The sequence below is a fragment of the Siphateles boraxobius genome, unplaced genomic scaffold (assembly GCF_051911475.1).
Source record: "Siphateles boraxobius isolate OS27281-9 unplaced genomic scaffold, OSU_SipBor_1 65, whole genome shotgun sequence".
Taxonomy (NCBI): domain Eukaryota; kingdom Metazoa; phylum Chordata; class Actinopteri; order Cypriniformes; family Leuciscidae; genus Siphateles; species Siphateles boraxobius.
In genome coordinates, this window is record NW_027509192.1 from 20,494,284 (window position 1) to 20,638,462 (window position 144,179).

Below are 144,179 nucleotides of genomic sequence, written 5' to 3' on the forward strand. Positions count from 1 at the left end.
CAGTCGGCGGCTTTCCAGTGCGTCAGGGCTTTTATACAGCCGTGGTTCGCTCTGATTAAAAGGTGGCCCGAACGCCACGCGTGAGTAGGGACGCGGCTCTTGAGCCAGCGTTGGAGAGGGCGCATATGCAACAATCCTATCTGGAGTACGGCCGATGCTGAGGCCATGAGACCGAGCATCCTCTGAAACCGCTTGACGGGGGCGAGCGCGCCCGCCCTGAATGATGTTGCAAGGCGCCGGATGGTGAGCGCGCGCTCTGATGAGAGACGCGCTGTCATTTGCATCGAGTCTAGAACTATTCCCAGGAAAGAAATCCTCTGGCTGGGAGATAGTATGCTTTTTGCAAAATTGATTCTTAGACCCAGGCATTCTAAATGGCTGATAATCCAAGATCTGTGTGTTATTAACTGACTCTCTGATTGTGCTAGAATCAGCCAATCGTCGAGATAATTCAGTATTCGCACTCCCCTTCGCCTTAGGGGGGCATCCATACATTTCGTGAATGTACGGGGAGCCAGGGACAGGCCGAACGGAAGTACTGTGTACTGGTACGACTGTCCCTCGAAAGCGAATCTCAGAAACGGCCTGTGATGAGGCGCTATTGGAATGTGAAAGTAAGCATCTTTCAGATCCACTGAGAGAAACCAATCTCCTGGGCGTACTTGCGCGAGGATATGCTTGGTTGTTAACATTCTGAACGAGCGAATCATTAGTGCTTTGTTCAGGTGTCTGAGATCTAGGATATGGCGGAGACCGCCATCCTTTTTCGGGACGAGAAAATAGCGGCTGTAAAAACCTGCCTCGCTCAGAGAGGGGGGAACAGTTTCCACAGCGCCCTTTTCTATTAGTTTGCGCACCTCGGTGCGTAGAACATGTGAGCACTCTTTTCTCACTTTCGTCTCGACCACAGTCGTAAAACGTGGTGGTCTGCGAGCGAACTGGAGCGAGTATCCGTGCTTTACTATATTCAATACCCATTTCGGCATATCTGGAATATTTTCCCATGCCGCTGCGTGTACAGATATGGGCTGAATACAGGCTAGGGGCGGGCCGCTGTGACGCAGGGACCCGGCCAGCGAATCGCCTGAGCTCATAGCTCTCAGAGGCGCGGGCGCGCGCTGAGCAGCTGAGTGAATGGGCGCGTGTGTCATTACAGCAGCGCGCGCTGTGTCTGTAAAACTCGCAGCCTGGGCTGGGGTTGTGTTTGACACTGTAAGGACAGTGTTTATAAGTGGGGGTGCATAAACAGTGGTAGGCACACGCGTCACTTTTATAATGTTTCCCGCTTTTACTGGGGATGAATTTATAACTGTGTGAACAGTGCTTGTGTGTAGTGGTGCGTACATGACCGTAGGCACGTGATCTACATTCATGGGGTGCGCAGCTTGAGCTGGGAATGAATTTGGCACTGTTTTGACAGTATCTGGGAATGCACACTTTGTGGACATGTGAACCCTTAGTGACACAGGCAGAAAAAGACTCTTTTTGTGTTTTCTGTGCGTCGCCGTAAAAACGGCGTTTGTTTGCAGGTGAGCGAGCTCTGTGACTGGCCCATTGACTGCTGTATGAACATATCCAGCCGCCTGTAAGGGGACTGGGTAATGCTTGAGCTTTTGCAGAGAGAGTGGTCCGGCTTTTGCGAGACACGCACTCTCTCTTTTTATTCTTGTGGCTAGGACGGCTTTCGAGGCTCGGGGTTCAGCACAATCTTGGGCCGAGGACCCCGTCGCTCAGAAGGCGGCTTGCGGTTGTGAGAGCGCGAGCGGCGTCGAGCGTCAGCCTGAGGCGCGGGCTGAGAGGCGGTGGGGGCTGTTCTAGCCCGCTGCGGCTGCGGCGGCCTCTGTCTGCTCTGCGATGAGCTGGAGCGCTTGGGCAGGAAATGCCGCATAGCTTGTGAAGCATTCTGGGCCTCAGTGAAGCGTTCGGCGAAACCTTTAACCGCCGGTCCAAACAGCCCGCTGGTGGAGATAGGCGCGTCGAGAAATGGCGCCTTATCCGCGTCCTTCATCTCAGTCAGAGTCAACCACAGATGGCGCTCGAGAACAGTCAAATTAGCCATGGCACGGCCGATAGACTGGGCGGTGGCCTTCGTGGCTCGCAGGGCTATGTCAGTCGCGCTGCGTAGGTCCTTAAAGGCTTCGGGTTCGGGGCCAGACTCGTCCATAGAGCGGAGAAGCTTGGCTTGGAACACTTGAAGTACCGCCATAGAGTGAAGCGCTGATGCAGCTTGGCCGGCGGCGGCGTAGGCGCGACCGGCGAGAGCTGAAGTAGTGCGGCAGGGCTTCGAGGGGTGGGAAGCTTTGGCTTTCCATCCGGTGGTGGAGGGCGGGCAGAGATGATTGGCCACGGCCTCCTCGAGGGGCGGGGTAGCTCGCGCTAGCTAGCGTCGACGGGGCGGGGTCGAGAGTGGAGCCCGGCCAGTCGTCCGATGCAGCGTCGATTGACAAGCTGTCATCCATTCCCCCGTCGTCCTCGGACGCGCCGAAAGTCACAAGGCCCACCGCTCTGCTAGAGGGGTGTGGGTCCGGCTGGGTGAACTGAACCGGCGGTGGGGAAGGCAAGAGCGGCGGTGAAGCACGCGGAGACTGGCTCGGCGTGACGTCACTGAGCTCAGGTTCAGGAAGCCTCTGTGAGCGGCGCTTTTTCTTAGTGCGCGGCTCGAACAGAGGGATGGCGGCGATGGGCTCGCTCACGGCGAAAGCGGCGAGGCGAGCCCGCAGTGCGGAGAGACCCAGGTCGTCACATTCGGGGCATCCGCCCTTGGTCAAAGCAGCTTCTGCGTGGTCCCGGCCCAGGCAGCGAGCGCAGATGATATGACGATCCCCGTCCGGGAGAAGGTCTCTGCACGACGCGCAGGAAGGCATTTGAAACAACGCCTTGGAAAATTTGCTCTTTTACAAGTGTCGCAGAGCGAACAGATGTAAATACTTGCGTGAGCAGTACGCCGGATGGCTCAGTAGGATCGCGTTAGAAGGCGGCTGAAGGTGCCGACGTCCTCGTAGCAAATCCCGCTGGTATGCTTTTCGACGGCGAAGCTTCAATAATCCGGAGGATCCAGCGAAGAAGGTGTTCGCTGAAGGAGATTAAATCTAAAGAACTCTCATGACGGGGCGCCCAATATATAGCTCTTGGCCACGCCCATCTTGGCGGGCTCTGACGCGCGCGGGCGCGAAGCGCGCTCATTGGTCGCGCATTCAGAGTCGCCCCGTCATTGGTTCGAGCAAGTTGCCGCAGCACAGCCAATGACCGAGCTGCCTTCGTTCATTGCTGTCAGCTGTGCAGCTGCAATGCGTTTTACATAAAGACTTCAATATTCTCGAGAAAAGGAGTTTTCCCATAGCGTAAGCTACTTACGCAATAGGAGAGACCTCTCGAAAGGGAACCACTGACATGTTGTCTGATCGGACTAGAACATGGTGGTCCTGTATGAGAGGGAGGAAGCGCTTCAGTGCGTTCTCGATCGCTATCATTTCCAGACAGTCTATGTGAAGGAGCTTTTCCTGGTCTGACCACAGGCCAAAGACCGGTCTGCCCTCGAAGAGCGCACCCCAACCTGAGTTGGACGCATCTGTCGAGATGACCTTTCGTTACGAAACCGCTCCCATCATCACACCCTGCTGATACCAGTCTGCTGTTAACCAGGGCTGCAGAGCCGTAATTCAGGTCTGAGTCACTCTGATTCGTTTGCAGCCGGCAGCCCAAGCTCGGCGAGACACACGAGCATTGAGCCAGCATTGGAGCGGGCGCATGCGCAGTAAGCCCAGCTGAAGCACTGCTGCAGCTGAAGCCATACAGCCCAGCATCCTCTGGAATGTCTTCAGAGGGATGAAGGCCCTTCTGGAAAGTCGCGGCTATGTGTCGAACACGGCGCGCGCACTGTGTCGATAAACGAGCCGTCATGGCCACAGAGTCCAGTTCTATTCCTAGAAAGGAAATTGACTGACTGGGCAGTAATGAGCTCTTGGTCCAGTTGACCGCGAGTCGCGAGACCCAAGCTTTCCATATGACTGAGGAGCACAGTTCTGTGAGATAGTAGTTCTGTCTCTGACTGTGCCAAAATCAGCCAGTCGTCCAGATAGTTCATAATTCGCAAACCCTGATTTCTCAAGGGGGCGAGAGCCGCGTCCATGCACTTCGTAAATGTACGGGGTGCCAGGGACAGGCCGAACGGCAGGACGGTATATTGATAAACCTGACCGTCGAAGGCGTATCTCAAGAATGGCCTGTGACGGGGTATTATCTGAATCTGGAAATAGGCATCTTTCAGATCAAGAGAAATAAACCAGTCCCTCGGGCGAACGTGTGCGAGGATTTTCCTGGTTGTGAGCATTTTGAACGGTCTTTTCATAAGAATCTTGTTCAACCGTCTCAGATCTAAGATGGGTCTGAGGGCTCCGTCCTTCTTGGGTACGACAAAATAATGGCTGTAGAAGGCTGACTCGCTCAGAGAAGGCGGTAACAATTCTATGGCCCCTTTGCACAGCAGCTTTGCTATTTCTGCGCGGAGTAGATGTGCTACTTCTGCATTCACAGTTGTCACGGTCCGCGCTTGAAAGCGTGGAGGACGGCGAGTGAACTGTAGCGAATAGCCGTGTCTTATTGTGATCAGCACCCATTCTGAACCCCCTGGAATGGCTTCCCATGCGTCTATACATGTAGTTAGGGGGCGAATGGTCTCCTGGTTGCAATGCGGGGTCGAGAAACTGAGCCGGAGGTGTGGGCGCGGCCCGCGCGCGCCCTCGGTGCTTGCAAGCGGCAGCTCGCTGACAGCCATGACAGGCTGATACATAAGAGGCGTCCCGATTGCCGTGAATGGGGAGCGCCGTTTTATCACTTCGTGTTGTGCAAGCGGAGCCTTGGGCAAAGTGTATGTTAGTAAGTGTCAGCGCTTTTGTGCGGGCACGAGACTTACACATAAATTTGACGTCCCGATCGCTTTGGATGGGGAGCGTTTTATGATCACCCTGCGTTTTGTGACAACGCTTAGATGCACGGTCGGTGCTCGGGGAGAGGCATGTGTTAGTAAACGTGAGCGCTTGCCAGCGGGCACGTGACTTACATTCATAACCTGACTGAACACACTTCTTACATTCAACACTCGAGCAGCTTTTGCCTGCTTTATGAGAGTGGGCTCTGTGAATGACACGGGAAGTGTGTGCTTGTGTCTAGGGGTGAACACTGGAATGTGGGCACTTTCTCTACACTTAAAACACAATCGGCGTGAGCCGGATAACCAGAAATTATACTCTTTATTAGATTTCTCTGGGTCGCCGTGAAAACGGTGTTTGTGTGCAGGCGAGAGGGTTTTTCTACTGGCTTGTTGTCTGCTAAATGAACCACTGCAGTAGCCTTTTTGAAGGTGACTGACAGAGAGAAAAGCTTTGATGGCGGTTCGGCCGCAGCGGGACTCGGCCGTCTTTTCCTTCCTGCTGACGCTAGGAAGGCTTCGCGTGCGAGGGCTTCAGCGCAATCTTATGCCAAGGCCCTCTACAAAAAAAAATTTAGGCCTATGGAAACGGCTCAAGGGCACTTTTTTTGCGATACACCAAAACATATGCGACAAATCGCTTTCGGCATTCGTGACGTCATCACGCACACAATCTTATCGGTAAAAGGCCAATTGAATGGAAACAGTCTGGAGACGGAAAATTTCGTAATGTTTTTTTTTGCATATTCACTTTGTCGATAACATAACAGCGCAAAAAGTGGATTGACACGAGGCAATTGATTAAAATTAAGATACAATTAATAAAAAACGAAATTCACTTTAAAGAAAGGCTTTGTGCTTTCTGTTTGAGGTCTCTTTGAAAGTTTTAAAGAAAGTCGCTTTCAGAACGGTCATGTCCGTAACAGAGAACTGTCACGTCCGTAACATTGTTTTTTTCCTCATAAATGCGAACACGAAAAATTAAATAAAAATAATATTTTATGTTCTATGGAGGCTGACCATTCTTCATCGGGTTAGTGTTAGGCTACTTTTGTTTTGCGCAGTATAATTCATAGAATTACAAAAAAATATTTTGCCACCTAAAAGTTAAAGATTTTTTGTGTCATGTCTCATGTGTATTTCTCTCATATTAAATATAAAACACATGTGTAGACTGATATTTTTCTAATGTCTGGACTCCTTTATTAAGGGAGTATGGCTATATAAACAGACGTTTCAGTATTAAATGCATTTTCTGAGAATTTATATTTCAAGTTTTGACTGCAAATGTCACGTCCACGTCCAGTGTCAACACAACTTCCTCCCAAAACGCCTTATTGTGTGGTCTCTCCCAGACCCTTGGGCTTTGTTGCATTTAAAAGGTAGTTACTTCGAGCCCTATCAGATGAGCAACTGCTTAATTCTGCCATCGTCTTCTGATATTTCGGACACTTGCAATTTTTTGTGAAATTGAAATGACAGTAAGCTGGCAAATTTCAATTAACTGCCTGAATACTCTCTCCATTTTTTTGTTTGTTTTTGTTTTGTTTGTTTGGTGTTGGGGGTGCTGACTGGAACCTCAAAAGGTAGAATTTGCGATAAAAAAATGTAGGCTTATGGAAACGGCTCAAGGGCACTTTTTTTGCGATACACCAAAACATTTGCGACAAATCGCTTTCGGCATTCGTGACGTCATCACGCACACAATCTTATCGGTAAAAGGCCAATTGAATGGAAACAGTCTGGAGACGGAAAATTTCGTAATGTTTTTTTTTTGCATATTCACTTTGTCGATAACATAACAGCGCAAAAAGTGGATGGAAACGAGGCTACTGAGGCATTTTTTCGCTCCTCATGCTAATTTTCAAAGGATTCGAGAATCTGCTGATTGCCTGTTTCATAGGCCAAACCGATAAACTCGTATTTCATTGGACAACTCAAAGAATCACGAGAGGAACAAACGCCAATCACGAGCGGTTAAATGATAGCCCCTCCTGCCGCCAAATGTTTGAGTGACACCCAACAGGACACGGTTTCCTTTGTTGATTTCGCGCTATTTATTTTCATTTTAATAGAATTTTGAACAAAAAACAAATATTATGCATGATCGTGTTATCTGAAAACTCATTTATGAACGCAAGTAATAATAGTAATAATAGCAACGATAAGATCCCTTTAAAAATAGCTTTTTTTTTTTTTAAATACCAGAGTATCTCAAAGCCCCTTTACATTTCACTTTTTCTTGTTTCTGTAAATCACTTTAAATTCCAATTGGTGGTGAATCTGGAAAGCTAACAGAACTCATTTTAATGCAATTCATCGTCGTCAAAATACTCTCAAAACTTTACTTGCCATACTTGTTCCATTCTCCCGTGATATTTTCGGAATTGTATTGTTAATTTTTTAATGACAGCATGAATAATTAACATCAAGGTGTCAAGACTCTTTAAGCGACAGTGTGTGGCTCTTAAAAGAGCCGTTGGGTTTGATTAGTTATTATGATTTCAGTGGTTTATCCCCCGAAGCCATACAGGGTGCGTCCCTGTCTCTTCAGCGCGTACACAACATCCATGGCGGTGACGGTCTTTCTCTTGGCGTGCTCGGTGTAGGTGACGGCATCGCGGATTACGTTCTCCAGAAACACCTTCAACACTCCGCGGGTCTCTTCGTAGATCAAACCGGAAATGCGCTTGACGCCGCCGCGGCGAGCCAGACGACGAATGGCGGGTTTTGTGATTCCCTGGATGTTATCGCGTAAAACTTTACGGTGACGCTTAGCGCCCCCTTTCCCGAGTCCTTTACCGCCTTTGCCTCTTCCAGACATATTTACAAGCAGCAATCAAATGATGACAACAAATGTTCTATCCATTGTTGCAAGGATGCATTTTATATTTACTTACAGGACCTGATAGAAACCAACCTAGCGTCACAAGGCGCAAAACGCCCCTCCCCTCAATATCGTTCCAGCACAAAACAATGTGATTTAACCCAAACCATAATCTTGTTTTAAGTGACTGTTGGGAATGTAACTATACAAAACTAACAAGTTTTTGATGGTTTATTAATGAGGAGGCAAGAGAAATAATTAAAGATGTTAATATTGCCACTTGTGTGGGTCTCCCAGCAATTCCTCCTTGTTTTTTTTCCAATATCCAGTTACACAAAGACAAACATAATGAGGAGAATATTCTGGATAGAGTAAAGGTAGAAGTTTACATAGATCATACATATTATAGTGCCATCCAGATATATACTGATGGCTCAAAAGATCCAGATTCTGGTATAACATCTGCAGCAGTATTCATAGCGCAATTTAAAGTTAACATTTTGAAAAGAACTTCAGATCACATCTCAGTATTTACATCTGAATTAATAGCAATTATATTAGCATTACAGTGGGTCGAAGAAGTTCAGCCAATCAGATCAGTTATATGCACTGACTCTTTATCTGCAATTGAAAGTCTAGCAAGTGGTACTTCTATAGCTAGACAGGACTTCATTTTTGAAATATTACAAAGTCTTTTTAGAATCAGACAATTGAGAATCATTATTCATTTTCTTTGGATACCAGCTCATATGGGGTGGCAGGAAATGAAGAGGTGGATAGTTAAGCCAAACAGGCCATACCATTTCAAGAAGTTGATATTAAAATTGGATTGAGTAAGACTGAGAAAAAAAGTATAATAGCAAAGGAAATTAGGAAGAAATGGCAGATGAAGTGGGATAGTGGAAATATGGGTCGACATTTATACAAAATTCAAGAAACAGTTGGTTTAGAAAGAAGACATTTTGGAAATTGTAAGGATGTTATAATTTGAAGAATCCGCATTGGCCATTGTCTACTAAATCAAAGTATGGTCAGGATTGGGAAACACCAGACTGGGTATTGTGACAAATGTAGTACCGAAAATATGGAAACAGTAGAACATGTATTATTAAAATGTAAGGCTTATGCATGAGAAAGATTTAAATTATTTCAAGCATTAAGAAAAATGGAAATGGAAGTTTTTTTTTTTAATCCAAGCATTATTAGGTAATGGCCCAAAGCAATTTAAAATATATGTATTTAATAGAAGTATATAGAAGTATTTAATTTTTTAAAAGACACTCATTTAAGTAACAGGATTTAGGTCAGTACTACCATAACATTATCCACACTCCAATCCAGTAGGTGGCGGGAATGCACCATTAAAGTTTGGTTTGCCAACCGCCATTAAACTTGAAAGAAGAAGAAGAAGAAGAAGAACAAACCATAATCTCCTGTCCGACTTCTTTCATGTTTTATAAGATTTATTTAATTTGATGAAGAGGATGTTATAATAACATCATACAGAAGATACTGAAAAATAAAGAAATGCGCTAGTCTAGAAGGACAGTATAGTACTTTTTTATTAGACATTACGGACATATTTGCAGAATATTAATGATTTCTGGCCTCAGTGGTTTATACTGTAGGTCTAGCTTTAGCTGAACTTGCACCTGTATAAGAGTAATTGTATAACAGTTATTTGGCATTCAACTTGCGACAAAAGTTTCAAAACAGACCATGTCACTATTAAGGAGTAAATTAGCTGGAAGAAAAGAGTTGGAAAAAACAACCACTGTAGTTTTGTTTGAAGATGAAAAGAAGCTTTACCTGTAAATATGAAGATACATTTCTAGCTCCGTTGAAACTATCCACAACATCATTCAACATCGTCAATCAATTGCGCATGATAGTTGTTAATTTCAATACGTTTTTTTTTTATAATTTGCCCTAAAGGTTGTGTAGTTCGCACCCAATACAACTGATATCACAGCATTGAAGTAAAAAAATAAATATATATATACACACAAACATTGAAATATATAACCACTTTTATTACATACAAATAATTCATATTTCCTTGTGTTTAAGTAACTTATAATTAGGGTTAGGATTATATTTAATAGTATGGTAATTGATGGTTTTGAGAACAGTGACACAAAGTGTTACTGTAACGCATGAACGCAATTTTCTACTCATGTCGTGAAACTGGAAATTATCTCGTTCAGTGCAGTTTTGGTGGCTCTTAAAAGAGCCGTTGTGTGTTGACGCAGACGCGGGTTTAAGCGCGCTCTCCGCGGATGCGGCGGGCCAGCTGAATATCTTTGGGCATGATGGTGACCCTCTTGGCGTGGATGGCGCACAGATTGGTGTCCTCGAACAAACCGACCAAATAAGCCTCGCTGGACTCCTGTAGGGCCATGACAGCGGAGCTCTGGAAGCGCAGGTCCGTCTTGAAGTCCTGAGCGATTTCTCTCACCAGCCGCTGGAAGGGCAGTTTGCGGATCAGCAGCTCGGTGGACTTCTGATAGCGGCGGATCTCCCGCAGAGCCACGGTCCCGGGCCGGTACCGGTGAGGCTTCTTGACGCCGCCGGTGGCCGGGGCGCTCTTACGGGCGGCTTTAGTAGCGAGCTGCTTTCTCGGAGCTTTACCACCGGTGGATTTACGAGCGGTTTGTTTGGTTCTTGCCATTGCTGCGGGATTCTTTTCTCTGTTCTGCTTGTGCTGGAAATGCTGCTGTATGTTATCCACCCGCTTTTAAACCATTATACCGCCACTAGGTCATAATGTCGCGAGGATGCAGACCTTGTGATTGGCTAATACGTGACGGCTGCGCATGAGTACCAGCCAATGACTGCGCGTTTCCTCTTTTTCAAACAAGTGGGAGGTTTCCCGCTCGAGCTGCTTTGTTCTGTTGAATACTTTATGAAACACTGTATATGACACCTCCCTGGTCTTTATGCTCACAATGTTGTATTTATTTGTTCTGAAATACCCGTATTAATCCCCAGTGGTTGTGCAGATCTCGGATTAGAATAAAATCACATTACAGTTTGTATAAAAGCACTGGTTTTCATACGTCCCGTAAAATAGGGGATCATTCCCTAGACCAGCCCTACTACTAAAGGGCAAAATACCCAGAGGTAACTGATCAATTTCTGTTACCATGAAGCCGAGAAGTATATTGCTTTTTACTTTGGATAATTTATTAAAATATTCAAAACATTATCAGAGCTTGGTAGACCAACTATATTTTAATATTAAGGAATATGGGTTGAGTGACAAACACACATTAGGACAGGGGTGTCAAATTCAAACTCAATAAAGGCCACGCTGAGGGTTGTGAATAAAATCAGGGCCCAGATATGTATTTAGAGGATTTTTCATTTATAATTAGGGGATCATCATGTGCTTATAAATAACACGCACACCTACGACTGTACCATTACTTGGAGACATCATGTATTTTACTGGTTTCATGGGAAATTCCATCAACCAAACGCCTTTCTGGTTTATTTTTAAAATATCAAAAAGAAAAAACACTCTCTATCAGATCAAATGGGTGGCTCTTAAAAGAGCCTTTTGGTCAAAATAAAACAATCTTGGGTCCTTTTATTTAGATTTCGAGGGTTTCTCGGTCTTCTTGGGCAGCAGTACGGCCTGGATGTTGGGCAGCACGCCGCCCTGAGCGATGGTCACTCGGCCCAAAAGTTTGTTGAGCTCCTCGTCGTTGCGCACCGCCAGCTGCAGGTGACGGGGGATGATGCGGGTTTTCTTGTTGTCCCGAGCGGCGTTTCCAGCCAGCTCCAGGATCTCAGCGGTCAGATACTCGAGCACAGCCGCAAGATAAACAGGAGCTCCGGCACCGACGCGCTCGCCGTAGTTTCCTTTGCGAAGAAGCCTGTGGACACGGCCGACGGGGAACTGAAGTCCTGCCCTGGAGGAGCGAGTCTTAGCCTTCGCTCTGGCTTTACCACCGGTTTTACCTCTTCCACTCATTTTCTTTTTCCTTTTAAATAACTAACAAAAAACTTCACAATTAAAAGAAAGTAACAGAATGAACTCTGTGCATCTCCACATACTGGGTTTAAAGGAGAGTGCCAGTCGCCGATTGGTTCAGAGTCCGTACAGATTTAAACCAATCACTGAACTTCTCTCCCCCTTCTAGCGGAAATTATTGTGCACTGTTTGCACAAGTATTTGTGAGTGTGATTAATAAGAAGACATAAGAGATGAAACCATTCAAATGTTTGTTATATAACATTTAAAATAAGTACAAAAATAGATATTGTAGGCTGTTCCTACCAAAAGTGCTGCATCTTAAACACAGTATATTCTGTGCATATTATCACTGTCCATGTTGTTAGATGTGGGTTGTTTGTATTGTATTATCACAATTCCACAGCATAGTGTGTCTGTGCCGTGTTGTACAACATGCCATTTCTGATCACTGTCTGAACCCCTTTGTTTTTTTGGACATTTACAAAACATCTTATATATAAATAATGGTTTACTTAAGATTTTTTTTTTAACTGGGTGTTTTGAATTGTTTTAGTAGAATGAATGATTCGAAGAGGTTAGAAGCCACATCTTTTATCTGCTTTCGAAATTAACACCAGTAATATAAACGAGTTTTGCTCTTATTCAGAGTAAGTGGGTGGCTCTTAAAAGAGCCGTTGAGTAACAAACAGTGAACTTTACTTCTTTTTGGGCGCTGCCTTTTTAGGCTTGGTGGCTTTGGGTTTTGCGACCTTAGGTTTAGCAGTCTTCGCCTTTTTAGGACTCTTGGCTGCTTTCTTAGCGGCTGCTGGCTTCTTTGCCTTCTTGGGGCTCTTCGTCGCCTTCTTAGCGGCTGTGGCGGCGGGTTTCTTGGCCTTCTTTGGCGATTTCTTAGCGGCGGGTTTCTTGGGCGATTTCTTGGGGGCGGGCTTCTTTGCCGCAGTGCTTTTGGGCTTCTTGGCAGCAGCGGGTTTCTTGACCACGGGCTTCTTCGCTTTACTAGCCGCGTTCTTCTTGGTCTCGGCTTTCTGCTTGTTAAGCTTGAATGAGCCCGAGGCGCCGGTTCCTTTGACCTGCACCAGGGCGCCTTTGGTCACCAGGCTCTTGATGGCGATCTTGACGCGGGAGTTATTCTTCTCCACGTCGTAGCCGGCAGCAGCGAGCGCTTTCTTCAGCGCGGCGAGAGACACGCCGCTCCTCTCCTTTGACGCGGACACAGCTTTGACGATGAGCTCGCTGACGCCTGGACCTGCCTTCTTGGCTTTCACAGCGGACTTCTTCTTGGGCGCTTTGGCCGGGCCGGCAGCAGCGGGGGCGGGTGCGATTTCTGCCATTTCTCTCTGATCAGATCTGCAGTCTTTCAAACGCTGTCCCTGATTTCAGCAATGAATGGCGCTCGCACGGCGCTGCGCTCTTAAATAGCACATGCGAACCTTATAGACTCAACCTGCCCGGTCGGCGTCTGTGCGCGTCCACGAACCCCTCACGAGTGTGTTTTCTTCTCTTACATCTGAGGCAAAATTGGAACGGTAAAATAGTTTAGCGCAGTCAAAACAAAGTAAACACCAAGCAGAGGTTCTGAGCTTTCATTGGAGACTAATATACGCTAAAAGGGAATGTTTACTTTGCCTCCATCAGATCAAATCCAAGGCGAGCATCAGCCACGGGGGAAACCCGCTTGTAAATTTGATGAATAGTTTAAGTGGAAAAGTTGATAAAAGCCTCAAAGCGTCTTCTGTATGTTCAGCAAACAGTCTGAAGAGACTTTAATGAAATCAGCATCAGTGAGGGGCGTCAGGAGGTTTTCGTACAGATGTGGTTTTGGGCAGCTTGAAGCACACGATCATCCGGAGACATCTCTCTGTGACTCTCATGTCTGCCCAGATGATCTGTCGATATAATAATGATAACATAACACAATAATAAATGTATACGCCTGATCACACAAGTATTAATGTTTTAACTTGTTAAACAGGTTTCCATACGCTGCCCAGATAGCAGACCAACATTGAATCTACATTGAATCAATGTTAATGCATTAACCAAAAGATCATTGAATCAATGTTGAAATTTAACATTGATTTTTCATCAGGTTTGCACCCTGAAATAATGTTATTTCGACGATGAAAAATCAATCAATATGGTCATAAAATCAATATTATTTCAACCATAATTAAATCAGTTATTTAACATTGAATCAACATAGAAACAATATAAAATCAATCTTGCTTTATGTACAGCGAGATGCTAGTTTATTAGGCTTGTACTATGCTTGAATTTTTAAATGACTCCTTTCAGACAGAGACCATTAAATATGTTTTTTAATCAAAATGTCATTACATCCTTCAGTTTACAAGCAAATGTATTAATTTATGGCCCCACAACGGAACAGGAAATATCACATTCAGAAAAAAACAAGGCATTTTGTGACAAAGACAAAAACAGCGAAGTAGCCTACTAGGCCTACGGTAAGAGATAATGAAACATTAATCTGATAAATAGTTCAAGTTCAATTTTATTTATGTATTACAACCGACCAAATTGCTTTACAGAAGAACATTAAAAGATATAGCATGCATTAAAAAATAAAACAAGATATAACATGCATTATAAAAATGCTATTTATAGTTAGCCAATATTGGAATACAAAAATGATATTTGCCGTCGTCTCCCATTCGCGTGATGAGCTCCCGCTTCTTTGCGCCTTTTTTGACTCAGGCAAATTCTACGTTCACCCTAGAATGAAAATTAACAATTTACCCACTGTTGGTTTTAACCGCGATGACGTTTGGTAAAAGACAAATTGAAATTCAATATATTATTAGGGAAAATCATGGCCGTTGGTTTGTGCACGGCGCGCGTTCATGTGACTAATACATTTAAAATCGCAGTTTATACCGACTCAGGAAAAGCAAACAAGTTGTAAAAAATATAGATAAATAAAAATGAGAAATGAAATTGAGATTGAGATTTAAGATTAACTTACCTCAAAAAAACACTCTGTCGTTGCCCGAATGCTTTGTCTGTCTGTCTGTTTCGCGCTTGATATGCCGCGCTTTCTGATTGGCTGTTGGCAACCAATGTTAGGATTGTCTAGGCAACCAGTGGAGAAATTTAAGCTGACCAAAAATCAACATTGATTCAACGTTTGTCTTTTCAACACTGAAAAACATTGAATTATCAACATTGATTCAATGTTTGTCTTTTCAACACTGAAAAACATTGAATTATCAATATTGATTCAATATTATTTTAACATTGAATTTTCAACATTGTTCCAATATTATTTTAGCATTGATTTTTCAACATTGATCCAATATTATTTAGCACTGAATTTTCAACCTCAACCAAAATGATGATTCTGGTGGAATTTCAACATTTAATCAATGTCACCTTGCTATCTGGGTGATGTAGGCCTACATATCACGTAAATAAAATGTACTCATCACGTGTTTCCCCTTATTCGTCATTCATATCTCAGTTTTCGCATGCGAATGAGGATTGTGTAAAAGCTCATATGAACGACTTGTTCATTTACAGCAAGTCAAAGCTAATTGCTTAAAAACAACTTCTTTTTCTCAATTATTTCCCTCCTTGTTATATAGCTTGTACTTTTCTGGACATTGTTTGAAACTTTGCAGTGGTGCTACTTGCTAGCATTTCTTATGTCATTGCCTCAGATTGTATTCCTCGTTTGTGCCTCCTCGTGTCTTTGGATAAAAGTGTCTGCTAAATTAATAAATGTTAATATTAAAGCACATGTCACACATTGTAATTTTTGTTATATTTTGATTTAACCACTATTAGATGCTATTTCGTATTATTCACACTATATGTTTGATTTGCACAGATGTTGGGGTTTTGGTCAGACTAAGCTCTAACCCTTAACAAACATACCCGGGGCCGTATTCACAAAGAATTTTAAGGCTAAAAGTAGCTCCTAACTGGCGAATTTAGTAGCAACTCCTAAAAATAATGGGCGTGTCACTCCTAACTTTAGGACTCCTCATTTTTTTCACTAAGAGTAATTCACGAAGCATTTTAGCCCTAAAAGTAGCACCTAAGTCTGGGACAGCTTAAAAGAAGTCGAGAGGACTCCTAACTCACTAAGACCTATTCACAAAGGATTGTAGCGCATCCCACCGCCTCTCGCAGTCGTCCGGGGTCTGCGACACAAGCGGGAATGCTGCATTGATCTGCAAACAAATCTTCTCCTATGTCTCACGCTTAGTTTTACTTGAATCCCAGTGTCGAATTTCCATTTTATTTTTATTTTTTTATTTTTTCAGCACCAACTGGGCCAGCAGCAGTAACTGATCCTGCGTCCAGTTGGGCTTTCTTTTTCGTTTTGGCGAGTTCATAATCCACCGTCATTCAACTATTACATTACTTCAATAGGAGCAACATTTACTTGCTTTAAGTGGTCTATTTAGGCTATGGAAGCTTGTTTCCGCCACAGAATGAAAAATAAAAAAGCTAATTGCGACTTTTTATCTCACAACTGCGACTTTATTTCTCACAATTCTGACTTAGTATCTCGCAATTGTGAGATAAAAAGTCGCAATTATTTTAATTTATTTTTATTCAGTGGCGGAAACAAGCTTCTATATTAATAGGATGTCAATTAACCAAGCAAGTGTTAATGCAAGAGTCGTTTTTCATTATTAGGAAAGTGGCGGTTTCATTAGGGTATTAGGCTACCTTAATTTAATTTAATTTAATTCACCACTTTTCTCTCTCTTTCTGCCTTTTTAGAATTACACTTCACTGGGGCCTGCACAAACATGTCATTATATATGCATTTCGATGACATTACTATTATTATTTTGTGTAGGACACAGACATATTTAGATGTCGTAATTCCATGATTTGTTGTGTCTGTGTTATGTTCCGCATGATGGCCCTGTCATCTAACAACCAATCACCGTGATCATTGCGAGGAAGCTCGTGCATGAGAATTGATGTAATCCATAGCAACGAAGACTCACTCTTAGTTTAGGAGTTGTCATTTTTCCTTACTAAGAGTAGGTCTGAAAGGCGTTGTGAATAACTTTTAAGAGAAAACTCCTAGCTAAAATATTTTAATGGTATTTAGGAGTACTCCTAGTGGTAAAATAAAATTCTTTGTGAATACGGACCCTGATCATCATCCCAATGCGTCATATACGACGCTTTTGCCAAAGAGTACATATCACGCACATGGCACCCTTTAGCGTAAATATAACACGCACAGAGTATGGGTAGGTTTAGGTCTGGGGTAGGGTCAGGGTTAGACCACTAGGAGGCGCCTTCTGCCCCATATATATCTGCGTCTCATATTTACGCTAAAGGGTGCCATGTGCGTAGGATATGTACGCTTTGGCAAAAGCATCATATATGACGCATTGGGATGAGGACGGGCTGGAATTACACAGGTGTTAAACGTGGATTGGTGGGACATTTTGTTGCCCTTTGGCCATCATAAAATGTTGAAAATCAAACTCAGTTTTTTAAAGGTTAAAATTTAAACTCGTTTTTAAAAACTTGCGTAGTCATGATTGAGGGATCTAAAATAAGTTTCAAATACTCATGATTCAAATTCATGGGCAATGTCCCTTTAAAAGCAAATCAGTAAAAACAATTGTCTGAAAATGAAAAATATTGTGTATGAATTCCTACCTACTTTCTCACAACCGCATCATTTAACATTTTTTTGTTTTCAGATATTTTTTGTTTACTTTTTAAGTACTGCATTATTGATACTCCAGTAAATTTTCATTTAATTATTAGTATGTTTTTTGCTGAGTTTATGAATTTATTGAAAACAAGGTGGACAAAATAATAACAGGGTGGACAAGTAAAGAATGGATGGATGGTTGATTTCTCTCACATTCAACCACATTATTACTTTAGTTTGAACTGGATTTAGATGCTGGGCAACAATATGTAAAACATTGCCAAATAACTTTAAATACACTACTTTAATCAACTTTAATCATGATGTACTTTCCCATCACCATGTACACTCTCAGTGTCCACTCTGGTGTAACATGGACACTGACAGGGTTTACATTCTGACTTAAAATCAGCCACTGCACCGTGTCTGAGCAAAATGAAGGGTTTCACATTATAGCAGTTAGCTCTAAAAATATTTAGTTCACATTTTTTCTTCAGGTTTTACCTAATCTTGGTCTCTCAACTAGTTTCAAATCATGTCTGTCCATTATTCATTTGTTTTTAGAAAAGTCAGTGTTTCGGTTCATTATCATGATATTGTAAAAGCTTACTTTAGTAGGCTGATAAGAAGACAGACAGAGTACCATCATCCCTCCACTCAAGTAGTCTCTCTCACTTACACACAAATAATCTTTTCAACAGCATCACAAGACTGTAACTTGGACAGAATGTAATATTAAATTCATTACAATAACATTTGACCATTCACCTTTGTTATACAGACTTTCTCTTGAATCTACAAAAGCTGTCTTCATCTTTAGCCACCACCATGTCTTGCTTATTATCCTATGCCATGTCTAACTGCAGGAGTTAAACCTATGATTGAGACATATTAGTTCAATATCAACACTTCTATAGAATTTTTTTGCCCATAAGGCACTAACATGTTGTTCCTTATACAAATTAAGAAGTTGTGTTACTGTCTCCACAACAAATATTGACAATCACTTGGTCTCACCTGGCTTTTGAAAGCCCATTCCCATTAGCTCTTTATCTATTATCTCCTTTTCTTCAGGGTGTTGTCCCCTGACATAGTTGCAAGTTGTGGACACTTGTCACAATGAAAAACAAGCCACCCAATGAAGGCCATTTCTGGTGAGTTTTATGGGGGAACATTTCTGGGTCAGACTGCTGTAACTTCTCAAAGCTCATCCCCCCATTCATGATGCTCCTGACCTCACAGTCATCCGCTCCACTCTCATATACCCAGCTCACATAAAACACCTCCTTTCAGGGATGCACAGTGGCGGCGGTAACCCCCTGCCTTAGGTTGCCCTCTGTTTGGCCAAAGACCCGTCGTTCAGAAATCACCTAGTGCACACTGATAACCGCTCTTTCCCATTACAGAATCTTGACAGTTTTCTTCAGCAGAATCAGATTTTTTCTCGAGCTTATGGAAGGCACACTGAAGAGTCACCAGAGCAATTGGGGTTGCACTGTTAAAACAGGGAATAACAGCAGTATTTAATCACTAAAATCCATTAATACATCTTAAAACAGCAACTGCTGAGATTATACTCATGGTATACATAACATGGTTTTATAACATAACACTGATATAACATGGACACTAACAGGGTTTGCATTCTGACTTAAAATCAGCCACTGCACGTGTACCTGAGCAAAATTAAGCTATAGAAGGTTTATCTTATAAAGAATTACATGTTTTTTTTTTGTTGTTGTTGTAATTTGAAAACTATAATATATTTAAAACTATACTGTAATTTTTCTATTTCCTTTTTATTTTTCCCTTAACAGGGTGGATGTAGGTTGACCACATAACATTTGAAAGATAAAATTGCTAAAAAATACACAAATAAATTAATAGAGGATCTTACTCACTTTCCCAAGTTGTTTTACCTCCAAAGAAGTGATGACAACTTTGTGATATGATATAATTTAATTTTTCCAACTTTCATTTAAAGAGAAAGTCAAAAATAACAGGGTGGAGAATAAATTGACGGACAAGCTAAAAATCTTGTTATAATTGCCAAAATAAATTTAATAATTGAAAAGAATATACACATTACAGAGAATCTTTACTGTGATATCCTACCAAACAATGTAAAAAACAAAAACAAAACATATAGTAGTCAGTCAGGCACCTGTATAGCACTTTTAACAATAATAGTGATAATAGGAAATTAAAGTAACATAGATTGTTTTGGCTTTACAGCAGCTCTAGAATAAAGTTATTGTCTAGCTAAAGTTAGTTTTGATTGATTCACTTCCGTCACAACAATCATTATTAACTTAAGGGCCGCTTACACGACACCGTTCTAACGGAAAACCTTTAATGCGATCCGGCCGCTCATTTGCTCAAAACAGTGCCTGGTTTGAAAACCATGAAACAGGTTCCAAGGAACAAGCCTTTGAAAAATTTATAATACTGAATTTTGTATCGCTTCCGCATAGCCACATGAACCAGAATTATCCCGACAACGTTTTATCTGAGCTAAAGGGAAGGGAAGGAGGCCTTCACAGTGGAGAGACTAGTTGAAACTTAGGACTGCGATGTCGTCGTGTCCAGGCGTAGGTCCTTCATCAGAACCAGATACGGCCTGGATCTGGCGGACTGCGATAAACCTCAGGATAAACAGAGAGACTAATATTAGCGTAGACGCCATCCTTCTTATGATGTAACACGTACATCAGGATTTATGGGAAGTGTTCCCGGTTCCGGCTGACCGAATCTATGCAGCCTAACATTGAATTATAGAAGTCTATAATGTGTTATGCCAGGTCAAAGAGATGTGTAGGAAGAGTGTTCCAAAGTTTTGGTGCTAAATAGGAAAAGGATCAACAATATTTTGAAATTCATACGATGTTCAATAGGGAGCCAATGCAGTGTTGACAGAACCGGGCTAATAATGTCATACTTCCTGTTACTTCTGGTAAGACTTCTGGTAAGAACTCTAGCTGCTGCGTTTTGGACCAGCTATAGTTTGTTTATTAAGCGTGCAGGGCAACCACCCAGTAGAGCATTACAATAATCTAGCCTTGATGTCATGAACGCATTAACTAACTGTTCCGCATTTGTCATTGAGAGCATATGACGTAATTTAGATATATTTTTAAGATGGAAAAATGCTGTTTTACAGATACTTGACACGTAACTTTTAAACGTTGCCTAAGTGTTGTATTTATCGTTAAATTAGGATACACAGGCCTACAGGAAAAATGCTGATATAGTTCAAAATGCTGTAAAATGTCTCAAATAATTGTTTTAATAAACTTCAATATGATTAGAATTCAAATGGTGTCATTTATGACTAAGACAGGTTTAAAATTGATATTGATCAGCATTTTAAGGCAGTAAGATCATGATCTTTACTGGGGACACAAAATAAACCGAATCCCAGAAATGACCCTGGTACTAAAGAGTCTGAAGGACACTGGAGATGAAGAGCTGATAATAACTGTACAATCTTGTTAAAGCATTTTGAATTCAAACATTAAAACACAATTATTATTATTTTTAGTTAGTTTACCACTTATTACTAAAAGTTCTTTCTTGGATTTGAGAACATTATGTTTTTTTCTGACCCAGGAAAATATTTTTCTTACTTTTGCTCATGTGAAAAGAAATGGGGCTCTCATGACACAGTAATTATATGAAACATAATTTTCCTCATGTTTCACTATATTACAACCCTTTCTCACTCCCAAGGCGTCAAAAACTGAAGATTAAGACGCATAAGGCAAATGAGCCTTTGGAGTGGTGCAGGTAGACATCACTTTGAAGGCCAAAAGGCGGAAGCGAGTTGTATTTTAGCACTTCGCAACCCAGGCTCATTGGAAATACGTTACTCTGCCTAGATTTTTGCAAAACCTGAAATACGTACCTCCAGGTACGTTTCCCTGCACTTTTCGGGTGAAATGTCCACTAGAGGCGCTAAGTGCTATCATTTTTTCTCCGTTCAAGATGCGTGTTTATTAAAGGTTATAAAAGCGACAATATCAGTAAATTATGTTCAGACTTGTCAGTATACACTCATTTTAATATCAATTAGGTATTTTTCCCACGCTTTTGATGTGCCAAGGATGCGTGACTGAGGATTGACGTCCGATGAGCATACTTCTGGATCGCTCTTCTCCGAGGTAACTTGTTTACCAAAAGATTATGGTATTGCCTCATAAACGGAACAATGAATTATAAAAAATGCATTTGTATGATTTAGTTTTCTGTATTTTATTGAAATTAAACGGCAGGGAATCGCGAGAAAATGACCGTGTTGATTACGTACCAAACTGCACAAAAGTTGGCACTATGCTTGAACGGCGACCATTTATTAATTTGTATAGCTATGTGTCTCAGGTGTCTCACTACCGAGTATGAGTTAACTGTAAGCAGAATAGGCCTATATAATAGGATATCGATAACATAACCCAGATAGCAAACAGTCATTGAAACTATGTTAAATCAACATTCCGTTGTCAACATTAAGTCATTGAATCAACATCGAACTCTGATGTTGATTCTACATCATTTTGCACCCTGTTTTAATATTGAAACAACATTGAAATCCTGTCCATAGATCAACGGAATTTCAATGGTATTTCAATTATCAGGAATATTGAAACAATGTTGAAATTTCAACTGAACTAAGGATCAACGTGATTTCAATGGAATTTCAATCGTTTTTAAATGTTAATTTTAAATGTAATGCCATAAATTAAATAGCCTGCTTTATCTACAGCCAGGATGTTAAAAAATAATGGAACATTTGAAATCTTGTATAAAACACTGAACACACCACACAAACAAATTCATTTTTATTAGCCTTTTTATTTAATTAATTGTAGGCAACTCTTTACACTTTACACTTCAATGTCCTCTGACGCCTGAATATTTTGTCGTCCAGTCCCTCCTGCCCGGTCTGGCACATGTGAATTGGGTGATGGCGGCTGTCCCCGTCTGCTGAGTAAGAGCACCTAAAACAGAAAATAAAATCACAATGCAAAAAATTAGCATTTAAGTTAAACAGGAGATTATATTTATTTGTATTGGTAGCCTACATTCGTGCCGCGAGATTAAGTATGTAACGTGGGGATAAGCCCTCCCAAGTCCCCCCTTGACGCCAGGCCTGGTTGTCAGGCGCTATAACAGTGCGCGAAAAATCGTGAAATCGGATAAGCACTAGTACATTCATATTTTGGATTTGTATTACGACGAGATGGTCTAATCGGCATTCCCAGTTACAACTCGAGACAGTTCTGCATTGAATAAAGTAAAGTAAGTCATGTCTTCTGTGTAATTCTGGCCCGCCGTGGTCACTTCTGTGGGTAGCGCTAGGTGGAGCACTGCTAGCGTTGGTTCCGCCGGTGTTTTCCAGCGGTCAGAAGAAATATATAGCGGTGCTGTGTTAATAGATTTCACGACACAAGCAATGGGTAGGCTACAGACATGTATTTTGAGCTAAATATCACAAAAATAGACTGGACTCGGAGGTTTTGCTAACTTTATAACCTAGAAGAGAACTACAAAGTAGGCCTAGGCTACTTTTGGCAGATTTTGACACAGTGGTAAAACAAAAATCTATTTCCTGCAGCACTGCGTCGGTTACACTAACCATCATGTTAACGATCAGCCTAACAGTATTTGATTTGGTACAATTCATTCATATCAAACATTAAGCAAGCTTACCTTTAGGCTTGTGCCAAGGGTCCAGAAATGAGCTGTGTCCAGTGCAGTACGTTGGTATGACACCCGTTGATCTCCCGGTCAACCAAAAATCTATTGATTTTCAATCATATTTCCCGGTCAACTATATATCGATGCATTTTCAATCATATTTCCCGGTCAACTATATGTCGATGACTTTTCAACAACAGCGTCATTTCCCGGTCAACTATAAATCAATGACTTTTCAACACATTCAGCCATTGCCCGGTAAACCAAATATCAATGCTTAATCAATCATAAAGATAACTATAGATCAATGTTGTTCCAATATCGTTGGCATCAACATTAATCACATCAGGTTTTCATCGACAGGGTAATGGTGATTCAACATTAATTTTGCATTGAAATTTCAATATCAACCATAATGATGATTCAGATGGAAAAACAATGTTTATTCAATGTTGGCTTGTTGTCTGGGAAAGAATTAGTTTTGCCAGAACGTTACGACTTTACGTTTCAGTCAGGTGATTGTTATGTACTCAGTGAAATGTGCAGGAAGTTTATTAGTGGGCAGTGGACACCCAACTTCATTTAACCCTGGTAACGTTACATAAAATATTAACCCCATAATCTCAGTTGATCTGTTCATTTTGTTTTCTGTTAGCTTGCTTCTCGAAAATGGGAGATTTTGAATGTATACAAATAGAGGCGAACTGCTCAAATGTAATTTATCTCTACAGCATAACCTTATATTTATATATATTATTTTGTTATAGATCAGTAAATGTAAGCAAATGTAACATTTATATGGACTATTCACGGACTTAAAGGCAGGGTAGGTAGAAATCCCCAAAAATACTTTTTTTCCAAATTTGTTTAAACTGTCTTTATATATCAATGCATAATTAAAATGTAAGTACTCTGGAAAAGAAATTATAAAAATCGAGTGTCTGTAGTCCTCTCAGGACTGTAATAAACACAGCTCATTATTCCATTCGGGACGAAAGCAAGGATTGGCTGGGGCGACTGTCACTCTCCCTCGCTACCATGGATACCACTTCTCTGCTGATACAGGAGCAGCCCAAATGCGCGCACCCGTTTGAAGATGCACGGAAGCTAGTAATAACAACTAGAATGTACATTTCCAGAAGAAAATGTGAAGTGGTGCTTGCAGTGGCAAAACTCGGCACTCGGTTGCTAGGGTGTTGTGGGTGGTTGCTCGGGCGTTGCTAGGGTGTTATGGGTGGTTGCTAGGTGGTTGCTAGGGTGTTCTTGGTGGTTGCTAGGCGGTTGCTAGGGTATTCTGGGTGGTTAGGGCATTACTAGGTGGTTGCTTGGGTGTTCTGGGTGGTTGCTATGGTGTTGCTAGGCAGTTGCTTGGGTATTCAGGGTGGTTGCTATGGTGTTGCTAGGCGGTTGCTAGGGTGATGCTAGGTGGTTGCTAGGGTGTTCTTGGTGGTTGCTAGGCGGTTGCTAGGGTATTCTGGGTGGTTGTTAGGGCGTTGCTGGGGGTTTATTGGTGGTTGCTATGGTGTTGCTAGGGTATTCTGAGTGGTTGCTAAGGTATTCTGGGTGGTTGCTAGGGTGTTGCTAGGGTGTTATGGGTGGTTGCTATGGTGTTGCTAGGCGGTTGCTAGGGTGTTCTGGTTGGTTGTTAGGCGGTTGCTAGGGTATTCAGGGTGGTTGCTATGGTGTTGCTATGCGGTTGCTAGGGTATTTTGGGTGGTTGCTAAGGTGTTTTGGGTGGTTGCTAGGGTGTTCTGGGGGGTTGCTAGGGTGTTCTGGTTGGTTGCTAGGGTGTTGCTAGGCGGTTGCTAGGGTGTTCTGGGTGGTTGCTAGGGTGTTGCTAGGCGGTTGCTAGGGTGTTCTGGGTGGTTGCTATGGTGTTGCTATGTGGTTGCTAGGGTATTCTGGGTGGTTGCTAAGGTGTTTTGGGTGGTTGCTAGGCGGTTGCTAGGGTGTTCTGGGTGGTTGCTAGGGTGTTGCTAGGTGGTTGCTAGGGTGTTCTGAGTGGTTGCTAGGGTGTTGCTAGGTGGTTGCTAGGGTATTCTGGGTGGTTGCTAGGTGGTTGCTAGGGTGTTCTGGGTGGTTGCTAGGGTGTTGCTAGGCGGTTGCTAGGGTATTCTGGGTGGTTACTATGGTGTTGCTAGGCGGTTGCTAGGGTGTTTTGGGTGGTTGCTAGGGTGTTTTAGGTGGTTGCTATGGTATTCTGGATGGTTGCTATGGTGTTACTAGGTGGTTGGTAGTGTTCACATTTGGTTACTATAGAGTTTTTATAATGTTAATGGCATGATTTAGCACTTAGCTAATCAATATTAGCATGTAGCTATTCACAGCTAGCATGTTTAGCATGTTGAAAGTCCTGTGTGCTAGCATGAGTCAAAAGACCCAAACCCCATCTCTATACGATGTTCTGATGCAGAGATGTAGGTCTTGCAAAATGGTTGCTAGGGTACTCTGTTTGGTTGCTAGGGAGTGGCTTGGCAGCTGCCAATGATGAAACTCCAAAGGCTGCTTGTCAGTATGAATTATATAAACCAACCCCCATCTCTGTACGATGTTCTGATATAGAGATGTAGGTCTTGCAAAATGGTTGCTAGAGTACTCTGTTTGGTTGCTAGGGAGTGGCTTGGCAGCTGCCAATGATGAAACTCCAAAGGCTGCTTGTCAGTATGAATGATATAAACCAACTCCCATGCCTCTGTGACATTCAGAATGGACGATATTCCTCTTTGGATTTTGCTTGCTAAGGTGCTCGACAATGGTTGCTAGGGCGTGGCTAGGAAGTGTTGAGGTGATTCATGATTGGCTGTTTGCTGCCCCGAGTCAAACGAGACCACCCTCATGTTTCTATGACAATTCAGTCCAGAGATATCCCTTCGATCTCTTTCAATGGAAGTCTATGGGAGTTGTTGCTAAGGTGCTCTAAATGGTTGCTAGGGCGTGGCTTGATAGCTTCACAATGATCCTGAGAGACTGATTGGTTGTCTGAGTAAAATGAGCCCGCCCCTTTGTCTCTACGACACTGTGATCCAGAGTTATGTTCAATATAAAAGTGGTTTCTATGGTGTAGGAAGGCCCATTTCATGGGCCGTCCTACACCATAGTAAGTCAATGGGGAAACTTTGGGCAGCTCCTGCCCCCCAGGGGTGCAACTTTTACCCCATTGTGTGGTATGTTCTTACAGAGCCTGTCAGCCTCTTCAAATGTGGTAAATTACACGTTTCTGCGACATCCTCGTTCCGAGCTACGACTCGTCAAAGTTTGACGCAATGTTAAGTCTATGGGATTTTTCGGCCGGTTTTTCGCCCCTGGGGCAAACATCGTACCCCCGATCGCTTATAAAAGTCATAGCACACCATTCCCGAACAGGCCGCACGTTTTGACACCTCATTCATGGGTCTGTGACAAAAACTGAGGGAGGAGTAGCGCGTCAAAAAGTGGCCAGAAGAATAAGAAGAATAAGAAGAATAAGAACTAGAACGTACATTTCCAGAAGAAAATGTAAAGTGGTGCTTGCAGTGGCAAAACTCGCCACTCGGTTGCTAGGGTGTGGTACATTATTGCATACGAGCCAACAACCATGTCTGTACGATATTGTGGAGCTGAGATATGGCTTATTCATGTGTTTGTATGGTTACTAAGGTACTCTATATGGTTGCTATGGTCTGCTTATACAGTTTATGAGATGATATTTAAAGACTAGTTGACAGTCTGAGTCAAAAAAAGCCAAACTCCATGTTTCTACTATTTTCTGGAGCTGAAATATGGCTTGTAAATGTTGTTTTATGGTTGCTAGGGTGCCCCAAGTGGTTGCTAGGGCACGGCTATGAAGTTATTATGTCACTACTTATTGGCCTCTTGATATGCCGACTCAAAAGAGCCCAATCCCAAGTCTCTATGACCTCCTGGTCAAAAGATATGATCTCACAAATTTTGTGCCAATGTTAAGTCCATGGGACTTTTTTCGGCCGATTTAACGCCCGCCGGATGATCATCGTACACCCGATCGCTTAGAAAAGACATAGCACACCTCTCCTCAATGAACCGGTCGATTTGACACCTCATTCATGGGTTTACGACAAAAGCTGCGGGAGGAGTAGCGTGCCAAAGTTTTGTCTAGGTGAATAGTAATCACAATACTAGAATGTACATTTCCAGAAGAAAATGTGAAGTGGTGCTTGCAGTGGCAAAACTCGCCACTCGGTTGCTAGGGTGTGGTACATGATTGCATACTAGGCAACAAACATGTCTGTACTATGTTCTGGTGCTGAGATATGGCTTATTCATGTTGTTCAGGTGGTTGCTAGGGCATTGCTAAGGTGTTCTGAGTGGTTGCTAGGGTGTTTTGGGTGGTTGCTAGGGTATTCTGGGTGGTTGCTAGGGTGTTCTGGTTGGTTGCTAGGGTATTTTGGGTGGTTGCTAGGGCATTGCTAGGGTGTTCTGGGTGGTTGCTAGGTGGTTGCTAGGGTGTTCTGGGTGGTTGCTATGGTGTTGCTAGGCGGTTGCTAGGGTATTCTGGGTGGTTGCTAGGGCGTTGCTAGGCTATTCTGGGTGGTTGCTAGGGCGTTGCTAGGCGGTTGCTAGGGTGTTCTGGGTGGTTGCCTGGGTGTTGCTAGGCGGTTGCTAGGGTATTCTGGATGGTTGCCAGGGTGTTGCTAGGCGGTTGCTAGGGTGTTTTGGGTGGTTGCTAGGGTGTTGCTAGGTGGTTGCTAGGGTGTTCTGAGTGGTTGCTAGGGTGTTGCTAGGCGATTGCTAGGGTATCCTGGGTGGTTGCTAGGCGGTTGCTAGGGTGTTCTGGGTGGTTGCTAGGGCGTTGCTAGGCAGTTGCTAGGGTGTTCTGGGTGGTTGCTAGGGTGTTGCTAGGGTAATTTGGGTGGTTGCTATGGTGTTACTAGGTGGTTGGTAGTTGTCAAAGATGGTTACTGTTGAGTTTGTAGCATTTTATTGGCATGATTTAGCACTTAGCTAATCAATATTAGCATGTAGCTATTCACTGCTAGCATGTTTAGCATGTAGCAAGTCCTGTTTTCTAGCATGAATAAAAAGAGCCAACCCCCATCTCTATACGATGTTTTGATGCAGAGATATAGGTCTTGCAAAACGGTTGCTAGGGTACTATGTTTGGTTGCTAGGGAGTGGCTTGGCAGCTGCCAATCATGAAGCTCCAAAGTCAATGTGAATGTATAAACCAACCCCCATCTCTATACGATGTTTTGATGCAGAGATATAGGTCTTGCAAAATGGTTGCTAGGGTACTCTGTTTGGTTGCTAGGGAGTGGCTTGGCAGCTGCCAATCATGAAACTCCAAAGGCTGCTTGTCAGTATGAATGATATAAACCAACTCCCATGCCTCTGTGACATTCAGAATGGAAGATATCCCTCTTTGGATTTTGGTTGCTAAGGTGCTCGACAATGGTTGCTAGGGCGTGGCTAGGAAGTGTTGAGGTGATTCATGATTGGCTGTTTGCTGCCCCGAGTCAAACGAGACCACCCTCATGTTTCTATGACAATTCAGTCCAGAGATATCCCTTCGATCTCTTTCAATGGAAGTCTATGGGAGTTGTTGCTAAGGTGCTCTAAATGGTTGCTAGGGCGTGGCTTGATAGCTTCACAATGATCCTGAGAGACTGATTGGTTGTCTGAGTAAAATGAGCCCGCCCCTTTGTCTCTACGACACTGTGATCCAGAGTTATGTTCAATATAAAAGCGGTTTCTATGGTGTAGGACGGCCCATTTCATGGGCCGTCCTACACCATAGTAAGTCAATGGGGAAACTTTGGGCAGCTCCTGCCCCCCAGGGGTGCAACTTTTACCCCATTGTGTGGTATGTTCTTACAGAGTCTGTCAGCCTCTTCAAATGTGGTAAATTACACGTTTCTGCGACATCCTCGTTCCGAGCTACGACTCGTCAAAGTTTGACGCAATGTTAAGTCTATGGGATTTTTCGGCCGGTTTTTCGCCCCTGGGGCGAACATCGTACCCCCGATCCCTTATAAAAGTCATAGCACACTGTGGCGAACAGGACGGCCGAGGGACGTGAGAGAACGGCGCGAGGCCGGTGGTGCGATTGATAATGAGCAACACCTGTGAGCACACCGGTCTCGCATCTCTCACGGAGGAGCGGAAGCATCAAGGAGGAGCGACGACGTTGATGATCGAGAGAGGAACAGGCCTGTGTTTTAGTTGTGTTTTTGTTTTATTTTAGCCAGCAGTCGTCCGCGAGGGGCTGCTGGCGGTATTTTAGTTTGTTTATTTTATTTTAAATAAAGTATATATTGATTGTTCGCCGGTTCCCGCCTCCTTCTTCCCTGAACATTGCTACACACACCATTCCCGAACAGGCCGCACGTTTTGACGCCTCATTCGTGGGTCTGTGACAAAAACTGCGGGAGGAGTAGCGCGTCAAAAAGTGGCCAGAAGAATAAGAATAAGAAGAATAAGAATAATAAGTATGTGAGATAACAATAGTGTTGCTTTGCCATAGGCAAGCACCACTAATAAGAATAATAAGTATGCACAATAAAACTAGTGTTGCTTTGCCATAGGCAAGCACCACTAATAAGTATGCACAATAACACTAGTGTTGCTTTGCCATAGGCAAGCACCACTAATAATAAGTATGCACAATAACACTAGTGTTGCTTTGCCATAGGCAAGCACCACTAATTATGGCAGAGAAAGAACAGTCAAAATTCTCAGTACCTGCATATAGAGGCAGCGAAGTCAAACAAGTTTAAAAAAAGGAAGACAGTATTTGAAAAGGCTATGAACAAAAAGTCTTTGGTTAAATCAAGAAATCATACGAGAGTCAATATCGGCGTTGCTTTCCAGCGGTGGCAACAACTGAGGGATCTCAAGGGGCTGAAAAGTGACTCCATGATGGCTTTATTTCTGCTGGACAGGTAATCTTGCTGTTTTCATTTTGATGGCATTTATTTTTTCATGAAGCATGTGACACTAGCACACGTAGCTACCTAATATAGCTACCTAACGTTACGTAGCATAACTAACGTTACACTGGCTTAGCTATGACAGTGTAACGACTGTTATAACGTTACTGTTAGTGAGCCAGGGCTGAGACGATAAATAAGCAATAGGCCTATCTGCAGTTGAAAGCTGTTTTGTTTAATTTCGCCAAATCTAACTTTAGGTTAAAAAGTTTAGGGGATCTATTTTTACTTAGCTTTACCCTCTGCCTAAACTTTGTTCCTATGTTCACCGTGAACTCTACCTGCTCCGTTTTTTCACGTTTGGTTTGTTGTTATATGCTCTACATATGTTTACCTATGTCTTTATGTTGTATCTGTATGTGTTATACAATATATGTTGTGTTGTGTGTGTGTGTTATATTATCTTGTGTCTGCAATGCAGTTGTGAGAAGGTGTTTGAGTGTATCTTACTCAGTTTATCTGTAAACAATACATTAAAAAAATGTGGTGATTTAACTGTTATGTAGGGGTGGGAGATATTGACAAACATGAATATCTCAATATTTTGTTTCAATATCTCGATATCGATATTCAGACGATATTTTTGCAATCCTTCAAAGAAATGTGTGCAAACTGGCAAAGAAGGTCCAGTTGGTCTTTTGACTTGCTGCATTTGACCTATTATTGTATAGAATTACTAGTACATAAAGATATGAGACATTATTGATTTAAAGACTCCTAAACTTTTTTAAATAATAAAATATTATTCAATAGTCATTTATTATTCAAAGTCTTTATTGTTCTTTTATATTTTATTAGGGGTGTAACGGTTCACAAAATTCACGGTTTGTTTTGATACGATACAGTGGTGTCACGGTTCGGTACGCTTTCGATACAGCAAAAATAAAGAAATGCCATAGAAATTTCCTATGTATTAATAGAAAATTTATTTTGAAATAATTGTGAGTTTTCCTACATCTTGAAACTTTTAGTTTTATAAATGGGGGTAATCTTTGAAGGATGAACAAATAATGTTTTGGTCATCACATTTAAAATAAAATTTAAATAACATATAACATTTGAGTTTTGAAGTGCTGGAAAAAGATGTCTGACGTACTTGAAAGCATTTTAATATTTCTGCCAAACTTCCATGGTTACAAGTTAGTGTTACTACATTAAATCCATGGTGAATGATCTGTGGACTTAATACCTATAACTAGTTCATTCATGGAACAATGTTTCTCCTGGTTTCCACATCAGCGCTGTTTGATCAGATAATAATGGAGAAATTGTAATGCTTCTCACTAGATCTCGTAGCGATGTTATTACTTAAGTGGCGAATTCAAATGCTTTGTTTAGTGGATCTCTTATGTAGTAACGGTGTTGCTTCAAGATCGGATCGCGCTGCACTGATATTTGTCCGAAATGATAAATGGTCCGTAAAGCACAAAATAATGAGTTTCGTTCCGCTTTCATTACATTTGCCAGTTGATGTTGCGCAACATTTTGGTGTTCGCTCCAGCGCGGATTTTGGTCGGCAGGAAAAATGGTCCAACCACCGGAATGGTTCGGTTTGTAATGCGTACGGAACCGATCTCTTGGGAAAATGTATTCCATCTTTTGGACTCATACAACGCAATTTTCTAATGATGCAATCACGAAGCTCGCCACTCGAGGACGCCACAGACATAGAAGAAAAACTTTTTAACTTAAGATCATTTTTCCACAAACAACGCATATTGCCTTCTCTTTAGGATTTTGTATTGTTGCTTCAACCTAAACGTCATAACACACAGGTAAGAACTTCGTAGTTGTATATTGCAAATTAGTAACTTTAGCAGCTTACTCTCGTGCAATTGAGGAACGATCGTGATTTTGTACAAAAAATAAAATACAGTCAAACAAACCCCTACAGTATTAAACTCGCTACATATAATTGTTTAGAAGGTTGTGTGCGTTATTTGTTTTCTCTTTAACTTCCTTCAGCTCTTTTCATGTTTGGAGGGTCGGATTGTACAAATTATGAAATATTCGATATCCCAATTTTGCATTTCGTCCAGACAACAATTTGGATATTATCGTCTAAACGATATATCGCCCACCTCTACTGTTATGGTGATTTGCTTGTTTTTATAGTTATGAGAAAGACATATCAATGTCCACGCCATCAAAAAGTGGATTTACAAGGCCACCACCCCCTGTTTCCACTATTGTCGCGGAGTCTCTTTCTGACAGGTGAGACTTTAATGTTGTGTCGTTCAGTGAATGAGTGACAGTTTGTACAACAATAAAGTTAGTTATTTTATTACTTGTGATTCTGACAGAGTTTACAGAGCAAACAGGTCTGTGGATGATGCAATCAACATGGGACTGCATTATATCCTGCAACATCTCGACAGACCAGGGACTTATGCAAGGATCCTCTTTGTGGACTTCAGTTCGGCCTTCAATACCATCAGGCCTGATCTTCTCACATCCAAACTGACCCAGCTCTCCATACCATCCTCGATCTGTCAGTGGATCTCCAGCTTCCTGACGGACCGGCAGCACCGAGTGAGACTGGGGAAACACACATCCAGGACTCTGACCACCAGCACTGGCGCCCCCCAAGGGTGCGTTCTCTCCCCACTGCTCTTCTCCCTGTACACTAATGAACGCACTTCTAAAGACCCCTCTGTCAAGCTCCTGAAATTTGCCGACGACACCACTGTCATCGGTCTCATCCGGAACGGTGACGAGTCTGCTTACAGACTGGAGGTTGAACAGCTGGCTGTCTGGTGCAGTTATAACAACCTTGAGCTAAACACGCTCAAAACAGTGGAGATGATCGTGGACTTCAGGATGAACAGCCCAGCACTCCCCCCACTCACCATCATGAACAGCACTGTGGAAGCAGTGGAGTCATTCAGGTTCCTGGGCACTACCATCTCTCAGGACCTGAAGTGGGACAATCACATTGACTCCATTGTGAAAAAAGCCGAGCAGAGACTGTACTTCCTTCGCCAGCTGAGGAAGTTCAACTTGCCACAGGAGCTGCTGATTCTGTTCTATTCAGATTCTGATTCTGATTCTGACATGATGCCACTACATGCACTGCGCTCCTCTCTGCTCGGCGCTGGTAAACGTGTCCGACTCTTCCAGCTGAGCGAACAGCCGGGATCGCGCGTACATGTGTTTTGGGGGCGTGGCTTTGGAAGGAGCCGAGAAGGGAGGGGGTGGGAGTTAATGGAATAATGAGCTTTTTATTGCAGTCCTGAGAGGACTACAGACACTCGATTTTTATAATTTCTTTTCCAGAGTACTTACATTGTAATTATGCATTGATATATAAAGACAGTTTAAACAAATTTGGATAAAAGTATTTTTGGGGATTTCTACCTACCCTGCCTTTAATGAGTAGGATACGATCAGCATTGTAAATCCTGCAAAGTTTTTTTTTATTATTTAATTTTTTAATGTACATTTATAACACTATAGTTTGTATTATATTAGCTTTGCATCAAATTACACACAAAATAAACTGGTAAATGCTGTGAGGATGTTTCTTAAAAAAAGCGGCTGTGTGAGTGACAGTAAACATGCATCCTTCTGACTGCCTTTATTCATCTCTTTCTATTTTTTTCCTCTTTTTGAAAGTTGCGAAAACATTATCGTATATTTTTTCTTTAGATATTTGAGCAAATGTGAAGACAACAAATATATTTAATGCACTGCTATAAAACTATGACGACTTCTGCTTCAGAGAAACCCGGGCCCTGCAAACATTCTGTAATAATGGCCACCAATGGTTTGTCTGATCCAACTGCAGAAGACATGGAAAAGGAATTAGAACTTGACATCGATGAAACAATATCTGATTTGCAAGAGTTGCAGGAAGTAAGTTGTCTTTTAATCTGTTTAAGGATAATGATACTGTTCGTTTTGTAGCATTTTATTCTGATAACTTAATAGTTCTTATCATTAGGAGGAGACTGCTCTTAAATCACGACATAAAGGGAAAAAGAAAGACGTTCCAAGGATCAGATGGAAAAAAACAGACAAAATAGGTATTTTGGTATATTCAAAAAGAGAAGCCAAATAAGGAAAAAGAGGTAAGTGATAACATAATGTTTATTTTCTCTTAATTTTCCTGTTTTCAAAAATCTTATAGAGGCTTATAACTTTTACACTGGTGTACAGGTAAATACAGAGCTTCAGTGGTCCATGCATTAACAAGCAACCAAACTTTGATTGATCCTGGTAAGCCAATTGTGTCCATTTAGTAGAGTTTAAAAAAGAACTGTTCAAATATACAAGAATGGTTTTACTGACAAATTTTTGTAATTAATTCTATGAATGAGGATTCTTCAGATATAGGCATCAATGCTATAGGTAAGGTGGTGGGGGTGGTGATGGCGCAGTGGATAAGACGCATGCCTTTGGTGTGAGAGACCCGGGTTCGAATACACCAATGTGTCCCTGAGCAAGACACTTAACCCCTAGTTGCTCCAGAGGTGTGCGACCTCTGAAATATATAGCAATTGTAAGTCACTTTGGATAAAAGCATCAGCTAAATGAATAAATGTAAATGGTAAGTTACAAAAGTATTCATCTACCACTGCCAGAAGCACTACAGAAAAATCCCCTTATAATTAAAAAACATGGACCCTGAATTGTCAGGAGACTTAATCACCACGTGCTTCCCATCTATGGTTCCAAGGCAGTTGGGGAAAGACCACCGCTGGTAGAACCCCTTTGCTATGCAGATCCAATCCTCCGTGGTGGGCACTGGCATGTACTCCTCCACCATGGAGTCCCAAATGGCCCTGCAGACCTGGGGGACAATGATGGCCACAGTGCTCACTCCCATGTGATAGCTAGCGGCAATAGTGCGATTGGAATCCCCGGTGGAAAAGGACCGCAGGCAAATAGCCAGACGCTCTGCAGGACTTATTGCACTGCGGTAATTGGTGCTAGTCATCATAATGAGCGGCCCCACCTTTGACAGCACGCTATCAAACTGCTCCGTGTCTAGCCTGAAGTTCCGCTGGAACCTCTCATCATCGAGCGCAGCTGCTGCACTAGCCGGTGATACTCTCCGAATTGATAACGGTCCTGGAGGGTGTCATGAACCCAAAATCTCTGAGTCCGACGTCTTCTCTGCAAATACAGTAAAGCAGCACCAAACACAACAACTTTGTGATTTTCCATAATGATCCAGTGATACACATTTGAGAATGAGCGCAACTTTTATTTGAAATATTTACGAACGCTCGTTTTAAGCGGGAATGCAATTCATTTGCTCACGGTGACAACGATTTGACCAATTGCACTAATGCAAATAATAGGCTAATGCAAATAATAATAATAATAATAATAGCTAATTATTATTTTTTTCCCAACCAAATGTGACCAAAACGGTGTAGGGTCTGGACCAATCAGACACACACTAATTATTCATATTCACTATATTTAATGAATATAAAGGTCTATGAAACTCTCCCCCAAAACTAACCTCACAAATGAAGTTACTTTGTCAGCCGGGTGTCCGGTTACAGAACACTTTAAGACTGATAACAGACTTTACGACCTCAAAGGAATGTGGCCACATGCGCCACATGCTTAAGAGAGAGAGACCATCTTTAATTAAATAAACTTTGCGGTGTTACTCTGATCTATGAAGGAACATGCCTCACAGAAACTGTGATGATTTACTGTCTCGTGTACTATTAGGTATAACAACATGGTATGTTTGATTGGGGTGTATGTGGTTGAACAACCACCCAACGGTCAATATAACCTCACCTGTATCATGCTTCCTACCAAATTAATCCTCATTTAATGACACACACTTTGATGTACATCACCTTCTCTTAGAATGCAATGTGAATTTGTTATGTCTATTTGAGCTTGAATGAACAGTCTAAGCATGCTGGGGACAAAGACCATAAATCAACTAAGAGCCGCTTCCCCTCTCGGACATGTCACCTTACTCATAGGTCCATTCAAACTAGGGCTGCACGATATTGGGAAAAAATTACATTGCGATATTTTATTTTTCTGCGATATATATTGCGATATGAAAACAATTTCACCCAATGACTTAAATAGCTTTCTTTGGAAAGAATGAATCATCTGAATGACTGGGGTGATTTTGTAAAGGAGTAAATCTGCATAGATTCTATTAACTAATGTAGTTAACTAGAGTTTAATAAATGGAACCTTATTGTAAAGTGTTTCAGATTTGTTATATCTCGTGAGTTCAGTGTTGGACAGATAAGTTGTTTTAACCATTCATTAAAGTGAATCGGTTCAAATGAATCATTAGTTCGCGAATTGGAGGTGTCATTAACGGACCACGGCACACGTTGTGTGATTATCCCGGCAGTTAGGACATCGCACAAGATTGGTCTCAACACAGAAAACATTTCATCACTGGATAGATTTTTTTTGTTTTGTTTATTGAAAGTGTGGTTTATCTGAATGTGTGGAACGCTTTTCAGAGAATATTTTTTTTAGCACAATTCACAACCAGCGGTAGTTCAGGAAAAAAATATATCCGAATGCTTCACCTGAAACTTCGGTCTTCCGACCTTTTACCATTGTGTATTCTCAAAGATATTCAGTCAACTCAATTCATTAATATGCGCGAGGGAGGGTGAGAGAGCAAGACAGTTTGAAAACGGTGAGAGTGCGCGCGCGACCGGGGCTCTCTCTCTCTGCTCGTTCTCTCAGTTTTGCGCAGCAGTCAGTCATCTATCACTCACCGGTCAAATAAGGCTTTGGCGGGACAAAAATACGCTTTGGCGGTCGCCAAAAATTGTTCAATGGAGGAAGGGCATTCTGACTTTATTTTGAATTCTCGTGTTCGTTCAAGCTCAGAAATAAGAGAAAGACCACTGATCTGCCCGGCTCACAGAAAACAACGCGCAAGTTCCAGTCTTCTTACGCTTGATGTTTAAACTGACAGGACTTAAAAACACATGCAAATGATAAACTTTCACTATATGATGGTTAAACTTTGCAATTAATCCGGAGCTGCTGGCCCGTACAGATCATGAATCACGGATCAACTACTGTACGACTTAGGCCTACATCGCAACTTCCTGCGATGTGACTATCGTGGATGCGCACATCGCGATATCGATGCTAAAACGACACATCGTGCAGCCCTAATTCAAACCTTAGGGGTTGGTTCTTTCTCAGGGTATATCAGAGGCAGGCAACAGTGACCGCCCTCTCTTAGTTCTTTCATCCAGCCGCAACACTGTTCTGGGGATACTGGGGAAACCCCTCCCCCTCCACGGGGGCCCAAGGGCCCAGCAGGCCTCGATTCCAACCAGAGGTGGGCTCAGGCAGGAGAGAGAAGACTCTCTCACAAAGAACCAAGGACAATCTCAGGAGTTTTGGAACAAAGACTCCAACCAACAATGACTCCAATCACCCATCCTTTTGACTTCCTCACTTCTCCTGGGTGCTCGGCGTGGCCTCAACAGAGTCCCAGGCCTTGACCAAACCAATCATGCGTTCCTGGAGAAAGAGAACGCTCAACCAGCTTCCACTTGACGCTGCCGGAACCATCAACGACTTCAATTTTCAACAACTTCAAGAATTGTTCCCATTACAAATGCAAGTATTCAATTCAATGAAATGTGAAAATGAAATTCTGATGGTTCTCCTCATAGACCCTCTTCCGGTTTCCAATTTCATCCTATCACTAACCTATTTATGTATTCATGTGTGTATGTTGTTTAGTTTATTTATATTCATATAAATATCTATATTTAGTTAATAAAACTTGTACATAATATGTATTTGGTTCTGTTTTGTTTGCAATACAAGTCACTTTACGATCACGGTTTTTGCTACTGGCTCAAAGTGCTGTACAGGCGAAGAAATAATTATTCTTCTGTGGCCATGGAAGATACCCTTTTCTTAGAATAAATTAATAATCAAAATAGTTCTTTGGACGAACTGATTAATTGATTGTAATATTAATTCAGCCAAATCAAGTTAATCCAATTAACTGACCCAAATATTTATAATTAATAATAAAAGGATATTATTGATTATTAATGTTTCCAAAAAGCTGAGTTCCTTACAACGGTTATAAAAATGCTGTCATTATAAAAGGTTTCTTCAATGTATTGCTTGTTTTTCTGTTTATTACATTTCATGTTGTGACACTTCTCTTCTCCCTGCTACGTAAGAGCGTCCAAAGCGTCAACGAGCTTCCCCGTGCTTTTTGACAAGCGTCCTTGACAGAGCGGCCAGAGCCTCTTTGACGCTCAAGTCGGCGGCGGTGTGAACGTACAGTAGCCTAACTAATGATCTTTGTGACGGAAGTGAATCAATCAAAACTAACTTCAGCTAGACAATAACTGTATTTTAGAGCTGCTGTAAAGCCAAAAACAATCTCTGTTACTTTAATTTCCTATTATCACTGTAAAGCTGCTTTTAAACACTCCATATTTTTAAATGCGCTATATAAATAAAGGTGTCTGACTGACTATGTGATTTATTCCAATTTTTTTTTTACATTGTTTGGTAGGTATCACAGTAAAGATGATCTGTAATGTATATATTCTTTTCAATTATTAAATTTATTTTAGCAATTATAATCAAGATTTTTAGATTGTCCGTCAATTTATTCTCCACCCTGTTATTTTTTACTTTCTCTTTAAATGAAAGTTGGAAAAATTAAATGACATCATATCATAAAGTTGTCATCACTTCTTTGGAGGGAAAACAACTTGGGAAAGTGAGTGAGTTCCTCTTTTATTTATTTGTGTATTTTTTAGCAATTTTATCTTTCAAATGTTATGTGATCAACCTTAGTACATCCACCCTGTTAAGGGGAAAATGAATAAAGTAAATAGAAAAAAACATATAGTTTTAAAATTAAATAAAAAAAACATGCAATTCTTTATAAGATTAACCTTCTATAGCTTAATTTTGCTCAGACATGGTGCAGTGGCTGATTTTAAGTCAGAATGTAAACCCTGTTAGTATCCATGTTATATCAGTGTTATGTTATAAAACGTACTCGGTTACTAGCGTAACCTCGGTTCTCCTTAGAGAGGGAACGAGTACTGCGTAATATCTTACGCTATGGGGAAAACCTCTTTTCCACGAGATATTGAAGCCAAAAATTATCCTTAATTTTGAATCAATGTAAAACGCGTTGCGACGGCTCGCGTGCCTGTTGGCTGACCTGTGGCAACAGTAGCAGCCTATCGAGAGAGGCCCTGCGTGACGTGATACCCAATGGGGGCGCTTCGCGCCCATTACGTCACGTCCCGCTAGAATAGGCGTGGCCTTGGCCTATAAATACGGCTCGACAGGCTGATACAAACTGGTTTTCATCGCTGAAGCGAACCAGCGCTGTTGTATGCACGGCAAGATACGCAGTACTCGTTCCCTCTCTAGAGAGAACCGAGGTTACGCTAGTAACCGAGTACATTCTCTTACGAGAGTATCTCTCGTACTGCGTAATATCTTACGCTATGGGGAACACAATGCAACACGACGTGCGTACTGGGATCCGACACCAAAGTCCCAAGGGCAGTAGCCCGGGGCCCATATAGTGCATAATCCCCGTAGACTCACAGAGAGTCGGAGAAGAGAGGCTGCAAGCATAATTCCCCATGAAATAGCATCCAGAGGAGCTAGTTATGTTAACAGTGTTTCACGCAGACAGGGTGAACGTGTTCAGCCTGAACTGGGAATGAGTATGGGTTATTCAACATCCATGGAGCTGTTCTATCGATCAGTGAGCGATGCACAAGCAAAAACTCAGCATTCTGCGCCGGCGCAGCGGGGCAGATAGTACTGAATTCTAGACCGACAGCAGCTTGGCCTGTAAGGCGGGAACCTCTAGGTTATAAAACCTTATCAATGTAGCCCAGCCTGCCGCCATACAGATATCTTGCAAGGAAATCCCGCTAGACCACGCCCACAATGAGGCCACGCCTCTCGTGGAGTGCGCTCTGACACCCAAAGGACACTGCAGGCCCTTACAAGTGTAAGCCAGCGCTATGGCATCGAGAATCCATCTGGATAGGCTCTGTTTTGATGCGGCCAGTCTCTTGGAGCGTCCGCCGAACAAAACGAAGAGCTGCTCGGTCTGTCTGAAGACAGAAGAGCAGGATACATAGGCTCTCAGTGCCCTGACAGGGCAAAGGAGACTCGCATCCTCCTCCTCATCAGCACAGGGAAATAACAAATGAATTTGAATCATAAGTATTTGAAACTTCTTTTACATCCCTCAATCATGACTACACATTTTTTTTAAAACGAGTTTAAATTTTAACCTTTAAAAACTGAGTTTAATTTTCAACTTTTTATGATGGCCAATGGGCAACGAGGAATGACCCACCAATCCCAGTTTAACACCTGTGTAATTCTGAACACCTTTGATATCTTGATCTGGTTTGTTTGTTAAGGGTTAGAGCTTATGCTCTGACCAAAACCCCAACATCTGTGCAAATCAAACATACAAGAGTAGGGGCTTAACCCCGGCATCCTGGCCAAATTTGCCCTTTGGCCTCTGTCCATCATGGCCTCCTAATCATCCCCATATACTGATTGGCTTCATCACTGTTTCCTCTCCACCAGTAAGTTGGTGTGTGGTGGGCGTTCTCGCGCAATATGGCTGCCGTCGCATCATCCAGGTGGATGCTGCACATTGGTGGTGGTTGAGGAGATTCCCCCTTCCATGTTATCTGTATGAAATGTGCATTTCTCTCTGGCGCATTTGTAGGCCTAGCACTACAAAGTTTCAAAAAATGTCCAGAAAAGTACAAGCTATATATCAAGGAGGGAAATAATTGAGAAAAATCAGTTGTTTTTAAGCCATTAGCTATGACTTGCTGTAGCTAAATGAACAAGTCGTTCATGAGCTTCTATACAAATACAATCCTCATTCGCATGCGAAAACTGAGATATGTTATGAATGACGAATAAGGGGACACACATGTGATTATTTACTTTAGTTACGTGATATGTAGGCCTGCATCAGCTTATTTAAACGTGTTTAACAAGTTAAAACATTAACACTTGTGTGATCAGGCATATGTATTTATTATTGTGATTGATGTTATCATTATTATATCGACAGATCATCTGGCCAGACATGAGAGTCACAGAGACTCGTGTGCTTCAAGCTGCCCAAAACAACATCTGTACGAAAGCCTCCTGACGCCTCTCACTGATGCTGATTTCATTAAAGTCTCTTCAGACTGTTTGCTGAACATACAGAAGACGCGTTCAGGCTTTTATCAACTTTTCCAATTAAACAATTCATCAAATTTACACACGGGTTTCCCCCGTGGCAGATGCTCGCCTTGGATTTGATCTGATGGAGGCAAAAGAAACATTCCCTCTTTGCGTATATTAGTCTCCAATGAAAGCTCAGAACCTCTGCTTGGTGTTTACTTTGTTTTGACTGCGCTAAACTATTTTACCGTTCCAGTTTTGCCTCAGATGTAAGAGAAGAAAACACACTCGTGAGGGGTTCGTGGACGCGCACAGACGCCGACCGGGCAGGTTGAGTCTATACGGTTCTCATGTGCTATTTAAGAGCGCAGCGCCGTGCGAGTGCCATTCATTGCTAAAAACTAGTGACAGCGTTTGAAATACTGCAGATCTGATCAGAGAGAAATGGCAGAAATCGCACCCGCCCCCGCTGCTGCCGGCCCGGTCAAAGCGCCCAAGAAGAAGTCCGCTGTGAAAGCCAAGAAAGCTGGTCCAGGCGTCGGCGAGCTCATCGTCAAAGCTGTGTCCGCGTCAAAGGACAGGAGCGGCGTGTCTCTCGCCGCGCTGAAGAAAGCTCTCGCTGCTGCCGGCTACGACGTGGAGAAGAACAACTCCCGCGTCAAGATCGCCATCAAGAGCCTGGTGACCAAAGGCGCCCTGGTGCAGGTCAAAGGGACTGGCGCATCGGGCTCATTCAAACTCAACAAGCAGCAAGCCGAGACCAAGAAGAAAGTGGCTACTAAAGCGAAGAAGCCCGCGGTCAACAAACCCGCTGCTGCCAAGAAGCCCAAGAGCGGTGCGGCAAAAAAACCCGCCGCCAAGAAATCGCCCAAGAAACCCGCCGCCAAGAAATCGCCAAAGAAGGCCAAGAAACCCGCCGCCTCAGCCGCTAAGAAGGCTACGAAGAGCCCCAAGAAGGCAAAGAAGCCAGCAGCCGCTAAGAAAGCAGCCAAGAGTCCTAAAAAGGCTAAGACTGCTAAACCTAAGGTCGCAAAACCCAAAGCCACCAAGCCTAAAAAGGCAGCGCCCAAAAAGAAGTAAAGTTCACTGTTTGTTACTCAACGGCTCTTTTAAGAGCCACCCACTTACTCTGAATAAGAGCAAAACTCGTTTTTATTACTGATGTTAATTTCGAAAGCAGATAAAAGATATGTGACTTCTAACCTCTTCGAATCATACATTCTACTATAACAATTCAAAACACCCAGTAAAATAAAAAAAATCTTAAGTAAACCATTATTTATATATAAGATGTTTTGTAAATGTCCAAAAAAAACAAAGGGGTTCAGACAGTGATCAGAAATGGCATGTTGTACAACACGGCACAGACATAATATACACACACTATGCTGTGGAATTGTGATAATACAATACAAACAACCCCACATCTAACAACATGGACAGTGATAATATGCACAGAATATACTGTGTGTGTGTGAGGTGCAGCGCTTTTGGTAGGAACAGCCTACAATATCCATTTTTGTACTTATTTTAAATGCTTTATAACAAACATTCCAATGGTTTAATCTCTTATGTCTTCTTATTAGTCACACTCACACATTCTTGTGCAAACAGTGCACAATAATTTCCGCTAGAAGGGGGAGAGAAGTTCAGTGATTGGTTTAAATCTGTACAGACTCTGAACCAATTGGCGACTGTCACTCTCGTTTAAAGCCAGTATGTGGAAACGCCTGTATTACATTTTATTACTTCTTTTCGACGGTGAAGTTTGTTGTAGCTGATTTAGAAAAAAATAAAAAATGAGTGGAAGAGGCAAAACTGGTGGTAAAGCCAGAGCGAAGGCTAAGACTCGCTCCTCCAGGGCAGGACTTCAGTTCCCCGTCGGCCGTGTTCACAGGCTTCTTCGCAAAGGAAACTACGGCGAGCGCGTCGGTGCCGGAGCTCCTGTTTATCTTGCGGCTGTGCTCGAGTATCTGACCGCTGAGATCCTGGAGCTGGCTGGAAACGCCGCTCGGGACAACAAGAAGACCCGCATCATCCCCCGTCACCTGCAGCTGGCGGTGCGCAACGACGAGGAGCTCAACAAACTTTTGGGCCGAGTGACCATCGCTCAGGGCGGCGTTCTGCCCAACATCCAGGCCGTACTGCTGCCCAAGAAGACCGAGAAACCCTCGAAATCTAAATAAAAGGAACCAAGATTGTTTTATTTTGACCAAAAGGCTCTTTTAAGAGCCACCCATTTGATCCGATAGAGAGTGTTTTTTCTTTGTTAATATTTAAAATCTCCATAAGCACATGATGATCCCCTAAAGTTTGTTTATCACCCAACCCATCTCCCTCAATATTAAAATATAGTTAGTCTACCAAGCTCTGGATAACTTAATAAAATGTTCAATACATTATCAAAGTAAAAGCAATATACTTCTCGGCTTCATGATAACAGAAATTGATCAGTTACCTCTGGGTCTTTTGCCCTTTTGTAGCAGGGCTGGTCTACGGCATGATCCCCTATTTTACAGGACGGACGAAAACCCTATTGTCTCTCTGCAGTGCTTTTACAAACTCTAACCTGATTTTATTCTAATCCGAGATCTGCACAACCACTGGGAATTAAGGCGAGTATTTCAAAACAAATACAACATTATGACTATAAAGACCAGGGAGGTGTCATATATAATGTTTCATAAAGTATTCAACAGAACAAAGCAGCTCGAGCGGGAAACCTCCCACTTGTTTGAAAAAGAGGAACGCGCAGTCATTGGCTGGTACTCATGCGCAGCCGTCACGTATTAGCCAATCACAAGGTCTGCATCCTCGCGACACTATGACCTAGTGGCGGTATAATGGTTTAAAAGCGGGTGGATAACATACAGCAGCATTTCCAGCACAAGCAGAACAGAGAAAATAATCCCGCAGCAATGGCAAGAACCAAACAAACCGCTCGTAAATCCACCGGTGGTAAAGCCCCGAGAAAGCAGCTCGCTACTAAAGCCGCCCGTAAGAGCGCCCCGGCCACCGGCGGCGTCAAGAAGCCTCACCGCTACCGGCCCGGGACCGTGGCTCTGCGGGAGATCCGCCGCTATCAGAAGTCCACCGAGCTGCTGATCCGCAAACTGCCCTTCCAGCGGCTGGTGAGAGAAATCGCTCAGGACTTCAAGACGGACCTGCGCTTCCAGAGCTCCGCTGTCATGGCCCTGCAGGAGTCCAGCGAGGCTTATTTGGTCGGTCTGTTCGAGGACACCAATTTGTGCGCTATCCACGCCAAAAGGGTCACCATCATGCCCAAAGATATTCAGCTGGCCCGTCGCATCCGCGGAGAGCGCGCTTAAACCCGCATCTGCGTCAACACACAACGGCTCTTTTAAGAGCCACCAAAACTGCACTGAACGAGACTATTTCTGGTTTAACTCAAGAGTAGAAAGTTGCGTTAATGCATTACACTCTCTGGGTCACCGTTCTTTAAATCATCAGTTACCATACTATAATAATAAAATATAATACTAACCTTAATTTAAATTAAACTTACGCAAATATGAATTATTTGTATGTAATACGAATGGTTATGAATTTAAATGTTTGTATAGATATATCTTTTTTATTTGAATGCTGTGATAGTTGTATTGGGTGCGAATTACACAATGGCAAATTATATATAAAAAAGACTACTATTGAAATTAACAAAATTACATGCGCAATTGATTGACATGTAAACTGCGGACTCAGATTCCAATGTTGTCGTGGAGAGTTTCAACTGAGCTAGAAGCGTATCTTCATATTTACAGGTAAAGCTTCTTTTCATCTTCAAAAAGTCTTCCCAAACAAGATATTTTATTAAAATATTTATCGGGAAATGAACAAAGGAAACCGTGTCCTGTTGGGTGTCTCTCAAACATTTGGCGGTAGGAGGGGCTATCATTTAACCGCTCGTGATTGGCACATGTTCCTCTCTTGATTCTTTGAGTTGTCCAATGAAATACGAGTTTATGGGTTCGGCCTATGAAAACAGGCAATCAGCAGATTCTCGAATCTCTTTGAAAATTAGCATAAGGAGCGAATAAATGCCTCTGTGTCACACTGGCTCTTACATTGTTTCGTTAGATTTATGATCACGCATCGTAATGCCTGAACCAGCAAAGTCCGCGCCCAAAAAGGGGTCTAAGAAGGCCGTCACCAAGACCGCCAGTAAGGGAGGAAAGAAGCGCAGAAAGTCCAGGAAGGAGAGCTACGCCATTTATGTCTACAAAGTGCTGAAGCAGGTTCATCCTGACACCGGTATCTCCTCCAAGGCGATGGGCATCATGAACTCCTTCGTCAACGACATCTTCGAGCGCATCGCCGGTGAGTCGTCTCGCCTCGCGCACTACAACAAGCGCTCCACCATCACTTCTAGAGAGATCCAGACCGCCGTGCGTCTGCTGCTGCCCGGAGAGCTGGCCAAACACGCCGTGTCCGAGGGCACAAAGGCCGTCACCAAATACACCAGCTCCAAGTAAACCGGCATCTAAAGATTTCAGCTACCACAAAGGCTCTTTTAAGAGCCACCCACTCGATTCATAGAAAGAGCTCCTGTTTGATGCTGTTTAAATTATGAAAAGCTGCATATGATGTTAAATCTCCACTTCCTCTCAGATGCGTGAATATATTTTATATAGCGCTTTTCGTGGTTTCAAAAACGTAGAGGTGATTAGTACCTACTATCTCACTCCGTCACCCCCTACTCCCTTCACTCACCTGAATAACACTTGGAGCCACAGTCATTGACATTGAGTCTCTTTTAAAGTGGTCATATAATGCCATTTTTATACAAGTTTATATGATTCTTTAGGGTCTAATTGAAAAGTTTGTAATATACATTAATTTAATTAATTCTCATTAGTATTGTAGGAAAACTCATTTTACCTGGTCAAAAACAGCTCTAGTTTTCAGCACGCCATTTAAATGCATGTGTCTTTAAATGATAATGAGCTTTACTCACCCCGCCCTTCTGTTCTGTGGGGCGTTTTGACAACACACGTGGAGTGTTGCCTTGACAATAGTTGAGGGTTTATTTTGGAGAAAAATGGCAGGGGGAGTTTCTGAGGACACATCTGTGCAACCGTAATTTGAACAAGAGTCGGACCCGGAACAAAATGACGGCCCCCAAGGAAGTTCGACAAGTAAGGCTCGAACAGGACGTTTCTGAATGGTTGGTTAACGTAATGTCACTTTGATCTATCTTTGTATGTACTGGCAGGGTAGAGTAGTGTTAGTTAGTTGACAGATTGATGTTACAGCTAATGGTCATGAAATACATTTTTTCGGCAAATGTAGGCTTGTCAGTGATGTGTAACGTTATCTATGCAGTGTTAGGTACAACTGTCAGGGCTGAAGCACTGACACGAGGTCACGGCAGGAATGTTTCTAGCAGTAGTTAAAGGACACCTAGGAATTTGTTGTAATGTATGTTTATGTCCAGTGTAGTATGACAATATTTTATGTTTTAAGAAAACATTCAAGTACATCTATAGTGTTGTAACTAGATTGATATTCTTGTTCCACGTGTCTTTGTGGATTTTGTGGGCAAAAGTCTTCAGAGGCTGAGAATATGCTGCAGGTAGATAACACAGATACAGTACTTTTCCTAAATTGTATTGCTATTATGCAATCATCTTGTAAAAATCTCAGGGCAGTTACCAAATTCATAATTTGTAGGTTTTAAGAAGATTACAGCAGCAATGTACAGCTCCTCAATGTGTGGTTGATCATCCAGGCCTGAACCTGTTTGTTTAAATCTTTTATCGCTTCAGAATGCATTAAACATCTACCGAGCAGACTAAGGGGCCTTTAGGTTTAGGGGGAATGGAAGGGTAAGTTGTGTTTTGATTCATTTCAGTCATAATTTTCTATCATAACATAAGCGACTGCAGTGCAAAGCATAAAGTTCACTATGGGTAACTGATCAACTGTAGGGCAATTTTTAATAACCATATAACATACCATTCAGCATGAAATACCAAATAATGAAGACACAAAACTGTTTGTACTAACATTTATTGACAGAAATACTGTTTTACTGAATTCCACAGAGGTATGTAATAAGTTGTTAACAACAAAAAAAATGCAGTAACAGCAAAAATAATTGTCAAAAAACAAACAGCAATAAATAAAGGAAATTGTGGCATTATATAACATTATTTTTCACAGCAATTTTTTTTAAATTTTCTCAGCTGCTACAGGTTTTTGGCATACAGAGGTTTTGTCAGCTGGTGTTGGGGCATTCTGGGCTGGAGGATGAGGGTTGTGCTGCCCTCCTGCGTGGTGTTCCCTAATGCTCATGGACAATATGTAGGGTTCAGACCTGCCCTTGATTAAACCTAGACACGTAGCTGTCTATCACTTCATGTTTGTCTGGTTTGTCAAACTGGGACGTGAGATCCTCAGGTATGGAGATCTTCAGGATATCATCCATATAAGGGGTTGGGTCCACAACAATGTTCTCAAAGATAAGTTCCAACAGGTTGTCCACTTACTCTGTACAAGTATAAAGAATTTTTTTTTTAATTTATTTTCATTTTACTCTGAATTAGTTGCTCACTTAGTGTTGTGGCTACATGGATTTGTGTATACAATTGTCTATAAGGTGTCTTGTTTAAAAAAAATAAAAGAAAAATTGTACAAAATTTACCTTCAGCTTCTGATATTATGTCTGTACATACAACGACTATTTTGCATTTAAATAAAAGTTGTTACACTTACGGAATGTTGGTTCTACTTTCACTGGCTTTGCAGAGCATTGTCCTTTCTTGTATAAATAAGTGATCAGATAACATTTTATTCTGGTGTAATATTGAAAAACATCAATTAGAGTATTTATAGTTTTGAATCATATGCATTTGCAGGATGTAAACAGTATTTTGCAGGTAATGTGTTACCATTCATCTTCATGCAGTTATAACTGTTTTTTTTTTTTTACATTACTTCTTAATCAGTAACAGACACCCTTAGAAACCATCTACAAAAGTAAGCTTAGTGTAGTGTTACCACGTAAACTTTAACACCTGCGAACACAGTTTTTAATAACAAAATAACCATAACGCGTTGTTCATTATAAACGTGGGATTATGAATTATATTGAGAACGTCGTACATAGTAAACATGACGTAATGTACCCTGAGTGTAAACATTAGCCGCATTCATCGTGAAGCGTGCAAGCGATTTGCAAAGATTAATATAAAGGTTAATACAACTTTACACTCACTTCTTCTGTAGTTGCAGCAGGAACACGAATAGTTGGTAGCGATTTTATTTTTTCAGGAGCAGCTTCTTAGCAAAACCAGCTTTATACTGATAGTGGGGAATATTCCCTTCGAAAACAAAATTCAGCCACTGTGTCTTCAGCGGTTCAGGTTTAGGAACATCAAAATGACTGCTGTGTTCGTTAATACACCCAAGAACAGAACACCACAATCGCTTAGACGCCATTCTGCTCCAGCGTATCAACAATGGTGGACTCGCTCAGGGCGGATCTGTGTTGAAACGCTGATGTCAACATTAGTGGCTAAGCCATGCCCACTCCACTCACTCGGACAAAAAGTCAACATCCGGTGACAGGCGCTGTGGCACCTGTCACAGCAGGAGGCACCATATCACAGGAGGCAATTGATGATTTTTGGAGACAGAAAGATTATATAGATATATTATATAGATAAGTTGTCTAAAATATTGTGCTTTAATATGTAATTAATGGTTCATGATCAAATTAAATATGTACAGGTCTAAGTTGCATCCGTTTCCAGGACAAGCCTTTTTACCATCTTTACCAAGAGTACCTCTCCGTTAGTTCCGGCTACAGTATTTACATGAATCATTCAACACAACATTGCTAACATTTATTATCTTGGTTATTTACAGATACGTTAATGAAGCTAATTGACATGATGTACAACGCAGCTAGAAGCTAACGTTAATGTTAAATAACGTTCAAATACGTTGTTGACTTATCTTAGAACAGATGTAGACATCCTTGTTTAATTTATCCCCGTTTAGTTGGTGTTGTGGTCTACCATAACTTAATCCAGACACTTATCTCGGTTGAGATGTGGTTTGGGAAAGGGTAAAAAATACACGCCGTCGCCCAGCCTCTCGGGATACCTAGTGTCAGAATTGCATGTACTCAATGCACACCGTTTGACCATTTTAAACTTAAAATGACAAGTAAAGACATATAAAAACGAATGAAAACCGACTAACTGCAATGCATTTCAATGGACGAGGAAGCAGAGAATTTCCAAGTGTATGGGCTACCTATGCGCACAGTGATTGGCTCATCGCGTTTGGGGGCGTGGCTTAGCCATAGGTCAATAGAGAGGGGCGTCCGTCCAGACGGCTCGATTTGAGATCCTGATACCAAAAAATAATAGAAGTGGTCTGAACATAAATAAATCTCAATACATATAACTAATATAAATAAATAAAAAGTCATAACTGCCCTACCTCACATTTAAAAAAAAAAAAGTGCTTCAGATGTTTTAGAATCTGTTACAAATACACCCTTCAAAACGTCTTTCATGGTTGTATCTCTCTATTAGCGTCACTTGATCTTAGTGCTGCATTTGACACCATTGACCACAACATTCTTTTAAATAGACTACAAAACTATGTTGGCATTAGTGGAATTGCACTAGCATGGTTTAAATCATACTTATCTGACCGTTATCAGTTTGTAGCAGTAAATGAAGAGATGTCTTATCGATCACAAGTTCAGTATGGCGTACCACAAGGCTCAGTACTAGGACCGCTGCTGTTCACTCTGTACATGCTACCTTTAGGAGATATCATTAGGAAACATGGAATTAGCTGTCAGTGTTATGCTGATGATACTCAGCTGTATATTTCTTCAAAACCTAACGAAACTTACCAATTCACAAAATTAACGGAATGCATAGTTGATATAAAAAATTGGATGACAAGTAATTTTCTACTACTAAATTCTGAAAAAACAGAGATTCTAATCATTGGACAAAAAACTTCCACACGTAATAACCTAGAATACTGTCTAACACTTGATGGCTGCTCTGTTAAGTCTTCGTCGTCAATTAGGAACCTGGGTGTACTCTTTGATACCAATCTTTCATTTGAAAGTCACCTGTCTAGTATCTGTAAAACCGCATTTTTGCATCTTAAAAATATATCATATGCCCACAATGACAAATACAGAACAACTAGTTAATGCGTTCATGACCTCAAGGCTAGATTATTGTAATGCTCTATTGGGTGGTTGCCCTGCACGCTTAATAAACAAACGATACTCGGTTCTGAATGCCTTTAGAGTCATTCGGCCCGAACTCAAGACACGACGCGCTGACAGACAGCGCATGCAGGTCCCTCACACGTTTTACTGAAGTCAGTGCAGTCAGAAAGACGGTTTTCAGTGATAGATATTTCAACCCCACGGAGTCTAGTGGTTCAAATGGAAAAGCTTTCAGGGCCTCGAGGACCAATGAAAGATCCCACATAGGAACCAACGAGGGGCGCGGCGGGTTCATCCTTCTAGCTCCTCTAAGGAAGTGGATGACCAACTCATGTCTTCCCAGTGACTGGCCGTGCATCGATTCTGTGAACGCTGCCACGGCCGCCACGTATACTTTGAGCGTGGATGGGGACCTCCCCTTATCCAACAGCTCTTGTAGGAAGGTGAGCAGATGCGCCACCCCACATGTCCGCGAGAACCCGGAGAACACCATCCGGAGAACACCGACCATTTAGATGCGTAGAGCCTTCTCGTGGAAGGAGCTCTAGACTGCATGATCGTGTTCATCACTCCTTCTGGAAGGGCAACGAGTACCCGTTGATCAACCATGCGTGCAGAGACCAGCGCTCTGGATGGGGATGCCAGATCGCGCCGCGATCCTGAGTAGGGATGGGAATCGAAAACCGGTTCCACTCGAGAACCGGTTCTAAATTTTACGATCCATCGATATTGTATGCCCTCGACGTTAACGAGTCCTCTTATCGATGCTCCTGCTCTGAGTCAGCCACAGTATGTACAGACCGTGAACTCACAACTGTCCCTTTTGTCCTTTATCAAGCACCATAGCACCGCGTCCAAAGATAATCTTTGTCCTGCAAAGTCTTATTTGATCAGTGAGTAAAATTGTCTCTCTCTGGTAATGTAGATGAACCGCTGCGCTTGTGACAGGGCGCATGTTAAACTGATCGAGCAGAGAGAGAGAGAGAGAGAGAGAGCCCCGGTCGCGCGCACGCACTCTCTCTCTTCGGAGCAAGGCGAAAGTAGGCTTCACCGTCTCAAAACTAAGCGCTGTCTTCCTCTCTCCCTCGCACATATTAATCAAAATAAACGACACGATGGTAAGGTAGGGAGACTAAAGTTTTATGTGGAGCATTCGGAGATTTGTTTTTCCTGAATTGCCGCTGGGTGTGAATTGTGCTAAAATACGTTGCCTTATCTTCTCTGAAAAGTCTTCTGCACATTCAGCTGACATAATCACACTTCAAATAAACGAAAAAAAAAACGATCCAGTGATGAAATGTTTTCTGTGATGACACACATCTTGTGGGATGTCCCAACTGGCGGGATAATCACACAACGCGCACACGTCCGATAATGACACGTCCAATTCGCGAACTAATGACTCATTTGAACCGATTCGTTTTAATGAATGGTTAAAACAACTGATCTTTCCAACACTGAACTCACGGGACGTTTAATCGGTGTATAACTAATCGGTAACACTTTACAATAAGGTTCCATTTATTACAGAAATTACATAAAAAGTACAGTTTGCTTAGTCAAGTGTAAGCATTAAAACGACTACTTTTTCCCACACAGTGCTATCAGGAATCGATAAGAGAATCGTTAAAGAATCGGATCGATAAGCAGAATCGTTAGTGGCATTGATATTGATAAAATCTTATCAATTCCCATCCCTAATCCTGAGAGAGGAGATCTCCCCTCACCGGAATCGGCCACGGAGCTGTATGCGACAGCCGTGCTAGTTCCGGGAACCAAATCTGATTTTCCCAACTCGGGGCTATGAGGAGCACAGAGTGGCGCGTTTCCCTGATTCTCTTGATCACCTGTGGTAACAGAGAGACCGGAGGGAAAGCATATAGCGGGAGGCTGGGCCAAACCTGGGCCAGCGCGTCCTCGTCCTTCGAGAAGAACGTCGGGCATTGAGCGTTGTCTTTTCACGCAAATAGGTCGACTTCCGCTCTGCCCGTTTGGGGGTGCAGGGACCATTCCCCTGGGGGAACATTGTCCCTGGACAGTTTGTCTGGGCCGTCGTTCAAATGGCCAGGCACATGCACCGCAGGAGCATCTGGGACCAAATAAGGAGGCGTTCCATCAGATTGCAGAGATTTCTGGATCTGACACCGCCCTGACGGTTTACATAGGATACCACAGACACGTTGTCCGAGCGGACAAGAACATGTTGGTCCTGTATGAACGGGAGGAAGTGCTTCAGCGCATTCTCGACCGCTATCATCTCCAGACAGTTTATGTGAAAACACTTCTCTTGGTCTGACCACTGGCCGAAGACCGGTCTCCCCTCGAACATCGTCTGTTGAAATGACTTTCCGATAAGAGATGGTTCCCATCATTACTCCCTGCTGGTACCAGTCAGCTACTAACCAGGGCTGCAGAGCCGCTATGCAGGTCTGAGCCACTCTGATTTTCAGGCCGCCAGAAACCCAGGCTTTCCCATTGTTTTGTTTTTCAGAAACCCATTGTTTTGTTTCCAGCGTGCGTCTCCCTCAGACTGTAAACGAAGCTCGGGCGCACCAGACACACGTCAGCAGCGTCTTACGTCAGCAGCGTCACTGAATGCGGATCCCCAACAGAACCGGAAGACAATACAACGCTGAATAAAGTCGTAGTTTTTGTTATTTTTGGACCAAAATGTATTTCCGATGCTTCAAAACATTCTAACTAACCCACTGATGTCACATGGACTACTTTGATGATGTCTTTATTTCCTTTCTGGACAAGGACAGTATACCGTTCATTCGTCCGTTTCAATGGAGGGACAGAAAGCTCTCGGACTAAATCTAAAATATCTTAAACTGTGTTCTGAAGATGAACGGAGGTCTTACAGGCTTGGAGCGACATGAGGGTGAGTCATTAATGACATCATTTCATTTTTGGGTGAACTAACCCTTTAAGGTACAGCAATACAGTCCAGCAAGATAGTCATTTTATGCGAAACCATAGACCTTTATCTAGAGATAAAGTATAATAATAGAAACATTGAATCATCTTGGAGAGAATTTCATCGTTGTCTGTCGTAACCGAACGCAACGCGCTGTTTGATGCTGAATGGAGAATGTCTGACAGCCGCAGCGGAGGGAAAAGTTTACATGACCTTGAATTTAATTACTTAAATATTTAATTCTATTTCAAATTATACTATAGTATGGCTGCAAATAGTATTACCTCAACACAAAAACAGTATCAACAATGCTTCTTCCTGAGAGTGAGGATACATTTTTTTCACATGAAATTAAAGTGCAGTATTTGGAAACATATGACTGGAGTTCTTATCTAAACTTGGTGTCACTGTATATATTTAAATATCATAGGTATCATGAAATCCAAAATGTTCCCACACACCGGACTTATACGACGCTGGCGCATCCTCCAACTCCGGTTAGCCTTCCTTATATCTCCCACTTGACATTTCTATACGTGACGAGACCTGCAACACTCCATACTCCACTTTTACTGTAGGCTTGTTCGACTTGAACCGGCGCTGCACAGACCGATCGGTTTATGACATCAAAGTACCGCGAGAGTGATTGAAAAGTATACGGAGCCGTTGCTCTGGCAGTACTTTGATGTTATTCATCGATCGGTCTGTGCAGCGCCGGTTCAAGTCGAACAAGCCTCATATGTATGTCCATTGTCCACACATCTCTTATTTCGCTCGAAAAGTAAACACGCTGTCTGAGGTCACGGGCACGGGGTTACATTGCGCATGCGCCGAACCGTGCGAAGCACACACGCACCGAACCGAGACAAGCGAACCGAACGGTTCGGATGTTTTTCATGTACCGTGCCACCCCTAACTCTTTTTGAGATTTCTCTGGGTCACCGTGAAAACAGTGTTTGTGTGCAGGCGAGAGGGTGAACAAACCGGATCGTTGGCTGCTAAATGAATCACTGCAGTAGCCTGTTTGAAGGGGAGTGACAGGGAAATAAACTTTGACGGCGGTCCGGGACACGCGTTTTTTTTCTTTTTTTTTTTTTTTTTCGGAGGCGATGTGTTTGTTAGTAAGCGTGAGCGCTCGTGAGTACATTCTTAACCTGACATGTTTGAGGCTGTTCTGGCTGTGTGACAGAGCGGGCAGAAAATAGGCGTGAGCACAGAGTTGTGGGCACGTTTCCTACATCTAGCACTCGAGCGGCATTTGCCAGCTTTATGAGAGTGGGCTCTGCGGGAGACACGGGGGGTATCGTGTTTGTGTGTAAGGGTGAACACCGAGATGTGGGCACCTTTTCTACACTCAAGACACCAACGGCGTGAGCCGGATAACCAGACATTATACTCACTTGAGATTTCTCTGGGTCACCGTGAGAACGGCGGATGTGTGCAGGCGAGCGGGTTGCAGTACCGGCTCGTTGGCTGCCAAATACACCGCTGCAGTAGCCTTATCTAAGGGGACTGACAGGGCGAGACATTTCGACGGTGGCGCGCAAGCCCGTCTGGGTCATGCAGAGAGCTCGAGAGGGCTCTGCATGACGCGCGAACGGGGACGCGAGGCTGGGGCAGCTCTCTTGTAACGTAAAGAGAGCTAGCCGCATGCTGGTTGGTCAAGCAGAACTGTATAAAATTTTGCTCTTACCGCGCATCCAGTACGTCGCGTATGTTGATGCCCGTCCGGGTCATGCAGAGAGCTCGAGAGGGCTCTGCATGAAGCGCGAACGGGGACACGAGGGCAGGGGTATTCTGGATGGTTGCTATGGTGTTACTAGGTGGTTGGTAGTGTTCACATTTGGTTACTATAGAGTTCTTATAATGTTCATGGCTTGATTTAGCACTTAGCTAATCAATATTAGCATGTAGCTATTCACAGCTATCATGTTTAGCATGTTGAAAGTCCTGTGTGCTAGCATGAGTCAAAAGACCCAACCCCCATCTCTATACGATGTTCTGATGCAGAGATGTAGGTCTTGCAAAATGCTAGGGTACTCTGTTTGGTTGCTAGGGAGTGGCTTGGCAGCTGCCAATGATGAAACTCCAAAGGCTGCTTGTCAGTATGAATGATATAAACCAACCCCCATCTCTATACGATGTTCTGATATAGAGATGTAGGTCTTGCAAAATGGTTGCTAGGGTACTCTGTTTGGTTGCTAGGGAGTGGCTTGGCAGCTGCCAATCATGAAACTCCAAAGGCTGCTTGTCAGTATGAATGATATAAACCAACTCCCATGCCTCTGTGACATTCAGAATGGACGATATTCCTCTTTGGATTTTGGTTGCTAAGGTGCTCGACAATGGTTGCTAGGGCGTGGCTAGGAAGTGTTGAGGTGATTCATGATTGGCTGTTTGCTGCCCCGAGTCAAACGAGACCACCCTCATGTTTCTATGACAATTCAGTCCAGAGATATCCCTTCGATCTCTTTCAATGGAAGTCTATGGGAGTTGTTGCTAAGGTGCTCTAAATCGTTGCTAGGGCGTGGCTTGATAGCTTCACAATGATCCTGAGAGACTGATTGGTTGTCTGAGTAAAATGAACCCGCCCCCTTGTCTCTATGACACTGTGATCCAGAGTTATGTTCAATATAAAAGCGGTTTCTATTTTGTAGGACGGCCCATTTCATGGGCCGTCCTACACCATAGTAAGTCAATGGGGAAACTTTGGGCAGCTCCTGCCCCCCGGGGTGCAACTTTTACCCCATTGTGTGGTATGTTCTTACAGAGCCTGTCAGCCTCTTCAAATGTGGTAAATTACACGTTTCTGCGACATCCTCGTTCCGACCTACGACTCGTCAAAGTTTGACGCAATGTTAAGTCTATGGGATTTTTCGGCCGGTTTTTCACCCCTGGGGCGAACATCGTACCCCCGATCCCTTATAAAAGTCATAGCACACCATTCCCGAACAGGCTGCACGTTTTGACGCCTCATTCGTGGGTCTGTGACAAAAACTGCGGGAGGAGTAGCGCGTCAAAAAGTGGCCAGAAGAATAATAATAAGAAAAAGAATAATAAGTATGGACAATAACAATAGTGTTGCCTTGCTTTCAGCAAGCACCACTAATAAACAGAAAAAACAAGCAATACATTGTAGAACCTTTTATAATGACAGCATTTTTATAACCGTTTTGGTCACATTTGGTCGTGGAAAAAAATAATAATTAGCTATTATTATTATTATTTGCATTAGGCTATTATTTGCATTAGTGCAATTGGTCAAATCGTTGTCACCGTGAGCAAATGAATTGCATTCCCGCTTAAAATGAGCGTTCGTAAATATTCCAAATAAAAGTTGTGCTCATTCTCAAATGTGTATCACTGGATCATTATGGAAAATCGCGAAGTTGTTGTGTTTGGTGCTGCTATTTTATCCCATGCCTCGTTCTTTTGTAACTGGTCCCTGTAAGCAAACAACGTCATATCATATATGATAGGAAACCCAGCAACAGCGATTATCAGCTTCTCCTCCATTTTCTCGGAACTAATGTTTTGGTAGGAACGAAAGTTCACATCGTATGTTTCTCCGGAATCAGCCAGAGTGAAGAACGTCTTTATTCTGATTGGTTTCTGGCGTTTTGCCGCTGCTTGCTTCTGAACCGCGTCATAGCTCATTACCATAAAGTTGAGCTTCTTTCAACTTTCTGATTCACGCTCAAAACGCTCAAAACTCCCAAAACGCGACGCCGAGGGATTTGACGCTCCTTGCAGCTGAGAGAAGCCAGCTTCCATTGAAAATGAATGACTTCCGGCCGCTTTGGAAGCTCAAGTCGGCGGCGGTGTGAACGTGCAGTAACTCCACAATTCAGTACTTCACAGTTAACAGTCTTTGTAATCTGTTTTAGCAATACATTTCTAACATTTATAATGTGTTTAGATTTTTTTTTTAATTGCCTTTACAGGGACTTTAAACTACAGTGTCTAATTTCCTTAAATGATATTAAAGGTTATTTTAAAACTATAGAACATGAGTCCATTCACATGTGCAAATGTTTTAATTAATGGCAATTTTATTTAACTGAAATTCACTTGAGTTGTCTTTGCCTCTGTTGTGTTTGTTTTATGATTGTGTGATCTAATTTGTTCTGCTATCTTGGCCAGGTCTCTCTTGAAAAAGCGATTCTATATCTCAATGTGACTAACCTGGTTAAACAAAATAAAATAAAAATATCTGGTTCTGGTCCTTTGACTGTTAAAACCCCTTGCAATGTTCACCATGGTCAAGAGAATAAACTCCATAAAAATTGCATCTTGGTATGGTAGCTGTAAGTCAACATCTGAACCGCTTTAAGTGTATTTTGTATTTTCATAAGTATCATTACATTACTGAAGTAAACCCAATACTTATCTAAATTTTAGTATACTCCAGCAATTAAGGACGCAGCTTCTGAACTGGGATGCAGTTTACCCTACCTTATTCTGAAGTGCATCAAATATCCATCTAACATTACCACACACAGTAAGTTTTAGTCCACTGTGCAGTGGCGGTTCTAGAGGGGGGGCCAGGGGGGCCCGTGCCCCTGTGACAACAAGCTTGGCCCCCCTTGTGGCCCCCCTAAATGTGGAGTGTGAAATATTTTTTACAAAACTGTTTTTTTGCTATCGTTGTATGCGTATTATTTTTTTTTATTATTCTATCTTTGTGGATTTGCTTGTTCACGTGACAATTCGCATCACATTCGCGGGAATCGCGGCAGAATAACGTCTGTCTCCTGCACGCGAGAGAGGAGAGAAGGAGAAAGCTGGTCAGTTGCAAGTTCATTCTTTATGTGCGTATGGGGTGTGCGATATGCATTGTCTATTCTGATATTGTAATCAATGTTTTAACTGTATACGAGGCACTGTGAGCTGACATCGCGTTTATCTCTCGTCCTTTCACTGCTGTGTGCGGTTCATAGGTAGGCTATGTCCCCAAATTAGTTTATGTCTTATATTTATATCATATTATGTTCTTATATTAGAATATCAGATCAGCAAGAGTGCCGTTTTCCCGTGCACAATTGCAACTGTGATATTGATGTTTTACAACAGTTAAATTAACAATAAGTGAACATTGGGAGTTACTTTTTAGACACAATATTGTCAATATTGTTTGTTTTCCCTTTATTTCGCCGACTAGAATTTCAAAATGAAACCGTAGCAGAGTCTCAATGCAACAGACAGCGATGATTTATTGACTGAAATCCGCGTTTTGAAGGAATCACTTGCTCCTTTCCCGAATGAATCAGCCGTTTGAACGAATTGGTTGAATGAATGAATCCCTCAACTCACTTATGAAGACCGTGACTTGCCGCCGCCTACTGGCGGTTTTAGTTTCATATTTAAAGTACCCTTTAATTAGAACATTACAATTAGAAATCATTTCATATTTAAATATTGATTTAAAAAAATCTCATAGCTTTATTTATGCAATTATAAATGGAGTGTAAATATATTAATGCCGCTTCTGTGTCACCTCTGCACTGCAAAGATGGATATTGATTAAATTATTTCATTTGACTGGTAACAGTGGTACTGTATAATTATTGTATAATTAAGTATTATTGTATAAATAAGTATAATTACTGTATAATTTGAATGTTAGTATTTGACATAAAAGGTGATTCATAACTCTAAATAAGTTTAGAAAGAATGTCCATATATAGGTGAAAATGCCCCTGGAAATCAATTTAAGGTGGCAAATTAAATTAATAAAAAATGAATAAAAAAATTAATTTCGGTCCCTGCTGTTAACTGACCACTGCATAGAATATTAAAAAATATGAATATCTTTGTAAGTCTGCTGTCAACAACAGGCCTAAACCAGCCATGGCACCAGCACAAAAACACAATCAGTAAAATATCATCTAATTATCAACAAAACATTGAAAATATTGAGATATAGTTTTGTCAATATTGCACACCCCTAATGTACGGTATGAATTTTGATTTCTTCAGGTCTTAAAAAGCCTTAAATTTGACTTTGAAAAGTGTGCAGGAACCCTGTTAACGGTTAGTAGTTACCTAGCAAGTCAGTTATTTTCAGTAAATGAATTAATACGCTTCTTGGTCCCCATTGCTTTTGCTCTATAGTTCTCACCAAAATGAAGAGAAAGAAGGACATCATGTCAATTACAGTTACTGTGACTAATACTGAATATGTAATGCAAATGTAAAAATATAATGGAAATGCAAATACATTGTTGAATGATTATAAACATGGTATTTTGCCTGTTAATGCCTGCAGTGCAGTGCAGAAAATGATATGACAACAATAAGGTCTAAATGTAACTGGCCCCTCTAACAGTACAACTTGCCCCAGCTTGGCCCCCCCAGTTGAAATGGTCTAGAACCGCCACTGCCACTGTGCTTACATTAACACAACCAGAGGTTAAATAAGTTGCTTTGGATAGTGTCTGCTAAGTGTCAGTACAGTTAAAAAAGCATAATAATAACTGATCCATGTACAGTAAAGTACAGTGACAGCTGTGCAAAATTCAAAGTTATTCTTATTGTCCTTCAGTCATCATCATCTGACAGGTCAGTTGGTCATAAGTCAGAAACTGACAATGATAAATCCAAAGATTGAGTTTTATTATTAGACTTTATTTTAAAAAACACCCTTTTGGCAAGCAAATTTCACTAAAGTAATGTTTTATTAGCACAAACTATTCAAATGAATCAGATATAAACTTAACTATAGGCCCAAATGCTCGTGTCTATACAGCAATGAACCTTATATCATATTTGTAAAAGCCTATAGTAAACTTGACTAAATATGTGTATTTAAACATACTAATTTATCCAACACTGAAATCATGTTTTCTTCATCCACAAGTTTAAACCCTAAAGAATCATATTAACTTGTATAAAAATGGCATTATATGACCCATTTAATAGAGACTCCAGGTCGCTGACTCGTGGCTCCAAGTGTTATTCAGGGTGAGGCTGCAGGGTGAAGGAGTGAGATGAAATAGAAAGTACTAATCACTTAAGTTGTTGGAACCACGAAAAGCTATATATATATATATATATATAAATATATAATAGTGACGCATTTGTGAGACATAGGTGGAGATTTAATATCATAATATGCAGTTTTTCACTATTTAAACAGCATCAAACAAGAGCTCTTTCTATGAATAGAGTAGGTGGCTCTTAAAAGAGCCTTTGTGGTAGCTGAAATCTTTAGATGCGGCTTTACTTGGAGCTGGTGTATTTGGTGACGGCCTTTGTGCCCTCGGACACGGCGTGTTTGGCCAGCTCTCCGGGCAGCAGCAGACGCACGGCGGTCTGGATCTCTCTAGAAGTGATGGTGGAGCGCTTGTTGTAGTGCGCGAGGCGAGACGACTCACCGGCGATGCGCTCGAAGATGTCGTTGACGAAAGAGTTCATGATGCCCATCGCCTTGGAGGAGATACCGGTGTCAGGATGAACCTGCTTCAGCACTTTGTAGACATAAATGGCGTAGCTCTCCTTCCTGGACTTTCTGCGCTTCTTTCCTCCCTTACTGACGGTCTTGGTGACGGCCTTCTTGGATCCCTTTTTAGGCGCGGACTTTGCTGGTTCAGGCATAACGATGCGTGATCATAAATCTAACGAATCAATGTAAGAGCTAGGGTGACACAGAGGCATTTATTCGCTCCTTATGCTAATTTTCAAAGAGATTCGAGAATCTGCTGATTGCCTGTTTCATAGGCCGAACCCATAAACTCGTATTTCATTGGACAACTCGGAGAATCACGAGAGGAACAAAAGGCAATCACGAGCGCTTAAATGATAGCCCCTCCTACCACCAAATGTTTGAGTGACACCCAACAGGAGACTGTTTCCTTTGTTCATTTCCCGCTGTTTATTTTCGTTTGGATAAAATTTTGAACAAAAAACAAATATTATGCATGATCGTGTAATCTGAAAACTCCTTTTTGAAGGTACGTAATAATAGCAACGAAGATCCCTTTAAAAATAGCTTTTTATACCAGGCCTTGTGGCTCACATTAATGGGGTCGCAGCAGCACGAATTACTTAACCAGCAACATATTTCGTCTTCAAATACTGTGCGTAGTTTTTATTAAATGTATAGATTTCTTTTCATTTAAGTAATGCCATCTTTTTTCTTTTTTTCTTTTCCCCATTCTTGTTTGTATCACTGTCTAACTTTTGTTTTGTGTTATGATGTTTTTGTGTTATGTTGTTTCACTCTGTAAACTGAATGTTTAAAAAAGCATTTATTTAAAAAAAATACTGTGCGTAGTTAACAGTGAATGGTGGTTTCAGACATTATTTTATTAAAGTACATTTGTCAGTGCCGCACTTGTACTGACTCTAATTCTGCCTGACAGAAAGAAAAGCTCGTACTGAAGGCAGAAAGGTTTGACCAATCAGATGAAAGGGGCTTGTCAGTGTGCAAAATTAAATAATTTAATAAAATAGTTTAATAAAATATCTTGTTTGGGAAGACTGTTTGAAGAGGAAAAGCTTTACCTGTGAATATTGAGATACATTTCTAGCTCTGTTGAAACTATCCACAACATCATTGGAATCTGAGTGCGCAGTTTACATGTCAATCAATTGCGCTTGATAGTTTTGTTAATTTCAATAGTTGTCTTTTTATATATAATTTGCCATTGTGTAATTCGCACCCAATACAACTGATATCACAGCATTCAAGTAAAAAAAAATACATATCTAGTATACAAACATTACAACACATAACCACTTTTATTACATTCAAATAATACATATTTGCTGATGTTTAAGTATTTTAAAGTAGGGTTAGGATTAGGCTATATTTAATTCTTATAGTATGGTAACTGATGATTTAGAGAACGGGGACCCAGAGAGTTTTAATGTAATGCACAATCGCAACTTTCTACATATATTGAGTTAAACTGGAAATGATCTCGTTCAGTGCAGTTTTGGTGGCTCTTAAAAGAGCCGTTGTGTGTGACGCAGACGCGGGTTTAAGCGCGCTCTCCGCGGATGCGACGGGCCAGCTGAATATCTTTTGGCATGATGGTGACCCTCTTGGCGTGGATGGCGCACAGGTTGGTGTCCTCGAACAAACCGACCAAATAAGCCTCGCTGGACTCCTGCAGGGCCATGACAGCGGAGCTCTGGAAGCGCAGGTCAGTCTTGAAGTCCTGGGCGATTTCTCTCACCAGCCGCTGGAAGGGCAGTTTGCGGATCAGCAGCTCGGCGGACTTCTGATAGCGGCGGATCTCCCGCAGAGCCACGGTCCCGGGCCGGTACCGGTGAGGCTTCTTGACGCCGCCGGTGGCCGGAGCGCTCTTACGAGCAGCTTTAGTAGCGAGCTGCTTCCTCGGGGCTTTACCACCGGTAGATTTACGAGCGGTCTGCTTAGTTCTTGCCATTGCTGCGGGATTATTTTCTCTGTTCTGCTTGTGCTGGAAATGCTGCTAAAAGTTACACACCCGCTTTTAAAGCATTATACCACTACGAGGTCATAGTGTCGCGAGGATACAGACCTTGTGATTGGCTAATACGTGACGGCTGCGCATGAGTGCCAGCCAATGACTGCGCATTTCCTCTTTTTCAAACAAGTGGAAGGTTTCCCGCTCGAGCTGCTTTGTTATGTTGAATGCTTTATACATCAAACACTGTATATGACACCTCCCTGGTCTTTATACTCATATTTGTTCTGAAATACTCGCCTTAATTCCCAGTGGTTGTGCAAATCTCGGATTAGAATAAAATCAGATTACAGTTTGTATAAAAGCACTGCAGCGAGACACACTTGGTCTATCCCGTAAAATAGGGGATCATTCTGTAGACCAGCCCTACTACTAAAGGGCAAACTATCCAGAGGTAACTGATCAATTTTTGTTACCATGAAGCCGAGAAGTATTGCTTTTTACTTTGGATAATTTATTAAAATGTTTAATACATTATCAGAGCTTGGTAGACCAACTATATTTTAATATTAAGGAAGATAGGTTGAGTGGCAAACATACATTAGGGCAGGGGTGTCAAATTCAAACTCAATAAGGGCCATGCATAAAATCAGGGGCCGGATGTATATTTAGAGGATTTTTCATTTATGAATAGGGGATCATCATGTGCTTATAACAAACACGCACACCTACGACTGTACCATTACTTGGAGACATCATGTATTTTACTGGTTTGATGGGAAATTCCCTCAACCAAACGCCTTTATGGGGTTTTTAAATATTAAAAAAGAACAAACACTCTCTATCAGATCAAATGGGTGGCTCTTAAAAGAGCCTTTTGGTCAAAATAAAAAAATCTTGAGTCCTTTTATTTAGATTAGGAGGATTTCTCGGTCTTCTTGGGCAGCAGTACGGCCTGGATGTTGGGCAGCACGCCGCCCTGAGCGATGGTCACTCGGCCCAAAAGTTTGTTGAGCTCCTCGTCGTTGCGCACCGCCAGCTGCAGGTGACGGGGGATGATTCGGGTCTTCTTGTTGTCCCGAGCGGCGTTTCCAGCCAGCTCCAGGATCTCAGCGGTCAGATACTCGAGCACAGCCGCCAGATAAACAGGAGCTCCGGCACCGACGCGCTCGCCGTAGTTTCCTTTGCGGAGAAGCCTGTGAACTACGTGACCCCTAAAATCCACTGGATCCGTCTACGGCGCGGAACGTCAGCGTCGCGGATGCCGCAGCTAATCGCGGCCATTATAGTCAATGCTCTAAAGTCCAGCAGCTGCGGACGCAGCACGTCCCAGAAGCGGCTCTCCGCGCCGCTTCGCTAAAGATAGGCGCCTAGTCTATTTTTGACGAACCCGTCCAAGCCGCACCGTAAATACAAAATAAAAGTAAAAAAAAAAAAAACACTGTCAATTTCAAAATAAACACCCTGTGCAGAATCCCAATTGTATTGCACACCAATACATCCTTGGTAGGAACCATAGACTGACACAGAACACAGAACGGCATAGAGGATCCGGTCGATTTTCAAAATAAAACACCCTGTGGAAAAATCAAGAAGTCACCAACGCTCCGCTGCTGAAACGAGTCTGAGACGCTTCCAGTGGACTCTGACGCCAAGCTAGGGACGCATCAAAAACGTGGCGTTGACGTTCCGCGCCGTAGACGGATCCAGTGGATTTTAGGGGTCAGAAGCGTCTCTCCGCGCCGCTTCGCTCAATAGTATCCAGCTGCAGACCCGCAGCACCACCAGTTTCAGAACCCCAGCGCCAGAACCGGAAGTAAGGGGCGGAGCTTACGTTCTAACACCAGCGCCAGGACCGGAAGTGAGGGGCGGAGTTTACGTTCTAAACCGAGTAACGCCACCTAACGTTTTGGAGCGTAATTTGCTTAGACACGAAACCTCATTATTACACACGAAATGTCAAACTTTATACTTATTATAATGATACATTAAGGTATAGTACAATAAGCATTTAAAACATTGATTTTGTGTAATATAATTCTATATAGTTATCCGTTTTATTGTATTATGAGAGTTACTTCCTGATCGTGAAAATAATGCTTGAAACTTATGGTCATTTTATATAAAATATACTTTATTTCACAAGAACATGTGCAGCATGCATTTTTCTTTATGTAAAATAATGTCAAAAATCTAAAAAGAGAGAGAAAATCCGGCATTGTTTTAAACCATAAAAATGTACCGTACTTCAAATAATAGCCGAGTCCCAAATAGACGATTGTCTCTTTACACGCCTGGTGTGGCTGCAGGTCTGGGTAAATATAAGTCCGGTCTCAAATAGAGGTCGGGTCTGTTTTTTAGTTTCAGGTTGTATTAAATCTTCTAAAACCCGTCAGATCGTCCGCTTTTTGGCGGAATAGAATGACTGCTGCGCATGACAGGGCGCTTAACGAGCAGAGAGAGAGAGCCCCGGCCGCGCGCGCGCACTCTCACGTCTTCAAACAACACGAGCACTGTCTTGCTCTTTATTTGTCACATACCAGTTATAGTTCATACAACGAGCAGTGACTCACTGTGTAATAAAAACATACCCTAAATATTATTTAAAAGGTGCAACAATTTTTAATATTTTTAAATACTTGCAAAAATAACCATGCTTGTGTCATTGTAAATAATTCCGCCCCTCCCTCACTTCCGGTTCTGGCGCTGGGGTTCTGGCACAAGGGTTCTGAAACTGGTGGTGCTGCGGGTCAGCAGCTGGATATATCTCGCTTCGCTAGGCACCTATGCTGCGTTCCAAACCGCATACTTCCCTACTATTTAGTATGGGAAAAGAGTAGGCGAGCGAAAAAGTATGTATTAATCCAAAAGAGTAGGCGAGAATTACCTGGGTGACGTACCAATTATCGCGAGATTTGGACTTAAGTGCGTTCGAATGTGCCTACTTTCCTACTATATAGTAGGCGAAAACAGTACGTGAAGGAAGCAGTACGTTCGAAACATCAGTATTCATAAAAGAGTAGGGGAGAAGTCATAGACATAATAAATACATAGACACCCTATTGGCCGCTTTGGAACGTTGCTGCGATACGTCAACGCGTCCGCCATTTTGCGGAGGGCAAGACTGCACTGTAATCAAATTCAAGTAAACGGTGAGCTGCGGTTTTTCTGGATAAAACAAAAAAGAAAATTACATTGATCAACTGATTTCAGTGGTTTGTATACAAACCACTGAAATCAGTTGATAAATGTAATTTTTGATTTTTGATTTTAATTTGATAAACGTATACGTGGTGTCTCTATTTATTTAAAATCTCGATACTTAGACAGATTTATAAAACATTTTTTTTTAAATAAGGAATTGTCAAAGCTCCGGCTTGTTATGTAGGCTATCTGGCTTTTTATTCTTGGATAAGAATTGTGAAGATATAATTAATTAGACAAGAGACATCAGAGCCAGCGGCAAACTTCAGAAGCACTAGCCGAGGTAAGGCTGTTCCAGACGGGGTACATGAGAGCGCTGAGTGCGCACTGATCCCTGGATCTCAACTCCGAGACCGTCAGATTAAATTTTTAAATAGGCGCTATCTTTATAAATAAACCACATATTTGAGCTTTAAACAACTACATTGTCGACTGAAATACTATTAAAACTACATTTCGTGACACAATAACAATAGTATTTTTAAATTTCGCGGCTTTTCTCCTCTGGACGTTACTATTACTAATTATATCATGACCAAATACAACCAGAAACAAATGTTCAGTCTTGCTTGTGAAAGATAATTCCTCGAGACCTGTTTTCAATTGTGTGGCGATTTGTCCAGCCCCAAGCAGCACACAAAACAGACATTTTTTCTCAATTCTCGCTATGAGAAGTATGAGAAAGTTGCCCTCCGCAATATGGCGGCGCCGTTGACGTACGCTCCAGCAGCCAATAGGGCGTCTATGTATTTATTATGTCTATGGGAGAAGTTCCCGGATGGCTTACTGCTTCCGGCCCGATTTTTGAGTGCTCAACCGATGGATACTCTTCTATCCCAGGAGGCCACGCGAGAGCATAGGTCATTATCAAACATCACGGAGATCAGCGACGCCGGGGGTTTTCAAATGTGAGTAAACACGGTTCCTTATGTGTTAAACTACAATAGAGTAGACGTTTTAACTGTTGAAGGTGTAAAGTAGTTAGACAGTATAGTATAGTTGTGATTTTGCTGTAAAAACATGTTTTGTATAGCTAGCTAACAGGGGAGCTCTAAGCACACGTAACGTCTCTAAAGTGGATTTACATAACCATATACATCTTAAACACGCTTATTTAAAATGTCTATTTACATCTGAAAGGAAAATATTGTAAGTATTGACATATTGCAGATGAGCACATCACAACATGAAAAAGACATCTGAGTGATGTATGTGTGGCATTATCATAGGATAGGATAACGTGAATTCACTGTTGTCAACACTGTTGACATTAGACTAATGTGCTGTAAATAAGGTAAATAAACAAATCTATAAAGTAACTAAACATGTTTTTATTCAGACTGGTGTGAGCACTGAGGATGAGGAGCCCAGAGCTGAATCCTGGAAACGGTGCCATGGATGAGACTGTCATAAGATCTCTCCATCTGCCCTTATCGCCTCAGATTGTGAAGCGCAGCGCAGCAACAAGCTCCGGCACGAAGGCACGGTCACCTCTGGTGAATTCATCAGAATAAAGCCGCAGAATGGGAACCGCTGTGTTGAGATGGCAGTAGGATGTGGGCTTCAGCGCCCAAATACATGCTTGTAGTTTGAATAAAGATTTGTTTCATGTGCATGCATTTGTTTATTGTGTGATGGTTACTTTTATTTGTTCTTTTACTCACTTATTCATGTTTCTTATTGTTGTCAGTATATAAAATATAATTATTTAATGTATGCATTAATTCATTGCTTGACTGACAATTGAGATGTTCACATTTTGCTTGTTTTATTAAATTATATCATTTTTAGTATATAAAAAAAGTAATATAATTAAGTATTGGTCAGCATTTAATATTATTTTGTTTAAGTTTTGGGGTGGGCTAACAATGCAATTCATTCTGAGGTAATATTAATTTTTTATGAGCGATACTTGCATTTTTCGAGTATAAAGTCAACAGTTTCTCCAAAGGAGATCTTCGAGCAGCGGCCCGTCTCCTTGTGCACTGCAGACAGTAAACGCAGAGGAAAATTGTTCTAGGTTCTGCTGTCGAGTTACTGATGTTATGAAGTGTTAGTGCACCTGTCCCTCATATAATTTAAACTTATAAACTTATTACATAAAGATCATGGAAAGATACTAGTTGTATCTAACAATGAACAATCATAATGACAAAGCAGAAAACATAAAGATCGGTTTGTGTACATCATAATATGATATTTATACACAGGAAAAAAGAACAATAACAAGGCTAAATATCTTTAAATATAAATAGTTCTTCATAATACATTAAACAATAGTTTTGTTGTTATTGTCTGAGGGATGAAACGAGAGGTAAATTCATCAAGAAAAGAGGAAAACTTGAAGGAGAAACTTTTTGGGTATAAAATAAAGAAATTAACAACATATTCAAGAGATAACGATTTTGGGGTTTCTTAAAAAATCGTTATAAGGAACTGTGGGTCACATTAGAAGGGTTTAAAATATAACAACTTAAATCAACCCTAAATGTATTCACACAATAAATTGGCAGCTGTTTCTTCAACAATACCACAAAAGGAGCAAGTTTCATCAATATCAAGATATTTACAGATAGATGAATTAAACGTGTCGTTCATCTTTTAAGTTGTTGCGTTTGTGATAACGTGTCGTAGGTCACATGATAACGTCAACATGGCGGATGATGTCCGGATCGCATTCATACTCAACGAGATTTGGCTATAAAGTACCTACTCTTTATAGCGCTCGTTAAGTAAGTACTCATTGAAATTAAGTACCTACTCATTGAGTATGCGGTTTGGCACGCAGCCCTAGTCTATTTTTGACGGACCCGCGTCCAAGCCGCACCGTGAATACAAAATAAAAGTCAAAAAACACTATCAATTTCAAAATAAACACCCTGTGGAGACTCCGCATCCCTACAGTTTGGACAACAATGCCTCTGATTGGATACCAAGTAGGAAATAACAACAGAAAAAACTAATAGAAAGAATTCACTTAATTAAGTAACCCACTTACCCATTGTAGAAGCACAAAGAGGAAAATTGAAGAAAAAAATCAATAAGGTAGCACAATTAACTGTCTGCTCCTGAGCCAAAAGAAGACAAATGAACAACAAATAAACAACGCTCCGATTCTGAGGAAAAATGAAGACGTCACCAACGCTCCGCTTCTGAGACGCTTCCAGTGGACTTTGACCCCGAGCTAGGGACGCATCAAAAACGTGGCGCTGACGTTCCGCGGCGTAGACGGATCCAGTGGAATATCAAGCGGCGGCGGAGGGTCAAACCAAGGAGTCTGAGACTGAATTCTTAACCTTGTTCCTTTGTCTTCCCCACTCTCTCCAAACTCTCTCTCTCCTACTTCCTCTTCTACTTGTACAACTATTCTTCCTTCACTTTCTTCCCCACTTTCACTGCCATGCTCTACGTCTTTGCGACAAATTAAACGGACAAACACCTCTACCTCTTCACACTATTCTCCCTCTGTCTCTCCTCCATCTCCGTCTGCCTCTTCCATCACCAAGTCTTTGAGTCAGGAAGGGCCAGGTGTGAAGAACAGAAGAAAAGGTAACTTTTTGCATGGTACTTACTCCACACTGTAAATAATTTGGCTGCAGTCAGAGTTGACTTCATGTACATTGGATTAATTCGGCTAACCGAGTTATTGGTAGCCAGTTTGCAGTATTTAGTTATTTAGCTGTGGCCTGACTTAAGGTCCTTTGCACACTGATTCCGAAATTTTGGTATGCGTTTTTACGTATTCGTCATTCTGTGGCTCTGAATTGTCAAAACACCATTCAAAATTCTTGCTACTGATCCAAAAACTCATTTTTTAATAACCGATGAAAGTTTCGTAGGCAGTGTGTAAACGTGATTGACTAAACATTTATTTGTCGTATTTATTTTGTAATGTGCGAAAATTCCGGTCGTGAATTTCGGAGTTGGTGTACAAGAACCTTTAAGAGGACTTTGAGAAAACCAATCCTGTACATTTTGCTTGATTGAAAAAAAACAGGGACAAATTTACTTGGACCTGAATGGGAAGGACTGCATATCACCTCGCATGTGAAATTATAAATTTGGACTGATTCAGCTACAAATCATGGCATCATGGCTTAATAAACTTTCCTTGTCTTTTCATCATTTCAGGTTGCCGACCGAAAATGTAGTAGGCAGAAGGTTTTCCAGTTTGATCGAATAACTGGGGAACGGATAAATGAGGTAAAATGTGTTCTGTTAGGCTGCTTACTTTTCTAAATGACTGATTCGGACCTTTCAAAGATAACAAAACAGTATGTTATGCCCTATTCAGTGATTGCTTAAACAGTTAAAATAATTATTATTCGTGTTTGTGTGTAGGGGAAAGCTGAATTGAAAGTCCACTGGTTGCCATGCACTGTGTGGTAAGTCATGTTTGATTAATTATTCAATTCCATGTTGCAATGCAAATTAGTCTATTCCATGATTAATATGATGTAGGCAAAGTTCAACTGGTGTCTTGCAAGCAGCGTGGAAGTTCATGTCAGTGTTTTCTGTGACAAGAGAAAACTCCCTGGTCCTGTAGTTGTTCCCGTCAGTAAATCATCCTCTGAGGTAGCCTTTAGAAAAACTGGAGTGAGGTCGATTATCAGTACTCAGAAGCAAATAGCGATGAGGTGGAGGCATTTAGAAGTGCTAGATCCGGCAGGTAGGTCCTAGGCAGGTAGTAACCTTTAGGACATGCATTCCGATGATGAAAAATTATGGAATAGTCTTCCGAGCATTCCAAATTCAGACACACTCTCTCGGTCCAGACTAAAGACAAATATCTGAATTGTCTTTAGTCTGGACTGAGAGACTGTGTCTGAATTTGTAATGCTCGGAAGACTTGTCTGAATTTGTAATGCTCGGAAGACTATTCCATAATTTTAAAGACAAATGGGAGAATGATCTACCTCCTTCTTTTTATTTAGAATATTCAATTTTTTAGATCCTGGAATTGTGTGATTAACATAATGGATTGTAGGTAATGAGGAGCTGAACCATTCAGTACTTTCTGAGTAATTAATATAGTTCTAAAATTAGCTGACAGACAGCCAATGTATGGACAATAAAATGGTCCTGATGTGATCAGGTGACAAAATTTGACAAAAACTTGAATTCAATTAGCTAACTTTGCTAGCCTGCACATTTGGTGCAGCAAGCTATATTTTTATATTGTCTTCTATCATTTACTGTCAGAAATTGCCACCTTACACATCTAAAGGTTCTAAACACAACTTCTTGTCCTGATTCAAGAGTTTTTGATGTGTACATTTAAGAATAGTATATCTCTATTAATTAACTCTTCTACTTACCGAGTGGAAAATCACAATGGACCTTGGGATCGCCCCATACAGTGACGTCAGCGTTATTAATTTAGAGGATTAAAAAAATTAAAACATTTAAATAAAAAACATTATATATTATATAAACATGATATATATTTATTAACATAAACAAAACTCCGATAAAAATACGTTATCCAGCATGCTCTAGTTAAAGCAGTGTACATCATGTATGCCAGTAACGTTACCTTTGACAAGAAAACGCGTAAACTGCTTACTTGCACACGCCGTGGAGCGTTGTTAAACTCACCGTTGAATGCCGTTCTACATGCAGTTTAGCGTTGTTTTGGTTAAACTCACCTCTGAATGCCGCTTTACCTGCAGTTGAGCGTTGTTAAACTCACCGCTCAATGGGGTTGTACCAAGGGGGTAATCCATCAGGCGGAAGTTGAAGCTGCCTCCGGGGGCCGCCATTGTAGCTGGCTATCACCTGCTGTTAGCATCCCATTGACTCCCATTCATTTTGGCGTCACTTTGACAGCGAATAACTTTACATCTGAGGCGTCCAAAGACTTCATTTGTCCATTATTTATTTCTAAAGAAACACGACAATGTATAAAAGGCTCCATTACTTTGTATCTTACGTTATAGCCCCGTAGAAGCCATTCTTGTAAAAATAGGCTAAAAATTGCGTCATAACCACGCGACTTCATGTCGCACAATAGAGACATTACCGTATAGACAGGAGGAGAAGCTCGCACAGTCTCGCAGGCGTACTGACGTTAAATTTTAAATAAATAAATATTAAGCAAAATAATTAATCAGAATACTTACCAAATGTTGCTGCAGGTCGCGCTTCACCGTCTCTGTGCACGATTAACGTTGGGTGACTGTCTATGGGTGATTCAGATTTGTCTTGGCACAGCTACTAGAAGATTTACAACTGTCAGTCAGGTTGCTCACGTGACATCTACGTCATCAAGCTCAGTTTTAGCCTGCGCAGAACGCTTGGCTATCAGGAAGTGAGTGCCCATGTTCGGCTTCAACTCTCTCCGTTGAAATCAACGGGGTCGCTGTGTCCATTTCTTTTACTGTCTATGGGTTGTACACCATATTGAGCGTTGTTAAACTCACCGATGAATGCGGTTGCCTATGAACGCGCTAAACCTTTGCGGAGAGGGCACTTTGATATCAGATTGTGAGGGTTTTTAAACACAAAAAAACAGTTGGAGGGCCAGATAAAGATGATCTGGGGACCACCATTATACTAGCCCTGGCATAGATCATTTATTGTAGCCTATTCCTTTTTATTTATTGCGGTCTCTCGACCCATTCGCAGCCCAAGACGTCAAATTTCAACGCTACAGGCTCCGGTTCAGAGATCTATAGAAGTCTATCGGACTACCCTGCACGTTGAAAAATGACGCCAAAGGTATACCCAGTGCGTCAATAAGTGACGCCAAGGGGTCCTGGTAGGGCTGTGCAATTAATCGAATTTTGATTTCAATTTCGATTTTAGCTCCCAACGATCTCCAAAATAGTACAATCGAGTAAAAACGATTATTTTGTCATGTTATTTTGTCTTGTGTTCTGAATGACTCGCGCACGCGCACATCCGTCCCTCCCGAAGCCTTAAACTCTCTCAGCCTCATAAACTGCAAGCACAATAAACTTCACAATAACAATTGGCTAATTTAATATAGACTGGAGTGAGACCATAGACGCCTCTCGAGCTGTTGAGATCTCTTTAACATCTAAAATTTCATTCATTTCTGCTCGATCACTGTATCGCCTCAGTTCAAGCGAACGGCAGCGCGCGCGCACATGGCCTGATCATCTGTTCCGCTTTACAGCACGAAACACATCGAGAATGAACACAGGGAGCGACATAAAACGTGTCTGTTTGTCCGGGAAAAGGGGATTTTTAAGTTTCAAGTGAAAGAGCGTTTTACTTGCCCGACCGATCGAAACGCGAGATGGTTTTGATCTTGTACAGTCAGTGTAAACAGAGATCGGTAGTTTCTGGAAGCTGCGCTGCCTTTGTGTGAGAGAGACATACAGTAAGTGACAAATCAAAACAAATGAGCCTAACAGCTCACACAAAAACTCACAGAAGAAACATACTGAGGTAGAAATGTTGAGTTTTTTTTATTTATTATAGGCTATATGATATAGTTAAGTAACATAACACGACTAAGGGCTGTTCTATAATATCACGATTGAAAATGTTACACTGAATTTATAGTTTTATAAACAAGTAGCCTAGTTTATAGGTAGTAACTTACATTTTAGACGGAATATTGACTGGTTTTGTTCTATTTCACCGACGAAAATAGTTACAAAAGAAAAGCATCACTAAGCGCTGTGTTTTGTTACTGTGTGATTTATTATTTTGAACGAATCGTTTTAATGAATGACTCAATGATTCATTTATTAAGACGGTCACTTGTCGCCACCTATCCACAGTATTCCTGCGCCCCATGACGCTTTGCGCGAATTATGGGTGTAACTTCCGTTAAGCTGTAAACAATCAGTGAAAGACTAGCTCTGGACGCAATAATATATTTTTAAACCGTGTACGATGACATTACATTATTCTACTTACCCTTCAACCATTGAACATTAAAAGGACATTTAAAAGTGTAAAAGCGTAAACAAGGTACTTTCAACAGACCATGAATAATCCATGAAAAAGTATCTTTCCACAGCAACATCGGCGGTAATCTGTATTATGTAACATACGTTGCCTTAATAATAAAAAAAATGTTTTACTTCAGCATTGCGTGATACTATTTTAAAGTGATTTCAGTCATTTTGACAGATAATAAATTGTAAATTTACCTGTGAAACCAAACCTGGAAAGAGACGTGCAGGATTTGGGGAGTATTCCAGTGAATTGGTATAGGCTACATCGTAAATTAAATCGGGAGAACAGACCACAAATGTGCAGTATATGTTGACCTTTATCATACTATTACAGCGAAATTCAAAAGTAAAAAAGAAAATAATCACGAGGAAAAGAATTCAGAGCTCTTACTATAGATATTCTTGTTATAATATGTCACGTTAAAATACCAAGTGTTACGTTATTCTGATGTTTTTCTTAGATAAAACATGAAAGAAAACTGATAGCTCATTGAGTCAAACTGACGGATCAGCTTTATTTGTAGGGCAACCTTATGATTTGAAATGATTCGTTTCAGTCTTTTTGAATGGGAGTTCCCCAAAGCGGAAGTGCCGCCCATAATTCAAAACGCAGTAAGCTCGTCAGGAATAAGGTGGATTGATTTATTGTTTAAAGGCAAAGGCATCATTGATTTTATTTTTTATTTTATTATTTGTTTAAACATTAATCTCATAATATTTACACAGTTGTAATTTTGCAGTGTAAATTAATTTAATAGATAACAGCCCTTTTTATTAAAACTGAATTTGATCAAATGTAAGAATTTGACATAAAACATATTTAGTAAGGTTTAATAAATTGTCCTTTATAAAGGCAAATAACGCCCTGGTGACCCCCTACAACTAATTACTTTGTAAACATGTCACCTTTTTCACCACTTGTGAGTTTAGAGGTCTGTTTAATATTTCAAAAAGTACAATAAATGTTCAAATTTAGATTTTTTTAAGAATTGTTGAAAGGTGTCTTTTAATAAATGCAACATGTTCCCAAAGTCATGTGAAATAATCGTGTTACATAATCGTGATTTCAATACTGACCAAAATAATCGTGATTATGATTTTTTCCATAATCGAGCAGCCCTAGCGTCCATATGTGACGAGTTGTGTTGAGAATGTGTGAGAATGTGTTGATGAAAGAGTCTTCCGTGATAGGGCAGACCCATTGGCCTTTTCAGACGAATATCTGACTGAGAGGTACAGATTCTCAGGTGATGGCATCAGATATTAGTGTAGGCTGCTGGGTCAAACATACAGCACAGGACAGCACGGAGCCATGCTCTCACTGTCCCATGGTCTGCGTAGCACTGCGATTCTTTGCAAGTGGCATGTTTCTGTATTCTGTCGGTGATGCAGAAAGCCTCAATAAAGCCACTATTTGCCGCACAAGTCTGGCATTGAAATCTCTTGTGCACATATTTATCACCTTCCCTGGTCACAGAAGATTCATGCACATCAAGGAGGAGTTCTACAAGATTGGAGGTAACACGAACAACAGATTACTACAAAATCTTACATTAGCACAGTCTATGACACTCATTATTTTGTGTTACAGCTTTTCCTAATGTAATTGGTACAGTGGATTGCACCCATATTCGTATCCAACGCCCCTCAAGGGCACATGAGGGAGATTATGTTAACAGGAAATCCTTCCACAGTGTCAATGTTCAGGTAAGAATGAGTTATGCTTACTGATAGCTACATAATTATTCTGTGCATTAAATGACCTTAATAGGCTATAATATATATTTACAGATGACCTGTGATGCTGACTGCCTTATCACAAATTTAGAGGCAAAGTGGCCATGGCTCAGTGCATGACTCCAGAATCTTTCGGGCCAGTAGAATTTACCAGAGACTCTCTCTAGGTAAGCCACCCCATTTTATTTTTTTAAGCACCTTAAACAACAAGAGTACAGTACTTGTAAGAATTATGTTTTGTATTTCATAGGTGAGTTCTCTAGTGTGCTCCTGGGGGACAAAGGCTATGCCTGTGAGACATTTCTGATGACTCCCCTTACAGACCCCCAAACCCCAGCACAGCAAGCTTACAACCATGCCCATGCCAAAACCAGGGCTCGAATTGACCTTCGGCCTCCTGAAATCAGGATTTCAGTGCTTGCACCACTTGAGGGTCTCCCCGGACAGAGCATGTGACGTGACTGTTGCCTGCACAGTGCTGCACAATATTGCCTGCCTAAGAAAAGAAAGGGTTCCCAGAGTTGCTTTGGATGTTGATTGGGACAATGCTGCCATATTCCCAGATAACAGAAATGGTAGACTTGTTAGAGAACAATACATTGCAAATTATTTCAGTTAAGTTAGTTTTGATTTACCCCATCTCTTAATAAAGGATAATGTATAGGCTATATAACATTCATGTGTACATGCATTTTATTTGACATCGGTAGCACAAACTGTGGTTATCTTCCCAAATTCTAGTTCCACTTCACTGGATCAATAACTATAAAGTGTACTTGACATTCATAAAAAGTTGCAAGACCACAATGGTTTTGGAATATTTTTCTTATTTTCTTATTTTGCTGTTATCACTTGTCAGCTTGGAGCTTTGGAGAGAAAAAAAAAGATGATTAATACATTGTGTTACAGTCATGTTTACAGTATAAACTGAAGTCACTTACTTCTCTTTCTAGTTTCTGGATTTCCAGTTCTACTTTTCTTAGTGTCTTGCGTTTAATTTGCATCTCAAGGTCCATGTCCTGCAGCTTTCTTTTGTTCACATCAATCTTGACTTCTGTCAGCTCGATCTGTCTCTTTAGATGCGTTGTGTAGAGATATCTGATAGTTTGTGAACACCTTTTAGTTATCATAACTGAATTTTTGCGTAATGTAAATTTACTTTAGGCAATACTCACTATGTTACCAGGCTGCCCAATATCAGGATCCTGTAACAAATGATATTTTCTATTAGTACCACTTCCCTGACGACTTATCTATTATGAACTTATAAAAATATGTGTTTATTTTCACAAAATACCTCAAGCCTTCTGGAGTCCAGCGACACGGTCTCATCATCTGCAGAAGTGCACTCCACTGCTGTAGATGTGGCTTCGCTCTGCCATATTCAATACTTGTATTGATATTTTTGACAGGACATGCAAAGACTATCATTTAATAAAGAGTACTCACCGGCGAATCATATTCTGGTGGCTCCAAAAGTGTAAGGGTGCTACCAGCCACTGCAAGGCAAGGCAAAGTCACACAGTCCACATAACAAAATATAGCCTATATAGATTTCAATATTTTCCATGTGCAGTAGTATGGCAATAATGTACTTTGTATGAAGAGGCCAGTATCGCTTGCTGGGCCAGAGTCAGTGGCTGTCCCTCCCTGGATCCCTTCAATCACTGGCTTCCCTTTATTTAAGTCCAGGGCCAGCTCCTCTGCTGTGGTGAAGTCTTGGGTTGGAGGGGTTGGACTTTCTATCAGTGTAATGATAAATATACTTCCAATAATAAATCTGCTTTGTCTGATTTTGCATGTATTATACATCTAATTAAAGCTGAAGAAGAATCTGAGCATATTACTAGCTACTCTTTGTGGAGGGGATAGGGGTGGGGCTATAAAGGGCGATGGAGGAGACGCGTCTGTGCTGCCGCCTTTTTTAACCAATGAAACACCTTCAAACCATATACAGCCAATCAGAGGAAGACCATCCAGCCATTTGAAATTACCATGAGCTTCAAATAAATATCCAGTGCAGTATCAGATCCACTGGGAGCCGAAGATTTACATTCCCGAAACAATGAAATCTGCCCTCAAAAAATGTGCTCACCAAGACGGCAGACGAAAGAGGGAAGAAACATCTAAAATCCAGAAATAAAGAAACTTACCAAATTACAAAGTTTAAGGGTTTTTTCCTGTTCTCGTTTAGCGCCGGTCTGACCACACCCACCGGCATGCGCGTCATTTACATGGTTGGCCTGATTGTGGGAAACGCCCCCGATCAACAGGATAAAACTGGCGGCAAACGTTTAGTTGGATTTACTGGCTTTTCCTCACGATGGCACTTCACGCACACGAGGAAGCACTTCGGATGATCATAGACAGTGAGGAAGAACTCACTTGTTCCTCAGAGTCAGAAGATGAAGACGTTGATGATGAAGGCCTGCATTTTGAGGATCAGTTTGATCCAGCACAGGACACATTTTCTGAAGAGTAAGCCGTTTATATTAATTTTAGTAATTAGAGTCGCATATAGCTGTTTCAGAGCAATATGCCCAGACGGGAATCTACCAGATTGTAATATTCAGAGTGAAATGTGGACTTTTAGTACATCTAAAAGTCTTACAAAAAAGCTTATACATGTTATACTCTAATGTGGAGAAAGAGAGATTGGTTGCGAGAGAGACATTTAGCTTAACTGTTCTCCAACATCTGCTGAGGTGTAAATGTTTTAAATGTGAGAAGCTGTCGATGCCCCATCAAAAGTGCTTGACCGTATCCATTAATTATCAATGGACCCTTTTCACAAACTCTGTGATGACTAGTTTTAATGGTGATCACATTAACACTTTGCAGGTTTTATTCTGATCACCATTAAAACTAGTCATCACCGCCCGTGTGATGAATAATAGTATATATTTTTATTATCATTTTAATGTGTTCATTTTATAAATTGCAAATAAAAAAACTAGGGTGTTTCTAATACTGCGTCTGTGTGTGACAATGAAATTAACATCTTTCTTCTTGACTGCCTTTATCAAGCTCTATCTCTCTATAGGCTATATTTTTTTACTATTTTGGAGAGTTGGAAAACACTATTTTGACGCTTTTCTCTTGCTATTTGAGCAAATTAAAACACAATGTATATTTGATGTAGTCTCTCATTCACCGTTTTACAATTTTACCCATGATGATTTTCTCTTCTGATAAACCAGGAAATGTGAAAAGGCTCTATCACTTAAGCATGCACTGGTTTGCCAGCTTGGACAGCGTAAGCTAATAAATGTTTACTAATATTTGTGCTTGTACCTTTTCTTTTCTTAGGAATGTGGTTCTTTCACGTGGACCTCACACAGGACACAAACATCGTTCAGTTTTCAACGCTGTTGAAAATCTTAATGAGTAAGTGCACATTTACCCCGTCATTTTACAAGTGAGAAATTAATTTTGATTGCATGTACTGTGAAATAATACATGGAAAGTAGTCTATATGTGCATGGATAAATGTGCAAATATCTTTTTAATTAGACTGGGCAAAATATAAGTAATTGATGATGGTGTTGTGATCCTGTTGTTAACATGCTCACTTTTGTTTTCTCCCCCCACAGATGTGAGAATGACAGTGACCAGATTCCTGTTTTAAAGAGAGCCAAGTCTCTGGCATGGAGAGAAGAGACTGATGTCGATGTGGCTCCAAAGTCTCTGAGATTCCTGCCGGCTCGGGAACCTGGGCCGCAGTCGAGTCTTGCTGACTCTCACTCTCCTATGAGTCTTTTCAAACTGTTTTTCTCAGAGAGCGCCATGTCAAATCTGTGCCACAACACAAACGCTCAGGCTGCCAGGGCGCTCTCAAAAGGTCGCAAATACAGTTGGACAGATGTCAGTGTTGGCGAGCTTTACCGCTACATTGGACTTGTTTTCTACATGGCCACGGTGAAGATGAGCTCCATCGCTGACTACTGGCGGCTGGACAGTCTTTTCTCTGTGCCCTTTCCCGCCACAGTCATGTCTAGGGACAGATACCGCACCATTTCATGGAATTTGCACATAAGTCACCCAGAGGCAGACAAGGAAAATGACAAAAAGAGAGGAACAGCTGAACATGACCAGCTCTTCAGGGTCAGACCCCTCATGGACACCATCCGCCTTGCGTGCAAAACCTTTTATCATCCCAGAAGAAATTTAGCTGTGAAGGAAAGACTGGTGGCATGCAGAGCAAATGCAGGAATGAGACGATTCATGAAAGCCGAGCCAGCAAAGCTGGGCTTCAAGTTTTTTGTCCTGGTGGACTCGTCAAATGGATATACTGTGGACCTCTCTGTGTACACGGGCCAGAACATCTTTCCCACAGGCCGTGGGATTTCTTATGATGCTGTGATGTCTCTTCTGGACAAGAAAGTTTTGGGCTCAGGCTACCATGTGTACATGGACGATTTCTTCACAAGTCCAAAGCTCTTAACAGACTTGCTTGCTGTGAAGTTTGGTGCTTGTGGGACTTACAGAGACTATAGGAAGGACTTCCCACGGAGCGCATCTAATTCACTGACCAAAAAGTCCCGCAGGGGATCCATCAGGTGGATTCGGGATGGGCCTCTTGTGTGTGTGAAGTGGATGGACAAACAAGAGGTGTCTGTTTGTTCCACCATCCATGGTGCCTATACAGGAGACCGTGTGCAACGACAAGTGAAAGCACAAGATACACGGAAGACAAAGTCTTTTCCATGTCCTGCGCCTGTGACCGCGTACAACCAGCACATGACCGGTGTTGACCCGTCCAACCAGCTGTTGCAGTACTACACTGCACAGCACAAAACCATGAAGTGGTACAGAAAAGTCTTTCTACACTTCTTGGATGTTGCTGCCACCAATGCTTTCATATTGCACAAGGAGCTACACGGCAACATGACGCACAAGGCGTTTCTGGAAGAGCTTGTTGCAGAGCTCTGTGGTGTGTCCGAGAAGGCAGATGCAGAACAGTGTAATAATGACCATGTGCCGGTTCCAGGAGCTGAGCTGACCACCGATGTCAGAAATATTGCCACTGTTGGTCGCCGCATATGTGTGCACTGCAAAGCAGTGCGTGGGAAGAAGCAACAAACACCATGGAAATGCCAGGCATGTGATGTTCATTTGTGTCTTCAGTTAAACAGGAACTGTTTCCAGGAATGGCACAATGATTTGCGAGTTTGTTCAAACCCGGGTGCACAAAAATGTGCCTAAAATTCATATATAAAAAAAAAAATGAGGGTGTGTAATTTGAGTAAGCTGTACACTATTTTTGTAAATAAACTAGCCTACATTAAAAATGTGTAGAGACTTTTTTTTAAATTTAATATTTAAAGGCCCTTTAGGGAACGGATCAATATTTTCCCCAGGTGCTGAATGCAGTATTTATGGCCACTGGCACTGTCTTTCACACTGCTTTCATGAAACCAGAAAATCAAAGTAGCATTATTATTGTAATACAATCTGGGCTGAATGCAGTGCAGTGAGTCATTTTCCTTATGGTGTAAATATCTGAAATAAGCACAAATGTTAGGGCATGTCCAACATCTTCAGGTTTCGAAGAACACCTTTAGATTCTATGGGGTTTAAAATATTAAATAATACGTGATGGGAGATTTTAGACTTCCGTGAACTATTGAGAAAATAATTTTCTTAAACTGTAGTTGCTTTTGCCAGCATAATTCATTGAACATCTTCCCAACGTTCTGTGGCATATTTACTGTAACCTGAGCACTGTGGCCTCATGGGAAGGCAAAGAGGAGAAAATTCCCTGCCAGTTTAAGCATCCTGTTCAAATGCTGTCATTCACCCCAGTGTACATGAGTGTAAAAATAGAGAAAAGGGGTGGATTTAGAAATCTATCAATATTACAGGGAATGGGTTAATTTCTCAGGTAAACAGTAACAGAGTTGCACAAACTGGAAAATTGAGGAAGTACTTCATCCCCTTTATTAAGATTTCTTAAGTTGAACCACTTTTTTCAGTACTGCACTGGTTTGTCTGCTTTGTAACCAGAGACCTTCCCTTTGGATGATCTTAAATGTGGTAGCTTTGCATCCATAAGGAGTTAATTTAATAGAGCCTGATTGCTGGAAGCTTTTAGTAGACCTAATTTAGAGCAGTGCCATCATTGATTTTTAATGGGAATGAAAGTGAGGCTGTGAGGGATAGATATTCATCTCTTCAGTGTGTTGTACTGTTTTAGAACTTAATGCGTTTTATTTTTATTTTATTTTTTTATTGTTCTGCTGATGAAACACTGCAAAAATGCCTTTCCAAGAAATTTAAGTAGACCAAAAATCTCCAAACATTTGAGCTGTGGAAAAGAGTGATAGGAGCTTTAGAGCTTTTACAGCTATCTATCGCTTTTACTTCTATCCCTCACAGCCTCGCTGTAATACTGGCACTGCTCTGAATAAGGTATATACTAGGCTGACTACACAGGAGAATTGGACTGAGAAGCTCATATACTATAAATGACTCTAGAAATCCTTAATTCCATACATCCATTCTCCAGACTGCAGCCAGTGTCTCAGGCAAGAAGAGAGAAATACCCTGGACAGATGGCCAGTCCATCACAGTGCAAACACACAGGCATACACATATTCACACCTAAAGACAATTTAATGTCTCCAATATCAAAATTAACCAGGTTGAAAACAGTAATATTTACACTATTTACAATGAAGTCTAAGGACAACACATTTGCCACAATGAAAAAACAAAAACAGGTGAACAGAAAAAATCAACAATGAATACATTTCAGCTTCAGTATCATGAATATTTTTATTCTGGTGTTATTATTGTCGTGTGCATTGGGTTTCCAGCAACAAGTCCAAGAATATTCATTTACATTCACAATGTAATACCAATTTTGGCATTTTAATCAACAGTATTTTTTTTTAACCTTTTATCATTTGTCTTGGAGTATCACAATAATATTGTATTGTGAGTTCAGTATCGTGATTTGTATCGAATTGTGACATGAGGGTATCATTACACCCAAAAAGCATAAAAAATATAGAGAAATATAAAACTAATTTAAAAATGTTGATTTTATATATTTAAAAACAATGTATTTAAATTTTAATTCAAAATATGCATACCGTATACACAAATATTCAAGTGTTTTGAAAGTGTAAGGAGACCAGCTTGATTGCATGATACACAGTGGTTCATGGGAGTGGCCGGAGTTAAAGAGCTCTTTTGGTGCGTTTTGTTTTTGGCGAAATAGATTGATGGAATTTTCTGTACAACATCATGGATACTGTAGCTTTTTACCACTGTAATTCTGCTGTTAAACACGATTATTTTAAAACCAAGTTGAAATAATGTGGGCTTATGGCTTATAACAGAAGCAAATGACAGAGTTGACATGTTAAATCTGTGACCGCAAAGACTTCAACATTGTTTGTATAAAATATAAAAATACATAAAACTTCCAGGACTATACTGTGGGTATAATGTTTGTTGTCCCTTCCACGTGCTGGTTAAAGTATTTTTAAATCTTATTGCCTAATTTAATCTTGTTCAGTCTGTGATGGGTCTGACACATGAACATGGACACACTCTGGATCTTGTCTTGTTGTCACTCTGTTTGTGAGTTTGAAATTATTGATACTGGATTCTCTGATCACAAGTCTGTTGTTTTTGGAGTTTCCTTTCCAAGCCCTGCTGTTAAAACCATGTGTACCTGCACGCCGACTTCGCACAGTGAATTCTGCTACTGTTAATGATTTTGTATTTGTACAATAATGTTTTTTTCTTTTTTCTTTTAATGTGAATCATGAATGCCCACCTTCTCATTTGAGTGCTGAAGAGTTACTCTCTTCATTCAACTCTGCATGTATCCTATCGCTCCACTGAAAGTTAGGTGCATTAAACCGAAATCAAGCCCATGGTCAAATTAATCCACTCGTGCCCTTCAACGGGTTTGTAGACGTGCGGAAGAAGAACAAGCTTCAAGTTTCTTATATAATAATATTTTTAGGGGTTTGTCTAGGGTTTAGGGGTCAAATGATTAGATAATGGTCAAAAGAGCGATGGACAATTATTTTTCTGATATTATTTAAAAAGAAATCGCTGCATCCCCAGAGTTTTATTTAGTAGGCTACATTGAACTCTTCTATTAATCCACCTGTTTCTGACTGTCTTGGTGTCTCATTGCAAACATGTGAAAACTTTCATAATCATATTATTGAGAAGATTGACAATGCTAGATATTTTATTCATTTACCTGGTTATGATCCATCGGTCCCATCTGTTTCATGCTCTGCTCTTTTTCATCAGTTTGTGCCTGTTTCTCTCACAACGTTAGCTGAGATTGTTGAACATTTGAAGCTTACAGATTCTCCTACAGATATTATTCCTACACACATTTTTAAACAGGTTTTTAATGTTACTGGCCAAAGGATTTTGGCTAAAATAATTTGCTGCCTGTCGACAGGCTTTGGACCAGCTTATTTTAAACATGCTATAGTGCAGCCTATATAAAAATATATATATATATTTGGAGTAGGTGCCTAACACCTCTTTTAGCCTGCATGTCTAAATGACATAAAAAACTGGATGTCCTTACATTTTCTTAAACTTAATGATAATAAAACAGAGATAATTATATTTGGTCTATCCAATTGTAGCAAATCAGCTCTATTAAATATTAATAATCAATAATAACTGTTATAATTGATTATCAATATCTGGATCAGTTATGATTAACTTGAGGTAGCTAAATTAACATTAAAATCATCACAGCATAAAGATGCATTTGAAGTGCTGCACAGGGTGTAAAATCTCGGTGCTCTTTGGTTGCTTGGGATAGTAATGCTCAAAATCAAAGTAATAATCCAAGGCACTCGAATTGTGTATACAAAAAAGTAAAAAGCCTTTATTGAATCATGGCTTCTATCATTAAAATTGGTGACAGATACACCTACGCGTTGCGGCTATTGCCTTCGTCAGGGTGTGTGTAACAAACAAAGTCACAAGTGCATTTTAAATAGCAGTTCATTAATCTAAATAGTAAACACCTGGTCACACACTACGCAAGGTAACCAACAGGGAGCAGAATTCAACAAATGAAATAGTATATTGCATAATATCAAGCCAAATCAAACTCAAAAAAATAAATAAATAAATATATATATATATATATATACACATACAAACACATACATATACACACACACATACATACATATATACACATACATACACATACATACATATACACACATAAAAAAAATAAAAAAAAAAATAAAAAAAATTATATATATATTTATATATATATATACACATACAAACACATATATATATACACATACATACATACATATATGCACATACATACACAAACATACATACATACATACATACATAAAATAAAATAAAATAAAAAATAAGAAAAATAATAGTAAATAAATAGAAAAAAAAAAAAAAAAATTTAATTGAAATATTTTCAGCAATATCTAGATTACAGTATACAAATCAAAACGTAACAATAAAATAGAGCAAAAAAACATCAAAATATACACGTCAATGGATGTATACATCTAATGATACACAATACGACTAATTTCATGAAAAATTTTACAGAAATGGTACAAAATCTAATTCTCCATTTAAACCTGGGAATGTGGTGGCTTTCAGTGAGTAAATCCAGAAAGATTCTCTTTGTAGTAACTTCTTAACCCTATCACCTCCTCTTATGGACTTGGGGATGTGTTCAATACCGATTATCTTGAGTGTATTCGGACTACCATGGTTTGTATCTCTGTAATGAATGGCCATAGGATATAGAGGGTTACAGATTCGAATGGCGTTTTTATGTCTGATAGTCGTATCTTTAGTTTTCTAGTCGTCATCCCTATATAGAAACATCCACATGGACACTCTAACCTGTAGATCACAAATGAGGTATTACAATTAATGAAAGATCTTATTTTCAGTTCGGAGTCAGAGGTTACGTCTCTAAATGTTTTTGTCCTGATCATATTATCGCAGTGACTACAGTTGCCACACCTGTAATTTCCTGCACTTGAACTTAACCAGGTATTGGCTTTCTTAGGAGAAAGATGACTTCTCACTATTTTGTCTTTAATTGTTGGTGCTTTCCGAAATGCAATGGAAGGAGATTCGGGCATGACTTCCCTGAGATAAGGGTCACTCATAACTATTTCCCAATTCTTCTTTATAATTTTCTTAATTCTGTTTGCCTCTGTGCTATACTGTGTCACGAAATATACAGAGTTATCTGGATCCTGTGATTTACGTTTTTGTTGTAATAGTTCGTCTCTACTGATGTTTCTCACTTTATTGTATGCTTTGTTAATCACGCTATTTTTGTAACCCCGTTCCTTAAATCTTTGAGTCATGTCTTGTGCTCTGATGTTAAAATCTTCTTCCTTATCACATATTCGTTTCAGCCTCTGGAACTGGCCAACAGGAATATTCTCGGTCATCCATAAAGGATGAAAGCTATCTGCTCTCAATATAGTGTTTCTGTCAGTTTCTTTTCTAAATATAGTAGTATGCAGCGCACCACTACTTTCTTTGAAGATTTTTAAGTCCAAGAAATTAATCTGAGTATGTTAATAGTCAAGATTCAGCTTCAGATTTACATTGGTATTATTAAAATAAGCGTGAAAAGCTATTAAATCCACCTCCGATCCTGTCCATATCAATATAATGTCATCTATATATCTTCCCCACCACTCCACATATTTTAAATATGGGTTTAAGTCAGAAAATACAAAATTCTTTTCCCAAAATCCCAAAAACAAATTTGCATAATTAGGGGCAAAACATGCACCCATAGCTGTACCTTTAATTTGTTTATAGAATTTATCTTGAAACAAAAATATGTTGTTTTTCAATGTCCATTCCGCTAGTTGTATAATAAAACATGCAGGTGTCCTTTCGGTAGATGATCTCATATCCAGATAGTATAATAGTGCTTCCAGTCCATCTTTATGGTCTATGTTTGTGTACAGTGATTCGACATCCATAGTCACCAAAATAGATGATTCAGTAGTTTTAGTCTTTTTAATGGTATTTAATACATGGGTAGTATCCTGAATAAATGAAGGAATTTTTCCAACCAATGGTTTGATAAAGCTGTCTACAAATTTTGAAGCTGGCTCTGTAATAGATTCATTTCCACTAATTATAGGTCTCCCTGGCGGATTTTCAAGATTTTTATGTATTTTAGGAAGCATATAAAATGTAGGAATCCTAGGATTTTTACAGGAAAGAAAATCACATTCATTTTTTGAAATCCATCCCTCATCTTTAGCATGTGATAAAATATCAGTCAGTTCATTTGTCATTACTTCTATTGGATTGGATCTCAGGCACTGGTAGTACTCACGGTTTTGAAGTTGTCTCAAGGCTTCTTCAATATACTGATCTCTGCCCCATACAACAACAGCACCTCCCTTGTCCGCTCTTTTTATTACTAGCTCTTCATTATTAGAAATCCAGTTCAAAGCTTCTCCTTCTTCTTTTGAAAGATTATATTGTTTTCGTTTTTTTGAAGTGAAGATCTTGTCAATGTCATACATTACTTTCTTGTAGAAGGAGTTCAAAGTTGGATTAGATGAACCTGGCATGAATGTTGACTTGGGTTTGAATGTTGTTGCCTTCTTGTCATAGGTACTTGACAAGAAGTGTAGTACAAAGCTTTCAGTTGAAGACTCCGATGAAACTTGAATAGGTCCACTTTAGTTTGAAAATCTTTGGCTGTATTTATAGGGGCATAGGACAAACCTTTTGACAATACAGAAACACAGCTTGTTGATAGAGTAACCTTTGAAACATTTATCACTTCATCCCCTTTGTTTGGCTCCTGGTGTATCTGCCTTGAATTGGGAATCTTGGTAGGTCTCTTTCTTCCTCGTCTCGTCTTCCGCTGTCTTGTCTTCTGAATCTCTGATTTGCTCTGGACTTTTTCTCTAAAAAATCTCTTCTAGGTGAAGTCTCCACTACTGAGCGGTCTTCATCACTGCTAGGTAAATTAAAAGATACTGATCTCTTTCTAGGAGTCTTAACATTCCATTGTGACCATGTGTAAACCTTCTGCTCCTTGTAATCTTTTTCATCTCTTCCAAATTTTGTCAGCTTTTCTTGCTTGAGTTTTTTGGATAGTTGTTCTAAATCTTCTTTAAGTTTCTCTTCAAATTGAAGAAGTACTTCATGTCCATCTGATGTAAACTCTTGTTTGATTTTGACGATCTGTTTTTGCGTTTCAGTTTTCTGTTTTTTTGCTTCCTCAATTAGTAGCAGCATTAGATCTTGGGAACATTTATTTAGTATTGCTTCCCACTTTTGTTTGAATTCTCCATCTTCATGGCCGAATGAAGGAAATTTTTTAATTCTAAGACCTCTTGGGATCATGTTTTCTCTCCAGTAGTCATATAGTGTAACCATATGTAAATGTAATCTTAATTCTTTTTCCGAATGTCTCTTAAGTTCATAACACAGTTTTTTAGAGTCTGTATACTGCGGTCTATATTCTTGGCTCAACAATGTATCAGTTACTATAATCTTCTCACCTTCTTCTTTAGAGTAGGAAAAATAATTCGTCGTCATCTTTTTGATGGAAGTCTGTATCTCGATCCCCAAATACGTCTGCTAGACGGAGCAACTTCTGCACAAGACGATCCCTCCACGTCCTTAATTCATCACAGCATAAAGATGGATTTGAAGTGCTGCACAGGGTGTAAAATCTCGGTGCTCTTTGGTTGCTTGGGATAGTAATGCTCAAAATCAAAGTAATAATCCAAGGCACTCGAATTGTGTATACAAAAAAATAAAAAGCCTTTATTGAATCATGGCTTCTATCATTAAAATTGGTGACAGATACACCTACGCGTTGCGGCTATTGCCTTCGTCAGGGTGTGTGTAACAAACAAAGTCACAAGTGCATTTTAAATAGCAGTTCATTAATCTAAATAGTAAACACCTGGGGCCTGTACCATGATGGTAGTTGAACAAACTCAGGGTTGCAGGATTAGTTTAGAGTTGACAAAACCAAACCAGTCCAACCAGGCTTTGTTGGTACCATGATGCTGATCATCAACTTTCTCTGTCAACTCAGGCTTTGATCCTGAGTTTAGGAGTTTAAGTGTGACATCAGTAGCGAACAGCCAATCACATGTTGAGAGAGAGTTAAACTGAGATTAATTTATCGCGAGAGAAGCAGCGCAATTCACTTATTAAATAAAAGTATAAAAATATTAAGAATTTAAACAAATTTACACAGCAAGAAGAAAACAGCTGTCTATGAAAGAGGACAACTAAAAGAAAAAGTCTCGCTATTGTATATCAGTGCAAGTAAAAGTTCTGAAGTTATTTTATGCAGCTGATAAAGGTATAGAGAGAATTGAACATTTAAGCTGACATGTAGTCATTTTATTGCTTCATCTATTGATGCTAAAGCGTATTTATATTACCTTTATATATTTATTCATTTAAACTGCGTAATAATAATTGATGAACTAAAATTGTACATGTGTGATTGATAATGATAAAGGGTATAATAATTGCATAAATAATATCTAAATCATACAAATTTATTATTCTAAATAAGCATCACTAAAAACCAGTCGATATTGTCCGTAAAAATAATTTGCTATGTAGTGACCTTTAATTTGGAGTAGAAACAGGTGGAGTGACTTTATCGCATCAGACATGTGTCACTTTGCTCACAGCTGATTGGTCCAAGTTCGGTTTGCAACCTCTTACCTGGAACATAACCTGCCCCGGACCAGGTTAGCCGTGGAGCGTAAGTTACTATGGCGATGAACACTGCTAAAAGCCAAACCACTTTCATGGTCCCTAAAACCCAGGGTTGATACAAATTAAACTGAAACATAGCTGGCTAGCGACCTAAACCTGCTTCATGGTATAGGCCCCAGGTCACACACTACGCAAGGTAACCAACAGGGAGCAGAATTCAACAAATGAAATAGTATATTGCATAATATCAAGCCAAATCAAACTCAAAAAAATAAATAAATAAATATATATATATATATATATATATATATATATATATACACATACATATACACACACACATACATACATATATACAAATACATACACATATATATATACACATACATACATACATATATGCACATACATACACAAACATAAATTACAGGAAATTACAGGTTAGAGTGTCCATGTGGAATTTTCTATATAGGGATGACGACTAGAAAACTAAAGATACGACTATCAGAGCATAAAAACGCCATTCGAATCTGTAACCCTCTATATCCTATGGCCATTCATTACAGAGATACAAACCATGGTAGTCCGAATACACTCAAGATAATCGGTATTGAACACATCCCCAAGTCCATAAGAGGAGGTGATAGGGTTAAGAAGTTACTACAAAGAGAATCTTTCTGGATTTACTCACTGAAAGCCACCACATTCCCAGGTTTAAATGGAGAATTAGATTTTGTACCATTTCTGTGAAATTTTTCATGAAATTAGTCGTATTGTGTATCATTAGATGTATACATCCATTGACGTGTGTATTTTGATGTTTTTTTGCTCTATTTTATTGTTACGTTTTGATTTGTATACTGTAATCTAGATATTGCTGAAAATATTTCAATTAAATTTTTTTTCTTTTTTTTTCTATTTATTTACTATTATTTTTCTTATTTTTTATTTTATTTTATGTATGTATGTATGTTTGTGTATGTATGTGCATATATGTATGTATGTATGTGTATATATATATGTGTTTGTATGTGTATATATGTATATATATAATTTTTTTTTTAATTTTTTTTAATTTTTTTTTTTATGTGTGTATATGTATGTATGTGTATGTATGTGTATATATGTATGTATGTGTGTGTGTATATGTATGTGTTTGTATGTGTATATATATATATATATATATATATATATTTATTTATTTTTATTTTTATTTATTTTTTTAGTTTGATTTGGCTTGATATTATGCAATATACTATTTCATTTGTTGAATTCTGCTCCCTGTTGGTTACCTTGCGTAGTGTGTGACCAGGTGTTTACTATTTAGATTAATGAACTGCTATTTAAAATGCACTTGTGACTTTGTTTGTTACACACACCCTGACGAAGGCAATAGCCGCAACGCGTAGGTGTATCTGTCACCAATTTTAATGATAGAAGCCATAATACACATAATAAAATATGTCTACACACAGTCCTACCTGAATTAATCCGCACCTCTAAATAGGCTTACTAGCAAAACTATAACTGGTCATCACATCAGTACAACAGCTTGTTAAAAGAAAGTTTACTGCACACAACGGCTGCCACATATTTAATTTATTTATTTACTCAAGCGCCCGAGGGCATAATCAAGTTCATTTCAGGGATGCAAACATGTATGGTTAAAAAAAAAGAGAGGTAATCGAAGCCCTTTACCACGGCAAATATCCAGATACTTACATTGCCGCCAACCCCTGCCACCCCTATAGGCACATATAGTAAAATGAAATTCAAATAAAGTTTTGACAAAAAAGGTTTTATAAAAAGATAAACCTCAAATATTTTAACCTTTAAATAATTTTTCACAAAAAAGGTTTTATAAAAAGATAAACCTCACATATTTCAGCCTTTAAATAATTTTTATAAAAAGAATGAGTCAAAAAAAGATAAATTACTTGACATTTACATTGATGCACAGCAATCTTTTATTATTAATAGTAAAATTCAGTCCGATTTACCATGCTGTCTGTCGTTGCTATGCAACCATGCACTGCGCTCTCCACAACGACAAAGAAGTTTTAGTAGCTAATAGATTTCCACCCTCGAAAAACGCTTGCTGTAGCTTTGGTACAAGATTTATTTACGGAGAAAAGAAAAAGACCCGTAGTGTTTGGGTGCACGTGCACCCCCATTGTTCATGTTGACTGAGCTTTCAATGTTTACTGAAAGGATGAAGCTGATTGGTTTGTTCTTGTCACATGAACTGCGGTGCATTTGCGGCATTATGAAAAGTTGAGGTGTTTTCATCTCGCTGCGCCTGGAAAAAAATAGCGCGTCGCTTCAATTTTGAGCGCGCTTGCCGTGCTCCTACATGAAATAACGTACTTGAGAGTGCAAAAGACACGATATGTGAACGGCCCCTTGACGAGCTACCTTGAGCTAGGCCATGAGCTACTGGTAGCTCGCGAACGACGTGACCCCAGTAAAAGATACAGCAAGAAGAAACACTAGTGGTTCACGCTTGCGCGCATACTGCTGTTTTGGCGCCAAGTGTTCTGATTTGCTTATTTTCTATTTACTTGTTTGGTGGAGGCAATCCAGAATTACTGTTGATGAAATTATAATCAGACAAATATTTAATATAATGGCAAAATATTTGCCTCTGCCTCTTTGCTCTTCAGAGAACCTGTTGCTATCCACCGATCCGAAATAGGCCACTAGCCTATTTTAGTAATCACACAATAGCATGGCAATTTAATTTAAATTTTATATCAATATAGGTCTACATATTCTTTTTACTTTTTTTAATGGGAATTTTCTGGTAAAATGAAGGTAAAAAAATATTGCTTTGTATTTTATTTTGCCTCTCCACGGACCACCTGCTGTACCCTCACGGACCACGGTTTGGGAACCACTGATCTAGACACCTCGCGCGTGCTTAGACAATTCGTGCGCAACTGCGCATAATCACAGTAATGTTAAGCCATGTCACAAAAAAGGACGTATCCCTCTGTTGCCGAAAATAGAAAGAAGAAAAGGACAGAGGAGAAAAAAGAGCAAGATAAAACTATATTTGCATGTTTATTTACGGTATGTTTTGTACAGCAATTGACCCATTCCTATCTACGGCAAGCCCCGAGGGGAAAAATACATTGCATACACATATACAACGAGCGCCAGTACATCATTACCGGTATTATAGTAACAGACTTTGTTGGATTCTGTCATGTACAATCCAACAAAGTCTGTTACAATAATAATCAAAAAAAAGTTACACTGTATTGAGACAGTTGAGAAATAATAATATTTTTACAGTTTTCAACAATAATTGTCATTGTTGAACCCTTGCTCTTATTATGTTTCTCATTTCTCAGTTTTGTCATTATTTTAGCAAATAATTTATTTGATATGTTTTGAGACAGTTTGTTTTAAGAAGTTTCAAAGAGTTAGTAAAAGAATAAAGTAAAAGTTAAAACGTTTTTATTTAAGTAGGCTATCTATTTTTTATTAAGTATTTATTTTGTATTAATACATAACCTCATTGTATTCATTTATAATGTATCATTATTGCGTGATATTTGTGTCAATAATCGTCAAGCACAGGTGACTCCGCGTAGTGGGAGGGGGCCCCCAAATCAAATTCTGATTAGGGCCCCCAAAAGGCTTGGGCCGGCTCTGCTGATGCAAATGTTTGCACGGCAATGTGTATTGGCTTGTTTTAAGCCTAGTTCACACTATATGATTTTAAGCCCGATTTAAGCCCGATTTGCAAATCGTTGAGCTCGCCGACAGGTCAGGGTGTTATCGCGTGCAAATCGCGGGGGATGAACGCTCGCCAATCTGTTAGTATGAAAGAGCCAAAAACGCATCAAAGACGCTCGCAGATGCCTCGCAGACGCGTCGCCGAGCCTAAAAAAAATCTAGCATGCTAGATATCCAGAGCTGTCGCACGACTCAACCTCACTGATGTCATGAGCAACAGCCAATCAGAGCAAGGCATCGGTTGAGGTCACCGGGTAAATACGCGGGTAAATACACGATTTTTGCCATCAGCCAAACATAAACATGCAGCTACATCTCCTATATAAACATGCTGTACTCACCTCCAACTCCGTCTGTAGCACAGACAATCCCTGCTGTTCGCGTATGCGGATCCACTCGCCCATACTCTCTTGTTTTTTCTTTTTTTGCGTTTTTTTCTCAGAGCAAATCATCCCGCAAACAGTTTGCAGCACTAGTTTCTGTCTGACGTCCATATTCGCGGCCGTGTTTGTGTTCTTCTTCGGCGCGCGTGCGGTTTCGCCTCATTTCCGGTTTGTTTTATGGCGAGATTTTTCGTTACAAAACGTGGTTTGTAGACAAGATAGAATCGTTGGGTGACAGAGTTGTTGTCAACTCGTGTAGTGCGTTACCTCCTGTTGCGGATCTATCACGTTGTATCGTGTGGTGTGAACAGCTCAACAACTTGAACACTCCTGATTTCACAGAGAGCAAGTCATGTAGTGTGAACCCCACAGTTCAGCCCGACGTTTTAAAATCATGTAGTGTGAACTAGGCATTAGTTTCACTCGAAGTAGATTGCCTCTCTAACGAGATTCCTATTGGTCGGTCACAACCTACGTTGTAGTGACCGACTGATAGGGAACAAACTATCAAAAAGTACACGGACCATTTACGTGGCATCTCACAACTATCCATAGCCTACGTGCATACGCTAAATTTCAGGCGGTGTTCCAAATACACACAATCTGTGTGACGAACATGCTCTCCGCACTTGACAGTGCGGAGAGAATGGATAAGCTACATTGTAGTGCAGCGCAGAATCAATTCAAGGTTAGACTATAATAACACTTTGAAAAATAAATCCAGAGATGAAGAGTATTTTTTTATATATATTATCTATCACCTTATGCATCCGGGGGCCCGTTTCAATAACTAATAATGGGCCCTACCCATATATAAAACATAAACATAATAGAGCAGAAAAAAAGCAAAGAAGAAAACGTGTCTGACACTGAACCGAACTTATCATAAATAATGATGGGCTCCGCGTTATTTCAGCACCGTGGACAGCTGAGCTCACCGGACGGCAGGCGTAGATTTCACCTGTTTAGAAATCCACCATTCTGTGTTTGAGTGCTGAGAATGCCCTGATAAGCTCATCTTTGTCCAGCGATTTTGTCATCTCGCCTGGACCAAAGAAAGAGGTCACTTTTGGTAGACTGAATAAAGCTTTTCTTTTGTTGTCCGATATCTTTTGTTTTTCAGCACCACTGGCATATGTACGTTTCATTTTCCTCTTAAAATTCTTTTCCTGCTCAAAATAACATTTTAACTTAACGGCAAAAAAGGCAAAGGTAGAAACAAATAAACTACCGGTATTAGAGGGTTTGCACCTACGTCACGATTTGGTCAGTTATCCGGATGAGCCATATTGGAGTACTCGGATGTAAACAACAGCATGGATTCCACTGTTTATGTACTGAACACATTGTTACACTAATTTATGATGTATAAACTACGGAAATTAACACATGGAAGCAGCAAAATCATATAGAGAAGGACTTAAGAAAGAGTGCGGAATTTTGACGAACTAAAGTTAATATGTGGTAAAGATCCGAACGAGCTAAAGTTAGCTTCTCTAGCCCTTACCGCTATTCTTCCTTCTATTTCTTATCCCGACTTAGGCTACGTTCAGATTGTCAGTCCAAAAAAAAAGTTTCAAGCTACATCCATATGTGGTTTGAAAACCTATTTCAAAGTGCCGGACAAGCAGAAACTTATTATTTTTTAAACATATTTTGAAACCGGCGTAGACAAGAGTGCAGAAAAAAAGCTGTGCATACCAGCCTTCTACAGTTCTGCACCCAGACAGCAAGCCAACATTGAATAAACATTGTTTTTCCATCTGAATCATCATTATGGTTGATATTGAAATTTCAATGCAAAATTAATGTTGAATCACCATTACCCTGTCGATGAAAACCTGATGTTATTAATGTTGATGGCAACGATATTGGAACAACATTGATCTATAGATATCTTTATGATTGATTAAGCATTGATATTTAGTTTACCGGGCAATGGCTGAATGTGTTGAAAAGTCATTGATTTATAGTTGACCGGGAAATGACGCTGTTGTTGAAAAGTCATCGACATATAGTTGACCGGGAAATATGATTGAAAATGCATCGACATATAGTTGACCGGGAAATATGATTGAAAATGCATCGATATATAGTTGACCGGGAAATATGATTGAAAATCAATAGATTTTTGGTTGACCGGGAGATCAACGGGTGTTATACCAACGTACTGCACTGGACACAGCTCATTTCTGGACCCTTGGCACAAGCCTAAAGGTAAGCTTGCTTAATGTTTGATATGAATGAATTGTACCAAATCAAATACTGATAGGCTGATCGTTAACATGATGGTTAGTGTAACCGACGCAGTGCTGCAGGAAATAGATTTTTGTTTTACCAGTGTGTCAAAATCTGCCAAAAGTAGCCTAGGCCTACTTTGTAGTTCTCTTCTAGGTTATAAAGTTAGCAAAACCTCCGAGTCCAGTCTATTTTTGTGATATTTAGCTCAAAATACATGTCTGTAGCCTACCCATTGGTTGTGTCGTGAAATCTATTAACACAGCACCGCTATTTCTTCTGACCGCCAGAAAACACCGGCGGAACCAACGCTAGCAGTGCTCCACCTAGCGCTACCCACAGAAGTGACCGCGGCGGGCCAGAATTACACAGAAGACATGACTTACTTTACTTTATTCAATGCAAAACTGTCTCGAGTTGTAACTGGGAATGCCGATTAGACCATCTCGTCGTAGGCTAATACAAATCCAAAATATGAATGTACTAGTGCTTATCCGATTTCACGATTTTTCACGCACTGTTATAGCGCCTGACAACCAGGCCTGGCGTCAAGGGGGGACTTGGGAGGGCTTATCCCCACGTTACATACTTAATCTCGCGGCACGAATGTAGGCTACCAATACAAATAAATATAATCTCCTGTTTAACTTAAATGCTAATTTTTTGCATTGTGATTTTATTTTCTGTTTTAGGTGCTCTTATTCAGCAGACGGGGACAGCCGCCGTCACCTAATTCACATGTGCCAGACCGGGCAGGAGGGACTGGACGACAAAATATTCAGGCGTCAGAGGACATTGAAGTGTAAAGTGTAAAGAGTTGCCTACAATTAATTAAATAAAAAGGCTAATAAAAATGAATTTGTTTGTGTGGTGTGTTCAGTGTTTTATACAAGATTTCAAATGTTCCATTATTTTTTAACATCCTGGCTGTAGATAAAGCAGGCTATTTAATTTATGGCATTACATTTAAAATTAACATTTAAAAACGATTGAAATTCCATTGAAATCACGTTGATCCTTAGTTCAGTTAAAATTTCAACATTGTTTCAATATTCCTGATAATTGAAATACCATTGAAATTCCGTTGATCTATGGACAGGATTTCAATGTTGTTTCAATATTAAAACAGGGTGCAAAATGATGTAGAATCAACATCAGAGTTCGATGTTGATTCAATGACTTAATGTTGACAACGGAATGTTGATTTAACATAGTTTTAATGACTGTTTGCTATCTGGGCAGCTCAAGACGCAGTAGTCCAGCACGGCGGCTACACATTTACATGTTGTAAAATTCAAATAAATTGCAAATGCAAACCCCTCCATCAACGCAACGTCATTGCCATATTACCAAAGAGCAGCATGAACACACAAATTGGATCTGAACAGTTGCGATACATAGTGTGTACATCATTTTAGATCAGATTCCAATCGGATACAAAGATAATCGGATTTGGACTGACAGTGTGAATGTAGCCATAGTTAACTACTTTACGTCAACATTTTAGCCATAGTCAATGCTTCATTTACACGTGGCTAATGCTGTGCCTCTCTTAACCACAAACGCCTTCTTTCATCCATTTTTTGCACTCTTCTCTTTAACTTTTGTCAGTCTATAGAACTCAAAATATTTTTTCCCGGTGCGAACGATTCGTACAGACCAAAACACGACCATTTTTCAGCAGCAATAATCAGCCAAATATGCAAGTCCTTTAGTTCAGTGGCATTGTTTACGTTCAGTGCCTCCAAAATAGCCGACTTCCGGATTGATGACGTGTAGTGAAAACCCTTTATAGACCTTTTGTAGCCACGGCCCTTTTCAGCGCTGAGCTCGTTGTCTTTTGACTTAATTCCGATCTGTATTTTCACATGCGATCTTGCGTAGTTATGAATGAACGGCTCGTTTAAAAAATTTCAAAGGTCCATTTGTTAAGACATATGCTTACAATGCTTATGATAAACATTACAATGCTCATGATAACTTTCGTTAACTCTACAATAAGTAAATCAAAGTCACCGGCTAATTACTCCTGGACAGCGATGCCATTGAAATATACAGAGCGACCGCAAAAACGGAAGTTCAAAGACAATATTCTAAAGATGGCGGCCCCATCGTTTCTATGGTGCATAAGGTCTATACTTCAGATCACTTAAGCCGTTCGCGGGGGAGGTAAACGTCGCCATGGTAACCGCGAGTTCAACCAATCAGAGACGTCAGTGTTATGCTTAGGATTGTGGGTAGTGTAGTATTTCTCCAGAAGATCGCAAATAAAACACGTTTTTCTTAAAAGAAGGTTGATTTTATACTAACTTGTGGTTTTTATAGGAGCAGACACTTTCATTTCACAACCTCGTAGCTTGTGGTCAGTCTACCTCGGATGGTTTTGACATTATGGCTGAAAATCAATATCCTATAGAGAAAATGAATCGACTCGGTTACTAACATAACCTCGGTTCCCTGAGAGGAGGGAACGAGTATTACGTAAGTAGCTTATGCTATGGGAAAACTCCTTTTATCGAGAATATTGAAGTCTTTATGTAAAACGCATTGCAGCTGCACAGCAGACAGCAATGAGCGAAGGAGCTCGGTCATTGGCTGTGCTGCGGCAACTTGCTCGAACCAATGACGGAGCGATTCTGAATGCGCGTCCAATGAGCGCGCCTCGCGCCCGTGCGCGTCAGAGCCCGCCAAGATGGGCGTGGCCAAGAGCTATATATTGGGCGCCCCGTCATGAGAGTTCTTTAGGTTAAAACGACTTAAGCGAACTAACCACGCACAAGCACGGCAGCTTACGCAATACTCGTTCCCTCCTCTCAGGGAACCGAGGTTACGAAAGTAACCGAGTCGTTCCCTTTCGAGATATATCTTTCGAGATATATCATCCTGCTGGCCTGACTGAGGAGGTCTGGCCTCAGTGGAATCGGCCGTGGTGCAGATTGCATTTGCATCAATTCTGGAAACCATGTTTGGTTCTTCCAGAGTGGGGCTATCAGGAGCACTGCGTTTTTCTCCTCTCTGACCCGACTGATGACCTGCGGCAGCATCGCGATCGGGGGAAAAGCATATAAGGGGCGGCTCGGCCAGCTCTGGGCGAGTGCGTCCGTGCTTTTCGTGAAGAAAAGAGAGCAGTGTGCATTCTCCTTGGAGGCGATGAGGTCGACCTTCGCCTCGCCAAAGATTTTCCATAACCACTGAATCGTCAGCGGGTTGAGAGCCCATTCTCCTGGGAGAATCTTGTCTCTGGATAGCATGTCTGCCCCTTGGTTCAGCGCGCCTGGCACATGCGCTGCTCTCAGCGAGCGCAAGTTGTGCTGGGACCATAAGATGAGTCTCCAGGCCATTGAATGCATGGAGCTCGACCTAAGTCCACCCTGGCGATTTATGTACAACACTACCGTCATGTTGTCCGTTTGGACCAGGACGTGTTCGTTTTTTAGATGTGGAAGCAGGGCTCTGAGAGCCAAAGCGACCGCTTTCATCTCCAGGCATTTTATGTGTAGGCGCTTCTCCGGGTTTGACCAAAAGCCGGAGACAGGCCTGCCCTCGTAAAGGGCTCCCCAACCGATTTTGGAGGCATCTGTTGTGATCATCTTTCCTTGTGTTCACACCCAGACTCACGCCTGACTGGTACCAGTGCGTCGGGGCTTTTATACAGCCGTGGTTCGCTCTGATTAAAAGGTGGCCCGAACGCCACGCGTGAGCCGGGACGCGGCTCTTGAGCCAGCGTTGGAGAGGACGCATATGCAACAACCCTAGCTGGAGTATGGCCGATGCTGAGGCCATGAGACCTAGCATCCTCTGAAACCGCTTGACGGGGGCGCGCGCGACCGCCCTGAATGATGTTGCAAGGCGCCGGATGGTGAGCGAGCGCTCTGATGAGAGACAAGCTGTCATCTGCATCGAGTCTAGAACTATTCCCAGGAAAGAAATCTTCTGGCTGGGAGATAGTATACTTTTTGAAAAATTGATCCTTAGACCCAGGCATTCTAGATGGCTGATAATCCAAGATCTGTGTGTTATTAACTGACTCTCTGATTGTGCTAGGACCAGCCAATCGTCGAGATAATTCAGTATTCGCACTCCCCTTCGTCTCAAGGGGGAAAGTGCTGCATCCATACATTTTGTGAATGTACGGGGAGCCAGGGACAGGCCGAATGGAAGTACTGTGTACTGGTAAGACTGTCCCTCGAAAGCGAATCTCAGAAAAGACCTGTGATGAGGCGCTATTGGAATGTGAAAGTAAGCATCTTTCAGATCCACTGAGAGAAACCAATCTCCTGGGCGTACTTGCGCGAGGATATGTTTGGTTGTTAACATTCTGAACGAGCGAATCAGCAGTGCTTTGTTCAGGTGTCTGAGATCTAGGATGGGGCGGAGACCGCCATCCTTTTTCGGGACGAGAAAATAGCGGCTGTAAAAACCTGCCCCACTCATAGAGGGGGGAACAGTTTCCACAGCGCCCTTTTCTATTAATTAGCGCACCTCGGTGCGTAGAACATGTGAACACTCCTTTCTCACTTTCGTCTCGACCACAGTCGTAAAATGTGGTGGTCTGCGAGCGACCTGGAGCGAGTATCCGTGCTTTATTATATTCAACACCCATTTCGGCATATCTGGAATGTTTTCCCCTGCCGCTGCGTGTACAGATATGGGCTGAATATAGGCTAGGGGCGGGCCGCTGTGACGTAGGGACCCGGCCAGCGAATCGCCTGAGCTCGTAGCTCTCAGAGGCGCGGGCCCGCGCTGAGCAGCTGAGTGAATGGGCGCGTGTGTGATTACAACAGCGCGCGCTATGTCTGTAAAATGTCTGTAAAAACTCCCGCTTTTACTGGGATGAATTCATAACTGTGTGAACAGTGCTTGTGTGTAGTGGTGCGTACATGACCGTAGGCACGTGATCTACATTCATGGGGCGCGCAGCCTTAGCTGGGAATGAATTTGGCACTGTTTTGACAGTATCTGGGAATGCACACTTTGTGGACATGTGAACCCTTAGTGACACAGGCAGAAAAAGACTCTTTTTGTGGTTTCTGTGCGTCGCCGTAAAAACGGCGTTTGTTTGCAGGTGAGCGAGCTCTGTGACTGGCCCATTGACTGCTGTATGGACATTTCCAGTCGCCTGTAAGGGGACTGGGTAATGTTTGAGCTTTTGCAGAGAGAGTGGTCCGGCTTTTGCGAGACACGCACTCTCTCTTCTCATTCCTGTGGCCAGGACGGCTTTCGAGGCTCAGGGTTCAGCACAATCTTGGGCCGCAGACCCCGTCGCTCAAGAGGCGGCTTGCGGTTGTGGGAGCGTGAGCGCCGTCGAGCGTCAGCCTGAGGCGCGGGCTGAGAGGCGATGGGAGCTGTTCTAGCCCGCTGCGGCTGTGGCGGTCTCTGTCTGCTCTGCGATGAGCTGGAGCGCTTGGGCAGGAAATGGCGCATAGCTTGTGAAGCGTTCTGGGCCTCAGTGAAGCGTTCGGCGAAACCTTTAACCGCCGGTCCAAACAGCCCGCTGGTTGAGATAGGCGTGTCGAGAAACGGCGCCTTATCCGCGTCCTTCATCTCCGTCAGAGTCAGCCACAGATGGCGCTCGAGAACAGTCAAATTAGCCATGGCGCGGCCAATAGACTGGGCGGTGGCCTTCGTGGCTCGCAGAGCTATATCAGTTGCGCTGCGTAGGTCCTTAAAGGCTTCGGGTTCGGGGCCAGACTCGTCCATATAGCGGAGAAGCTTGGCTTGGAACACTTGAAGTACTGCCATTGAGTGAAGCGCTGATGCAGCTTGGCCGGCGGCGGTGTAGGCGCGACCGGCGAGAGCAGAAGTAGTGCGGGAGGGCTTCGAGGGGTGGCAAGCTTTGGCTTTCCATCCGGTGGTGGAGGGCGGGCAGAGATGATTGGCCACGGCCTCCTCGAGGGGCGGCGTTCCCTCGTAGCCTCTTTCCTTCGCGCCGTCCACAGAGGAGAGCGATGAAGAAAAAGAAGGCTTCAGACGCGCAGAGTGGGGGGCTTTCCATGACTTGGTGAGTTCGTCATGAACTTCCGGGAAGAAGGGAGAAGGCCTTTGCCGAGGGGCCTGCTGGCGCCCCTGCAGAAACCACTCATCCAGTCGGCTTCGGGTTGGTTCTTCGGGAGAAGACCAATCGAGCAATCGAGCCCGAGGTCCTCTACGGCCTTCGAGAGGACGCGGATAATCTCCGTATCCATGGTGGAGCCCCCGCTCGTGCTAGCTAGCGTCGACGGGGCGGGGTAGAGAGTGGAGCCCGGCCAGTCGTCCGATGCAGCGTCGATGGACAAGCTGTCATCCATTCACCCATCGTCCTGGGACGCGCCGAAAGTCACAAGGCCCACCGCTCTGCTAGAGGGGTGTGGGTCCGGCTGGGTGAACTGAACCGGCGGTGGGGAAGGCAAGAGCGGCGGTGAAGCACACGGAGACTGGCTCGGCGTGACGTCACTGAGCTCCGGTTCAGGAAGCCTCTGTGAGCGGCGCTTTTTCTTAGTGCGCGGCTCAAACAGAGGGGTGGCGGCGATGGGCTCGCTCACAGCGAAAGCGGCGAGGCGAGCCCGCAGTGCGGAGAGACCCAGGTCATCACATTCCGGGCATCCGCCCTTGGTCAAAGCAGCTTCTGCGTGGTCCCGGCCCAGGCAGCGAGCGCAGATGATGTGACGATCCCCGTCCGGGAGAAGGTCTCTGCACGACGCGCAGGAAGGCATTTGAAACAACGCCTCAGAAAATAGCTCTTTTACAAGTGTCGCGGGGCGAACAGATGTAAAGATACTTGCGTGTGTGGCACGCCGGATGGCTCAGTAGGATGGCGTTCGAAGGCGGCTGAAGGTGCCGACGTCCTCGTAGCAATCCCGCTGGTACGCTTTTCGACGGCGGCGAAAGCTTCAATAATCCGGAGGATCCAGCGAAGAAGGTGTTCGCTGAAGGAGATTAAATCTAAAGAACTCTCATGACGGGGCGCCCAATAAATAGCTCTTGGCCACGCCCATCTTGGCGGGCTCTGACGCGCGCGGGCGCGAAGCGCGCTCATTGGTCGCGCATTCAGAGTCGCCCGTCATTGGTTCGAGCAAGTTGCCGCAGCCAGCCAATGACCGAGCTTCCTTCGTTCATTGCTGTCAGCTGTGCAGCTGCAATGCGTTTTACATAAAGACTTCAATATTCTCTAGAAAAGGAGTTTTCCCATAGCGTAAGCTACTTACGCAATAGGAGAGACCTCTCGAAAGGGAACATAAATCGGCGCCTATGCCCTGGCAGGGGTTTTCAAAAATGTTCAGTTTCAGTGACCTGATACTGCGTTTCCCTGTAAACGAACGGCCGAACCGCGTAAAAAAAGTCACGGTTATAAAAATACCTGTGTCCGTGTGGACAAGGCCTTAGTCTGGCTGTTTGATGAGAAATAGATTCAATGTAGTTGCAATAAACTCTGTAATAATCTATGCAACTGTGCACGGCTTGATCTCTTGTTGACCAATCAGCGGAAAGGGGCGTTTCATTCCCACCCATGTATTTGCACGTTTCTTCATTTTGGTTTAATTGTTTTTCCATTTGGCGGATTAGGACAAAGTGTGATGAAAACAAAGATAAAAATATGAAAAAACGACGCAAGATTTCTTTATTTCTGTTCATGGGAAAAATCGAATTAGGAAAACTTTTAAAATTATGACAAAGGAGAAAAATCTTTTTAGAAAATGTATTACTATCATTTCATCTGTTTCAAATTTTACACTGCTGATCAAATAAAAATTCTCCAACAATGGCATTGCTGTACAACTGTCATGGCATATATTTTTCAAATTAGTCTATAAGGTTGTATTCATTTATTTGTGTTCCTTATCCATTTAGTGCAAATGTTGGTGGAATCAATTCTGAGGTCAAGACATCAATTTTATTAATTTTATTCAATTACATTTTGACAGAAACAGAAACCACAGCACTTTCATTGGCTCTATTTTTATACAGTATTTCACAAAATAACTGAATTATATAACCATGCCATTTATCATGAGTATAAGAGGTCACATATTTGTTTTATATATACATCTTATAAAATGCAACTAATGGGTTTCCATGCTGAAAAATACAAAATTATATACAATTCATGCAACTGTATCAATGCTTACCAAGACATATACACTCATCCAGCCAAATATTCCAATCTTGAGATTACATAAAAATAAGATTTTTATGTGGGGGCACCTTGTTTTAGCTCATTTGTCTCACATACTATTTAGTTTGTTTGCCTTTTTCTGTTTAGATGTTCTTTTTACATTACCATTCTCATTTAGTTTGGTCAAAGTGTCCTGTTGTGCTCTTTTAACTCTAGAAAAAAGAATAGTATTTTAATTAGAGAAATAAATAAATAACATGAGCCAACACACATATATATATATACATTTTTAAAGTTCACTTCACATTATTTATGCACATTAAGAATACTCTCTCTCTCTTTATATATACTGTATATTAAGTGCAGATATTTCATGTCTTTTAGCTCAAGCACAGCTGGTGCAACTAATGAAGCCCTTGATTAGTTCCACCAGGTGTATTTGAGACAACATCTGTTTTGCAGATTTGTGCTGTTGTGAGGGATTCTATTCAGGGGGTTGAATAATTTTGAGACAGCAGAAGTCATTAAAAGTGGCATTTTCAGTTGAATTTGGGAAACAAACTTGAAACATTTGTTGCGTTCAGCTATTTCAATTCCTTTTGTATGATTTGTTCAGTGCAAACAGCTGAAAGTCTGTAAATTTTGCCAATAACCCTGATTTGCAGTGGTTGAATAATTTTGATTACGACTGTTTTTTTTTTTTTCAGGTGACTGACATCCTGCCTCACTTTCCAATACATTGCAATGAATGAAATCCAGTAACGCCCTACATTTTTTAAACATGAACAGCACAATAATCATTAACACTTGATCATGTTTAACCATAATCATTGAGACTCTTAAACCAAAAAACCCTGGCTAAAATCAAATGTATAGATTGTATTTTATTAAAATGTTATTTTATTGGATCTTGTTACTGACCTCAATTCTTCTTTCAGCCTTCTGAGTTTATCATACAGTCTTTCGTTTCTCACATCCAGGGGGGAAGTAGGGACAAACCAGCTTGCTACACACTTAAAGATCACAACTACATGCTGGTCACAGAGAGAGATATCAAAATACTGAGTGAGATATACAATTCATTATTATTATTAGTGTAATTACTGTGTATCTGGAATCGTGTTCTTTTTTATGTATCAGATTACCTCAAACAGAATGATAAAGACTAATCGTGCAGCCAGAATGACCCAAAACTGATTAGTTAAACTATAGTCTTCATTACTTCTGTAGTCTCTATAGCTGAAAATAAACAGTACAGTAAATAAAAATTACATAAACAGGAGGTTTGATTATGACCATAATTACTATACTATAGTCATCATTACTTCTGTAGTCTCTATAGCTGAAAAAAACAGTATACTACTAAGAACCACCAACTTAAACAGGACTGGTTTGTCTAATGGACAAATAAAATTATCTTGGTTGCTTGAGTGTTATGAGAGGTTGGTAAGTCTAAGTCCCTAAGGTGTTTAGGATAGATATATAGATAGATATTACCTGCAGTGTGTCACATTTATGCCACTGTAAGTGACCATCTGATGATGTGTGAAATCTTCACTAACTCTCTTATCACTTATATTAGCAATGGAAAGTGTGTTGTTTATGTATCCAACCATACAACTGAAAGTAAACAAAGATTGAAAGACACATTTGTGTTGCTGCAAATATGTTGATTAACCAGATGTGAAATATCAAGTCCAACTCACTCAATTCCTGTAGCACTGCCGTTCGCACAAGGCCCATAGTAGTACTTGTAAACCAGACGAGGAATGAAATCAGAGGATATACCAATGACCAGTCCATTAGCAATGACCGCAAGCACACTAATTGCCTCCAGCACTTCTGTCCAAACACCTGAAATGAGAAAAAAAGTTGTCTTTTTTATACATTGTTTGAGGTCCACATATTTTTTCATGATCATTTACAATCCTCTATTTTTATTGCCATCTTTTATTGTCAAGTTTCTTTGCAAAGCTGCATTATTTTGGGACAGATTCATAAAATAATCTGCACAGAAATGTGCTACTCAAACTGTTAAAACAAGACTGAAATGATGAGGGTGTTCAGTTGCTTCAGAAGGATATTCAGAGTTGTAGGCAATAAACAAAGCCACATTTTACCCTCATCGATAATTGTTGTAATATTTAGGAATAACTATTGTATTTCCTCACAGTGACTGGAGCTCAGGACGTTTCTTTCAGACAACACGTCAATTTTAGTTTGTTTATATAAAGGGTTTATAGGAAGTTTTGAGTTCCCTTTCGAGAGAACTCACGCTGTGTCGAGAATCTCTTGCAATCTCTTCAGCGTGACGCGTCTGAAGCCTGTATGGAACTAGTCCAATCTCAATTGGTGTTGCATCATTACGTCACTCGTGACGTCGCATGTGACGGTGATGCGGAAGCTATAAAAGGATGCCGAATCACAACAGCGTCAGCTTTCTGATCTTCAACAAGTTTTCTGTGTGACTGTATTGTCTTATTTGGTGTTGTCTGTCTAATCACTCACTCTTATATTAATATGGTGAATAAAGAGAAACAATTCAGACAGTGCATCCCCTTGCCCGCGCTATTTGAGCGAGGGACACACACACTTGCTCTGTGTTGTTTGTCTGGGAGTAGAGCATGCACGGGCAGCGCTCGAGGGCGCTGTCTGTGCAAACTGTGATCTGCTGTCACTGAGAACGATACGCTTCTGCCTGAGCCTGTTCGATGAATCAGGCCAGGCTCGTGCTCCCTGTGGGTCAGGTGGCGTCTGCACACATGGGGATCGCAAATGGAGCTGGTTGAAAAGCCCATTCTGCAGCTTCTTCTGCCCGTCATGAGGACCCGATGCTCGAATTATCTGGCACCAAGGAGTAAGATATTTTGAGCATCGAGGCAGGAGACTATGAGGATTCGCCACCCAATTCTCCTGCCTTCGAGGAGATGCAGGAGGTTTTGACAAGGGCAGTGGCCAATTCAAACCTCGACTGGCCAGCAGAGAAGCAGGAAGCGTTGAGAAAAAGCAAGTTAGATGAATGCTTCCTGCAAGCCCGGTCATAGCCTTTGAGCCAAAGCAGTGTTAATTTTGGCAGCCATTTTCAATTAAGTCTTAGTCTTCATTAAAGTCTGTCACGTCTATTGCGATCTCAAAATTCCGGCCAGTTGATAATACCTAGAATATCAAAATCCACTGCTGGCGGTAGATCCTTTTCTTATTTAGCACCAAAACTTTTGAACAGTCTTCCTAACATTGTCCGGGAAGCAGACACACTCTGTCAATTCAAATCTAGACTAAAAACACATCTCTTTGACCTATCATACACATAACAAATTATAGACTTCTATAATTCAATGTTAGGCTGCATAGATTAGGTCAGCTGGAACCGGGAAAACTTCCCATAAATCCTAATTTACAACCCCAAATCAGAGAAAGTTGGGACATTTTGTAAAATGCAATAAAATCAAGAATCTGTTATTTGTTCATTCTTTTTAACCTTTTTTTAACTGACAAAAGTACAAAGAAAAGTTTTCCAATGTTTTCACTGGCCAACATAATTGTATTTTGTATAATTATATACAAAACAAATTTTGATTTTGATGGCTGCAACACACCCCAAAAAAGTTGGGACAGAGACATGTTTACCACTGTGTCACATCACCTTTCCTTTTAATTACACTTTTTAATCATTTGGGAGTTGAGGATAATTGTTTGAGTTTTGCTAGTGGAATATTTGCCCAATCTTGTCTGATACAAGACAGCCGCTGAACAGTCTGTGGTCATCGCTGATTCTCCTTTTCATGATGAGTCATACATTTTCCATAAGAGACATATCTGGACTGCAGTAAACAGGCAGGCACATCCCTTCTATGGTGCAGAGTGTCTAGAAACCACTCAGTTGTAGCATGTGCAGAATGAGGCCTGACATTGTCTTGCTTCCCAGAAAAGATGTCATCTTGATAGCAGTTTATGTCTCTGTACAATCCAGCGCGGAAGCGATAAAAAAATCTGTATTATACATTTTTCGGGGCTTGTACCTTGGAACCTGTTTCATGTTTTGCGTTGTCGAGCCACCAGTCACTGTTTTGGGCAAATGAGCAGCCCGATTAAGAGTTTTCTGTTATAATGGTGTCGTGTTGGCGGCCCCTAAGTTAATAACTAATGATTGTTGCGACGTAAGTGAATCAATCAAAACTAACTTTAGCTAGACAATAACTTTATTCAAACTTTAACCCGAATATGGTTTCAGACATAATAGCTTTCCTAGCAGGCCCTCCATGGCAAATCCCCATTAGGAGGGACTTTCTGTCTCAGGCCGGGGGCAAAATATATCACCCTCGGCCGGAGCTGTGGAAGCTGTGGGTCTGGCCCCTGAGGGGAACCAACTCATAAATGCTGGTCTCTCAACTGAGGTTGCTGAGACCACCTGAAACTCTAGAGCCCCCTCCACAAGGAAACTGTATGCATTAAAATGGAATGTATTCATTTTATGGTGCAGAGAAGTTGGACCCAGTTAACTGCCCAGTGGCTTCAATGCTGGAGTTCCTCCAGAGTCGCTTCTCTGACGGGCTCTCCCCGTCCACGCTTAAGGTCTATGTGGCGGCCATAACTACCTTCCACACGCCTCTAGGGGTGAGCACTTTGGGGAGACGCCCACCTATAGTACGTTTCCTTCGTGGAGCTAGGAGGATGAGGCCTGTCATCCAGACCAGGGTCCCCACGTGGGACCTGGCAGTGGTTCTTGAAGGGTTATCCCTGGCACCCTTCGAACCTTTGGACGAGGTGTCCGAGAAATATGTAACCCTGAAGGTAGCCTTCCTGCTAGCTATCACTAAAGCTAAATCTGTTATGCCCGGTCCGAGCTCTGGAGGACTATGTACACAGGTCCTTGGGCTGGAGGAAGTCAGATCAGCTGCTTGTGTGTTTTGGGTCACCTAAGAATGGTTCCCCTGCCTCGAAACAAAATATTAGCTGATGAATAATAAAGGCACTTTCTTCAGCTTACGAGGTGCGCAGATATGCCTTCGCCTCTCCAGATAAGAGCCCACTCAACTATAGGAGTGGCATTCTCTAAAGCCCTGCAAGAAGGGTCTCCCTTTAAGAGGTCTGTGATGCTGCGGCTGGGCCTCCCCACACACCTAAATAAAACATTATAGTTTGGATTTGCCCTCTATACTGGGTTCACAAGTTCTCTAGTCTTGAGTGTGCCAGATTGCTTCACACCAGGGTGGGTACTAGTCAGTGTGGCGCAGTGGGCATTTCGTTCCCCAATTTTGTCGATTCTCGACGCACCGCGAGTTCCCTCGAAAGGGCTTACGACTGTAACCGATGCTGCGTCTATCGGCCACACTTCCTGTGGTCCTGAGAACGACTTGCTTCGACATATCAGAAGCTGACGCTGTTGTAATCCGGCGTCCTTTTATAGCTTCCGCATCACCGTCACATGCGGCGTCACCAGTGACGTAATGACACAACACCAATCGAGATTGGACTAGTTCCATACAGGCTTCAGAGGCGTCATGCTGAAGGTGTTCCCCAATGTGTTGATTACTGACGCAGCGTCTCGTGATAACAGTCGTAACCTGAGTTACCGTTCTGCTAGTTACAGTATGTTCACATAGTTCCATAAGCTATTTGATATCAAATGATTTCTCATGATATGAATATTCTGTTTATAATGGCATGAGCCTTTTTTCCCCTCACCAATATCGTTGGCCTTTGTTGGTACAAGTCTGCGTTCCAGGCTGACCATCTTAATGGCATCCAATCGGATCTCAATAATGTTGTTTAGAAGAGCCAACAATGGAGCCAAAGGAAAGGCTGCTACGAAGATAGTAGTAAAACTGAACTGCATCACTGGGAAGGTAAAACAAACAAAAAATGCTAATTTTAGACATCTGTGTTTCAAAGAAAAAATACATTTTCTGTTTGCTTATGCAAAACTTGCTGCAACAATGCTCAGGTGTAGTAGGAGGCTACCAGGCTGTTACTATGTGATTGCTAGGGCGTGCTAAGTGGTTATTAGTATTTTACTATGTGTTGGGTTTACTACTGGCCCAAATCAAAGAAGTCTACTCCAAGTCTCTATGGTATGAGATCTCAATAATGATAAAATGTGTAGGACGAGTTACTGACCAAAATTTTATACTTATAGTTAGGGATTTTAGTTATATCCCTAATTATAAAAATGAACAATAGTAGTAACCGCGCACACAAAATGACGATTACATCTTCAAGCATATTTTCAAGATCTGTACCCATTTCCAAGAACTCATTAAAGAGGCTGAAGCTATCAGTTTTAATCAGGCCATAGTTTCTGTGTAGGTCTTCGAGTTTGCAGTTTTCACAGAGTTCGGATCCTTCCTTGGCGCTCATACACTCCTTCTTATAGCATTTGGCACATCTTCTCCGCAGCTTCTGGGTCTTTTTCCTGTTCAACCACCTTCTAAACCAGCTGTATGAGGGTTAGAGGGTATAAATAGGTGTTTGTTATCTCTTATACATTTACTGTATGTTATACAAAGTACATGAAGCAGTGTAAAATAGGGATCAGGATTATAAGAAATGTAATGATTCTGGTTCCTTAACTATTATTTTTAATACTTGACGAAGAAATGGTCCTAACTACATACTAGCATATGACTGAAATACTACTTTCTGTAACATTTTAAGTCAACATAGAACACACAACAGAGAAAACGTGTAGTAGCAGAATCTTACGTCATAAAAATGTTTGGTTGTCAGTATTTTATAAAACATGGAACTGGTTCTGAAAAAGATCTTGATTTCTAACACCAGTGTTAAATGATAAAAAGCACAGACCACACAAAGACAATAAAAATGTTCCACTTACGGACCAGAATATTCAAAGATATTGTTGAAGGTCTGTTTAAGTACCATGATAATAGACATCTGAATGAACAAATCTGTGAGACAGCCACTTGGGTGACACTGAATTGAACAGAATGTAATATTGGATTAAAATTAGAGTAAACAAATAAGTTAAAAATAAAATAAAGTAGAGCACTGTTTATTTATAGCACACTGTAGAGAAAATTATAATTGCCACACCTCCTCCAGTCTCCATCTGCCAGATATTCTTGTATATCCTCCAGGGTGACCATTAATTCTAAAAAAATATATATATATATATATATTTTAAGTGTATTACTTTTTTGTTATTGCTTACAGTACATTTTTATTGCAGTAAAATTTTCATTGGAGGAAATGAGTTGTGCCCTGGTAAAAACACCTCTCAACTGCACTGTACAATATAACCAATCGGTAAAAGAATATGACAAGGCTACACAAAACTAATACTGACAAATTCATGAATAATGTATTGTATCTGACAAAGGCTGATATTAATTTTACAAATAAATTCATAAGTAGTATAACAATGGGATTACTCTGCAAACAGAGCAATTCATTTATAGTAATTAGTATAATATAATAGAAAATTCAATATAATAGAAACTATTAACTGTCAAGGCTACCTTCCCAGAAAGAACGCTGTGTACATGAGAGAGGAGAACATTGTAAAGAACTGGAATATGAACATCTTCACTGTAAAACTCCTTTCAATGGCAGAATGGGAGTGCTTATTCTCTGCAAGCAACAACAACAACAACAACAACAAAAAAACAGTATAGTCTTGAGAAGTGTTTTATATCAAACAAATATGATTAACAATAAAAATGTCTAACAATAAAAGCCACAAACCGTGTTTCACTGACCTATTTCACTCAGCTTCATAGCTACTGTGAAATTTACCTGAATGAAATAATTACATGGTTACAACTGTTATCATAAGCCAAAAAAGAAATAAGCTCTGTTCCAAATTGTATTGCATTACAAGCAACTCGATTCAAAGGCTGATTCACCTAAACTGATTCACTGAGTTCACCTAAAAATCTTGTGGTTACGGCGCTAAGGATGTCCTTCGATGTCAACAAACTTGGTTCTCACGAGAACTAATATTCTCACCGGAGTGTTCCACCACATACGCTGGATCTCCAGTCTCTCGTGAACGCGCGTACGTTAGCGCTTTTGACTTAAGTCGAATCCGTATGTTCGTTTGGACAGGAAGCTAGTTTTTTTTTACTTTATAAAGTTTTAAATATGAATATTTTCCTTACACAAACTCATCATTTTGCTTCAGAGGGCATTTATTAACCCCCGGAGCCGTGTGGAGTTCTCTTTTGATGGATGGATGCACTTTTTTGAGCTTAAAACATGATTGCAATCTACAACTTTTTGAATTTGAAGATCAAGGTAAATTGTACTTAATTTGTTTTCCGTGAAACGTAAGTATCTTCTGTTGCTTCTGAAGGACAGAACTAATGAATATATATATATATATATATATATTTAAACAAACTAAGACAAATTTGGACATCTTCAACCTGTTCAAGTTTTTTTGGACCATAAAGAAAGCTTTTTTCATGTTTCCACCTCACTTCAACAGTTTCCTCCGCATGCTAGTAAGTGTCAAAGAGGTCTTGTATTTAGAACAAGAAGTACAATCTCTTTTGGACAATGGGGCCATAAAAAAGGTTACCTTAGAGTCTGGTTCACCACCAAGGTATGGTTCTCGCTCACTTAAAGTGCCTAGTTGTGAACCTCAAGAAAAGTGTGCTTTCCCAAAAACAGAAGACAATGATTTTAGGAGTAGAATGGGATTCAACCAGGCAGGCGACTTTATCTCCTTCTTTGTGGAGTTGATCCTTGCTTGTGTTGGCAATATCAGGCTGGGCCAGGGTACTCCTGTCAGCCTATTCCAAAGGTTTCTGGCTCTTATGGCAACAGCAGCCCGGGTTATTCCATTATGCGTGCTCCATTTGAGACCACTTTAAAGGTGGTTTTCACCTTCGATGGCCCCCTCTGCAAGTCATAAGGGTTACGTACAAGTGTCTTACCCTTCTGCTATGGAGACAGCACCGTTATTTAACTCAAGGTGTCTCACTCGGTGTGTTCCATCAGAAAAACATTTCAATGGATGACTCTATTACAGGCTGGGTTGCGGTCTTCGAATACAGCCAAGTACAAACAACCCTTATTTAGGACAGTCCATATTCTGGTATATCGCAACACGGGAGCAGACATCATTTTTAGGCAGGACCTGAGGCCCACATAATGGAGGCCCACAGAATGGAGACTAAAGCCACAGGTGGTAGAGTTAATGTAACAGAAATTTGGCCAAGCATAAGTCGACCTGTATGCTTTAACTGAGTTGACACACTGTCCCTTTTGGTTCTCCCTCACACCTCTAGCACCTTTGGGGCTGGATGCTAAGGTGAAAACATAGCCGAGGCTGCGTCTTTATGCATTTCCCCCGATAGCTCTGCTCTCGAGAGTTCTAGCGAGGCTATGGGAGGATGGAGTACGTCTGTTGCTTGTACCTCTGTTTTGGCCAGCCAGAATATGGATCTCGGACCTAGAATGTCTCTTGAAAGGCTCTCCTTGGGAGATTCAGACCAGGTGCGAACTTCTGTCTCAGGTGTGGGGCGCAATTTGGCAGCCCCAACCTGAGATACGGAAACTCTGGTTTGGGCCCCGGAGGGGAACCCACTCATAGAACTTGGTCTCTCAACCAATGTTGTAGAGACCATTCTAAAAGCTAGAGCTCCCTCAACAAAGAAAACAATCAGTGGACAAGTCTACACCAGTCCCTTAGTGGTACAATGATATTAAATTTCTATTTTTGATTTACATGCGTACACTTTCTTGATAAATGGTTTTTAATATGTTCTCTTGATGATTTAAAAATATATATATATATACCAGTTGGCGACACGCCACTTTTAAGTAGAAGGCAGAAAGATTAGGAATTAAGTGTGGCAGGCGAAAGGAGAATGGACTAATAAAAAGATTGGTAAGTACAATGTACCCAAATCTACGCTCATTGGTTAAATAGGTTGGGAGAAACTCTATAAAATAGAGAGTTGCGAATTAGATTGTTGGATGTTCAGTTGTCATCTCGGCTTGGGCATCTTGGACTGGACCAATAATGTCTGATCTTTGGGATCTAGAACTGTTTTACTTTTTTTAGTTTTTTTGCAGAGTAAAGACTTTTTCCAAAACAACATTCATAAGATTCTACAGTTTGGATCTGGATTCAACCCCAAGGTCTTTGGGTTAATTCATTCTTTCTTTGCTCACAAACCTGCGCTAAGCATTTATTTTTCACAGATTTGTTGGGCAAGCATTTTTCAGTATGGCTAGTTGGTATGCTGTTCCCATAGCGTCAACTCCTGATGCCAAGTGGAGTTCCTTTGAACTCCCTCTGAGAAGGGAAAGAAATGCTGCTTCTTTGTAGAGCTTACCCGAGTCATAACAGTTATGGTGATGAAGTGAAGCACAGCTCCGAGCATCAGGGCAACTGTTTGGGAATTCTCAATAATGACCGGCCAAGAACTGTTTTCGGCCAACAGTACAGTAGCAATCACTCGAAACACAACCAGGACATGGGTCAAACCAATGATGATCAGCATCTGATAATACATAAACCACAGACACCAACAAAGAGCGTTAGCCATACATATATGAATTTTAAAATAAAATATGAGTAAATGCATCTTCGCAAAATCAATATGGGTTTCTTACCATGAGTGTGGCTAAAACCATTACTATAGTGGACCGTAGATAAGAGTGCATGTGCATCTTGGCTTTACAGTGTGCATTATTTACAATCTCCAGAATCAACTCCTCCTGCATGGTACAAGTGCATACCAAATTACATGTTATACCCATCCACCCTAAGCTTTTTATATTTGTAGTTCTTCACCATGGTGTAACAATGATGCAGTTTTTTTGAGTAACACTGAAAGTAGTGGCATTGCAGCAGTGGATGTGCATCAAAAACAGGGAAACATATGGTTGCAATTGATTTTTAGAGTTTACAGGAATAGAGAGTGACTAATTGTATTTTAAAATTGTACTTTACACCAGTCATTAATTATTTGACCCTCTTACATTTTTTTCTAGAAAAATATTATTTTAATCTGAAAGTTGCTATTGCCCTTAAAGGGTTAGTTCACCCAAAAATGAAAATTAAGTCATTAATTACTCACCCCCATGCTGTACCAACCCCGTAAGACCTTAGTTCAACTTCGGAACACAAATGAAGATATTTGTGATTAAATCTGAGAGGTGGATCACTGCTACATAGGCTGCCTGAGGGAATGAAACTTGACGGCCCAGAAAGTCATTAAAGAACATGTTTAAATATTCCATGTGCCTACAGTGGCTCAACTATAAGTTTATCAAGCGACGAGAATACTTTTTTTCCGAAAAAAACCACATAAATAACGACTTTATTCGACGTTCCTTTTCTTCCTTGTGGGCCTGAGACGAGAGTTCAAGAGATTTCCACGACGCATGCGCGAGAACTGAACAAGAAGTATTAGAAGAAGAACGTCCTCTTCTCAGTTCTCGCGCATGCGTCGTGGAAATCTCTTGAACTCTCGTCTCAGGCCCACAAGGAAGAAAAGGAATAGTCGAATAAAGTCGTTATTTATGTTTTTTTTTTCTCAGAAAAAAGTAGTCTCGTCGCTTGATAAACTTATAGTTGAGCCACTGTAGGCACATGGAATATTTAAACATGTTCTTTAATGACTTTCTGGGCCGTCAAGTTTCATTCCCTCAGGCAGCCTATGTAGCAGTGATCCACCTCTCAGATTTAATCAAAAATATCTTCATTTGTGTTCCGAAGATGAACGGGGTTGGATCTCTTGGTGCAGCATGTGGGTGAGTAATTAATGACTTAATTTTCATTTTTGGGTGAACTAACCCTTTAAATAGCTTTAAAGGGGTAGTTCACTCAAAAACTAGCCCATGATTTACTAACCCTCAAGCCATAGGTGTATATGACATTCTTCTAAATTGGAGTTATATTAAAAATGTTCTGGCTCTTGTAAGATGCGTTCGTGTAAGGAAAATATCCATATTTAAAACTTTATCGACTAAAATAACTAGCTTCCAGCAGACGGCCCTACGCATCGATTTAAGGCGAAAGAGTAACCTTTGACCTGACGCATGACGCATTGATGAACGCGGAAGCGCAGAGGGTAAAGAAAAACAAAACACAATTCACGAATTAGAAGTCTAAAACAAGATTTTTTTTGAGAGAAACGGGAGTTTGAGTTTGATGCCCAGCGCTATTTGTTTGAACCGCGAGAGGCGTCAAAGCTGACGCTACTCCTACCTCCTACTTCATACATCATCAAGCTTCTTATCAAACTCTTTTTGCGTAAGTTGACTTGCGTAGGCCGTCTGCCAGAAGCTAGTTATTTTAGTCGATAAAGTTTTAAATATGGATATCTTTCTTACACGAATGCATCACTTTACTTCAGAAGGCAATTAACCAATTTTTGGGTTAACTATCCCTTTAATGTAGTTTAATATGTTTTATTAGTGTAGCCAGATGCTTTTTCGATTGGGTAGCTTGACCGTATTATTTAAAGTTATCAGTACTTTGTAGCTCGTATAAAATTCCCAGTCACTAACTCAAAGGTCTAATGCTGTATGATGTATTTTTGTTAGAGATAGTTACTTTGTAATACCTCTTCCTCACACCAGTCAAAGACCTTCCATGCGCACACGTAAGACGATCTGTGACGCTTCCAAAACTCCAGAAACACAGTGGCTGTGAAGAAGGCAATAACATCTGTCATAACATTGAATCAACCCAACTTTAATGAGGTTAGAGCTGTTGTTGAACTTACCCCACACAGCCATGAACATGGCGAATGCTACTGTTCCCTCATTATCAAACAGAAGGCTCACCTGCACATGTGACCCAAAAGACAGTGTCAGAACAAATTAAAACATTTTAACCTTTATTTTAAAAAAGGCCCCAGCTAATAGAGAACATTCTCAGAAATGTGCCCAATTTTCTGGAAAGCTTCTCTGAAAGTTTTGAACAAACGATCTACCATTAATGATAATCAAATTTTTGTATAAATTTATCTGGTCTGTAATAACATTCTCAAAATTTTAGCTTTTATTTGGATGTTTGTCTAATGTATTTTAAACGTTACTTACTATTTGTTTCAGAATGCTCAGAGAAACTAACATTCATTTTTATTCTTAATGTTTTCCCTAATGTTTGCATAAACAAAAAAAAACTAAGAGAAAATTTATAGAAGATTCTGAAATAATTTCCATTAATTTGTTGCCAGATTGCACGCACTATGCTCGAATACACTGCAGACTCACTCTTGCTCGTATCCAAGGTAAATCTTCATCCCTTACGTGTGTTTTATTTAACTAAATACATCATAATCGGCTAAAATGCATGCGCAGGATACTTTATTTCCCGAACAAGTGCGCACCCGAGTCCTAGTTGCTTTCACATACACGCGAACCGCAGCACGGTTTGGGAGCAACCGAACTCAGACCAACTCCTCCACGTAGTCTCGGGTTCGATACCCCAGTGGCACCCGGGTCCCATGATAGCGTTCACATTAGCGATTTTTCATGCGAACCGTGCCCCGTTCCGAACTAAACTGCCAATGTGAAAGCCCCCTAAGGGTGCTCTAACACTGGCAGTTTATTTAGTATTATATATATATAGTATTATTTAGTATATATAGTATTATTATTATATAGTATTATTTAAATATTTAGTATTTAGTTAAATTAAACACATGTAAGGGATGATAGTGTTGATGATTTACCTTGGCTATGTGCAAGAGTGAGCTTGTAGTGTATTCGCACATAGCACATGGAATCAGGGAAACAAATTAATGGAAATCCACTGTCTCCTCAAAAGAGTACGTTTGCAAGCAGCAGAAAAACACCTTATGCGATGACATAAGATACACGCAAACGCCCTAGGGTTGGATAGAATTGACCTATGGCTAACCCACGCCCCCTCCACTCACTCGGACAAACAGTCAACATTCGGTGACAGGCGCTATGGCAGCTGTCACAGTAGATGCGGATGCGGATCCTTTGGGCAAGTGTGAATACAGCAATAACACTCGGGTGTGGAGCAAACAACTAAACCGAGACCCAGCTGAAGAGGTGGTCTTGGTCCGGTTCCAGCTGGACTCTGCTACGGTTTGAATTACTGTCCAATGAATGGATGACCTTAGCACACGTGTGTTTTTGTTTACAAATTTTGGTTCACTTGCAAAAAGGACAGTGTGAAAGTGAACCATACCATACAAAAAAATCTACACTATATTTGGTCTGGACCAAAAGCAAGTGAACTTGTGGACTTTCCTGGTGTGAATACATATAGGGATGTCGAAATTAATCGTTTCTACGATGCATCGCAATGCAGACGAGGACGATTCGGTATCGGTTCAGTACAGTGCTTTAAGTGGGCCGGTACGCGCCGGTACTCAGTACCGCCACTTCCAAATATAGCTCTTGAGCGTACCGCCACCTCTCCGTGCGCCCAGAACGTGCTTTTAGCGTACCGGTACGCTCATTTGCACATCTGTTTTAATCCTTTGGCTGCGCTGTCGCTTTTCAGAGTGCCCTTCACAATGCACGCTTCGTAATTTGTCCCACCGAGAGCAGAGACTACATTACCCATACACCCTTGAGTTTTACAAGTGAAAAGAGCATGCGTCGCTTTTGCCGCTGTCAGTAGCTACGTTTACATGGACACAATCGGAATGAAATCAATAGCTACGATTGATGAATCTGAACAAGGTGTTTACATGAATGATAAATAAAGTAATAGGGTTGATGTGCGCGTTTATATGTCACAAGTTTCAAATCGGATCTGATTTTTTGTCATGTACAAACTGCACGAATATACAGAGTTTCCCGCTGTTCGCGCCTAAATATTCTCCTCTATTGGTTCTTTATTTGTTTTAAACAGCAGACGTAATAATTCGTCTCTGGTCATAATTTAGAGCATATTAACCGTTTTGCCATGCTGATCACAAGTAAAAATGCCCCTCCCCGCGGCCAAAACCAGGCGTCTGTGGATGAGAATCCACAACAAGGACTAGTGGGACGTTGTCCTGCTTCACTTCACATACGCGCGAGTAAAATGAGAATTTTAGAATGACGGGAAGCTTATTAATATGACACTTTATTCAACAGGAAAAACAGCTCGTTCCGCGCGTTATACTCATTATGTTTATTTAACGTCATTGCACATGTGCAGTCCTTTCAGTTTCGGTTTTCAATCAAGTGTTTACATGTTCTCTCGATCGGATTACATAAGGGATAAACCACCCCTTTCAATCCGATCGAAATGTCATTCGGATCGAGCTCAATCTAATCGATTAAGGTGTTTACGTGAGGGTTTTTTAGTCCGATCGAGCCGTCAATCCGATTATAAGTGTCCATGTGTCAATCATGGTGTCAACTCAACGTGGTCCGGAGAGGGTGTGTGAAACGGGTAAAGAAATGAATGAACCATAGCAAGACTCATGTTTATGTTCTACTGTTCTATGGTTATTATGTTATAATGTTTTATAATTTATTTTATGTAGCCTACATTTTGTTCAAAATGTTTTCAATACCCTTTTGCACATTTTATTTATGTTCAGTAGCTCTTTCTAGCTCAAGCAAGTCCACAATTAAATTATTTTTTATAAGGTCGTCTGTTGACTGTAAAACTGTAGGAATTTTGGGTTTTCATGAGCTGTATGCCAAAATCATCAGTATTAAAACAATTAAAGACCTGAAATATTTCAGTTGGTGTGCAATGAATCTAAAATATATGTAAGTTTAATTTTTATCATTACATTATGGAAAATAATGAACTTTATCACAATATGCTAATTTTTTGAGAAGGACCTGTATATATATATATATATATATATATATATATATATATATATATATATATATATATATTTAATAATTTAATAATTTAATATTAAAAGTTCTGCTTTTAAATGAACATTTCTTTAAAACAAAATTGATTTGACAGAATTACATTTTCTTAATGGCATAAACAGGCTTTACTCCCTTTAAACTTAAACTGGAATGTCACTGTTTTTGTCACTGAGACTTCCCGAACAGGTGAACACGCATACACCACTTTTGAAGTAAAATTGAAAATTGAGGATGCAGTGCATCGTAATACATCATGATATCGAATTGAACTGAATCGATGACATGATAATCGGAATAGAACGCAACTGTGAGACATAAGAACCCTTTTTTTAACTAAAATTGATTTTTTAAAAAGGCTGGAATACAATACACAATTTTTGCTCGATTTTTGGCCCGATTTGCTGTCTAGATAATTGAAGATTATTGTTTTCTGTAGTAGTCTTAAGGCTGGAATACACTACAGGACTTTTAAAATCTGATCACATTAGGCATCTAGCCTAACATTTTTACTGAATCATTAAAATATGATATGAGTTATCTAAAGGGCCTTGAGTGCTTCTTATAAGTGGGTGACTGAATCATAATATAGTGCATATGTGTGTATATGTAAAAAAACAAAGTAAGTGACTTGTCAGTGCACAATTGTCTGCATAAAAAATACAGTACCTTTGCATACATGCAGGTGTCGGAAAGCTCCCACACTTTGCAACTTATATCGCACAGAGGGCACATAATAACGTTTGACTGGCACACCTCTTGTCTGCGTACAAACACACAAGCACACACACAGGTGGATTTTGGTTCAGAACCCTTATTTTACATTAGACAGCAAGTGGTGACCTTACAGAGTACCATAAATGTTTATCGAACAACAAAGATTTATTTGAAAATCAAACATTGAAGTTTCTTTAATATTAGGTTACTCACATGAGAGGACTTGTGCTGTAGAAAGCCAGGCCATACAGGAATACTATGAGATCAATTACAGAAGCAGGAATCAAGAGAAATGTGTACCAGCCCAGCCACAGGAAATAAAGTGCCACCTTTTCGCCAAGGTAGTTTCTGACAACACATACAATAAATGCATCATCAAAAAAACCTTCAAGGATACTTTCTATTGGTCGCAGAATGGAAATAAGTCTATAATGAACAGAGAGATCAGTAAAACCACAAAGTAAAAAGAATGAGAACCTGACGTTAGTTATGGGTTGCCCCCGAAAACAAGCGGACCATCGAGCCCAGCTCTGCTTCAGTTCTTTCTGCTCCCTTTTCTAGAATGAAAGTGGACAAAGGACAACATTGTTGTTGTTGTTTTATTGTTGTTACAATTACTACAAAACCTTGAACAGATTGAAAACCTTGATTACTAACAGAAAACACAGTTGTCCTGGTTCCCTTTCAAGAGAACTCGAGTTGCATCAAAACGCTGTGGTAAAGCTGTTAGAGACGGGCCTGGGCCTTTCTCTGCCTTCACCTGATAGGTCCAGTGTTTCATCTCAGGGTTTGGAAGCACGCTCTGTGGTTACTTCCACCCCAAGTGAAGCACCGTGTGGCGAGCAGGACGAGGCCGAGGGATGTGAGAGAATGGCGCGAGGCCGGTGGCGTGAGTGTTATTGAATGACACCTGTGAGACGCACTGGTCTCGCATCTCTCACGGAGGAACGGAAGCATAAAGGAGGAGCGACAACTGTGTAGATCGAGAGAAGAACAGGCCTGATTTTATGTTGTATTTTATTTCTGTTTTGGGTAGCCAGCAGTCGTCCGCAAGGGGCTGCTGGCGGTTCCTTTTGTTTTTGTATTTGTATTTGAATGTTCGCCGGTTCCCGCCTTCTTCTTCCCACAACAACGGAAACTCGTTGCACTGGTGCCGAAACCCGGGAAGGGAGAAGATCGCCGCTGCCTTGCAGTCCCCGCCAGGAACGCCATTTGCGAACATCATACAATCGCTCGCCGGTCTTCACCAGGAACAATACCGAGCCCTGCTGGCCATAAAAGAAGAAGCAAGATCAACACTTCGAGACGCTTCTCCGAGCTCAGCAGGAAGACCGTGAGCTGTTCCAGAGCTGGATAGACTGGGAGATTCGGGCCGTCCCCTCTCCAGCTACGGCCTTGGCCCCGCCCCTACCTCTCAACAAAATGGGCCCTCAGGACGATCCGGAGGCCTTCCTGGATCTGTTTGAGAGGTCCGCCGAGGCCCGGGGATGGCCCCCTTCGGACTGGCCAATGCGGCTCATTCCCCTGCTGTCCGGAGAAGCGCAGGTGTCCGCACACCAGCTGCCAGTCCAGAATCTCCTGGTCTATGAAGATCTCAAGCGTGCCATCCTCCAGCGGGTCGGCCGGTCCCCAGAGCAACACCGTCAGAGGTTCCGAACACTGGGCCTTGGAGAATCCGAACGGCCCTTCGTTATGGCACAACAGCACCGGGACTCCTGCCGCAAATGGCTGATGGCCGACGGAAGCGTCGTCGAGTGAGTCATCGACAAGGTGGTACTGGAGCAGTTCGTGGCACGGCTGCTGAAGAAGACCGCGCAATGGGTCCAGTGCCATCACCCGACGTCGCTGAGCCAGGCCATCCAACTGGCGGAGGAACAGATGGTGGCGTGCCCAGGGGTCGGCGAACCCCTGCCATCGGCTTCTCTCTCTCTCTCTCTCTCTCTCTCTCACTCTTACCCCTCTCTCTCCAGTCCCCTCTCTAAACCTGTCCCCCTTCCCAGGTCTCGTGCGGGGCTTATGCCCGGACCGGCGCCGAGGTGGAGAACGGGGACCCCAGCGGAGCCTGTTCCAGCACCTAGGGCCCCTCCCCGGGGCGCGGCTTTGACCATCGGCCACTCCACCCTAACAGCCATGCCGCCGCTCTCTCCACGCCAATCCCTTGACCCGCTTCCTGCCACTGGGGCGGCGGGGAGGCATGGGCCGGCCTGTTGGCTCTGTGGGGAATAATTGGCCCGCCTTTAGTTAATTGGATGCCTCTTGGGCAAAAAGAGATAAGGGAAGGGCGGCGGTTGTTCAGGTGGGAGAGGCTGAGCCGGGACCACTGGGAGCTGTTGCAGGGGAACAGAGCGCTCTGGAGGGAATCATCCTAACAGAGCATGATGATTTTCCTCTGGAGCAGTCCCAGGATGAGATGCTGAAACATTCTTTTGACCAGGTCCGCTCTAACGACGGCCAGCTGCTCCACCTAGACCAATCGCTCTCTTATCCCTATTTTGCTATTTTAAAAGATAAGTTGTATCGGGTGACCTAAGACGCCAAGTCAAAACAGGATACAACTCAGTTGTTGGTACCCAAAAGCCGCAGGGAAATGCTTTTCCAGACGGCTAACTGCAATCCAATGGCCGGGCATTTAGGACAAACGGCTACACTAAACCGTCTCATAGCCCGGTTCTTCTGGCCGGGCATTCACGAGAGCATGTGCAAGTGGTGCGCGTCTTGTCGTGAATGTCAGTTGGTGAATCCACCGACCAACCCAAAAGCACCTTTGTGCCCACTTCCCTTAATGCAGGTCCCCTTCGAGCGAATTGGCATGGACCTCATCGGGCCATTAGAACGGTCGGCACGAGGGCACCGCTTTGCTTTAGTCCTGGTGGATTATGCAACGCGGTACCCTGAAGCAGTGCCGCTCAGCAGTATTTCCGCCAAAAGCGTTGCAGGCGCACTGTTTTAATTAATCTCCCGGGTGGGAATCACGAAAGAGATTCTCACCGATCAAGGCACGGCGTTTATGTCACGAACCATTCGCAAACTTTACGAATTGTTGGGCATTAAATCGATTTGCACCAGCGTCTACCACCCACAGACAGACGGCCAGGTGGAACGATTTAATCGCACGTTGAAAACCATGATTCGAAAGTTTGTACAGGAAAATGCCAAAAATTGGGATAAATGGCTAGAACCCCTCTTGTTCGTTGTATGCGAGGTCCCCCGAGCCTCCACGGGGTTTCCCCCCTTCAAGCTTCTCTATGGATGTCAGCAGTGGTTAAAGTGGGATTTGGTAGGTGGGGGAACCCTAAAATTTTGTGTAGGTGCAACAGGGAAAAATGACTCATCGTGGGACAAAATATTGAGTATCATGGTATAGCAATACTTTTTGGGACAAGAGTGTCACTGTGGCACCACATATTACAATACTTATTTACTTGATATTTTACTGGTTTTATTTTTTACATTTACATTTTACATTTATTCATTTAGCTGACGCTTTTATCCAAAGCGACTTACAATTGCTATATATGTCAGAGGTCGCACGCCTCTGGAGCAACTAGCGGTTAAGTGTCTTGCTCAGGAACACATTGGTGTCTCACAGTGGATTCGAACCCGGGTCTCTCACACCAAAGGCATGTGTCTTATCCACTGCGCCATCACCACCGCTGATGGACCATTATTTTGGTCCATCAACACTGATATGATGACGATACTATGTAAAACTGCTGAACACTGGGCCAAAAATTGAGCCCAGTGTTCATCAGCCCACATTACCCCCCAAAGCCATGAGCATTTAAATGTGAGTAAGGTAGGGTGGTTCGGGGGCATGCTCCCCCGAGAAAATTTTAATTTCTCTGACCTACATATGTGCAATTTAAGACTATTGAAGGCCAAAAAAATGGCTAATAAATAGCTTTAAAACCATGTCAGTGTGCATTAGATTATTTGTCAATACCTGCTCTCTCATCTTAATCTTTATTTTTCTCTCAGTCTCCTTATCCTGCCGTACTTCTTCCCCTCCTAAAGCTGAACTTTGACTGATAGTCTTTTCATTTTCGTCTGTGTCAGTGAAGAAAGTAAACATAGGCTCAACTGATGAGTTTTATGAATCATTTTCTTAGATAAGTTAATTTACTCAAGGCTACCAGATCAGCATTGCCAATAGGACCCTTCTACAAGCTTTGGAATTTGAAAAGTAATTTTAAATAATACAAATTATAGGCTACGTTTAACGCAGTTAGTGGAATTGGCAGACGTTCCCTTAGGCATGCGTTGTGGAAACGCGTCAAAGCATTCTCATGTATAAATTTGCAGCATTAATGCATGGTGATTTTGAACGAATATTTAATGTCGATAATGGTTACATAATGTTAAAACTAATCCTGGTATTGATATCTTTGTAAGACTGCCGACCCTATAGAACAGTGGCAATGGAAAACAATGTCTGGCGAAATATCGAACATTAAACTTAACCGTGCTCAACCACTGCATTTCACGCATTTATAATCACTCGTGTTCAGCGGGGAGGAAGGGAAGTTGGTCGGCCAGTCGGTCCATCTCGGGACCAGCGAGATTCGATGAGATTAATGAATCTATTTATTTAATAATTTATCTGAGGTGCCGGAACACAGTTCCGGACCTTTCCGGCCCACTTTAACCCCTGGACGTCAGCCCCGCGCGCTTGGGAGGACAGACCTTCGACTAGCAAGAACGAAATTCAGTATGTCCTGGACCTGAGAACAAAACTCCACACTTTTGGGCAGCTATCGATGGAGAATTTGTTACAGGCCCACGACAGACAGAGTCAGCTATACAACAGGGGGCCTAGACTTCGTCAATTTGCACTGGGAGATAAAGTGCTTGTATTGCTACCAACTTCTAGTTCAAAATTACTCGCAAAGTGGCAAGGACCCTTCAAGGTCACAACTTTGGAGATCTCAACTATGAAGTAGTTTGAACAGATAAGGATGGGGCACATCAAATTTATCACCTCAACCTCCTCAAAATATGGTCTGAGGCTGAATCAGTGATGCTGGCGACGGTGGTGAGCGGAGACGAGGATCTCAGTCCAGAGGCGAGCCTAAAAACACAATATCTCGCCCTGGCGCCTGGTGGAGACCACCTCTCACCCTTCCAGATCACTGATGTGAAAAATCTTCAAGCCGAATTTGCTGATGAGTTCTCGCCCCTGCCTGGTCGGACGGACCTCATTCAGCACCACGCTGAGAAGGGCTGGGTTCAAGACCAACCCAAAGAAGTGTGAGATTGGGCGTGTTGAAGTTAGATATCTGGGCTTCCACTTGGGTCATGGACAGGTGGGTCCCCAAATTGATAAGACGGCAGCAGTTGCGACCTGTCCGAGTCCCAAGACCAAAAAGGAGGTTCGACAGTTCCTGTGGCTGGCAGGATATTACAGAAGGTTTGTGCCTAATTATTCAGACCTAGCTAGCCCGCTGACTCATCTAACTAAACTGGAAGCACCAGATACGGTCCAGTGGACGGAGCAGTGTCGGCAGACTTTCACCCAGACAAAGGCTGCTCTGTGTGGCGGGCCGCTTTTGGATGCCCCTGACTTTTCTCTCCCTTTCAGGGGGCCTTTCTGCCAACCCCGCCACATTGTGTGTCTCGGGGCGCAGGGGTTCCCAGCAAGTGCCTATCCGAATGTCCGCCCCAAAAAAAAAGTGCCACAGCAGGCTCTAGTCATAGGGGAGGAAGTAAAGTCTGGGTTCTACAGCCAGTTCTTTATTGTTCCAAAAAAGGATGGAGGGTTGCGTCCGATTCTATATCTGCGCCACCCAAATCGCTCTGTAAGCAAGATTAAATTCAAGATGCTTACTCTGAAGCAAATCGTGTAACAAATCAGGTCAGAGGACTGGTTTGTCGCGATAGATCTTGAGGACGCATACTTCCACGTTTTCATCCTTCCACAACAAAAGAAGTTTCTGAGGTTCACTTTCAGGGACGAAGCGTACCAATATCGAGTTCTTCCTTTCGGCCAAGCTTTATCACCTTGCACTTTCACAAAGTGTGTGGATGCAGCTCTGGCTCATCTGCGACTCCAGGGCATTTGCATATTAAATTAAAAAGACGATTGGGTGATTGTAGCTCAATCAGAGCATCTGGCGGTTCAACATCGAGAAATCGTTCCCGCCCACATGAGAAATTTGGGTCTGAGGCTGAACGCCAAGAAGAGTGTGCTTTCTCCAGCTTAGAGGACCACTCTTCTGTGTGTAATATGGGATTCGACGACTATGCCGGAATGTCTGACTCCTCCTCGTATTGTCTCGATTCTCTCAGCCGTGAACTAGCTAAAGCTAGGCTAGTCACTCACTAGGCCAATTTCAGAGACGGTTGGGTCTGATGGCAGCTGCGTTCAACATGATACCTTCTGGCCTGTGGTCCATGAGACCTATGCAGTGGTGGCTTAAAACCAAGGATCCCCAAGGGGGAATCCGCTCCATATGATCAAGTTCACGGCAATGCTGTCCTTATTCATGTGGAAAAAACCTTGGTTCTTTTCCCAAGGACCTGTGCTGGGGGGTCCTTGTCGTCGCATCAGGCTAACGATGGAGGCATCCCTCACGGGCTGGGGGGCGATCATGAGTGGTCGTTTGGCTCAAGGTCTGTGGCGGGACCATCATCTCATGTGGAACATAAATTGCCTGTAGATGCTGGCCGTGTTTTAGGCACTGAATCACTTCCTCCCAGACCTAAGAGGCCGTCATGTGCTTGTTCGTACAGTCACTGATGTGACTTCGGTGGTAGACTTCTTTCCTCCTCCCTTTCTGGATGTGTGACCAAGAGAAACTTAATCTGCTCTGCTCAGTTAGGATAGTGGCATGGCTCGCTGTGTCTGTGGCATGGCTGTGATCGACTTCCTTCAGTCTATCAGAAGCTATAACTGTTTGGTTTGGGTGTCTTTTATAGTTTCCTGGTCGAGGATGTCACCCGCCTATGACGTTCCGTCTCGCCATTGGACTGATTTAATACATGCTTTACGACACAATCACGCAGAGGCGTTCCCACAGTGTTTCGATGCAGTGTTTTTTTCCCTTTTCAGGGAACCATGGTTACATACGTAACCGAGATGTTTTGTTTAGCAGTGGTTTTGTTTGTTGGTTTCAAATGTCTGTCTTGAAAAAAATCTCATTTGAGTTCTGAAATCTTAAATTTTTCTGAGTGAAACAGGATAATTCACAAGAAATTATGTTTTGAGTATTCAGAGTATAAGAATTCTTCTATGTGTGTGATCAAATACTCATTGTGACAAAATACTTTTCCTATATGCTGTTTTGAGCATCAAATAATGATTATCACCCACGGATATAGCCTACTTCCTTATCAACACATTTGCATAATGATTCCGCAATTTGGCCTCTGTACTACATGTGTACAAAATGCTGTGAGCAAGAGGAAATAAAATATTAGGATCATACCTCATGTAAGCAGAAGTGAGTCTCGAAAACATTTTTTTTCATGAGATCGGGCAGATATTCTGAAACACCTAAGAGAGGTAGAGCGAGAGAATGTATTATGGAATCGACAGAATCATATGAAGGTTTGAATAATACAGTGATGTAATACAAAGTAATATGAATGAGCAATCTAGGGAAACTGTTACTCACCCTCAGAATCGATGCATGTGTGATTCAACATGAACTCAACAATACGAATCCTGAAAGAGCCACAATGCAGATCAAAGCCCTTCTGTTAAAGTGGCTTCTTTATTTGTGTACAACTCAGTTTTTTTCACAATACATCAATAGTAACTATTTCACCTTTCTCCACCACACCATAGAGAATAGGGATTGCTCAGATTACCATGAGTAAGAGAAGTAGCATTTTGTTTGCTAGCCATTTAATTGGTGAAAATATCTATTCTCTATTCTAATCTCTATTTATAGGCAAAATTTACAATCACTGAGCAAGTTAGGCAAAAATAGAAATCTGTTAGTTAGTCAATACTGAAAAGTAATACTGATTAGTGCCAATCACGTATTAAAAACCCTATAATTTTTCATCTTGTGGCCTTTAAACAAATGTGTTTGAATAACAGTCATAAAAATGGCTAGAGAGTTTTTTGAGACTGTTACCTGGTTGACTGAGGTATAGTACCCTGCTGCTCACAACTCCAGTTACAGGCATCAGACACTTTTAAAAGATACCGGTATGTCTCAAAAACCCTTTCTGGAGCTCTAATACAATAAAATACCTTATCATCATCTCTAAATTTCTGCAAAAAGAAACATAAACCAAATAAAAAGAGCAAAGCATATATTTGACAACATTTCATTATTAGAACCATTATCCAAACAATATAATAACGCAGTGCCATTGTATAGTGTTGAACTAAAACTAATAATAATAAACTCATAATAGTATAGTTCACAGCAGTCTTGTTAATTTAACAGCATATTGTATCATTGATTCAGAAAATACATACTATTTGAGCAATGAAATTGTGCAAAATAGAACTGCAGTTTTGCACTCAAGTGTTTTGTCAGCAATTATGCAACTCTTGAAATTTTTAGTTACACTTTCATATGCAAAAAGGAATTTCCCCTTCATATGTCAAGACATTAGTTAGACTTCTTAAACCAGATCCAAAATTGCAAAAACTTACAAGAATGTTTAATTTCTTAGCTTTCAAAGTTTCAATGAAAGCTTTCTGTTTTCTGATGGATTGGTTATTTTCCTCTTCTTCTGAGATTTTTGCCACAAGAACAAAATCGAAGGTCAGAGGAGGTTGCTGAGATTAAAAAGAAAGAAAGCAGTGCTAATAAATTATTATGAGAACCTTCCCACTTACAGTAGTTACATAAATACATCCTATGCAAACTTTCATATCATTCTAATGATTTTCCTTTGTGTGTAGAAGCTATAAATAATTTAAACATGTACAGTGGGGTCAAAAAGTGAGACCACGTTGAAAATCTGAAATTTCTCACCCTATTTAAAATTTAATTTTGATTTATTTTAACGCACAGAAAATGCTCTTTGGAACATACTCAAATCATGCTGGAAAACACGGATCATCAGGTTTTGTTTATGTCAGCCTAATGCATGCTGCCATCTTTCTATTACACTATTACACTGATAATATATTGTAAGTTGTATTAACATTTTTTTATTAAATTAAAAAAAGTCTTTTCACTAGCAGCCTCACTTTGAAACCTGTATGATGTTTTATGTGCAATTCATTGTTTCACTCAGACTATTACACTGATAATATAATTTGTAATGAAAAAATCTATTCAATTAAAAATCGTCTCAGGTTACGACTGTAACCTATGTTCCCTGAGAACACGGAACGAGACAATACGTCAACGACGCTATGGGGAACGCCTCAGGCGTGACAGGTGTCTGAAATCACTATCAAATCACGTCAATCATATTGACCGGCGACAGCCCGTGAATCATCAGCGTGAATGATTAACGTGCGACCTGGAAGTATAAAGGGGCGCCTTGCAAACATGACAAATCACCTTATCGTCTGAAGGGACTGTACGGTAGGCAAGCCCCGCGGCATGGCAGGGAGACGTATTGTCTCGTTCCCTGTTCTCAGGGAACATAGGTTACAGTCGTAATCTGAGACGTTCCCTTTCGAAGGGAACTCAACAATACGTCAACGACGCTATGGGGAACGATATACCAACGCCGCCATGCTAAGGGGAGTGCATGCCAAGTGGCAGTGACAACTGTCAGAACCAGCAACTTCAAATGAAACGCTAGAACCACTCACCCTCAGGTCACACTGGGCTGTCAGTGACAGCATTCCCTACGGTCATAGCCCAAGCTACAGCCTCACAGAAAAACCTTCATAAACATGGTTAAATGAAAGGTCTACCTGGGCCAGCTCAGGGCCTGGAACCTCAGCTTCCAATTAGAAGGGGTCCCTTCTAGGGAATGTGGCTAGGGAACCCAAGGGAACCCCAGCCAGTCACTATTCAGGGGAACGTACTCTGCCCCGAAATGCCACCAGGACGGCCTGACCTGGCGCCAGTACATAGACACTTAGTCTGGCCAAATCCTGTCTGTCTGAAGACAGAGCCTCTGGACAAATGCCTTAAGTAAGGCATCCAACCCGAGGGACTGCGAAGCTGGCAGTGAACCACTCGGCCCGGATCTCAGAGACGGGATATCCCGGAGAGTATGACTCAGCATAGTGCTTTCCGACCCTTGCTAGCGAGGGGAGTTTCTCTACTCGATCCACGGATCAACCCAGTGTCTGTGTTTCAAAACACTGAGGAGGCCTGTGAAGGCCTAAGGGCTGATCTAACTGGGAGGCCTCACGAGAGGCCTACGACCGTCTGACCAGACTCAGGCAGCCGCATGCTCATAGAGACCCTCGTGAGGGGAGCACAAGGTCTGCCTGGTAGGCAAACCAGGCTGTAGGCAGAAAAAGGTTCCGGGAGGGAACCTTTAGCAGAGAATGAACACTTTAGCGAGCCAGGGCGCAAGCTCGCCTTCAGCAGCTGCCTATTAAGGCTAGCTGAAACTGATAGCAAGAGACCACTAGCTTCATAAACCCAGCACCACTAGGGAGCGTTACAGGGAGGCCCGGAGAGGCCTACTACCTGATCCCTTAGGGAGGCACGTGAGGCCTACTACCTGATAACCACAGTACGTGGGAACTCACCTTCAGGGAGGCCCGGTGAGGCCTGCTACCTTACAACCACGGTATGTGGGGAGCTCACCTTCAGGGAGGCCTGGTGAGGCCTACCACCTGGTCACTACTATCTGTGGGAACTCACTGGTAGCTTTGAGCCCTGAGTCCGGGTGAAAGTATAAGGTGGCCTGCTAAGGCCCGCCAGCTGGGGACTCGCCTATCAGGGAGGCCTGGTCGGGCCTACTAGCTAATAGCAAGTCATATTCTGCCTACAGCATCCTGGTGCCTAATCACATTGCCCATGGCAGTGTACTCCGCAAGAAAGCTAGTACCCTTAAAACAAGGGGAGTACAACATACGCCACTCTGCCTCAACGGAGGCCCCAGTTAGTCAGGGGCCTACCATCTATGCATGGGCGTCAGCTCAGGGCAATGCTCTGGCTTCAGGGGAGCGTACTTCGACCAAAGAAGAAGTGAAGCTTACTTCATACTCGACCCGAGCCATAGTGGTGCGAGGTGGGATAAAACAGAACTGGGAGTGAAGTGCTCAGACCTACCCTGTATCACAGGGGAATACTCACACCTCACCCTGAGGTTATCAGGGTGCGGGCCTGCCAGCGGCTCTAGGGGTGACAGAAATGTATCTGTGCCCAACCTAGGGGAGTGGGGCTTGAATGAAAGCCAACCACCTACAACCTAGCGCTCGAGCAGTAGCTCAGCGAGGTGAGTGAAGCCTAAACTGGCGGCCTAAATCCATAGGCCAGTTCTGCATGGCAGGGTCGGGCAGGAAACCCAGTCTTCTTCGTGAAGCGAAAGACGGCCTAACCCTGCTCAATAAAGACATATATACCACGGAGGCCTGTTTGAGGCCTACCATGTCCTTACAAACCATCCTCAGCACCACGCTGCATTACTCTAGTCACCCCAGAATGCAGAGAAGGGGGCGGGCCTTGGCCTAACAACTCCCACGGGAGGAGGCTGTTTATACAGGGATGCTAGAAACCAACATTCACACAGTGAAGGGTCAGAGGAAGAAATGCTAAAATTTTTAGCAGAGCGCCTCTAATATCCCTGGCACAGCCTAGGCCAGCTACAGAGGCGGCCCTGGTGAGGGCCAGCCTGCAAGCATAGATCTATCTGAGGGCTCGGAGGAGCCACAGCCTTACTAAAGAATATAGTCTGTATTATTCCATACAAAGGGCTGCAGAATCGCTCAGCCTAATGAAAACCCAAACAGAGCTCAAGGGGCGACATACTCAGGAAGAAGTCAAAACGGACCTGTGGGCCGGACATAAGATCTATCTGAAGCTCTAGCGCCAGTCAACACTCTGAGTAAAACAATTTAAAGAGAGAGACCAACCACTCTACCCTGAGGTGGCTAGCAGCCCGAAGGCTAACACAGTTACCGTTCTGGCCACCCAACGGGGAACTTCAGGGCCCTGATAATCCAATAAAGTTCTCTTACCTTATTACCTTGACATGACCCCATGACTCTATACAGGGAACGAGGTCTGTAAAGAGAGATATGTTATTTTTTAATCACAAAAAGTACTCTTTGAAAAGACCAGCAGCTCACCTGCGGCGTGCAAAGTGAAGACTCGCCAGATAGTTCTTTACAAACCTGGGATCCGCCACTTTACATGCCTGAAAGGGGCGTTTCCACTAACCAAGCCTAGGTGGGCCATCAGAACATAGTTCTCATCATAGGCCCATCCCCAGGCCTGATGTTACGAACGCCTGGGGGTCAGAAGAGAGAGGGCAGATTTCGTGACCCTCCGGGGAGGTTATCCATTACCAACGCTGTGTGCGTTTGTGCTGGACAACCTCCCTCAAATCTCTTCTGTTGCGGGAGTCACGCCTTCTCTGCGACCTGCTCCTCAAGGGAGGGGGCGCACGAGAGGCGACACTGGCTCGCTGACCCTGCCTACGGTCCTCAGACCGTGAAGGGCCAGGCTCTCCCGCTTGCCGGGGTACGGACGCGGATCTCAGCGGTATACAAGTTTTAAACGCTGCTGAGCGCGCCTTCGCCTCCCTGAACTTCCCCACCACCGCTTCTACGGAGGTGCCGAAGAGTTCGGAAGGCGAAACCGGCGAATCGAGGAGAAAGGCTTTTTCTTTCTCCCCGATGTCGGCTAGACTTAACCACAGATGCCTCTCCGTGGCCACCATCGCCGCCATCGACCGTCCGATCGCGGCAGCGGTTTGCTTGGTGGCCCGGAGAGCCAGATCTGTGGTGCGGCGCAGCTCAGCCACCGCCTCAGGGGACATCCCTGCCCCCTGGTCGAGATCCCCCAGCAGGTCGGCCTGGTACGCCTGTAATACTGCCATGGTGTGCAGTGCAGCACCGGCCTGACCTGCTGCCGTGTATGCTCTGCCATTCAAACGAGCCGTTGTTTTTAGCGGTTTGGATGGCAGGGTTGGAGCTTTCAATGTCGCTGCCCGCCCAGACACGAGATAGTTCGCGAACGTCTCGTCAATGGGCGGCATTGACACGTACCCATGCTCTCCGATCCCCTCGACATCAGCGAAACTGGCCCGCTGATGTCGGTGAATACGGGCAGAGTATGGGCTCTTCCATGCCCTCTCGATCTCCGTGTGAAGATCAGGAAGGAATGGAAGGCTCACCTGAGCTGGTGGTGTATGGCCGGGGAGAAACCGATCGTCGAGCCTACCGCGAGCGATCTCTCCTCTAGCGCGCTGCCAAGGCAGCTGCAGCCTATTGACAGCGCGCTCCATCACATCCACCAGCTCTGCATACACGGGGCAGGGTGGCTGAGGAGGTTCAGGATCTACCTGATCATACACCTCCTCAGCCATCTCCTGCGCGTCCTGAAGAGCATCAACTGCAGGTACAGTCGGTGAGTAATCTTCCCCATCGACCTGCAGTTCGCCCTCGTCAGCCGTCGAATCATCTGAGAGGTTAACAACCCTCTCGAGGCGATCGACGAGCTCCATCTGGGAGCCCCATGATTTAAGTCGCCGCTCGGCCTCGGCACGAGCGGGACCCGCGCCGTGGGGTCCAGACGCTGAACCCCCTTCACTCGAGAAGAGGGCCAGACGAGAGCGGAGCGTTTTAAGAGAAAAACGCTCGCAGTTAGCACAGAGGGCTCCCTCGAGAACCTCCCGTGCGTGCTCTTCACCCAAGCAAAAAACGCACAGCTCGTGTGTGTCGGCCGGTGTCAGAAACCTCGGACACGGGTCGGCACACTTACGAAAACAATCTGCCTTAGCTGTGCGTTTCATCCTTCTCTTACCTTCGTATACTTTGAATAGCGTTTCAAACAAACAGTCCCTGAAGACGATGAGATGATTTGTCATGTTTGCAAAGCGCCCCTTTATACTTCCAGGTCGCACGTTAATCATTCACGCTGATGATTCACGGGCTGTCGCCGGTCAATATGATTGACGTGATTTGATAGTGATTTCAGACACCTGTCACGCCTGAGGCGTTCCCCATAGCGTCGTTGACGTATTGTTGAGTTCCCTTCGAAAGGGAAAGAAGCATTTCCACTAGTGGTCTCACTTTGAAACCGATTATGAGCTGTGATGTGCTATAGGCCTTACCACTGGTGGCATAGATGGGATCTTATTGCCATTCTCATTTACAACTCCGATGGTTTCTAAAAGGTCAATGCTCCCCTACAACAACAACACAATATAAACAGTTTAGAATAATAACCCCATTTACAAGAAGGGAAAAAGGTGGAAATGTACTTTCAGTATGTTTTTAACACAGTAACTATGAGTGTAATATATATATATATATATATATATATATATATATATATATATATATATATATATTGTACAATAAGAAAAATAATGAGATATGAAAGATAAGAGGTCTTTCAACCTGGCAATAGCATAGATCAATATCATTCCCCTCCATGTACTTTCCAATCAGTGCTGTCCCTATGTTCTTACTCTATTGCAAAATAGTATAATAATGACTAAGATGCAGCTGCATGCACATTATACTGTAAACTGAAATACAACTGAAAGCAATTCGGAAAGTTATTTTCTACCACCAAGTTCTACTGTCATACTACTGACTAATCTTATAGTTTATAGTTAGTTCCCTGTCGAGAGGTCTCTCGTATTGCGTAAGTTAGCTTACACTATGGGAAAACTCCTTTTCTCGAGAATATTGAATCAAATTTTTAAAAACGCAGTGCAGCTGCACAGCAGACATACAGCTTAGCACCTTAGCTCGCTCATTGGCTGTGCCGCGGTAACTGCACGAACCTATGGCGAGTTGGCTAGGATGCACGAACCAATCAGGAAACTTCGCGCCTGCGTGCATCAGAGCCCGTCAGAATCGGCGTGGCTTATAGCAATATAAGCCCCCAATTTGCCATAGAATTCAGATTTAATCTTCTTCAGCCATTTTCACTTCGCTGACCTCCGGATGAGATGCCTCGCCACCATCGAAAAGCCTTTAGTAGAACAAGCACCTGCTAAGCAGTTCTGAGGACACCGGCTTCCTGGTTTTCAACTGGACGCCGCCTTCAGCCCACTGTTCTCCTGTGCCATCCGGCACGCTATATCCTTTACAAGCAAATAGTGTGTTCGTCGTTGCGACTCACCTTTCTAAAAGAGCAATTTCTAGGCATTGTTACAAATGCCTCAGGTCTCCTGCGCCTCATGCAGAGGCACTCTCTTCGGCCGAGATCGTCACATCCTCTGCGCTTCCTGTCTGGGCTGTGACCTCGCAGAACCTGTACTCGCTAAGGGCGGCTGCCCGAAGTGTGATGATATGGCGCTCTCCACCCTGCGGTCACGTCTGGCTACCTCCCCTCAACCTTTTCCTCTAATCGAGCCGCGCAAGAAAAAGCGCAGCGCACAGAGGATGCCAAAGCGGATGAACACGAGCGAGCATACGCCGGCCCAGTCCCCAATTGCCTCGCACTCTCTCAGAGAAACACCCCTACCGGTTCTATTTACTCAGGCATTCCAGCGCCCCTCTCAGCAAGCGGCCGGTCTCGTCTCTTTTGGTGGATCAGACGAGGAAGATGAGAAGGATGACAGCGTTTCTCTCGCTGCATTCGAATGCGAGGAATGGGCGGGCTCCGTGACTGACCCCGCACCCTCCACACAAGCCAGCGCGAACGACGTGAGAACCAGTTTTGACACAGATCTTCTCCGCGTGCTAACTAAGGCCATTAAAGAGGATCCCACGCGCAGCAGGATGGACGAATGGTTCCTGCAGGGGCACCGACAGACCCCTCAGCAGAGACCAGACCCCTTCTTTCCAGTGCACGGCGAGCTAACAAAGTAGTGGAAAGCACAGCATTCAGCTCGTCTAAAAGGATTCCTTCTCCTCAACGCTCTCGACCGTCGACCCCGCTGGGGAAAAAGGGTACGAAGCGATTCCTCCCCTCAAAGAGGCGGTGGCCGCACACCTCTGCCCGCCCACCGCTATGGGATAGAAAGCTAAGGCGATCCACCCATCGAAGGCTTGCCGCACCACTTCAGCTCTCGCTGGCCGAGCCTATTCACACCATGGCAGTCCTCCAGGTTTTTCAGGCCAAACTTCTTCACTCGATGGACAAGTCTGTACCTGAACCGGAAGCTTTCAGAGACCTGTGCAGCACCACAGACCTGGCTCTGCGATCTACCAAATCAACCGCCCAGGCGATTGGTAGGTGCATGGTGAACTTGATGGTGCTTGAACTTCCTCTTTGGTTGAACTTAACAGAGATGAAGGATGCAGATAGGGCAGCTTTTCTCGACTCCCCTATCTCCACCACCGCTCTGTTCGACCCAACAGTCAAAGGTTTCGCGGAACGTTACACAGTGTCTCAGAAAGCATCGCACTTCCACCCTAAATGATCCAGCTCTGCTTAGGGCCACCACAAGAGGGTGCCGCCTCCTCATCTAGCAAAGCCAGCACAGCCGGTCTCCCAGCCCCACCCAGCGGCTGAAGCCCGTCACCGCTATCTCGCTATCTCGCTCAACGAAGCGACAGCAGTTCCCAGAGCGATGGGGACCCCGACCTAAAATTGTGTTGGACCCGGAGCCTCAAAGCCTTCCTAGCCACGGTGACAGGAAGAAAAAGAGTGTTTGAGTCCCACAGAGCCCGGACCAAACTCCAAAAAGCTTATCACACATCTCCCAGTCCCTTCTTTAGTTCAGGTGCCTGGGAACTTCAATATTGCAGTAAACAAGTCTGTTTTAAAACATGCACACCTGCAAACAAATGCCATTTTTACAGCGACCAAAATAAAGCACGAAAAGAGGTATTTTCTGACTGTAATAAATGTAGACTGTGTGCCCACTATAAAGTATGCACCCGTGCACATAAGCACTGTCCCCACAGTATCAGTTTTCCCTCTGGCTCATGCTGGAGATGTAATAAATTTAGATCGTGTGCCCACTATGAAGTATGCAGTTGGGTCTACTGTATATGCGTCCTGGTTAAAACCCCGTGTACCAGCTCACGATCTGGCCACTTACACATTAAAGTAAACCACGACTGTATCAGAGCCCTGGATCCTTGGAAAGCATCCGACTGGTATCAGTCCGGCGTGAGTATTGGCGTGATTTCGAGGAGGAAAGTGAGCTTGACAGATGCTTCCAACAGAGGTTGCAGTCGCTTTATCACTAAAATCTTTCCTCACATACATAAAATGTCACCACGTCTTGGTCCGGTTGGACAACATGTCAGTGGTTTCCTATATAAATAGCCAAGGCTGTCTCAGGTCGAGCAACTTGCACACCATGGCCAAACATCTCTTGCTATGGGCTCAGCTCAACCTGCGCTCACTAAGAGCGGCGCACGTGCCAGGCATTCTGAACCAGTGCGGATATGCTATTCAGAGACAATGTCCTCCCAGGGACATGGATGATATGGAGCATCTTTGGTGAGGCAGAGGTCGACCTTTTCGCCTCAGAAGACAACGCTCGTTACCAAACATTTTTCTCCAAAGACAGGGACGCACTGGCACAGAACTGGCCGCACCGCCCGCTGAACGCATTCCCGCCGGTCACGACGCTACCTCAGGTCATCGAACAGATCAGGGAGAGAAAGTGTGCAGTGCTCTTGATAGCCCCGCTCTGGAAGAACCAGTCATGGTTCTCTGAGTTGACTCAGCTGCTGGAATCAGCCCCATGGCCGATACTGCTGAGGAGAGACCTCCTCACGCAGGCGAATGTGACAATCTGGCATCCCCGTCCCGACCTGTGGGCCCTCCATGTATGGCCCCTGAATGGGTATCCGGGAACCTTCCGGATAAGGTGCTAAAGGCCCCTTTCGAGCCATTTCAGTCTGCTGGCTTGAAGCCGCTTTCACTCAAAACTGCCGTCTTACTACCTCTGGCATCAGTCTAGTGAGTGGGTGATTTGCAAGCACTCTCAGTGAGCGCTTACTGCCTTGAATTCGGGCCCAACGACTCCAGAGTCATCCTGAAGCCAAGGCACGGATATGTTCCTAAAGTGCTCTCGACTCCATTCAGAGCGCAGGTTATTTCGCTGTCAGCTCTTCCTTCGTCAGAGGACGAAAGAGACGCAAATCTACTCTGCCCTGTAAAGGCTCTCAGAGTCTGTTTGGAGCGTTCTGCCACTTCAGGCAGTCAGAACAGCTCTTGGTGTGCTTCGGATGCCGCACCAGAGGTTGTGCGGTCAAAAAGCAGAGACTGTCAAACTGGATAGTTGATGCTGTCTCGCTGGCTTATGAGTCTAAGGGCCTCCGTTGTCCCATAGGCATCAAAGCTCATTCCAGGAAAGGCATGGCCTCGTCATGGACATGGTCGAGTGGAATACCCATAGAAGATATTTGTTCGTCGCAGGCTGGGCCTCACCATCCACATTTATGAGATTTTATAATATGGAAGTGCCCGCTTTGCAAGCAAGGGTTCTTTCTGTATGAATAAAAGTGTTAAAGAGCTTATTGCAGGTAAAAAAAATCTAAATTAATATATAACTGTGGCGGGGGAGGCGTGGTTCAGCGAGGTCTGCGACGAGAGAGAGAGTGGCGAGACGAGCGGCGGTAAGTGGGTCAAGTGCAAAATGACTAACACCTGTGTCTCGTTGCAGTAATTGGCGTGGGGAGACCGTATAAAGTCAGACGGAAACCAGCATTCGAGGAGAGAGGGCTGAGGACTCGTGGGGATCGTGGAGATCGTGGAGGAAAGAGGACTGTACTGACGTTGCCGAGTACTTTGATTTGTGAAAGAGATTTATGTTGACGAGCGCATGTGGCGCGAGTGTAATTTGTGTTCAGCGAATAAAATAACCACGAGCCTCAGCCAGCCGACCCCGGTCTCCTTCCTTCTCGCACATACATAGAAGGGAAATACTACACTGGTGCCGAAACCCGGGAAGGAAGGAGAACGCCGCCGCCAAGATGCAAACTCCGTCAGGAACATCGGGAACGCCATTTGCGGACATCATTACATCGCTCGCGGGTCTGCATCAGGAGAACCACCAAGCCCTGCTGGACTTGCGGGCGGATCAGGAAGGTCGGTTCCAAGCCATGATGCAAGCCCAGCAGGCGGACCGCGAGCTGTTCCGGAGCTTGCTGGACCGGGAGGTTCGGACGGAAGGGGCTTTCCCCAGCTCCACTCCAGGCGCTCACATGGCACTCATGAAGATGGGTGCCTCTGACGATCCCGAAGCCTTCCTGGATTTATTTGAAAGAACGGCTGAGGCATGTGAGTGGCCATCGACCAGCTGGCCGGTACGGCTGATACCACTGCTGTCGGGGGAAGCCCAGAAGGCTGCTCAACAACTGCCCGTCCAGAACCTCCTGGTATACGCCGATCTAAAACGAGCCATTCTCCAGAGGGTCGGCCTTAACCCCGAACAACACCGTCAACGTTTCCGTTCACTCGAACTGGCAGAAGTAGGCCGACCCTTTGTCTTGGCGCAGCAGCTCCGGGACTCGTGCCGCAAATGGCTGTTGGCCGGAGGAGGCGGCGCCGAGGCCATCATCGACAAGGTGGTACTGGAGCAGTTCATCTCACGTTTACCGAAGAGGACTGCCCAGTGGGTCCAGTGCCACCGGCCGGCGTCGCTGGATCTGGCCATCCAGCTGGCGGAGGATCAACTGGCGGCGTGCTCCGGGGTCGGCGAACCCTTGCCATCTATTTCTCTCTCTCTCTCTTCCCCTGTCTCTCTCTCTCCCCATTCCCCTAAGCCCGTTCCTGTTCCCAGGACCCGTTTCACCGGACCGCCGAGGGCACCTCCACGTTGGAAGGCTGGAGCAGAGGGTCCAGCCGGGATGCGTGGATCCGTCAGGGGAGGGGGGCTGGGACATCCTGAAGGGCTCGACACGGTTCCTGCGCTCTCCCCACGCCAATTCCTTGACCCGCTTCCTGCCACTAGGGCGGCGGGGAGGCCTGGGCCGGCCTGTTGGCGTTGCGGGGATCCGGGCCATTTCGTGGACCGCTGCCCGGTCATGGAGGTTGGGACATTGGTCCGGATCCCGGACGTCCCACAGGCCGCCCCCGATCAAGCCGGGTTATACCAGATACCTGTGAGTATTAAGGGGGGTACCTATCAGGCCTTGGTGGATTCAGGTTGTAACCAGACCTCCATCCATCAACGCCTGATACAATCCGGGGCATTGGATACGGGCCGCATGGTTAAGGTGAGGTGTGTGCACGGGGATATAGTGGAATACCCCTTAAAGGCCATCACTATTAATTTCAGGGGACAAAATCATTGTGTGGAGGTGGCAGTTAGCCCGCGCCTCCGGCATCCGTTAATTTTGGGAACGAATTGGCCAGCTTTTGAACTATTATTGGGTTGTTTGACAACGGATGTCTCTGGGAAAAAGAAAAGGCGGGGAAGGGGGGCGAGCGCTCAGGTTGGAGAGGCTGTTCCTGGACCCAGCGGAACTGGTTCAGGGGAACCGAGCGGCTTGGCGAGGCTAAACCTCTCCACCCGCGATGACTTTCCCCTGGATCAGTCCCAAGATGAGACGCTCAAACATGCGTTTGAACAGGTCCGTTCCATCGATGGGCAGATCCTCCAACCTGACCGCCCGCTCTCCTATCCTTATTTTGCCATTATTAAAGATAGGTTGTATCGGGTGACCCAAGACACTCAGACAAAGGAAGATACAACCCAATTGTTAATACCACGGGGCCGTCGGGAAATGCTTTTCCAGACGGCACATTGTAATCCGATGGCGGGGCATCTAGGGATGACAGCTACGTTAAATCGTTTAATGACCCGATTCTTCTGGCCGGGCATTCACGAGAACGTACGCAGGTGGTGCGCGTCGTGTCGTGAATGTCAGTTGGTAAACCCACCGGCCGCCCCAAAAGCGCCGTTGCGCCCTCTACCTCTCGTGCAGGTCCCCTTCGAGAGAATTGGTATGGACCTCATCGGGCCATTAGAACGATCGGCACGGGGACATCGCTTTGCGTTAGTTATAGTAGACTACGCAACGCGATATCCTGAAGCAGTGGCGCTACGCACTATATCAGCGAAAAGTGTGGCAGACGCCCTGTTTCGTTTAATCTCCCGCGTGGGAATCCCGAAAGAGATTCTCACGGATCAAGGCACCGCGTTTATGTCACGCACGTTAAGCGAATTATATGAGTTATTGGGCATTAAATCGGTGCGTACCAGCGTCTATCACCCACAAACGGACGGACTGGTCGAACGATTTAATCGCACATTGAAAACAATGATTCGTAAATTCGTACAGGAAGACGCGAAAAATTGGGACAGATGGCTAGAACCCCTCTTATTCGCCGTGCGAGAGGTCCCGCAAGCCTCCACGGGGTTTTCCCCCTTTGAGCTTCTTTTTGGACGTCAGCCCCGTGGGGTGTTAGACGTCCTAAAAGAGACTTGGGAGGACGGACACTCAGATAGCAAAAATGAAATTCAGTATGTCATGGACCTGAGAGCAAAACTCCATACACTGGGGCGGCTCTCTATGGAGAATTTGCTTCAGGCTCAGGACAGACAAAGCCGGCTGTATAACAGGGGAACTAAGCTTCGAGAATTTACACCGGGAGATAAAGTGCTCATTTTACTACCAACCTCCAGCTCCAAATTGTTAGCGAAGTGGCAAGGACCCTTTGAGGTCACACAGCGGATAGGGGATCTCAATTATGAGGTAGTACGAACAGACAGGGGTGGTTCACGGCAAATCTACCATCTCAACCTCCTAAAAAAATGGAGTGAGGAGGAGTCAGTGTTGCTTGCGACGGCAGTGAGTGGAGAGGAGGATCTCGGGCCAGAGGCGATCATCAAAGGGAATTCTCTCGCCCTGGCCCCGGGGGGGGATCACCTCTCGCCCTCGCAGCTCACTGACATCACAAGGTTGCAAAGAGAGTTTGCCGATGTGTTTTCACCCCTGCCTGGTCGTACTAATCTGATCCAGCACCATATTGAGACAGAGCCGGGCGTGGTAGTTCGCGGCCGGCCATACAGATTGCCTGAACACAAAAAAAAAGTTGTTCAGACGGAATTAGAGGCAATGCTGGAGATGGGAGTAATTGAGGAGTCCCACAGTGACTGGGCAAGCCCGATAGTTTTAGTTCCTAAAACGGACGGCTCGGTACGGTTTTGTGTGGACTATCGCAGGGTGAATGCAGTGTCGAAATTCGACGCTTATCCAATGCCGCGGATTGACGAGCTGCTTGATCGGTTAGGTACGGCTCGCTTTTATTCGACGCTGGACTTAACGAAAGGATATTGGCAGATCCCCTTGTCTCCCATGTCCAAAGAAAAAACAGCCTTCACCACGCCGTTTGGATTACACCAATTTGTAACACTTCCTTTCGGGTTGTTCGGGGCTCCCGCCACGTTTCAGCGTCTCATGGACAGAATTCTGCGACCCCATGCTCCATATGCCGCTGCATACTTGGATGATATTATCATCTACAGTAATGACTGGCAGCGGCATGTGGAGCATTTAAGGGCCGTCCTCGGGGCGCTGAGACGGGCGGGGCTAACGGCCAACCCGAAGAAGTGTGCAGTTGGGCGGGTGGAGGTAAGATATCTGGGCTTCCACTTGGGTCATGGTCAGGTGCGTCCCCAAATTGACAAGACAGCAGCAATTGCAACCTGTCCTAGACCTAAGACCAAAAAGGAGGTGAGGCAGTTCCTGGGGCTGGCGGGATATTACAGAAGGTTTATTCCGGACTATTCGGACCTCACCAGCCCGCTGACTGACCTCACTAAAAAGGAGGTACCAGATGCGGTCCAGTGGACGGAGCAGTGCCAACAGGCTTTTACCCAGGTTAAGGCTGCTCTGTGTGGTGGCCCGCTCCTGCACTCTCCTAATTTCTCTCTTCCTTTTCTGTTGCAGACCGACGCGTCGGACAGGGGGCTGGGCGCTGTCCTGTCCCAGGAGGTGGAGGGGGAGGACCGCCCGGTGCTGTACATTAGTCGTAAGCTCTCGAAGAGAGAGACTAAGTACAGCACCATAGAGAAGGAGTGTTTGGCCATCAGATGGGCGGTCCTCACCCTGCGCTATTACCTCCTGGGGCGGGAGTTCACCCTCTGTTCGGACCACGCGCCCCTGCAGTGGCTCCACCGCATGAAGGACACCAACGCGCGGATCACCCGTTGGTATCTCGCTTTACAGCCTTTTAAGTTCAAGGTGATCCACAGGCCGGGGGTGCAGATGGCTGTGGCTGACTTCCTCTCTAGGAATGGGGGGGGGGCTGCAGGCCGGATGGCTCCCCGGCCTGAGTCGGGCGGTGGGGGTATGTGGCGGGGGAGGCGTGGTTCAGCGAGGTCTGCGACGAGAGAGAGAGTGGCGAGACGAGCGGCGGTAAGTGGGTCAAGTGCAAAATGACTAACACCTGTGTCTCGTTGCAGTAATTGGCGTGGGGAGACCGTATAAAGTCAGACGGAAACCAGCATTCGAGGAGAGAGGGCTGAGGACTCGTGGGGATCGTGGAGATCGTGGAGGAAAGAGGACTGTACTGACGTTGCCGAGTACTTTGATTTGTGAAAGAGATTTATGTTGACGAGCGCATGTGGCGCGAGTGTAATTTGTGTTCAGCGAATAAAATAACCACGAGCCTCAGCCAGCCGACCCCGGTCTCCTTCCTTCTCGCACATACATAGAAGGGAAATACTACAATAACCTTGTATGAAAATACCATATGAAAAGTTAATGCAGGATTTAAAATGTTTTAAAACGACATAAGGGCGCCAATTTAGTAGATAAAGTGAGCGTTTCTTTGACTGCTCGTAAAAAAACTTTTTTTTCAACATCGCGACATTTTACGTTACAAAAGGGAGCCTCAGCTCAGTGCAGAGTAGGTTGGTATTCAGTAAGAGCGGTTGTGAGTTTTCCTGTA

The 144,179-nt window shown here is 42.5% G+C and overlaps 9 protein-coding genes, 1 long non-coding RNA gene and 2 pseudogenes across 11 annotated transcripts in view; 5 read left to right on the plus strand and 7 right to left on the minus strand.

Moving 5' to 3' along the window:
* Positions 1-7,439: 7,439 nt before the first annotated feature.
* On the minus strand, positions 7,440-7,751 carry LOC143721289 (histone H4). Its single transcript, XM_077211577.1, has one exon. It carries the CDS (start codon positions 7,749-7,751, stop codon positions 7,440-7,442), a length of 312 nt encoding a protein of 103 aa, XP_077067692.1.
* A 2,104-nt stretch (positions 7,752-9,855) lies between these two features.
* LOC143720478 (histone H3-like) lies at positions 9,856-10,462 on the minus strand. The gene has a single exon (XM_077209945.1). It carries the CDS (start codon positions 10,423-10,425, stop codon positions 10,015-10,017), a length of 411 nt encoding a protein of 136 aa, XP_077066060.1. The 5' UTR covers positions 10,426-10,462; the 3' UTR covers positions 9,856-10,014.
* An 833-nt stretch (positions 10,463-11,295) lies between these two features.
* On the minus strand, positions 11,296-11,754 carry LOC143721182 (histone H2A-like). Its single transcript, XM_077211426.1, has one exon. The coding sequence runs from the start codon at positions 11,731-11,733 to the stop codon at positions 11,347-11,349; it is 387 nt and encodes a 128-aa protein (XP_077067541.1). The 5' UTR covers positions 11,734-11,754; the 3' UTR covers positions 11,296-11,346.
* A 602-nt stretch (positions 11,755-12,356) lies between these two features.
* On the minus strand, positions 12,357-13,099 carry LOC143721178 (histone H1 pseudogene; annotated as a pseudogene).
* Positions 13,100-41,646: 28,547 nt separating this feature from the next.
* LOC143721180 (histone H1 pseudogene) lies at positions 41,647-42,348 on the plus strand (annotated as a pseudogene).
* Positions 42,349-42,974: 626 nt separating this feature from the next.
* LOC143721184 (histone H2A-like) lies at positions 42,975-43,438 on the plus strand. Its single transcript, XM_077211427.1, has one exon. The coding sequence runs from the start codon at positions 43,002-43,004 to the stop codon at positions 43,386-43,388; it is 387 nt and encodes a 128-aa protein (XP_077067542.1). The 5' UTR covers positions 42,975-43,001; the 3' UTR covers positions 43,389-43,438.
* A 682-nt stretch (positions 43,439-44,120) lies between these two features.
* LOC143721181 (histone H3-like) lies at positions 44,121-44,562 on the plus strand. The gene has a single exon (XM_077211425.1). The coding sequence runs from the start codon at positions 44,121-44,123 to the stop codon at positions 44,529-44,531; it is 411 nt and encodes a 136-aa protein (XP_077067540.1). The 3' UTR covers positions 44,532-44,562.
* A 758-nt stretch (positions 44,563-45,320) lies between these two features.
* LOC143721186 (histone H2B-like) lies at positions 45,321-45,815 on the plus strand. Its single transcript, XM_077211429.1, has one exon. The coding sequence runs from the start codon at positions 45,321-45,323 to the stop codon at positions 45,693-45,695; it is 375 nt and encodes a 124-aa protein (XP_077067544.1). The 3' UTR covers positions 45,696-45,815.
* A 14,614-nt stretch (positions 45,816-60,429) lies between these two features.
* Positions 60,430-60,985, minus strand: LOC143721188 (histone H2B-like). Its single transcript, XM_077211432.1, has one exon. It carries the CDS (start codon positions 60,945-60,947, stop codon positions 60,573-60,575), a length of 375 nt encoding a protein of 124 aa, XP_077067547.1. The 5' UTR covers positions 60,948-60,985; the 3' UTR covers positions 60,430-60,572.
* A 1,350-nt stretch (positions 60,986-62,335) lies between these two features.
* On the minus strand, positions 62,336-62,746 carry LOC143721290 (histone H3-like). Its single transcript, XM_077211578.1, has one exon. The coding sequence runs from the start codon at positions 62,744-62,746 to the stop codon at positions 62,336-62,338; it is 411 nt and encodes a 136-aa protein (XP_077067693.1).
* A 12,929-nt stretch (positions 62,747-75,675) lies between these two features.
* LOC143720479 (uncharacterized) lies at positions 75,676-76,296 on the plus strand. Its single transcript, XR_013196579.1, has 2 exons — positions 75,676-75,788; positions 75,872-76,296. It is a non-coding gene; the product is annotated as an uncharacterized LOC143720479 (long non-coding RNA).
* A 27,282-nt stretch (positions 76,297-103,578) lies between these two features.
* The window catches only part of LOC143721194 (anoctamin-9), a 44,566-nt gene continuing 3,965 nt past the window's right edge, over positions 103,579-144,179 (minus strand). For both annotated transcript variants that reach the window (XM_077211445.1, XM_077211446.1), the window contains exons 2-24: positions 134,473-134,547; positions 128,924-129,049; positions 128,394-128,533; positions 127,926-127,975; positions 127,737-127,804; positions 120,790-120,869; positions 120,526-120,660; positions 120,265-120,358; positions 116,514-116,574; positions 116,352-116,434; positions 114,394-114,498; positions 114,114-114,281; positions 111,525-111,561; positions 111,285-111,396; positions 110,860-110,917; positions 110,642-110,739; positions 110,046-110,242; positions 109,492-109,644; positions 105,513-105,660; positions 105,304-105,426; positions 104,952-105,045; positions 104,728-104,840; positions 103,579-104,018 (exon numbers count right to left, since the gene is read on the minus strand). In XM_077211445.1, the coding sequence (XP_077067560.1) occupies positions 103,916-104,018; positions 104,728-104,840; positions 104,952-105,045; positions 105,304-105,426; positions 105,513-105,660; positions 109,492-109,644; positions 110,046-110,242; positions 110,642-110,739; positions 110,860-110,917; positions 111,285-111,396; positions 111,525-111,561; positions 114,114-114,281; positions 114,394-114,498; positions 116,352-116,434; positions 116,514-116,574; positions 120,265-120,358; positions 120,526-120,660; positions 120,790-120,869; positions 127,737-127,804; positions 127,926-127,975; positions 128,394-128,533; positions 128,924-129,049; positions 134,473-134,547 (2,421 nt within the window). In that variant the 3' untranslated portion in view covers positions 103,579-103,915. The remainder of the gene's footprint in view (positions 104,019-104,727; positions 104,841-104,951; positions 105,046-105,303; positions 105,427-105,512; positions 105,661-109,491; positions 109,645-110,045; positions 110,243-110,641; positions 110,740-110,859; positions 110,918-111,284; positions 111,397-111,524; positions 111,562-114,113; positions 114,282-114,393; positions 114,499-116,351; positions 116,435-116,513; positions 116,575-120,264; positions 120,359-120,525; positions 120,661-120,789; positions 120,870-127,736; positions 127,805-127,925; positions 127,976-128,393; positions 128,534-128,923; positions 129,050-134,472; positions 134,548-144,179) is intronic.

Excerpts from the sequence above, each read along its gene's own strand:
- LOC143721289 (XM_077211577.1), bottom strand. The coding sequence starts at position 7,751 with ATGTCTGGAAGAGGCAAAGGCGGTAAAGGACTCGGGAAAGGGGGCGCT.
- LOC143720478 (XM_077209945.1), bottom strand. The coding sequence starts at position 10,425 with ATGGCAAGAACCAAACAAACCGCTCGTAAATCCACCGGTGGTAAAGCT.
- LOC143721182 (XM_077211426.1), bottom strand. The coding sequence starts at position 11,733 with ATGAGTGGAAGAGGTAAAACCGGTGGTAAAGCCAGAGCGAAGGCTAAG.
- LOC143721184 (XM_077211427.1), top strand. The coding sequence starts at position 43,002 with ATGAGTGGAAGAGGCAAAACTGGTGGTAAAGCCAGAGCGAAGGCTAAG.
- LOC143721181 (XM_077211425.1), top strand. The coding sequence starts at position 44,121 with ATGGCAAGAACCAAACAAACCGCTCGTAAATCCACCGGTGGTAAAGCC.
- LOC143721186 (XM_077211429.1), top strand. The coding sequence starts at position 45,321 with ATGCCTGAACCAGCAAAGTCCGCGCCCAAAAAGGGGTCTAAGAAGGCC.
- LOC143721188 (XM_077211432.1), bottom strand. The coding sequence starts at position 60,947 with ATGCCTGAACCAGCAAAGTCCGCGCCTAAAAAGGGATCCAAGAAGGCC.
- LOC143721290 (XM_077211578.1), bottom strand. The coding sequence starts at position 62,746 with ATGGCAAGAACTAAGCAGACCGCTCGTAAATCTACCGGTGGTAAAGCC.